This window comes from Lagenorhynchus albirostris, chromosome 9 (assembly GCF_949774975.1).
Source record: "Lagenorhynchus albirostris chromosome 9, mLagAlb1.1, whole genome shotgun sequence".
NCBI lineage: Eukaryota > Metazoa > Chordata > Mammalia > Artiodactyla > Delphinidae > Lagenorhynchus > Lagenorhynchus albirostris.
Window position 1 is genome coordinate 83,852,950 of NC_083103.1, and position 144,179 is coordinate 83,997,128.

The window sequence follows — 144,179 nt, forward strand, 5'->3', positions numbered from 1 at the left end:
TTTGGCAGCCCATGAGAATTTCCTGGATTAATTCAAAGATATATTAGTCTCCAACAAGTCTATTACCTGAAATTCTATAAACCTCTCTGCATGTCATCCTACTAGATTATCTATTAGCTGCATTTTCCCAATGTTTATTAACTGATGAGAAATGCTTTATTTGTTTACCTATGACAAAGCTGCATATCATAGTAGTTTTCCTTGAACAGTACCTAGTAGTCAACTAAAAGATAAAAGATGTTTAATGATGGGGATATGTAGGAAAGCTGCTTCAGTTAGCAGAGCACAAGGTCTTGCACCTTTGTGTACTTATAGGCTTGGCAGGTGTAACTGTAGCCATGATGAAGCAGAAAAGAAATGCCTAGAAATGGGAATGGGTCAAGGAGTTTTCTTTAAAACTCATTCTTTAAAACACTGGGAGCTTTATAATAGATAGTTTATTTTTAGATATCTTAAAAGGGCACTATGGTCAAGTCAGTTTTCTTAACAAACTCTGGATATGTTTATTAGAAGGTGGAAGATAGTTGAGAGAGATGAGAGAATGAGAAAAGTTGGTGATAGCCAGAAGAAAGGGAATAAAGATGGAAGAGGATAGCCTATTGGTACAGACTAGCTCAAGAATGAAGAGAATACCTACTCTGCTGAGATGATTAGGAAGAGGAAAGAAAGGGTGTGGAGGAAATACAATAATAAGGTAATTCCTAGGGTGATGGTACTCAATGGTCTCTCTTCTCTGGTGCAGTGGGGAGAGCTGGAAGTACATTGTTAAAAACATGGTGGGTTGAGGAGGTGGAAAGAGAAAAATTTTTAAGATAGTTGCTGTGGATTGGAGGAAGCAATAGTGATACTAATTTATAGATGATAAGTTGTGGCTTTAGCTAAAACACACACATTTGTAACGAATTATGGCTAGGATTTTCTTTCACAATGCTATGTGGACCCTGAATTGTAGAAATCTGTGAATTTGTGACTGGAGGGAAATTAGTAGACTAGGAAAGGGAAAAACTGACCCAAATACTAGGTTATTAGGAAGACCAATTAGAAAAGACCTATAATCTGAGGAATCAAGAAGGGTTGAGAACCTGTATACATTCATTCATTCATTTTACAATCTTTTATTGAGGATCTGTCACATATTAACTATCTGTTAAATTCTTTAATACAAGGATGAATAAGATCCTGCCCTGAGTTAAATGTTAACAGGTGGCAAGGCTGTCACTAATTGCTATGGAATATATGTGTACAAATATACTTTGGAAAAGTTGGTTCTAAGTGGTGCCAAGTCTGTCTCACATTCAGACAGTAAAAGAAACAGAGAGAAAAGCTTAAGTTATTCAGACAGTAGGTAGATCCAAACAGTCAAATGATATACAACAGAGAATAACTATTGACATAAATAGAGGACAAAGGTGGTGAGAAGGTGAGGGTTTGTGAGTGGTACATGATCTTGAAGGAGATGTTTGAGATGTAGGAGATATGGGAGTCCAGGCTGAATCTGGCCATTGGAGAAATGTTGTTCCTTGAGCTTAGAAAAAAGATATAATTTGGTATGGAGATTAAACTCTCTGGGCTTCCTCCATCCCCTTTCATTCATCATATGAATTGCAGGTATCTACCTAGAGAAATTAGCTGAGGGAGTCAAATGAAAGGAGTAAAAATCATTGGCAGGGATACATGTCCATGTAGTTTGGTCGACCTAGGGCCAATATTAATATTTTTATTGATGTTTTTGAGAGAATGAATCAAGGCCTATATATTAATTTGGTGAACAACACAAAGACAAAAAATACTTGACTTGTGTCCTTGGAGATTATTCACTTTTTAGGTGTTTATTGCCTATTTTCTTCAAACTAGATTCTAAGTTCCATGAGGGAAGGGACCTGTCAGTCTTGTTCATTGTTGTTTTCCCAGCACCCAGAACTGTGCCTGCACATAATAGTTGCTCAGTAAATTGTTTTACATTGATTAAACAATAGCAGTAGACTGTGATAAGTGCTGTGATACCAGTATGCACTGGTGCTCTGGCAGCAGAGCATTAACTCTGCCTTGGGGGTTGGGGAAGCTTTCAGAAAGAAGGTGGCATTTGAACTTGAAGAATGGGTAGGACTTTGTGAAGTGGAATGGAAAGAGAAGAGTCTTCCAGAAAGGTTGGAACACCATAAATAAAGGCAAAGGATTATGAAACACATGGTATGTTTGGGGGATATTGAAAAGTTTATTTTTCGAACACAGATACTTTAAAATGTACTTAGTGTCAGTGGAAAGTAAATTTCCTTCCATACAGGTATACCTTACTTTATGGAATAGTTATGAAAGAAGGACCACAGTGAAATGCAAGAAAATTAAATTACTTTAAAAAGAATTTGGAGTAAAATCCTTCTGTCATGTGGATAAACCTGCCCACAGTGAATCTCTCCTGAAAAGCTTTTCCTTCCAAAGAGGACTCATATATGGCCTTGGTCTAACTTTTTCCAAGAGGTTTATTCAGGAAGTATGAAGAAACTGGAGAGTTGAAAGAAAAGGTAATAGAGACTAATGCTTCTAAAAACAATAAAAAGCTAGAAGGATCAAGGGTTTATTATTATTTAATGTGAGGAAGGAACACAATAAATGTTCAGCATTTAAGGACTATCACTAATCTAAACTTTCATAAAAATAGTATAGTGGAGGTGGAACCTGCAGAGACTTTTATTTAGTGAACATCTACTATGGAACAGGTGCTTTGCATTCATTGCCTTACTTAATCCTCGCAAGAGTCCAGAGAGACAGGGATTACCACTCTCCATTTTATAGATGAGGTAAGAGAGGGGCAGAATAGCTGGGTAAACTACTGTGGTGGTAAATGAAACTGAAATCAAGGCCGACCATGAAGGTCATTGTCTTTCCCTACCCTATGCTGCCTCTAACTTAAGAAACATTTTCATTAGAGAGAAACATTCGTTACTAATATGAAACATAATACGAAAGAAAGGCACAGGTCTCTTGTGTGTGTGTGTGTGTGTGTGTGTGTGTGTGTGTGTGTGTGTGTGTGTGTGAAGTGAGTTCTGGTCCAAGTCCTATAGCCCCAGGCTTTGGTGTCTATAATTCATCCATTATAATTAACCCCAGGGTTAAGGTATTGTTTCTGAAACCTGATTAAAATGCAAATATGTAACCTGAGAGGACTGAAGCCATCTCTCAGTTACAAACCTAGGAGCTGGCTCTTTGAGAACTTGACCCGACTAGTCCAGTAGTCGGGAAAGGTGGGGATTGCCCCGGCATTCCTGTAGGAGAGGTCCCCAGGCACAGGAAAGCAGGTGAGGGGTGGATGTCTGGATTAGGGGAGCCACTCGGTGAGATCGCAGAGGTTGGAGCTAAGCTAAAAAACAAACTTGGCCCTCTGAACAATTCTCTGGGGAGGGAGCGAGGAGTACACCTTGCCTTCTTATTCCAGGACTCTTCGGGAATCCCATAGACAGTCTTCCGAGGTTCACCATCTTCTAGCCCACGGCTCCTCTCGGGGGTAGACCCAGGAGCAATTAAACTCTGCCAATGCAGCCTACTCCCCGCTCTCTGCCTAAGAAGCAGGGTCCGCAGATTTAACCCTTTCCCTCCAGACTCGCGCGCTCCCTCCCCCGCACCGTGTGGGCGGCTTGGCGACTGGGCATGCTCAGTCGCCGCCCGCGGTGTGCTTCCAGGGAAACCTCCGCACTCCCTACCCGGGCTGCTCTCTGTTGCCTCCTTGCCGCCGGCCTCCTGGGGTCCATCCCAGCTTGCTCTGCTCCTAGCGACCCAGATTCCTGCCCCGCCTCCGCCCCTCCCGCGCCCGCAGCCGGTGCTGCAGCCGCGGCCACCCTGGTCTAGGCTCTGCGCCGGGGACCGACCTCGTCGATCGCCGCGGTGGAGCTTGCAGCTGGAACCCTTGGGGAACGCGGAGATGGAGACCCGACTGCCGCACGCCAGGACCTGCTGAGCTTCTGCCGCCGCTAAATTCATGTGAGTAGCTGCGTCAAGAGGCGACCCTACAGGAGCGGAGGGGAGAGGGGCGAATGCCCTTGAACAGGAGAGAGGTGGCGGTGAGGACTTTTGGCACCGTGAGAGCTGCGCTGTGTATGGGGCGCAGCAGAAATGCCAAGACTGTGGGCAGAGGGGGCAGGAATGAACGTGCATACTACTTCGGTTCAGAGGCTTCGTGGTCACTCAAGACCGTCATCTGTTCTCCCATCTTGACCCCCAAAATGAACACCCGGGGGATACAGGTCTGCGCGAGAGCTGCATCCTGGCCCGGGCGCGGGTCACGTAGTAACTGAACGCCGAGGGCTCTGGAGGAGGCATGCCTGGCAGAGGCCAAAATGGGAGGTGGGGACGAAGGTAGGCCTGGCCCGGGCGAGTGGCCTGTCCAGGTCCTGAGGTCCTCTGCCCCATGGCCTTAGGCCTCTGAGGCAGTGCAGGACTTCGGATTGGCGGACCGCAGAGCTGGGGGGTCATCAGCGCTGCGAACCCAGAGGAACTGTCTGAGCGGCTGGCGCGCGGTGCCTCCTCCTACTGCCAGGTTCCCCTCACTTATTGGGGCACCTTCTTTCCTAGGCAGGTAGAATTGAACAGGCGAGTGGGGTGCCACGGCTGACAGAGCTATTAAAAGCAAAACAGTGAAGTGTGGTGGTGAGGCGTGCTGTTGTGAGTGCCTTTTTTTCCCCAAGTGTGAGTACAGAGTGCCCCTATTCACCGTGTTTCTACTCCACCTCTAAGTAGCGAGTCCGGTAACACACCTTATGAATATTTCAGGAACGACCTCGCAGGCTCGGTTGCTTCAGATCAAGTTTAATGAATATGTTTGTCAGCTTTTCTGCTCTGTACACAGGCAGGTGGAAGCCCCATGCCTCAGCTTTCCAAATCTCATCCCTTCCCTGTACCAAATAGGAAAAAGAGGCTAATAACCCCCAGTGAGCTTTAGATGGGTACCATAAATTGAGTCTGTCCTTTGGAGAGACCAATCTTGGGCAGATATCCAGGCATTGTTCTGCATCTCTGCAGTGTGCATGTTGTGCCTGGAGCTTGACAAACCGGAGCTGCCAATATGGTGGAAAGCAGGTAATGGGTTTATGTTGGAATAAACGTCTTAATTCATTATCATCTTACAACACCAGGTAGTTACACAGACTTAGTCATTCTCTCCCTTAAAGTTGAATATGAGATCTAGTTGAAATTTTGAAGAAGGCAAAAGTTGTATCCCTCTACACTGGGCGGCATCTATCTTTCCTAAATTCTTTCATGGAAATAAGAAATGAACGTCTTTTCTGTAATCACTGTCAAGAACACTGAAAGAACACATTAATGTAACGAACTTTCAGGATTGGAACAAGCTGTAGGGCATCTTTCCTTACACTTTAGGGTATAACTTCCATTACACCATCACCATTAATCAGTAAACCGACACACACAACAGTTAATATTCTAAAATGGTGCTCCTTTGCAGAAGAAACCTGCTTTTTCCTCCCTTAATGAGACAAGGTATGTCTCTAAATGACCTGTGAGGAATTCCTCTGTTGACCAAGATTTCAAGCCTCCAAGATTTACATGATGCTGAAAGAGGCAACTCTCTTCTCTTGCCAGCCCATACACAGTGAAGCTGAAGCAATTCAGTTTACAGATGTTCCACATTTAGAGAAGGCTCTTCCAAAAAAGACCCACTGCAGTTACACCACAGGCTCCACTTCCACCTGCCAGGCTGCTTCTCCCCAGCCTGTTAGTGAGGACAGTATGTCTCACTGTGCTTGATTAATGAGAAAAGGAATCCCAAAATGAAAGACATTTATTTCCCATATTGTGTTTTCAAAATTAAATTTTCAAAAAATTTTAATTATTAATACCAGGACTTAATTCAGGCATAGTAATGACTCTATGAATATCAGCTTTCCACGACATTTGGGGCAACATTACAGTATTCTTTGTGCTGAAATTATTGATAGATGGTATTAGAAGGGAATTCTATGAAATTAACAAGATAAGTAAAAATTTTATATAATAAACAGCATTTCCTAAAGTATGTTACTGAGATGCTCAGAAAGTAACCCAGCTGCATTAACAGACATAAAATATGGCCAATTGAGAAGTGTGCAGAGCTTGGATACAAACATCCAGGTGCTCTAAAGAAGCATTCCTTGAGTCCTCTGAGAATTTTTAGAGTTACTGGTAGAGCTGCCAGATTCAGCAAATAAAAATACAGGCTGTTCATCAGTTAAATTCGAATTTCAGATAAGCAATGAATAATTGTTTTTAGTATAAGTATATCCCATGCACTGTTTGGGATATACTTACACCAAAAAATTTTAAATTTGTTGTTCATCTGAAATTCACTTTTGACTGAGCAGCCTGTATTTTATTTGGCAACTCTATAGTCACTGGAAATTTCTTATTCCTCTTTCTGGGGTCACTATGGTTTGAAAAAATAAAGTGGAGCAGAGATCATATGCTGTTCTGCAGGCAATCTGGGACAAGCCCAGGTCTGGTTCTAGCTATTGAAAATAACTCATGCTTAAAAGTGAGTAGTTTCAGTTCAACACAGCTCAGCTTGCTAGATTTAGTGAGAAGTGCCAAAACATACAAAGATGAGTAAGGGAAGTGGGGTAGGGGAAGGGATCTACATCATAAGATACAAGACTTGCAGGGTCCACTCTAGGAGCCTGGGAAGGACACTGAATTCTTCTGAGCAGCTCCAGTCAGGGAGTAAGATGACCGGCAGTTTTGACAGGTCTGGCTTTGAATGAGAGTAAGATCTTATCCTGGGAGGCAAGGAAGATAGAAACCCATGGCTTTATACCTAATGGAGTGGAGCTGGAAGTTGATGGCCTCAGAGGACAGAGAAGCCTGCTGAAGATGAGGGAAGTGAGAAGGGGATTCTAAAGGACGTTACATAGTTGCTGATGGGAATGGAAGAGGGAGGTGAAAAGGGACAAGTGCAAGGATTGGTAACTGGTACTTGGGTGAATGCATCTCATTGCATTAAAAAAAAACAGTTGGTCTGCCCTTTGACTAATACCCAAAGGGCTCCTTCACTATTCTGCTACCATCCTGGTTTCCTCAGGTAAAAAAGCATCATCAAACAAATAGTTTTATTACTTTTATATAAAAGACGGTATTTAAATGTAGTATTTGAGATGCTGATCAATATTCTGTTGCTTTGGCACAGATTCCTGAAATAAGATAAGCAGATGTTTTGGTTTTAGCAAATCTGTTGCTTCAAATAGGAAAAGATACTCAATTGCAATCATTTTCTGATTTAGTCCAGCTGTCTTTAAGGAAGCAGATTCTGATTATGGAAAGAATATAGATTTTACAGAAATAGCACTATGTGAAAATGACCAAATGCTTGTAGTACCAGGGAGTACCTACTGAGAAGGTTCCAAATGCAATTAATTCCAAAAAATAGCACACCACTTACATTAGTGTCTCTGAAGACCCAGTGGGTACTTTCACTATTGATCATTATAGGAATTTTCCAGGGAAGTGGAAGATCAAATCACTGCAGAAAATCTTCATTTTCTGAAGATTCCAGTTTGCCAATCTCAAGCAAATGATGATAGAGTGCCATTCTAGATTGCACTTCTGTCAACAAATCTAGTTATCTCTAGGGACCATCTTCAGAAGAGCCTCATATGTTTATCATATGTGTGGTTAAATTTCTACTTCATATTTTACAATAAGTTTTTAAAATCATAAAAATTACTCTCTGCTAAAATGTATAGTGAAGCAGTTAATTCGGAACTTTCTTATCAAATGATTATTCCTTAAAATAGAACAGAAAACACTTCTATTTCAGGTTTTTGTATTGTTCCTTTTTGTAGTGTCTGCCAAACGTGTCCTGCCTTGTAATTCTGATAGTACATGAGAAAAAGAGTGATCAAGGAAATACTGAAGTTTCTAAAATCTCAAGGCAATTAGACTATAGTTTCTATTTTCAGCGAAGTTTCATATGGATATGACTTATTGAAGAAAGCCTTACTTCAGTGATCTCTAATGACAACTTATGCGGGCTGTCACCCAGAGAGAGCTTTAACTGAAATTGTGTGCTCAGTTCACATTCTAAGTCTTCAGTAAATACTTTGAATTTAAAGAATCTGAAGGCAGCATGTTCTTGCATCCCAGGAGCTTTTAACCCTCCAACTCACTTATGCTGACCACAAGCAAGTCTTATTTTACATCAGTTTCTGTGCTATAAAATGGAAGATATGCACATTTAAAAAGAGAGTATTGTGTCAACTCCAATCATCTATGTCTATAAAATAAACATTGTGTTCTAAAGGATAAATAACTCCATTCTCAATGTAATTAGACAATTTCTATACTGTCTATGTACTCTCTATAATGTTTCAGATGCCATCAAAATAATTCACAATTTGCTGTGTTTGATTTTTTGCTTTTTTGTTACAAAGCAAGATGATTGTGGTAAATGCTTAAGGAGAGCTCATTAAGCCTCTTTAAAAAATTAGTTTCAAACAAGCTAATGACTGAAGATTCAAAGGTCTTTACATAGCTTTTAAACATAGTTTCCATTTTAATTATTGGGATTGGGACTTCGTTAATTAGAATGCGTGGTATAAGAGCTTATTTCAGCTGCTATAACTCTCAGTCCTATCCCTTGTATAAGTAGATTGCCATATGTTTTGAAGCTTTCATTCATGATGAAACTAATAATTTATTTATCCCACAGCTGCTTTTTGGTTTAGCAAATATCATCAATGATATCATAATCTCTGTTCCCTAATTGTTTTTTACATTACCATTTGGCATTATAAATATTTTAAGTATGAATCAGTCTCTGGAATGAATTTACTATACAAGTACATTTCTTCCTTTTCCTTCAGAAGAAGAATCAGAATGCTCTACCCTTCAGTATTTGGAAGCCAGATTTTCTGAAGAGTCTATATTCCAGTAGAACACTTACATTTTAATTTCAGATTTTCTTTGGTCTTAGAATCCATTTAAGTTAGCAAAAATCTTAAAACAGTTATTTTTAATTGAGAAGTTTTATCATACATTCTTTAAAATGGTAAACATTCATCAAAGCTGTTTCAATTAAAATATATATTATGCACATCATTAGTCAAAACAATTATAAATATATATTCACCTAACATAGGACCACCTAAATATATGTATAATGTGTATGTAGCCCAATATGTGAACCAGTACATGAAAATCAAGACATAAAATAAAAAATTTGGGTTATAGTTTTTGCTTCACTAAAGAGTTCTGTGTTGTATCAAATATTTCTTCTATTATTCCTTTCAATTATAGATAACCTACAATATTTAAAATAGAGCCAGACTCATCAAATTTTTACATCTACTCTATCCTTCTGGGACACATCTATCAATTAGACAAGTAATCTTTGTAGGTGAGATGCAGAAATGAGGTCTGGGATATGATCTAATAGCTGGATTCATCAGCTGTAACCAAAGAAAGTTTACAGGTGTGAAAGCCACATAGGAGGTGGTTTCTGTTGGCCTCCTTCAGAGCTCTTCCCTTGACCCTGACATTTCTACAATTTTATCAGTGACTCAGATATACTTAGACCATACATATATCTGGTTTGTTGATAATGCAAAGCTCTAAGAACTAGTGAATTTGAATGACAATCAGGATTAAACTTAATATCCCTTAGCCCAGGCTGAAACTAAGATTATATTCAGAAAGAATAAATGTTGGCTTCATTTAGTTTCTAAAATTAGTTGCCTAAGGATAGGGAGTGGAAGTCCTACTTTAACAACAGTTTGAGTTGTAAAAATTAGTTTTAGTTCACTTGAGTATTAACCAACAGTACAGAAGAAATTAATGCTTTCTTTGGTTGGATTCATATGAAAAGATCAGAAACAGACACTATAGCGCACTGTACTGAAAGTGATGCATTTTGGGCCATCTGTCAGGGATGTAATAAGGGGGACTGGCTCATGTGAGCCTGAGTAGGATGTTGGCTCACATGACCTTAAAAGCACCTCCTAAATCAGATTATGCAGTTTAAATTGAGTTCCCAGGCACATGAATCTGCCAACGTCTAATTCAGCTTAGTAACATTTATGTAGCATATAACTATTGTACATCCTTTTCTTGATTAATAATGAATATCCTTATTCTTTTCTACTTAAAGATTATTCCATAGATAATTAATCAATCATCACTTAAAATAAATGCATCTACTTTGTGACCACCACTGGGTTTACTTAGCTAAGATCATACTTGAAATTCTTAGATGAAATGATATGTACTTTGAATAGCCACGAAGTAGGCACGTTTCCAGGTTCTAAAATAAAATTGCACAAATTAGACAAAGATGAAAGGCAAATGTATTCACTCAGTGTATTCTGTGTGTACTCTAATAGTCTGCACTGTGTTTTGGCTTTCAAAGGTGTTTGTTTATAGTGTAGAGTGGACACCGATCATTCCTTTTGAACACTGCTATCTGAACCCCTTTCCCATGTTGGGGGGTGCTCTCCCACATTATGAGACAGAGGCCACTTCTCACTATAGGAGATAAAAGTGCCAGGTGCTTCCTCTCCCAGACATCCTTGCATCATAGACATGGACCCAGATGCTGCCCTAGTGGCAGATGTTTCGGTTGGCAACACCCTTGACGAGTGCTGGGGTGGGGTTGGTGGAGCCAGCTACTGAGTCCGGACCTGGTAGTGGCAGTAGAGCTGTCTTTACTGGACTGGCTTTGTGTCATCATTTTAAGCGTTATTTTTGACTACGTAACCTCTAAACCCAGTTCTCTAGCCCTCCTGGAGATTCTGTGGAATTACCTTCAGAACAAATTCCTTTCTGCTTAAACAGGCAGAGCTAGTTTCTGTTCCTTGTAATAATAATCCCTGCTGGTACAGGGCGCAAGTCCATGCTTACATTGGCATATTAGTCAGTCACTGGGACCTACTGAGTACAAAGCACTCTGAAAGGTGCAAAAGGAAATATTTATTCATTCTCTGAGTATTTCTGAAACAAGGAAACTTGCTTGGCATTTGATAGAAGGAGAGGCAAACAAAATTGGTATTTTCAAATTCGTGCTATGAGGACAAGTAGGAGAAGGTAGGGATACCACTGTCAAACCACAATGGAGGCAGATACTATGTGGATCTACTGATTGTCAAGATTGATTTAGTGTGGGGATGAAGAGTTGGGATAAGAAGGGATGCTTTTGGGGGAAAAAATTGTGTTTCATCAATTCCAAGACTCAAATTGTTTTCTTCATCTTAACATTTATGAAATTAGGAACCATTATTAGAGTGTGTCATGTTTTAATTGCCACTTTTTCTCCTCAATCCATCTAATGTATTTTACCAAATCTAAGATGTAATTGATATATATACTATTACACTTTTTACCATTAAGAAAAAAAGCTCAGTAAGTAATTACTAAAAAATGATGATACTTAACATCATACTGGGGGCTCTAGAGTAGAAGATTTAAAGAGAACCTAGGAGAATTAGATCAGTCATGGAAATGTTGTGAGTTAAACACCAAATTCCTTTTCATTGTTCTAGTAGTCTCCCAAAGCTGTTGAAGACTAATAGATTCACCTCTAACTTCTGCTGTGAACAAATTCAGGTACTAATCATTATAGCCTTGCTTGGCTATAAAATATGCCCGGTAGAGTGATTCTCAGTTTTGTGGATGGCACATTTATTTTTGATAACATTTTTATTTGGAAATTTTCAAATATATACAAAAGTAGACAGAATAATAACATAATGGATCCTAGTATTCAATAATTATCAACTCATGATCAATGCTGTTTTGTTTCTAGCCCTACTCTCTATTCACCCAATTGTATTTTGAAGAAAATCTCAGGTGCTATACCATACCATTTGTAAATACTTCAGTATATAGCTCTAAAACACATACTCAAAATATTGTTACTACATTCCTAGAAATAAAATCTATAGCTTGTGGCACCTTTTTTAATAGACAAATTTTGTATTTATTTTAATTAGGTTTTAAGCTACCTTTTGGGGGGAGGTTTTTAAAAAGAAAACCAAGTGAGGAATACTTCAATGTCCACTGATTTCTTTTTACGAAATTTATGTGATGCTAGTAGGTCATATCACAATCCTGCAATAATGTCTATCTTGATTTTTCACTCTGAACTTTCTTTTGAATATGTTCTCTAGTTGAGGATTTGTTTAAAGAATATACTGCTGTTCTTGCCATTTCCAAAGCAATCTTCAGAAAAGTCATATCTATCCCTTTATTATTTTTATCCCAAAAGGAGGATTCATAATTACTATATCAAATGACTTGAACCATGTCAACATTTGTCAGCTCAAACTCTTCCACTTTTCTATTAAATATTTTCATCTGTGTCAAATTCAACAAACAACCTGCAGTGCGTGGCCTGGTGGGATACTGTTCTAAAGTAACTTGGGCTTCTGAAACCATCTACTTGATGCAGGTGACTTTCTAGTTCCTTGAACCTTAGTTTCTTCTTTTTTGTTTTTTTAAAGTGTGGGTTCACAGGGTTAAAGGACATTGATGGACCTCAGGAGGCTGGAAGCCCCACCATATGTGTGTCACCTTTTTTAAATTTAAGTTTTTGTTTTTAATCAGAGTAATACTTACATATCATTAAAAACATCATATAATTATACAACATAATGAAAAATAGACCTGTTGCCCAGATTTCTTTCTCAGGTATAATCACTTTAATTCTTTTAGCTGATTCTTCTGATGTGTTCCACCTTATAATCTGCTAATATTGCTATTCCTCAATATCTAAAAATATCAGATCTACTGATTTTCTACTATGAGTGAAGATTTAACTTTCATACCTAGCTTCTCTCCCTTATATGCCTTCACTTCTGTTTCCTCAGTTCTCCCATTATCACTGTTTTTGCCTAGGAGAGATCCACATGTGTCTTGGTTTGGATGGTTTTCTGAGGGATAAATCTCCTGAGGACTAGTATTCTGGCTGCCTCTGTTCTGGGAGTTGAGTGGGAGAAGGAGGCTGGATAAATCTCATGTTTATCATGTACACTTTCATTTAACCTCCTAGTATTCAGTATGACAGCTCAATCTCATTTTCTTGTTTCCAAAAGTTCAGAGCCTCTCTAGCTCAACCTCTTCAAGAGTTAATCTCACCTCTTTTGATAGAATGGAGAAGGGGTTATGCCTACTTTCATAAGGTGGGGAGGAGATCTAAGGCCTAACTAATCCTTATGAAAACTTTCAGCCAAGTTGTGGTTGACTTCATTTTACACTCCACTTTCAGAAGACCTAGGCATCCCTAACTCCTGAACATGACTGAGATTACGTACTCTAATTTGTATTGCCTTTGGGTCACTTCCCTCACTGCAGGTTTAGTCAATTAGGCTAAGTAAATTACCATTTTCCCATCTTCTTTCAGCTTCCAGAATTCTGCTGACATCTCATGTGCACTCCTGTTACCCTTAGCCTTATGGATTTATGCTTTTTGATTTCTTTACTCTTACGTTGGTGGGATTACATGTGTTTTATTTGTCATGTTTAGATGGAAGTCCATGACACAAGTTTTAAGGGCACATTTAAAAGGAATTAAAGATGTGAAATAATGTAAATGAATCAGCAATAATTATAGTGAATTAATTACTGCTTAGTAAGTGTCTCACATTGCCTATGTAAACTTCCACAATTACCATACTTGTTTTGCTTACTTCTCTTTTCTCCTTTACCCATAGTAAATTTTAATACTCTCTTAACCTAGTCATACCACCTTCTTAGCAAAATATCCTACTTAACACATACTACTGTAAATAATATGTATCCCCAGTTGTAAAGAAGAATTTCATACAATTAGTGATCAGAATTTTGTCACACATCTGTGAAGAGTCCATAGAACTGTGACATGTTGGTTAGGTACCCTTGTCTTAGAGTATAGTCCAGTTTAGTGTGACATGACTGAAATGAATTTTCACTGGAGACAGCTCAGAGCTTCTATACTGACTTCAGAAAGGGCACTAGATTCCGTGCCTGAGAACTGCTAGATTTCCCATTCCTTGTGGGCAAAGACTGTCTTACTTATTTTGTATCTCTAGTGCTTAGAAAGAACTGAACATATTAAGTGCATGATAAAGCTTACTGACTAGAATTAAGAGCTGAGGTCTTTTCCTACCAATTGGCTGTCTGTCCTTGGATAAGTCATTTGTTGGATTTGTTTGAGGCTCCAAGAGGTCACTTAGGAAAGGTATGGTGTCAGAAAAGGTTGAGAATGGAACATTGGGGAACATCTACACTTAAAAGGCAGGCAGAGGAAGAGTGTGAGATAGATGGAAAACCAGGAGAACATGGAAACATGGAAGCCAAAAGCAGGCCTTTCAAGAAGTAGCATCACATGAAATCACATCAAATAAGATAAAGATAAGAAAATGGAGCTTGGACTAGACCATGCTCTGCCTTCAACCAAACATTTATCTACTCACTCACTCATTGCGTAGATAAATGTTTATCACTCCTGAGATGTTTATGGTCAGAGCGATCTTTGTAGTATAAGGAAGTTGTCTTGAGCCCTGTGTATGTGTGAGGATGCATATGTGTGTGAATGTGAATGGAGGGATTGTGATAGGGGAAGGAAACCAGAGCTCAGAGAGACTATGCAGGAAGGAGTTGGGAGGCTCTTTATGAGTCTAAGAAGGACATGAGTTAGTCATGTGTAATCAACCTATAACATATTGTAGAATTACTTAATTAACCTGGTTTAACCTGAATAAAAATGTTTGAGTCAGAGAGTAAGATTCTTGTGTGATTTGCTGCAGGCCATTTGTATTCTTTTTCATCAACCAATGGGTTCTTCGAAGAAACACTGTAGCCTGGAATTTGGAAATAAATGGGCTTCAATCTTACTGTATTTCATCAATTCTTCCCCCCACCCCCATCACTGAAATTGGGATGCATCATAATTTAATTAGCAACATTTTATTTTTCCTTAAAGGCACATGTCATAAAGGTACACTTTACCATTGATGGTGCTGATGAAATTCCACTGGAAAGAATCAAACAATACTCATTCAGCATACATTTATCAAGTCATGTATACCAAATCGTAGCTCTAAAGTGAGGTTAAAACTATTTTTAAAATTTGTTTTACAGCACAAATTGTTGCAGAAGCCCAATCTAAATGGTCTACTTCTCAGAAGCATTCTCAGAAGAATGCTATTATCTCATCTGTGTGATCAGAGTCAGCAGATGCCTTCAGAGCAAGATACCCTGTTTGCCTCCAGGCCCCTGTAAATATCCGAATTTGTTTGGACTTTTCTGTCAAATTTTATAGGTATATACCCTCTCTATGTTCTCATTATATGAAAGTGAAAAGTTTGCAAAAAGCATCAGGCTAGATTGGCAAAATCATATTCATTTAATTTTTATGCAAACATAAGTTTACCATTCTTTTATTGTGGTTTAATTTAGAAATTTAACTTTTAATGCTAAAAAGTTTTTAAAACTAAAACTATTATATAGTTGAGAACCTACAAAATCTAGATTGAGTATTTTTGTAGAAAATGGATTAATATTTAGATTTAGAAATTTCCTTATTCTTTTGTAGATAAAAGACAAATTTCATCAATCCTGCTCTCCCTCTCTTTGCTCCCTCCCTGAAAACAATAGATGGATGTAGGTGACCACAGTGAAAGCCAGAAAATCACTATACTTTTAAAGTAAATCATAAACATATTTGCAGACAATCCTGAATTCTGTGGCTGGCATGGCCTCCATTGTTATAAATCACAAAAATAAACTTTGGATGAGTGTTTAATTCCTGAACAAGGAAAAAAACTTCTTAATTGTCATTTTAGTGAGTATCAGCAGAATATTTTTTCAAGTGAATCACCAGAGAAAGAGGAAAGGAGAGTTCTGGAATGTGGCCTTAGGCAGATTATTATGCATGAGCATTATACCTCTAATATGACATGCTGCATAGCATGTGTCAAATGTAAATGCATAATATGAAAGATTTTTTAATTTCTCTGGGATAGTAATTTTTTATATTGCTCTCCTCTCTCCTCATGTGCATATCTATATTAAGTAAAAAATTGCAAATTATACATGTTTCAGGTGCTCATAAATAGCCTTAGAAATTTTTCTTTCCCTTCTCCTTCCTCCCTTCCCATTCCGTTCCCTTCCCTTCTTGTTTCACATGGTAAGTCTGATTGCAGTACATCTTTTGAAGACTGAGTTCCTCATCTGTCTGTGTCTTCCTTTAACTGAAACTGTGCTTCTTAGGACTTGACAAAATAGGGAGCATGATGCAAACTTAGTCATTATCTGAATTTGCTAATTCAGAACCTGTTTATTTGCCTAATTTGAACCTGATACTTGACCCACCTGATTTAAGAAAACTGACCTCCTTGTTTTGTTTCTGGGGTTGGCTCAGCCAGAGCCCAGCAACTCACATTGCAGGTGACTTACCTGCTCCTTCTTACCCACAAACCACCTGTGCCCTTCCCTGGTGTTCCCACAGAGATGTGCTTCCTGCCGAAAGGTCAGGCTTGTTTCGGAGAACTTTCTCTAATTTCTTGAACACCATCCACAGGCATTCATACATGCAGAGCATAATAGAGAATTACTGGGAACTGTGAGCTGAATTAATCATATCCTAAAACTACCCTGACTTCAATTATCTGTAAGTTTTGGCCTATATCAGAATAGTGGCCTTTCTCTTCCATTTTACCTTTTACACCTAGATATAGCTTTTGCTGAAGAAAATGTGGGAAAAGAGAAGTCTATATCTGTTTCTGCAAAAGTGTCTACCTGACTGACTAATTGAGAGAAGTCACCATTATGATTTCATTAGACTCTAGCAGGGCACAAGTACATACTATGAAACCAGTTAGTAGGAAAACTAAAATTTCCACATAGGTTAAGATCATTTACTTGGAGTTTATCATTTGTCATCAGGAAATTTTTTCAGTTACTTTTAGAAAATATTTAAAGTGACATAGTATAATGAAGACACAGGATAAATGGAATTGAACCAAATTAGCCATAGGCTTTCTTATGATACCCAAAGCATCTTTTGATCAATCTTACTGTTAGGGAAGAAAACTGTAAAAGTTATTATTTATGAATCTTATGGTTTAACATGTCATTGCTTTTGTTCTTCCTTCACCTGAAACGAGAAGAATAGTTCAAACTGAGAAATTAAATCAGTGACAAATAATTTTGATATTGCTGATTTTGAATTTATCATCTGCAGAGTAAAGTTGTGTGCTCCCCTCTCCCAACTGCTAAATGAATTTTTTTCACTGCTGCTAAAAAATGTTGCCCAAACTTTCTCTTTTTAATCTAGATTCTGGGGAGGGGGAGTAGAATGTGTTTTCATCTTTTGATTATCATTAATTACAGTAAGTTATATTTTGAGGTTGACCCACTTGATTGATTTTTTTCCTCCTAGAAGTGTTGCAGTATGAAAAGGAAATGATAACAAGAAGCAATTAGGGAAATGTAAAGGAGAATGGAACTTATTTTGCTTTTTGATGAATATAAGAAAACTCATTCAAGTTAGTATATATCTCCTAGGTAGATTTGGAATATTTTACCAGCCATTAGATGTATTTTATGTATGGTAAAAAAAAAAAAAAGGCAAACAAATATTGTGATCTACAAAGGGAAAGATGTAATGTATTACAGAAACTAAAACATATAGAGGTAGACTGAAAGAAAAACAAGGGAAAAAGTTGATTTAAAGACACTGTCACATGGACCAGTGACTCAAAGAATAATTTGAGGAGAATGAAATCACCACACAAATAGCAGTGTGGATCAGGAGTTTGAATTTCATTGGATTTTTCTAAACCCAAGGGAACACAAGATTTACATTGAGGGGGTGTTTTTATCAAGTTATTTCAGAAATACACTGCCAAGGATTCATATACCCTTGGAAATTAGGCCTCAAGGAAGAATGTAAAACCATCCTTTTTTGGCTCTGTTGTATAACTTCTTTACATAAAACTTGCTTTAGAAACTTTTCAGATTAGTAGTACATTTGCTTTGAGAAAGGAAAGAGGTTAATTTTCAGTGGCATGGTAACTCTTATTATTCAGGAATCCCCCAGCTAGCTTCCAAGGAATGCTTAAGTTTTGAGGTGCAGCTATACATCCAGGCCCTGGTTATCTGCAGCTCAGCATTTTCATTTGAATTGAATACACACTATTATGCCAATACAGAATTTTACCTCAGCGTTTTCCAGAGGCAGCACAGGGCAGTGATTAATAGCAATGCTTTAGGAGCCAGGCTGCTAGGGTGACCTTGAAAGGTTGCTTAATTTTTCTATACCTCAATTTTCTCAGTTGTAAAATGGAGATACTGACTATTATTCACTTCGTAGGATGACTATTAAGTGAGTTAATATAAATAAAGCTCACAGAATATTGCCTGGCAGACCCTCAAGATGGCGGAAGAGTAAGATGTGGAGATAACCTTCCTCCCTACAGATACATCAGAAATACATGTACATGTGGAACAACAACTAGAACACCTACTGAACACTGGCAGTAGACCTCAGACTTCCCAAAAGGCAAGAAACTCCCCATGTACCTGGGTAGGGTAAAAGAAAAAAGGAAAAACAGAGACAAAGTAATAGGGAAAGGACCTGCACCTTGGAGAAGGAGCTGTGAAGGAGAAGGTTCCACACACTAGGAAGCCCCTTCACTGGCAGAGATGGCATGGGGCAGGGGGGAAGCTTTGGAGCCATGGAGGAGAGTGCAGCAATAGGGGTGCAGAGGGTAAAGCAGAGAGATTTCCGCACAGAAGATCGGTGCTGACCAGCACTCACCAGCCTGAGAGGCTTGTCTGCTCACCCGCCGGGGGCAGGTGGGGGCTGGAGCTGAGGCTCCGCTTCGGATGTCAGATCCCAGGGAGAGGACTGGGGTTGGCTGCGTGAACACAGCCTGAGGCGGCTAGTGCACCACAGCTAGCTGGAAGGGAGTCTGGGAGAAAGTCTGGAACTGCCTAAGGATCAAGAGACCATTGTTTCGGGGCGTGCGAGGAGAGGAGATTCAGAGCACCACCTAAGCGAGCTCCAAAGATGGGCGCGAGCCACGGCTATCAGTGTGGACAACACAGACGGGCATGAAATGCTAAGGCAGCTGTTGCAGCCACCAAGAAACCTGTGTGCAAGCACAGGTCACTATCCACACCCAAGAGCCTGTGCAGCCCGCCACTGCCAGGGTCCCGTGATACAGGGGCAACTTCCCTGGGAGAACACATGGCATGCCTCAGTCTGGTGCAACGTCATGCCAGCCACTGCCGCCACAGGCTTGCCCTGCATTCCGTACCCCCACCCTCCCCCCACCTGAGTGAGCCAGGTCAGCTGCTACTTTAACCCCATCCTGTCTGAGCAAAGAAGAGATGCCCTTAGGCGACCTACATGCAGAGGTGGGACCAAATCCAAAGCTGAACCCCAGGAGCTGTGCGAACAAAGAAGAGAAAGGGAAATTTCTCCCAACAGCCTCAGGAGCAGTGGATTAAATCTCCACAATCAACTTGATGTACCCTGCATCTGTGGAATATCTGAATAGGCAACGAATCATCCCAAAATTGAGGCAGTGGACTTTGGGAGCAACTGTAGACTTGGGGTTTTCTTTCTGCATCTAATTTGTTTCTGGTTTTATGTTTATCTTAGTTTAGTACTTAGAGTTAATTATCATTGGTAGATTTGTTTATTGATTTGGTTGCTCTCTTCCTGTTTTTTTTAATATATATATATATATATTTTTTCCTTTTCTCTTTTTGTGAGTGTGGATCTGTATGCTTCTTTGTGTGATTTTGTCTGTATAGCTTTGCTTTTACCATTTGTCCTAGGGTTCTATCTGTCTGATTTTTTTTTTTTAGTATAGTTTTTAGCACTTGTTATCATTGGTGGATTTGTTTTTTGGTTTGGTTGCTTGTTCTTTCTTTTTTTATGACTTTTTAATTTTTAATAATATTTTTAAATTTTAATAACTATATTTTATTTTATTTATTTTTTCTTTATTTATTTATTTTCTCCCTTTTCTTCTGAGCCGTGTGGCTGACAGAGTCTTGGTGCTTTGGCCAGGTGTCAGGCCTGCGCCTCTGAGGTGGAAGAGTCAAATTCAGAGCATTGGTCCACCAGAAGCCTCCTGGCTCCACATAATATCAAATGGCAAAAGCTCTCCCAGAGATCTACATCTCAATGCAAGACCCAGCTCCACTCAATGACCAGCAAATTACAGTGCTGGACAACCTATGCCAAGACAGGAACACAACCCCAACCATTAGTAGAGAGGATGCCTAAAATCATAATAAGGTCACAGACACCCCAAAACACACCACCAGATGTGGTCTTGCCCACCAGAAGGATAAGACGCAGTGTCATCCACCAGAACACAGGCACCAGTCCCCTCCACCAGGAAGCCTACACAAGCCACTGAACTAAACTTAACCAAAGGGGACAGACACCAAAAACAATGGGAACTATGAACTTGCAGCCTGCAGAAAGGAGACCACAAAAACAGTAAGTTAAGCAAAATGAGAAGACAGAGAAACATGCAGCAGATGAAGGAGCAAGGTAAAAACCCACCAGACCAAACAAATGAAGAGGAAATAGGCAGTCTACCTGAAAAGAATTCAGAGTAGTGATATAGTAAAGATGATTCAAAATCTTGGAAATAGAATGGAGAAAATACAAGAAACATTTAATAAAGACTTAGAAGAACTAAAGACCAAAAAACAATGATGAAAAACAACACAATAAATGGAACTAAAAATTCTCTAAATGGAATCAATAGCAGAATAAATGAAGCAGAAGAATGGATAACTGACAGGGAAGATAAAATAATGGAAATAACTACTGCAGAGCAGAATAAAGAAAAAAGAATGAAAAGAATTGAGGACAGTCTCAGACCTCTGGGACAACATTAAATGCACCAACATTCGAATTATAGGGGTCCCAGAAGAAGAAGAAAAAAAGAAAGGGACTGAGAAAATATTTGAAGAGATTATACTTGAAAACATCCCTAATATAGGAAAGGAAATAGTCAATCAACTCCAGGAAGCTCAGAGAGTCCCATACCAGATAAATCTAAGGAGAAACACACCAAGACAAATATTAGTCAAACTATCAAAAATTCAATACCATGAAAAGATATTAAAAATGGCAAGGGAAAACAACAAATAACATACAAGGGAATCCCCATAAGGTTAACAGCTGAACTTTCAGCAGAAACTCTGCAAGCCTGAAGGGAGTGGCAAGACATATTTAAACTGATGAAAGGGAAGAACCTACAACCAAAATTATTCTACCCAGCAAAGATCTCATTCAGATTCGATGGAGAAATTAAAACCTTTACAGACAAGCAAAAGTAAGAGAATTCAACACCACCAAACCAGCTTTACACAAATGCTAAAGGAACTTCTCTAGGCAAGAAACACAACAGAAGGAAAAGACCTACAATAACAAACCCAAAACAATTAAGAAAATGGTAATAGGAACACACGTATTGATAACTACCTTAAATGTAAATGGATTAAATGCTCCAACCAAAAGATATAGACAGGCTGAATGGATACAAAAAAAGGACACGTATATATGCTGTTTACAACAGGGCCACTTCAGACCTAGAGACACATACAGACTGAAAGTGAGGGGATGCAAAAAGATATTCCATGCAAATGGAAATCAAAAGAAAGCTGAAGTAGCAATTTTCATATCACACAAAATACACTTTAAAATAAAGACTATTACAAGAGAAAAAGGACACTACATCATGATCAAAGGATCAAGCCAAGAAGGTATAACAATCGTAAATATTTATGAACCCAACATATGAGCAGCTCCATACGTAAGGCAAATGCTAACAGCCATAAAAGGGGATATCAACAGTAACACAGTCATACTAGGGGACTATAACATCCCATTTTCACCACTGGATAGATCATCCAAAATGAAAATAAATAAGGGAACACAAGCTTTAAATGATACATTAAACAAGATGGACTTAATTGATATTTATATGACATTCCATCCAAAAACAACAGAATACACTTTCTTCTCAAGTGCTTATGGAACATTCTCCAGGATAGATCATATCTTGGGTCACAAATCAAGCCTTGGTAAATTTAAGAATATTGAAATCGTATCATGTATCTTTTCTGACCACAGCGCTATGAGACTAGATATCAATTACAGGAAAAAATATGTAAAAAATACAAACACATGGAGGCTAAACAATACACTACTGAATAACCAAGAGATCACTGAAGAAATCAAAGAGGAAATAAAAAAATACCTAGAAACAAATGACAGTGAAAACACGATGACCCAAAACCTGTGGGATGCAACAAAAGCAGTTCTAAGAGGGAAGTTTATAGCAATACAATCCTACCCCAAGAACAAGAAACATCTTAAATAAAACAACCTAACCTTACACCTAAAGCAATTAGACAAAGAAGAACAAAAAAACCCCAAAGTTAGCAAAAGGAAAGAAATCATAAAAATCAGATCAGAAATAAATGAAAAAGAAATGAAGGAAACAATAGCAAAGATCAAAAAAACTGAAAGCTGGTTCTTTCAGAACATACGCAAAATTGATAAACCATTAGCCAGACTCATCAAGAAAATGAGAAGACTCAAATCAATAGAATTAGAAATGAAAAAGGAGAAGTAACAACTGACACTGCAGAAATACAAAGGATCATTAGAGATTACTACAAGCAACTATATGCCTGTAAAATGGACAACCTGGAAGAAATGGACAAATTGTTAGAAAAACACAAACTTCTGAGATGAACCAGGAAGAAATAGAAAATATAAACAGACCAATCACAAACACTGAAATTGAGACTGTGACTAAAAATTTTCCAACAAACAAAAGCCGAGGACCAGATTGCTTCACAGGTGAATTCTATCAAACATTTAGAGAAGAGCTAACACCTATCCTTCTCAAACTCTTCCAAAATATAGCAGAGGGGGGAACACTCCCAAACTCATTCTATGAGGCCACCATCACCCTGATACCAGAACGAGACAAAGATGTCACAAAGAGGGAAAACTACAGGCCAATATCACTGATGAACATAGATGCAAAAATCCTCAACAAAATACTAGCAAACAAAATCCAACAGCACATTAAAAGGATCATACACCATGTTTAAGTGGGGTTTATCCCAGATTGCAAGGATTCTTCAATATATGCAAATCAATCAATGTGATACACCTTATTAACAAATTGAAGGATAAAAACCATATGATCATCTCAATAGATGCAGAAAAATATTTCAACAAATTTCAACACCCATTTGTGATAAAAACCTTCCAGAAAGTAGGCATAGAGGAAAGTTACCTCAACATAATAAAGGTCATATATGACAAACCCACAGCCAACATCATTCTCAATGGTGAGAAATTGAAACCATTTCCTCTAAGATCAGGAACAACACAGGGCTGTCCACTCTCACCACTGTTATTCAACATAGTTTTGAAAGATTTAGCCACTGCAATCAGAGAAAAAAAAGAAATAAAAGGAATCCAATTCAGGAAAGAAGAAGTAAAACTGTCACTGTTTGCAGATGACATGATACTATACATAGAGAATCCTAAAGATGCTACCAGAAAACTACTAGAGCTCATCAATGAATTTGGTAAAGTTGCAGGATACAAAATTAATATACAGAAATCTCTTGCATTCCTATACACTAATGATGAAAAATCTGAAAAGGAAATTAAGGAAACACTCCCATTTACCATTGCAACAAAAAGAATAAAATACCTAGGAATAAACCTACTGAAGGAGACAAAAGACTTATATGCAGAAAACTATAGAAACTGCTGAAGGAAATCAAAGATGTTACAATCAGATGGAAAGATATATCATGTTCTTGGATGGAAGAATCAACATTGTAAAAAGGATTATACTACCGAAAATAATCTACAGATTCAATGCAATCCCTATCAAACTACCAATGGTATTTTTCAGAACTAGAACTAGTTCAGAACAGAACTAGAACAAAAACAGAACTAGAACAAAAAATTTCACAATTTGTATGGAAACACAAAAGACCCGAAATAGCCAAAGCAATCTTGAAAAAGAAAAATGGAGCTGGAGGAATCAGGCTCCTGGACTTCAGACTATACTACAAAGCTACAGTAATCAATACTGTATGGTACTGGCACAAAACCAGAAGTATAGATCAATAAAACAGGACAGAAAGCCCAGAGATAAACCCACACACTTATGGTCACCTTATCTTTGATAAAGGAGGCAAGAATATACAATGGAGAAAAGATAGCCTCTTCAATAAGTGGTGCTGGGAAAATTGAACAGCTACATGTAAAGGAATGAAATTAGAATACTCCCTAACACCATACACAAAAATAAACTCCAAATTGATTAAAGACCTGAATGTAAGGCCAGGCACTATAAAACTCTTAGAGGAAAACATAGGCAGAACACTCTATGATATAAATCACAGCAAGATCCTTTTTGACTCACCTCCTAGAGATATGAAAAGAAAAAGAAAAATAAACAAATGGGAACTAATGAACCTTAAAAGCTTTTGCACAACAAAGGAAAAGATAAACAAGAAGAAAAGACAACCCGCAGAATGGGCGAAAATATTTGCAAATGAAACAACTGACATAGGATTAATCTCCAAAATTTACAAGCAGCTCATGCAGCTCAATACCAAGAAAACAAAGAGCCCAATCCAAACATGGGCAGACCTAAATAGACATTTCTCCAAAGAAGATATACAGGTTTACAACAAACACATGAAAGGATGCTCAACATCACTAATTATTAGAGAAATGCAAATCAAAATAAAATGATGTACCACGTCACACCAGTCAGAAAGGCCATCATCAAAAATCTACAAACAAGAAATGCTGGAGAGGGTGTGGAGAAAAGGGAACCCTCTTGCACTGTTGGTGGGAATGTAAACTGATACAGCCACTATGTAGAACAGTACGGAGGTTGCTTAAAAAACTAAAAATAGAACTACCATATGACCCAGGAATCCCACTACTGGGTATATATCATGAAAAAAACATAATTCAAAAAGAGTCATGTACCTCAATGTTCATTGCAGCTCTATTTACAATTGCCAGGACATGGAAGCAACCTAAGTGTCCATCGACAGATGAATGGATAAAGAAGATGTGGCACATATATACAATGGAATATTACTCAGCCATAAAAAGAAACAAAATTGAGTTATTTGTAGTGAGGTGGATGGACCTAGAGTCTGTCATACATAGTGAAATAAGAGAAAAACAAATATCATATGCTAACACATATATATGGAATCAAAAAAAGGAAAAAAAAGTTTCTGAAGAACTTAGGGGCAGGACAGGAATAAAGAAGCAGATGTAGAGAATGGACTTGAGGACACAGGGTATGGGAAGGGTAAGCTGGGATGAAGTGAGAGAGTGGCACAGACATATATACACTACCAAATGTAAAATAGCTAGCTAGTGGGAAGCAGCCGCATGGCACAGGGAGATCAGCTTGGTGCTTTGTCTCCACCTAGAGGGGTGGGATAGGGAGAGTGGGAGGGAGGGAGATGCAAGAGGGAAGAGGTATGGGGATATATGTATATGTATAGCTGATTCACTTTGTTATAAAGCAGAAACTAACACACCATTGTAAAGCAATTATACTCCAATAAAGATGTTAAAAAAAATGCATCAGCCCAGGAAGGTAAACTGGAAATAAACTTAAAAAAAAAAAAAAGAATATTGCCTGGCATATGGTAAGCACTTTGAAAATATTGGCTGTTATTCACAAAATCTTAAGCTGAGGCTAAATTTTTTTAATTAAATTTTATTTTTAAATGTATTGTATACAACAGTTAAAAAACATTATCATTTCAAATTAGGCAGATTATAATAATGGAACAGTATTTGCCTTGTGGGTTGTCTTTTATTTATGTATAAGCATTATGAGTCCACAAGCATTTTGGTTGTTACAGGGCATGCAGTCAGTTAGAATTTGAAGGACTACATAGAAAGTATTGTATTGGGCAAAAAGTTCGTTCAGAAAATCCCGAACGAACTTTTTGGTCCACAGAATAGCATTTTCAGTCTCATGTAGGGATTCAGATCTTAAAGAAGGGAATTCTTTTCCCTGTAGTTGAGTCTCTCATTCCCTGCAGTGCTCAATAGATGGATTGGCTTCTAAGAGGTGGGGTCACCTTGTGGTACTTTACAAAGAGCCTCGGTGGCTTCTTGCTCATAGGAAGCAGGGCAAGTTCCTCGATGCCAGGTAAGAGGATGAATTTTCAGAAGCAACAGACCATTCCTTGTGCCGCAAGGGTCACGTAACCCCACACACAGCACTGAAGTGTCAGTCGATCTCCAGAGCACAATCATTTGATCCTTCCCTTAAGAATAGGGCAGGACAATATCCCTGTACACATGGAGAGAAATTACTGCAGATAAGGGGAAAGGGTCAGGGAACCAGGATTATGATTATATTCTTTACTTTGGTTTTAAAAAAAAACAGGGTTTTTTTTCTTCCAGTGGGGAGATTTTTTGTTTTTATTAGTGCTGTTATTGAACAGTGCTGTTAAAGAAGTGAATTTCTCGAGAAAGATGCAGAGTTCATTTCAATAAATATGTATTGAGCACTGAATGTGCCAGGCACTGTATGAGGCCCTGCGGCTTCCCTGATGCCCTGGAGGAGTATGTAGTTCAGAGGGAAAAGAAACATGAAATAGATAATTTCAGAACAATAGGAGAGATTTAAAATATAGCAGGTAATTCTGATATCCACCCTGGGTTAAAAACCTCTTTAGAAACGAAGCTACAGGGAAGGGATAGCACCCAGAGCTGTTTCCGTGTTCTCCTTTTGTGCTGTGAAACAGGTGGCTTTGGAGCTAATGTCTGACCAAAAATGGGTGAACTTTATGTAAATAATACCTCAATAAGTCTGAATTAAACAAAGAGTTAATATATATCAGTGTTTTTCAATTAGTGAGACAGATATAAACAAGACAAGTAACATATTTCATCAAGTTAAAGTCTGGTGCATAAAACAGGCTGGTGTGTAAAATACTTGAGAAGTCTATCAGGGCTACTGTTTTATTAGAGGGCTGTGCAAACAAAAAGTAAACTCAAATTCTTCCTGAGTTTAGGTCTTGACCAACCACTTGAGAAATGCTGTTTGGGCTACAAAGGAGTAGACTAACTCAGCGCCACTCTGGAAAAACTGTTCAAAGGACATTTCTTATCAATAGTGGCTCAGAGTATCGTACATTGCACACCAACTATGATTTGTTCCTGTCTTTTATATAGATTTTCTAGTTAACTGTAATTAGGACATTAACAAGTGTGCCTCCTTTAAAACAAAGCTAGATTTAAAAATAAAGTAAGAAGTAATTCTTTTTGCTTTTTATGGAAAACATTTAGAGAAGTTATTTAATGAGTACCCAAAGAAGAGTGAGTTAAATAGCATTTGCAAAAGGCTTTCTTCTACCACCCAAAGCCATTTTTGGTGTTTCCTCTTTGGGGGCAAATAATTAGAACTAATTGTTGTCTTTGTTTCCTGTTTGGGGGACAGATAATTAGAACTAATTACTAGTTCCCTTCACCTGTCCCACCCAATCAGCAATTCCAATTGATTCTACCTTCTTCATCACCACTGTTGGTGTCCCAGTTCAGGTCACAATTTACCAGAATTTATCTAAACAGTCTCCTAAGTGATTCTTGACTTGACAAAATGATCTTTTACTTTAGAGGACAATATAATAAGAATGAGAAAATAATAATACCAGAAGTGAGTAGCAACTCATTGATTGCATATTATATACATCTAACTATGCTAAGCACATTACATGCTTTGGTTCATTCAATCCTTAGAACAGTCATACGAGGTAGTTGTGATTTCTCTCCCCATTTAAGGAGAAGAAAACTGAACCCCAGAGAGATTAAGCAACTTGTCTAAAGCCATTTGGCTATTGGTAGTGCCTCAGACATGAATTCTCTGTCTCCAAAACTTGTGCTCTTAACTACCATGCACACTCTCTGCCAATTTGCCCAAATTTCCCCTAAATAGTAAAGATCCTTTGCCATATTAAACTATGTTACATTACCAGAACAGTGCTGAGCACATAAACATTCGAGAAATTTTTTGTTTTGTTTTGCTTTGTTTTAATGGACAGACTCAGGAACCCCTATGTACAGGACTGGAAGCTGAAGTATTATAATACTTCATTTATTCCACATCATTATGAATGAGTTTTTTAGGTAAACCAGTTTTCTAGCTAACTGAAATTAAACTATTTAAGGATAATTTTTTTTAAATTTTGATAAAATCTTTCTGAAATGTATTCCATTACTTTTTTGCCTCAGTAGTATGATAGTTCTAATTTAATATTATCCTAATGACAAAAAATATTGTTATGACCAACAAATGTTGCATATGCTGTTTATTTAGTATTTCGTCTGGGCTATGGTTTTAATTACCATCTATATGCTGAGGAAGCCCAAATCTTTGTCTCCAACTGGGATTTCTCTCCTGATCTTCAGATCCATGTTTTATATATCCACACTCCCACTTACCCTGAAAATTCAAAATGAACCAAAGATCCCCAAATACACCTAGACCCCCAAATCTGTATCTCCAGAATTCCATATCTTAGTGAAAGATTACACTGTCTACCTAGCTGCTAGCCAGAAACATGTGCATAATGTTTGACTCTTCCTTTTCCTTCATTAACTAACCCCCCAATCAATCAACAAAAGTCCTATTGATTTTGTCTTCTATATATCTCGCCAATCCAAAACATTCTGTCTCTGTCTTTTGCTTTATTCTGCCATTATTATGTTTGCCTAGATGACTGTAACCTTATAAATGATGCCCCTACCTATAATTTCACCACAATCTAATTTATTCTCTATACTACAGTGAGATTACACTTTTAAAACTAGAACTCTGATTATGTCACATCCAAGTCTATAATTTTCAATAGTTCTTCACTGCTCATGGGATAAGTTTCAAAGTTCTTTAATAGTGCATAAAGCCTTTGATGATCTGACCCCTTCTTGCCCTTCCGTATTTTACCATCCCTGTTTTTACCTGTTCCTCTCATTGAGCACCACACTAGGTCATATTGAGTGTTTTCCCCTCTATACATCATGTATTTTCTTGCTTCTATGCTATTTGGGGAACCCCCAGAACCCTACATCTAAGGTAAACATCTCTCACATTCACTGTCACAGCACCTATTTCCACTTGTAATATTGTGGTTAAGTACCTATTTGTATTTGTGTATCATCTTCTTCTCTGTCTTCCTCAAGACTCTTGGGTCTGGAGGATGGAATTCATGCCCCTCTTGTTCACCCTGTATCCCTAGTGCCTAACTCTGTGTCTAGAGCATAGTAGGCACTAACACATTGTAATAATTTTTTTAAATTTTAGAATAATTTTAGGTTTATAGAAACATTACAAAGATACTACAGAAAGTTTCCTTATATTAGCACACAGTCTCCTCTATTGTTAACATCTTACATTAATACGATAAATTTGTCACGATCAATGGACTGATATTGATACCAAATTTTTAACTAAAATCTATGCTTATTCAGATTTCCCTATTTTTTAAAAATTGGGATATAATTGTTTTACAATGTTGTGTTAGTTTCTATTGTACAGAGAAATGGAGTTCCCTGTGGTATACAGCAAGTTTTCATTAGTTATCTATTTTATACGTTTTAGTGTATATATGTCAATCCCAATCTCCCAATTCATTCCACCCCCCATTCTCTCTTGGTGCCAATATGTTTGTTCTCTACGTTTGTGTCTCTATTTCTGCCTTGCAGACAGGTACCATTTTTCTAGATTCCACATATACGCATTAATATACGATATTTGTTTTTCCCTTTCTGACTTATTTCACTCTGTATGACAGTCTCTAGGTCCATCCACGTCTCTACAAATGACCCAATTTCGTTCCTTTTTTTTTTTTTTTTTTTTGCGGTACGCGGGCCTCTCACTGTTGCGGTCTCTCCCGTTGCGGAGCACAGGCTCCGGACACGCAGGCTCAGCGGCCATAGCTCACGGGCCCAGCTGCTCCACGGCATGTGGGATCTTCCCGGACCGGGGCACGAACCCGCGTCCCCTGCATCGGCAGGCGGACTTTCAACCACTCCGCCACCAGGGAAGCCCTAATTTCGTTCCTTTTTAGGGCTGAGTAATATTCCATTGTATATATGTACCACATCTTCTTTATCCATTCATCTGTCGATGGGCATTGAGGTTGCTTCCATGACCTGGCTGTTGTAAATAGTGCTGCAATGAACATTGGGGTGTATGTGTCTTTTTGAATTATGGTTTTCTCTGGGTATATGCCCAGTAGTGGGATTTCTGTGTCATATGATAAATCTATTTTTATTTTTTTAAGGAACCTCCATACTGTTCTCCATAGTGGTTGTATCAATTTACATTCCCACCAGCAGTGCAAGAGGGTTCCCTTTTCTCTACACCTGCTCCAGCATTTACTGTTTGTAGATTTTTTGATGATGCCATTCTGATGAGTGGAAGGTGATGCCTTAGTGTAGTTTTGATATTCATTTCTCTAAAACTTAGTGACGTTGAACATCTTTTCATGTGCCTCTTGGCCAGCTGTATGTCTTCTTTGGAGAAATGTCTATTTAAGTCTTCACCCATTTTTGGATTGGGTTGTTTGTTTTTTGATATTGAGCTGCATGAGCTGTTTATATATTTTGGAGATTAATCCTTTGTCCGTTGAATCATTTGCAAATATTTTCTCCCATTCTGAGGGTTGTCTTTTCATCTTGTTTATGGTTTCCTTTGCTGTACAAAAGCTTTCAAGTTTCATTAGGTCCCATTTATTTTTGCTTTTATTTCCATTACTCTAGAGGGTGGGTCAAAAAAGATCTTGCTGTGATTTATGTCAAAGACTGTTTTGCCTATGTTTTCCTCTAAGAGTTTTATAGTGTCCGGTCTTACATCTAGGTCTTTAACTCATTTTGAGTTTATTTTTGTGTGTGGTGTTAGGGAGTGTTCCAATTTCATTCTTTTACCTCTAGCTGTCCAGTTTTCCCCACACAATTTATTGAAGAGACAGTCTCTTCTCCATTGTATATTCTTGTCTCCTTTGTCATAGACTAGATGACCATAGGTGCATAGGTTTATCTCTGGGCTTTCTATCCTGTTCCATTGATCTATATTTATGTTTTGGCGCCAGTACCATATTGTCTTGATTACGGTAGCTTTGTAGTATAGTCTGAAGTCAGGGAGCCTGATTCCTCCAACTCTGCTTTTTTCTCAAGATTGCTTTGGCTATTCAGGGTCTTTTGTGTCTCCATACACATTTTAAGAATTTTTGTTCTAGTTCTGGGAAAAATGCCATTGGTAATTTGATAGGAATTGCACTGAATCTATAGATTGCTTTAGGTAGTATAGTTAGTTTCACAATATTGATTCTTCCAATCCAAGAACATGGTATATCTCTCCATCTGTTTATGTCATCTTTGATTTCTTTCATCAGTGTTTTATAGTTTCTGAGTACAGGTCTTTTACCTCCTTGGGTAGGTTTATTCCTAGGTATTTCATTCTTTTTGTTGCAGTGGTGAATGGGAATATTTCCTTAATTTCTCTTTCTGATCTTTCATTGTTAGTTTATAGGAATGCAAAAGATTTCTGTGCATTAATTTTGCATCCTGCAACTTTACCAAATTCATTGATTAGCTCTAGTAGTTTTCTGGTAGCATCTTTAGGAGTTTCTATGTATAGTATCATGTCATCTGCAAACAGTGACAATTTCACGTCTTCTTTTCCAATTTGTATTCCTTTTCTTACTTTTTCTCCTCTGATTGCCATGGCTAAGACTTCCAAAACTGTGTTGAGCAATAGTGGCAAGAGTGGACCTCCTTATCTTCTTCCTGATCTTAGAGGAAATGCTGTCAGTTTTTCACCATTGAGAATGATGTTTGCTGTGGGTCTATCATATATGGCCTTTATTATGTTGAGGTAGTGTCCCTCTATGCCCACTTTCTGGAGAGTTTTTTTTATCATAAATAGGTGTTGAATTTTGTCAAAAACTTTTTCTGCATCTATTGAGATGATCACATGGTTTTTATTCTTCAGTTTGTTAATGTGGTGTATCACATTGATTGATTTGCATATATTGAAGAATCCTTGCATCCCTGGGATAAATCCCACTTGATCATGGTGTATTATCCTTTTAATGTTTTGCTGGATTCTGTTTGCTAGTATTTTGTTGAGGATTTTTGTGTCTATATTCATCAGTGATATTGCTCTGTAATTTTCTTTTTTTGTGATATCTTTGATATTTTTTGGTTTCAGGGTGATGCTGGCCTCATCGAATGAGTGCAGAATCATTTTTTCCTCTGCAATTTTTGGGAATAGTTTGAGAAGGATGGGTGTCAGCTCTTCTCTAAATGTTTTTTAGAATACACCTGTGAAGCCATATGGTCCTGGACTTTTGTTTGTGGGAAGATTTTTAATCACTGTTTCAATTTCCTTACTTGTGATTGGTCTGTTCATATTTACTATTTCTTCCTGGTTCATTCTTGGAAGATTATACCTTTCTAAGAATTTGTCCATTTCTTCCAGGTTGTCCAGTTTATTGGCATATAGTTGCTTGTAGTAGTCTCTTATGATGCTATGTATTTCTGTGTTGTCCATTGTAAGTTCTCTATTTTCATTTCTAACTTTATTGATTTGAGTCCTCTTCGTCTTTTTCTTAATAAGTCTGGCTAAAGGTTTATCAATTTTGTTTATCTTCTCAAAGAACCAGATTTTAGTTTTATTGATCTTTGCTGTTGTTTTCTTTTTTTCTATTTCATTTATTTCTGCTCTGATCTTTATGATTTCTTTCCTTCTACTAAATTTGGGGGTTTTGTTGTTCTTCTTCTTCTTCTTTCTCAGTTGTTTTAAGTGTAGGGTTAGATTGTTTATTTGAGATTTTTCTTGTTTCTTGAGGTAGTATTGCTTTAAACTTCTCTCTTAGGGCTGCTTTTGCTGCATCCCATAGGTTTTGTGTTGTGTTTTAGTTGTCATTTGTCTCTAGGTATTTTTTGATTTCCTCTTTGATTTCTTCAGTGATCTCTAGGTTATTTAGTTGCACATTGTTTAGCCTCCATGTGTTTGTGTTTTTTACAGTTTTTTTTTCCTGCAATTCATTTCTAATCTCATAGCATTGTGGTCGGAAAAGATGCTTGGTACAATTTCCTATTTCTTAACTTTACCAAGCCTTGATTTGTTACCCAAGATGTGCTCTATCCTGAAGAATATTACATGCGCACTTGAGAAGAAAGTGTATTCTTCTGTTTTCAGATGGAATGTCTTATAAATATCAATTAAATCTATCTGGTTTATTGTGTCATTTAAAGCTTGTGTTTCCTTATTGATTTTCTGTCTGGATGATCTGTCCATTGGTGTAAATGAGGTGTTAAAATCCCCTGCTATTATTGTGTTACTGTCGATATCTCCTTTCATAACTGTTAACATTTGCCTTATGTATTGAGGTGCTCCTATGTTGGGTGCACGTATATTTATAATTGTTATATCTTCTTGGATTGATCCCCTAATCATTATGTAGTGTCCTTCATTGTCTCTTGTAACAGCCTTTATCTTAACGTCTATTTTATCTGATATGAGTATTGCTACTCCAGCTTTCTTTTGATTTACGTTTGCATGGAATATCATTTTCCATCCTCTCACTTTCAGTCTGTATGTGTCCCTAGGTCTGAAGTGGGTCTCTTGTGGACAGCATATATATGGTTTTTGTTTTTGTATCCAGTCAGCCAGTCTGTGCCTTTTGGTTGGAACATTTCATCCATTTATATTTAAGGTAATTATCAATGTGTATGTTCCTATTACAATTTTCTTAATTTTTTGGATTTGTTTTTGTAGGTCTTTTTCTTCTCTTTTGTTTTCCACTTAGAGAAATTCCTTTAGCATTTCTCGTAGAGCTAGTTTGGTGGTGCTGAGTTCTCTTAGCTTTTGCTTGTCTGTAAGCTTTTGATTTCTCTGTTGAATCTGAATGAGATCCTTGCTGGATAGAGTAATCTTAGTTGTAGGTTTTTCCCTTTCATCACTTTAAATGTGTCCTGCCACTCCCTCTGGCCTGCAGGGTTTCTGCTGAAAAATCAGCTGATAAACTTATGGGGATTCCCTGGTATGTTATTTGTTGCTTTCCCTTGCTGCTTTTAATATTTTTTCTTTGTATTTAATTTTTGATTGTTTGATTAACATGTGTTTCAGAATGTTTCTCCTTGGTTTTATCCTATATGGGACTCTCTGCACTTCCTGAACTTGATTGACTATTTCCTTTCCCATGTTAGGGAAGTTTTCAACTATAATCTCTTCAAATATTTTCTTGGACCCTTTGTCTTTCTCTTCTTCTTCTGGGACCCCTATAATTTGAACGTTCATGAGTTTAATGTTGTCCCAGAGGTCTCTGAGACTGTTCTCAATTCTTTTCATTCTTTATTCTGCTCTGCAGCAGTTGTTTCCACCATTCTATCTTGCAGCTCACTTATCCATTCTTCTGCCTCAGTTATTCGGCTATTGATTCCTTCTAGTGTATTTTTAATTTCAGTTATTGTGTTGTTCATCACTGTTTTTTTGTTCTTTAGTTCTTCTAGTTCCTTGTTAAATGTTTCTTCTATTTTCTCTCTTCTGTTTCTGAGATTTTCGATCACCTTTACTATCATTACTCAGGTAGACTGCTATTTCCTCATCATTTGTTTGGGCTTATGGTTTTTTACTTTGCTCCTTCATCTGCAGCATATTTCTCTTGTCTTCTCATTTTGTTTAATTTACTGTGTTTGGGGTCTCCTTTCTGCAGGCTGCAGGATCGTAGTTCCTCTTCTGGTGTCTGTCCCCAGTGGGTGAGCTTGGTCCAGTGGCTTGTGTAGGCTTCCTGGAGCGGGAGACTGGTGCCTGTGTTCTGGTGGGTGGAGCTGGATCTTGTCCCTCTGATGGGCAGGGCCATGTCTGGTGGTGTGTTTTGTTGTGTTTGTGAGCTTAGTATGACTTTAGGCAGCCTTTCTGCTAATGGGTGGAGTTGTGTTCCTGTCTTGCTAGTTGTTTGCTGTGAGGTCTCCAGCACTGGAGTTTGCTGGGCATTGGGTGGAGCTGGGTCTTGATGTTGAGACGGGGACCTCTAGGAGAGCTCTTGCTGATTAATATTCCCTGGGACTGGGAGTTCTCTGTTGGTCCAACATCCTGGACTTGGCTCTCCCACCTCAGAGACTCAGGCCCAAACCTTGTCCAGAGCAGCAAAACCCTGCAAGCCACACGGCACAGAAGGAAAGAAAAAAAAAAAAAACGAACAAACAAACCCCCAAGACTAATGGTAAAAGCAAAAACAGACACACACACACAAACAAGAGAAAACAAAAAGGAAGAGAGCAACTGAACAAATAAATGAACCCAAAAATGAAAACAAACACTAAAAACTAAAGTAACAAAAATAAAAAACCAAAAACAAATCACAAGCAGAAAGCAACTCTAGGTAGATCTCTGGACCTGCTGTGGGCACTGTGGGGCCAGCTCAGACTCTGACCTGGCCCAACTCCTGTGTGTACCTGCCCCCAAAGTCCACAGCCTCAATTGTGGGAAAGCTCATCTTTTCAGGTATTCCACAGATGCAGGGTTTACCAAGCCGATTGCAGGGATTTAATCAGCTGCCCCTGTGGCTGCACAGAGAGATTTCCCTTCCTCTTCTTTGGTCACACCACCCCTGGAGTTCAGCTTTGGTTTTGGCCCCACCAAAACCAAAGCATGTGGTTTTGGTATGTGGGCCACCTTCAGGCATCTGTTCTCCCCCCAGGCAAGAGGGCGAGAAAGCAGCGGCTGATTTGGGTTCACTTGCTCACTCAGGCCGGGGAGAAGGAGGGATTACAGTCACAATTGGGTTCTGAGGGGAATGCCTGCAGTGGCAGAGGCCGGCAGGAAGTTACAACAGCCTGAGGCATGCCGTGCACTCTCCTAGGGAAGTTGGCCACCGATTGCAGGACCCTTGGCAATAGAGGGCTGCAGAGGCTCCCGGGAAGGTGTTGGCAGTGACATGTGCTTGGTCTCAGGTTGCTTGGTGGCAGTGGTGGCAGTGGTAGCCGTCACGCCCACCTCTTGGGTCCGAGGTAGCAGCCATGGCTTGCGCCCACCTGGAGCTCATTTAGGCTGTGCCCTGCTGTCTGTGAGCACACAGAGAAAGACATTCCTATGGCGGGCCCCTCCTTCTATTTGAGCACCCCACAACAATGGTCACTTACTCTGTGGTAGGCCCAGGCTTCTTCCTGGACTCCCTCAGCTGTGGCGCACTAGCCGCCTCAGGCTGTCTTAATGCAGTCAATCCCAGTCCTCTCCCTGGGGTCTGACCTCTAAAGCCCGAGCCTCAGCACCCAGCCCCCACCCGCCCTGGTGTGCAAACAAGCATCTCAGGCTGGGGAGTGCTGGTCAGCACTGATCCTCTGGACAGGATTCTCTCTGCTTTGCCCTCCGTACCCCTGTTGGTGCACTTTTCTCTGAGGCGCCAAAGCTCCCCCTGTCCCTGCCAGTGAGAGGGCTTCCCAGCATGCGGAAACTTTTCCTCCTTCACAGCTCCCTCCCAGAGGCACAGGTCCCATCCCAATTCCTTTTTCTCTCTTTTTTTTCTTTTGTCCTACCCAGTTACATGGAGATTTTCCTGCCTTTTTGGAGGTCTGAGGTCTTCTTAGCATTCAGTAGGTGTTCTGAAGGAGTTGTTCCACATGTAGATGTATTTTTGATATATCTGTAGGGAAGAAGGTGATCTCCATGTCTTACTTCTCTGCCATCTTCCCATATCTGTCCTAGATTTCCCTAGTTTTAACTTAATGTTCTTTTTCTATCCTAGGATCCCATTCTTGATACCACATTGCGTTTAGTAATCATGTCTCCTCAGGTACCTCTTGACTGTGACAGCTTCCCAGAATTTCCTTGTTTTTGATCTTGAGAGTTTTGAGGAATACTGGATATTTTCTGGTATATCCCTCATTAGGTGTTTTCCTGGTGAAGGGTCTTGCCTCGATGTTGATGGCTGCCGACTGATCAGGGTGGTGGTTGCTAAAAATTGGGGTGGCTGTGGCAATTTCTTAAAATAAGACAACAACAAAGTTTGGTGCATTGATTGGCCCTTTCTTCCATGAACAATTTTTCTGTAGCTGTTTGATGGCATTTTACCCACAGAAGAGCTTCTTTCAAAATTGGAGTCAGTCCTCTCAAGCCCTGCCACTGCTTTATCAACTAAGTTTATTAAATCCATTTTTGTCATTTCAACAGTCTTCACAGCATCTTCACCAGGAGTTGATTCCATCCCAAGAAACCACTTTCTTTGCAACTCCTCATCTGTTCAAATTTTATGAGATTGAAGCAATTTAGTCACAGACTCAGACTTCACTTCTAATTCTGGTTCTCTTGCTGTTTTCACCATATTTTCAATTACTTACTCCACTGAAGTCTTCAACCCCTCAAAGTCGTCCATGAAAGTTGGAATCAACTTCTTCCAAAATCCTGTTAATCATGAATGTTCTCAGTAGCATCTAGAATGGTGAATCCTTTCCAAAAGGTTTTCAGTTGACTTTGAAATCCACTAGAGGAATCATCTATGGCGGCTATAGCCTTACTAACGTATTTCTTAAATAATAAGACTTTAACGTTGGAATGACTCCTTGACCCATGGACTGCAGGATGGATATTGTCTTAGCAGGTATGGAAACAATGTGAATCCCATTGTACCTCTCCATCAGAGCTCTTGGGTGACCAGGTGCATTGACAATGAGCAGTAATATATTCAAAGGAATCCTTTTTTCTAGCAGAAGTTCTCAACAGTGAGCTTAAAAGAGTCAGTAAACCATGTTGTAAACAGATGTGCTGTCATCAGACTTTGTTGTTCCATTTATAGAGCACAGGTAGAGTAGATTTAGCCTAATTCTTATGGGACGTAGGATTTTCTGAATGGTAAATGAGCACTGGCTTCAACTTAAGGTCACCAGCTGCATTGACCCCTAACAAGAGAGTCAGCTTGTCATTTGAAGCTTTGACACCAAGCAATGACTTCTCCTCTCTAGCTGTAAAAGTCTTAGGTGACATCTTCTTCCAATAGAAGACTGTTTTGTCTACATTGAAAACCTGCTTAGAGGAGCCACATTCATGAATTATCTTAGCTAGTTCTTTTGGATAACTTTTTGCAGCTTCTACATCAGCACTTGCTGAATTTTGCACTTTGATGTTATAGAGATGGCTTCTTTCCTTAAATCTCATGAACCAACCCCTGCTAGCTTCAAATTTTTCTTCTGTAGTTTCCTCACCTGTCTCAGCCTTCATAGAATTGAGGAGAGTTAGGACCTTCCTCTGGATTAGGCTTTGGCTTAAGGGAGTATTGTGGCTGGTTTGATCTTCTATCCAGATCACTAAAACTTTCTCCATATCAGCAGTGAGGCTGTTTTACTTTCTTTTTATCTGTGTGTTCACTGGAGTAGCACTTTTACTTTCCTTCAAGAGCTTTTTCTTTGCATTCAGAATTCAGCTAACTGTTTGATGCAAGAGGCTTGGCTTTTGGTCTACCTTGGTTTCAACAGTCCTTCCTCACTAAGCTTAATTATTTCTAGCTTTTGATTTAAAGTGAGAGATGTGTGACTCTTCCTTTCACTTGAACACTTAGAGGCCATGGTAGGGTTATTAACAGACCTAATTTCAATATTCTTGCGTCTCAGGGAATAGTGAAGCCCAAGGAGAAGGAGAAAGACAGGGGAATGGCTGGTTGGTGCAGCAATCAGAATATGCACAACATTTATCAATTAAGTTTGCCATCTTATGTGGAAGCAGTTCATGGTGCCCCAAAACATTACAATAGTAACATCAAAGATCATAATCACAGGTAACAATAACAAATATAATAATAATGAAAAATATTGAAATATTGTAAGAATTACCAGAATCTGACATAGAGACACAAAGTGATGAAATGCTATTGGAAAAATGTCACTAATAGACTCACTTAGCACAGGATTGCCACAAACTTTCAATTTTTAAAAATATGCAATATCTGTGAAGACAATAAAGTGAAGCACAATAAAACAAGGTATGCTTGTATGTCCAGCCTGTATTTAAGGGGTAAAGAGTTATGCTCCACCTCCTTGAGGACAGAGTATCTACAGAAATTATTTGGAAATCTTTTGTGTGAAAGATTTATGTACATTTATTTATGTATTCAGTCATTTATTTATATCAGTATAGAGTCATAGATATTTATTTTATACTTTGAGTTATTATCCAATAATACTTTATTTATTTTGTTACTCAAATTGTTCTGCTTTGACCATCAGGAACTCCTTCAGTTGGCTCCTGTGTTTATTTGATATATCCCCAGTTGTTTGTCTTTTGAGCACTTTCTTACTTTCTGGAACAAGAAGACACAGCAGGCTTACCTTGTATATTTCCTGCCCAAACACTAGAATCAGCCATTTTTCCAAGAAGCCCTGGTTCCTTTAACTGGAGAATGTATTTGAAACCATGTTCTGGGCTCTGGGTGGGCACTAACAGTTTTTAATTAAAATTTGGATTTGTTTCTAAAAGACCCAAAAGTACAAGAATAATATACATTCCCACCACTCAAAATTTTTCCTCTTTATTTTGCTTTTTAATAAATAAAACATTTATAAAATTGAAGGCCATTTTCCCAGTCCCTGATCCTAAAACACTCCCTCTTTTCCCAGAAGCAACCACAATCTTAAGTTGACATGTAGAAATTTTTTTCAAGCATGCATGAAATATTTACAGAAATAGCTGTGTATTAAAGAAAATACTGGCAAAACCCCCAACAAACAAAGGTCCAGCCACCAAATGGCTTTAGAGGTGAATTCTACCAAACATTTAGAGAAGAGTTTACACCTATCCTTCTCAAACTATTCCAAAAAATTGCAGAGGAAAAAATGCTTCTGTACTCATTCGATGAGGCCAGCATCACTCTGATACCAAAACTAGACAAAGATATCACACAAAAAGAAAATTACAGGCCAATATCACTGATGAACATAGATGCAAAAACCTCAACAAAATCTTAGCAAATTGAATCCAACAGTACACTAAAAGGATAATTTACCATACTCAAGTGGAATTTATCCCAGGGATGCAAGGATGGTTCAGTACCCACAAACCAATCAATGTGATATACCACATTAACAAATTGAAGAATAAAAACCATATGATTGAGAGGGGCAAGAGACAAGATGGCAGAGCAGAAGAAATCTCCTCTCATGAAAAAAACAAATTCACAACTAACTGCTGAACAACCATCAACAAAAAAGACTTGAACCTACCGAAAAAGATATTCTACACCCAAAGACAAATAAGCCACAACGAGATGATAGGAGGGGTGATTTTGCAATATAATCAAATCCCATACCTGCCAGATGGGTGACCCACAAACTAGAAAATAATTATATTGCAGAGGTTCTCCCACGGGAGTGAGAGTTGTGAGCCCCACATTATGCTCCTCACCCTGAGGGTCTGGTATCAGGTGGAGGAGCCTCCAAAACATCTGATGTTGAAGGCCAGTGGAACTTGAATGCAGGAGCTCCACAGAACTGGGGGGAACAGAGACTCCACTCTTAGAGGTCACACACAAGGTTTCACATGCATTGGGACCCAGGTCAAAGCAGTGACTCCATAGAAGCCTGGGCCAGACCTATCTGCATTTCTTGGAGGGTCTTCTGGCAGATGGGGAGTGGTCATGGCTCACTGTGGGGGCGAGGGCACTGGTGGTAGCAGCCCCAGGGAATATTCATTGGTGTGAGCTCTCCTGGAGGACACCATTTTGGCATGAGATCTGGCCCCATGCAACAGCCTGCAGGCTCCAGTACTGGGATGCTCAGGCCAAACAACCAACAGGGTGGGAACACAGCCCCACCCACCAGCAGACAGGCTGCCTAAAGTCATTCTGAGCCCACTGCCAGCTCTAAACACACCCCTTGACACAGCCCTTCCCACCAAAGGGATAAGACCCAGCTCCACTCACCAGTGGGCAGGCACCAGTTCCTTCCACCAGGAAGCCTGCACACCTTCTAGACCAGTGCCACTCACCAGGGGGCAGACACCAAAAGAAAAAGGAACTACATTCCTGCAGCCTGAGGAACAGAGACCACAGAGAAATTTAGACAAAATGAGATGGCAGAGAAAGATGTTCCCGATGAAGGAATAAGATAAAACCTCAGAAGAACAGCTAAGTGAAGTAGAGATATGCAATCTACCTGAAAAAGAATTCAGAGTAATGATAGTAAAGATGATCCAAGATCTCAGAAAAGGAATGGAGGCACAGACTGAAAGGATACAAGAAAAGTTTAATAAAGAGCTAGAAGATTTAAAGAACAAACAAACAGAGATGAACAGTATATATTCAACACCCATTTATGATAAAAGCTCTCCAGAAAGTGGGCATATAGGGAACGTACCTTTATTATAACATAACATAATAAAGACTGTATATGACAAACCCACAACTAACATCATACTCAACAGTGAAAAGCTGAAAGTATTTACTCTAAGATCAGGAACAAGACAAGGATGTCCACTCTCACTACTTTTATTCAACATAATTTTGGAAGTCTGAGCCAGGGCAATCAGAGAAGAAAAAAAATAAAAGGAATCCAAATTGGAAAAGAAGTAAAGCCAACTTGGTTTGCAGATGACATGATATTATACATAGAAAATCCTAAAGATACTACCAGAAAACTACTAGAGCTCATGAATGAATTCAGTAAATTTGCAGAATACAAACTTAATACACAGAAATCTGTTGCATTTCTATACGCTAACAATGAAACATCAGAAAGAGAAATTAAGGAAATAATCCCATTTACCATCACATCAAAAAGAATAAAATACCTAGATATAAATATACCTAAGGAGGCAAAAGGCCTGTACTCTGAAAACTATAAGACGCTGATGAAAGAAATTGAAGATGAGGACTTCCCTGGTGGTGCGGTGGCCAATGCAGGGAACATGGGTTCGATCCCTGGTCTGGGAAGATCCCACAGTCCATGGAGAAACTAAGCCCACAAGCCACAACTACTGAGCTTGTGTGCCACAACTACTGAAGCCCGCGTGCCTAGAGCGCGTGCTCTGCAGCAAGAAAAGCCACCACAATGAGAAACCCGTGCACCACAATGAAGAGTAGCCCCTGCTCGCTGCAACTAGGGAAAGCCTGTACACAGCAACAAAGACCCAACACAGTCAAAAATAAATTAATTAATTAAAAAAAAAAGAAATCAAAAATGACACAAACAGATGGAAAGACATACCATGTTCATGGATTGGAAGAATGAATATTGTCAAAATGACTATACTACCCAAGGCAATCTACAGATTTAATGCAATCCCTATTAAATTACCAATGGCATTTTTCACAGGACTGGAACAAAAAAATTTTTAATTTATAGGGAAACACAAAAGACCCCAAATAGCCAAAGCAATCTTGAGAAAGAAAAACAGAGCTGGAGAATCAGGCTTCCTGACTTCAGACTATATTACAAAGCTACAGTCATCAAGACAGTATGGCACTGGCAGAAAAACAGAAATGTAGATCAATGGAACAGGATAGAAAGCCCAGAAATAAACCCACTCACCTATGGTCAATTAATCTATTGACAAAGGAGGTAAGAATATATAGTGGAGAAAAGGCAGCCTCTTCAATAAGTGGTGCTGGGAAAACTGGACAGCTACATGCAAAAGAATGAATAAGAATGTTAGGACATTCTCTAACACCATACACAAAAATAAACTGAAAATGGATTAAATACCTAAATGTAAGTCCAGATACTATAAAATTCTTAGAGGAAAACATAGGCAAAACACTTTACGACATAAATTGCAGCAATATCTTTTTGTATCCACCTCCTAGAATAATGAAAATAAAAACAAAAATTAAAAAATGGGGAACTAATTTTGCACAGCAAAGGAAAGCATAAACAAAATCAAAAGACAGCCCACAGAACTGGAGAAAATATTTGCAAATGAAGCGACTGACAAGGGATTAATCTCCAAAATATGCTCATGCAGCTCAATATCAAAAAAACAGATGGCCCAATCAAAAATGGGCAGAAGATCTAAATAGACATTTCTCTGTAGAAGACCTACAGATGTCCGAAAAACACATGAAAAGATGCTCAACATCACTAATTATTAATGAAATACAAAACTACAATAAGGTATCACCTCAGACTGGTCAGAATGGCCATCATCAAAAAGTTGACAAACAATAAATGCTTGTGAGAGTGTGGAAAAAAAGTAAATCTTGTCCACTGTTGGGAATGTAAATTGGTGTAGCCAGTGTGGAAAACAGTATAGCACTTTCTCAAAAAAATAAAAATATTACTACCATATGAGCCAGCAATTCCAGTCCTGGGTATGTTTCCCCCCCAAAATGAAAACATTAAAAGATACATGCACCCCAATATCATAGCAGCATTATTTACAGTTGCCAAGATATGGAAGCAACTAAAGTGTCCATCAACAGATGAGTGGGTAAAAAGGATGTGGTATATATACACAATGGAATACTACTCAGCCATAAAAAAGAACAAGATTTTGCTATTTGCAACAACATGGATGGACTTGAAGGGTATTATGCTAAGCGAAATAAGTCAGAGAATAACATAATGCATGATATCACTTATATATGGAAGCTAAAAAAAAAACTCGTAAGTATAGCAAAAAGAAACAGACTCACAGATCTAGAGAACAAGCTAGTGGTTACCAGTGGGGTGAGGGATGGGGGAGGGGCAAGAGACAAGTAGGGGATTAAGAGATACAAACTACTATATATATAATAAATAAGCTACAAGGATATATTGTATAGAACAGGGAATATATCCAATATTTTACAATAAGTATAAATGGAGTACAACCTTTAAAAATTGTGAATCACTATGTTGTACATCTGAAACTTATGTAATATTGTAAGTCATCTATACCTCAATTTTTTAAAAAAGCGAAAAGACTGGCTTTTGTTTAGGCCGAGTTTCCGTATTCCCTGGGCTGTTCTAGTGGGTAATTGTGTCTCTGCCATAAGCCATTTGTCCACACATTTAGTACCTTACCTTGTTGTTGTAGCTAGCATTCCGTTTGTCTCTCTCTCATGAGGTAACTTCATTCTGCTATTTCTTCCAGCCACTCTCTCTTCTCTAGTCTGTTTCTTCACATCTCATACTAATTTGCTGCTTTTTAGGCAGCTTCTGGTGTCCTTCCTTGTTGGAAGACCAATAACTTGATATAGTGGATTTTGTGAAAGTATATTGTAAACTGAAATGTGCTAAACAATTATATAATTTCACTGTTTCATTCACAGAGCCCCCCAAAATGGGGCCGGGGGCATATCATTCATTTGTTTGGAGTACTTGCTCTTTATCAGCTACTTTTTAGCTTAGAGACATTACCAGTTACTTTTAGTTATTTTTTGAGTTGTACTTCTGGAAGGTTGAGGCTGCCAGATTTAAGAACATTTGCTATATGGAAATCAGAATAGTTAATTTAATGGTTCTTCATTTATGTCTTTCATACAAATACTGTTCTTCAAAATATAGGAACAGTATCCAAAATAGAGGCAAAGTTTACTATTGAAGGGATTGCTCGTGAAACAATTTCTCCAGCAAGTGACTTAAAATAAGAGACTAATTGTGTAATTATAAAGTGAAAGGCTTTAGCTATAATTGCCATCCATTGAATTGTATTGCAGTGTGGGCAGTTCAGCTGGTAAAGTTCTGGGTGCATAGCACCTTATCTGCTTACTAAGGTAAGCAGAAATTTGGGGGTTGGGATTTCCAGCTCCATTAACAGTAAATATATCTAATTTCTTCCACAGCTTACATTTACTTTGACAAAGGCAAATTTGGAAGCAATTACTTGAGAACCATTTGTATAACACCTGGAAAATCAAAACAGGCACAATGAAGCACTTCCTGAGGTAAGTATTTATGGTTTCCTGGATGAGCACTCTGAAATGGAGAAACTTCCTTAACAATTAGTATATTTCTGTTCACCATTTGTGATCCTATAACCAGTTCTCTAGGACTGCATAAAATAACATTGTATTTTGGCTAAGAACAATTTGGACATAAGGTTTCTCTGCCAACTCTATACCCATACTGATGCTAAGAGAGAGCACTTACAAGTAGGAGATTACAAGAGATTATAAAAGAATATAGGCACAAAACCATGGGGCAGACACGCTTTGATGCCTTGTGTTTCTAAAGCCCCAAGGTTCAGGTTTGAGGCGTTAGTAGTCAAGGAATCAATATAATTTGTGTAGAATCATTTTCCTAAAAAAAGTAATTTTAAAAGTAGATTTTGGGGCTTCCCTAGTGGCGCAGTGGTTGAGAGTCCGCCTGCGGATGCAGGGGACACGGGTTCGTGCCCCGGTCCGGGAAGATCCCACATGCCGCGGAGAGGCTGGGCCGTGAGCCATGGCCGTTGAGCCTGCGCGTCCGGAGCCTGTGATCCGCAACGGGAGAGGCCACAGCAGTGAGAGGCCCGCGTACCGCAAAAAAAAAAAAAAAAAAAAGTAGATTTTGGTTGGCTGGCCAACCCATACAGGCATTTTCAAATGTTCTTTTTTGGTGAAAAATATGTTCTAAGCTTTAGCTTTTCCTGCCTCAGTGATGCCTCTTAAATCTGCATTAATTTTTTTTTAACATCTTTATTGGGGTAAAATTGCTTTACAATGGTGTGTTAGTTTCTGCTTTATAACAAAGTGAATCAGTTATACATATACATATGTTCCCATATCTCTTCCCTCTTGCATCTCCCTCCCTCCCACCCTCCCTATCCCACCCCTCCAGGCGGTCAGAAAGCACCCAGCAGATATCCCTCTGCCATGCGGCTGCTTCCCACTAGCTATCTACCTTACGTTTGTTAGTGTATATATGTCCATGCCTCTCTCTCGCCCTGTCACAGCTCACCGTTCCCCCTCCCCATATCCTCAAGTCTCTTCTCCAGTAGGTCTGTGTCTTTATTCCTGTCTTACCCCTAGGTTCTTCATGACTTTTTTTTTTCTTAAATTCCATATATATGTGTTAGCATACGGTATTTGTCTTTCTCTTTCTGACTTATTTCACTCTGTATGACAGACTCTAGGTCTATCCACCTCATTACAAATAGCTCAATTTCGTTTCTTTTTATGGCTGAGTAATATTCCATTGTATATATGTGCCACATCTTCTTTATCCATTCATCCGATGATGGACACTTAGGTTGTTTCCATCTCCGGGCTATTGTAAATAGAGCTGCAATGAACATTTTGGTACATGACTCTTTTTGAATTTTGGTTTTCTCAGGGTATATGCCCAGTAGTGGGATTGCTGGGTCATATGGTAGTTCTATTTGTAGTTTTTTAAGGAACCTCCATACTGTTCTCCATAGTGGCTGAACCAATTCACATTCCCACCAGCAGTGCAACAGTGTTCCCTTTTCTCCACACCCTCTCCAGCATTTATTGTTTCTAGATTTTTTGATGATGGCCATTCTGACTGGTGTGAGACGATATCTCATTGTAGTTTTGATTTGCATTTCTCTAATGATTAATGATGTTGAACATTCTTTCATGTGTTTGTTGGCAGTCTGTATATCTTCTTTCGAGAAATGTCTATTTAGGTCTTCTGCCCATTTTTGGATTGGGTTGTTTGGTTTTTTGTTATTGAGCTGCATGAGCTGCTTGTAAATTTTGGAAATTAATCCTTTGTCAGTTGCTTCATTTGCAAATATTTTCTCCCATTCTGAGGGTTGTCTTTTGGTCTTGTTTAAGGTTTCCTTTGCTGTGCAAAAGCTTTGAAGTTTCATTAGGTCTCATTTGTTTATTTCTGTTTTTATTTCCATTACTCCAGGAGGTGGGTCAAAAAGGATCTTGCTGTGATTTATGTCATAGAGTGTTCTGCCTATGTTTTCCTCTAAGAGTTTGATAGTTTCTAGCCTTACATTTAGGTCTTTAATCCACTTTGAGCTTATTTTTGTGTATGGTGTTAGGGAGTGATCTAATCTCATACTTTTACATGTACCTGTCCAGTTTTCCCAGCACCACTTATTGAAGAGGCTGTCCTTTCTCCACTGTACATCCCTGCCACCTTTATCAAAGATAAGGTGTCCATATGTGCGTGGGTTTATCTCTGGGCTTTCTATCCTGTTCCATTGATCTATCTTTCTGTTTTTGTGCCAGTACCATACTGTCTTGATTACTGTAGCTTTGTAGTATAGTCTGAAGTGAGGGAGCCTGATTCCTCCAGCTCCGTTTTTTGTTCTCAAGATTGCTTTGGCTATTCGGGGTCTTTTGTTTTTCCATACAAATTGCAAGATTTTTTGTTCTAGTTCTGTGAAAAATGCCAGTGGTAGTTTGATAGGGATTGCATTGAATCTATAGATTGCTTTGGGTAGTAGAGTCATTCTCACAATGTTGATTCTTCCAATCCAAGAACATGGTATATCTCTCCGCCTATTTGTATCATCTTTAATTTCTTTCATCAGTGTCTTATAATTTTCTGCATACAGGTCTTTTGTCTCCTTAGGTAGGTTTATTCCTAGATATTTTATTCTTTTTGTTGCAGTGGTAAATGGGAGTGTTTTCTTGATTTCACTTTCAGATTTTTCATCATTAGTATATTGGAATGCCAGAGATTTCTGTGCATTAATTTTGTATCCTGCTACTTTACCAAATTCATTGATTAGCTCTAGTAGTTTTCTGGTAGCATCTTTAGGATTCTCTATGTATAGTATCATGTCAGTTGCAAACAGTGACAGCTTTACTTCTTCTTTTCCGATTTGGATTCCTTTTATTTCCTTTTCTTCTCTGATTGCTGTGGCTAAAACTTCCAAAACTATGTTGAATAAGAGTGGTGAGAGTGGGCTACCTTGTCTTTTTCCTGATCTTAGTGGAAATGCTTTCAGTTTTTCACCATTGAGGACGATGTTGGCTGTGGGCTTGTCATATATGGCCTTTATTATGTTGAGGAAAGTTCCCTCTATGCCTACTTTCTGCAGGGTTTTTATCATAAATGGTGTTGAATTTTGTCAAAATCTTTCTCTGCATCTATTGAGATGATCAAATGGTTTTTCTCCTTCAATTTGTTAATATGGTTTATCACATTGATAGATTTGCGTATATTGAAGAATCCTTGCATTCCTGGAATAAACCCCCCTTGATCATGGTGTATGATCCTTTTAATGTGCTGTTGGATTCTGTTTGCTAGTATTTTGTTGAGAATTTTTGCATCTATGTTCATCAGTGATATTGGCCTGTAGTTTTCTTTCTTTGTGACATCCTTGTCTGGTTTTGGTATCAAGGTGATGGTGGCCTCATAGAATGAATTGGGAGTGTTCCTCTCTCTGCTATATTTTGGAAGAGTTTGAGAAGGATAGGTGTTAGCTCTTCTCTAAATGTTTGATAGAATTCGCCTGTGAAGCAATCAGATCCTGGGCTTTTGTTTGTTGGAAGATTTTTAATCACAGTTTCAATTTCAGTGCTTGTGATTGGTCTGTTCATATTTTCTATTCCTGATTCAGACTGGCAAGTTGTGCATTTCTAAGAATTTGTCCATTTCTTCCAGATTGTCCATTTTATTGGCATAGAGTTGCTTGTAGTAAGATTGTCCATTTATTGGCATATAGTTGCTTGTAGTAATCTCTCATGATCTTTTTTATTTCTGTAGTGTCAGTTGTTACTTCTTCTTTTTCATTTCTAATTCTATTGATTTGAGTGTTCTCCCTTTTTTACTTGATGAGTCTGGCTAATGGTTTATCTATTTTGTTTATCTTCTCAAAGAACAAGCTTTTAGTTTTATTGATCTTTGCTATTGTTTCCTTCATTTCTTTTTCATTTATTTCTGATCTGATTTTTATGATTTCTTTCCTTCTGCTAGCTTTGAGGTTTTTTTGCTCTTCTTTCTCTAATTGCTTGAGGTGCAAGGTTAGGTTGTTTATTCGAGATGTTTCCTGCTTCTTAAGGTGGGCTTGTAATGCTATAAACTTCCCCCTTAGAACTGCTTTTGCTGCATCCCGTAGGTTTTGGGTCGTTGTGTCCCCATTTTCATTTGTTTCTAGGTATTTTTTTATTTCCTCTTTGATTTCTTCAGTGATCACTTCGTTATTATGTAGTGTATTGTTTAGCCTCCATGTGTTTGTATTTTTTACAGATCTTTTCCTGTAATTGATATCTAGTCTCATGGCGTTGTGGTCGGAAAAGATACTTAATACAATTTCAATTTTCTTATATTTATCAAGGCTTGATTTGTGACCCAAGATATGATCTATCCTGGAGAATGTTTCATGAGCACTTGAAAAAAATGTGTATTCTGTTGTTTTTGGATAGAGTGTCCTATAAATATCAATTAAGTCCATCTTGTTTAATGTATCATTTAAAACTTGTGTTTCCTTATTTATTTTCATTTTGGATGATCTGTCCATTGGTGAAAGTGGGGTGTTAAAGTCCCCTACTATGAATGTGTTACTGTCAATTTCCCCTTTTATGGCTGTTAGTATTTGCCTCATGTATTGAGGTGTTCCTATGTTGGGTGCATAAATATTTACAATTGTTTTATCTTCTTGGATCGATCCCTTAATCATTATGTAGTGTCCTTCTTTGTCTCTTCTAATAGTCTTTATTTTAAAGTCTATTTTGTCTGATATGAGAATTGCTACTCCAGCTTTCTTTTGGTTTCCATTTGCATGGAATATCTTTTTCCATCCCCTTATTTTCAGTCTGTATGTGTCTCTAGGTATGAAGTGGGACTCTTGTAGACAGCATATATAAGGGTCCTCTTTTTGTATCCATTCAGCCAATCTGTGTCTTTTTGGTGGGAGCATTTAGTCCATTTACATTTAAGGTAATTATCGATATGTACGTTCCTATTCCCATTTTCTAAATTGTTTTGGGTTCGTTATTATAGGTCTTTTCCTTCTCTTGTGTTTCTTGTCTAGAGAAGATCCTTTAGCATTTGTTGTAAAGCTGGTTTGGTGGTGCTGAACTCTCTCAGCTTTTGCTTGTCTGTAAAGGTTTTAATTTCTCCATCAAATCTGAATGAGATTCTTGCTGGGTAGAGTAATATTGGTTGCAGGTTTTTCTCCTTCATCAATTTCAGTATGTCCTGCCACTCCCTTCTGGCTCTGCATTAATTTTTGGGTTCCCTGAAGATTTTGCTGTATAGGGTACCATATATGTTTGTGTGTTTTAGAGTGATCATGTTTTGTTTTGAAAGCCATTTAGCTGGACCTATAGTTATAATTATTTTCAAGAGTATTGACTGTCATTCACAATTCTATAACTAAAATTCTCAGAGAAATTTTACATTATATTAAAATATGACAAAATAAAGTTAATTTGGTCCTGAAAGTTAGAAAATAAGACACACTTTCTAGAATATTGCGTTTCTTTCCTGCAAGATGGTGGCCTACCTATGTTGCCTATTCTGGTCCCTTGTTCTGGCTATTTTCTCTAAGAAAATAATTAGTGGGTTTACTTCTTTTAGGATGTGATTTAATTCTTTCAGTGGCTGCAATTTAAGATTTTCTTTTTCCCACGGTTTTCATTGCATTTTTATTTCTGGAGCATCTAGGTCATTTTGGGTGGGATTCACTATGGTTTGGTATAGCTACTGGTGTTTCACAATTCAATCTTAGAATTGTGAAAACCTCTCAGAAGGTCAATATTAAACCATTTACAGGCATTAACATTTGTTTTATTATACAGTATACTCCTCAGCCTGTTTATCTCAGATGTGTAAAAAGATAGTATTTGAAAAATCACTAGGTCATTTACCAGCAAAGTATTTAACTCGATACATTTTTGGTTGCCATGACATTAACATATCTGTTTACACACTCATGAAAAGTTGGTATCTATAAATCCCCCTTGAGTGTAAACGTGGTGTTTCATTTTTATTTTTTTTGTGGTACGTGGGCCTGTCACTGTTGTGGCCTCTCCTGTTGCGGAGCACAGGCTCCAGAAGCGCAGGCTCAGCGGCCATGGCTCACGGGTCCAGATGCTCCGCAGCATGTGGAATCTTCCCAGACCGGGGCACGAACCCGTGTCCCCTGCATCGGCAGGCAGACTCTCAACCACTGCACCACCAGGGAAGCCCTAAACATGGTGTTTTTAAGCTGTAGAATCATGTTAACAGAGAGCTTTAATGTTAGCTGAAGCTTAGAAGTCAGGAGCTCCTTTTGTAATAGGGGAGGTGGTAGTGATGAAGTTTGTCCCAAGACTTGTACTACTGAATTTCTTCTTCAGTGTTTTTGTTTTAGAAAAACTTGAGTGGGCTCAAAACCAGCCATTTTAGGAGAAATAGTAACATTTGTTTCTGTTAGTTTTTGTTAAATTGAATAGGTGCAACACTATGTTTAATAGAGATTATATTTTTAAATTAATTTGTATTTGATGATTTAAAACTGATATAGTGCAAAATCTACCACTCTAATTTCACACAGAGCAGCACCAAGGGTAATGGAACTGGCATATCCCTATCAGTTATATGTTCTGATACAAATTTTTCTCTTTTAACTTGATACATTTGTTTTACAAATATTACTTAACATTGATAATTTGTGTGAAACTGAAGCTAGCATAATAAATTACACATCAAGAAAGAAACTTGAGGATTTTCATTGACCATTGGTTTCAAAATATTGACAGGAAACTCAATCATTTTTTAAAAATATTTATTTATTTATTATTATTATTTTTTTGGCTGCATCGGGTCTTAGTTGCAGCATTCCATTGTGGTGTGCGAGCTCAGTAGTTGTGGCACGTGGCTTAGTTGCCCAGCAGCATGTGGGATCTTAGTTCCCTGACCAGGGATTGAACCCGCATCCCTTGCATTGGAAGGCGGATTCTCTACCACTGGACCACCAGAGAAGTCCCAAAACTCAATCATTGTTTCTCCTTAGTTGATTATTGCTTTTGGCTTTAATTTTTGTTTTTAATTCTTTTTATTGTTATAACTTGTGTGTATTCATTTTATCTTAATGTTTGTGGTAATTGGAGGGATAAGAGGGCAAGGAGTAATAATTCTGCATTACAGGCACTATCAGATAATTTAGATTGCCTTCTATTCCCTGTAGTCCATTCTCACAATTTGGCAATCTTTTCATTCGAACCAAAGAGGAGGTTATATAAACATAACTTGAACAAATCAGGTGTTAATTCCTGAGCTCAGCAAATACATTATGCAGAATAAGGAGTTGACTTTCACTGAGAAGAATCATCAACATTTAAAAAGCCCACGGAGTGATTAATCTGTCAATTTCTGAGTTGTTCTAGAATGAGCAACTTCTGAGGCCATGTACAGACTCAGAAGAAGTAAAGTTAATCTTAGAGAAACGAGGTGTGGGGAAAAAATGGATTTTAATCCACATTTAAGATACATGGAACCCATACTCTTCTCTCTCTAACTCCCTGCTACCATCACATACATTAATGGTGTAACTACTCAGAGCTTAAGGGAGTAGAAGAAACATTACATAAGATATTAGAAATAAATGCTACAGGATTAGTACACCCAGCTGAAGGGTGTGTTTTAAATTGACAGTAGATATGGGATATTGGATAAGTACCCCATAGTCACCCAGTATGACTTTAGCTGTGATCTGCATTAAAAGAATACAGGGATAAAACTGAGAAGAAAGTGTGTCTATGTGTGATCAGAAAAAGAGGGGACACTTTTTGAGCCCTAAATAGAACTGAGGCTTAGAGTTTAGTTTGTTTAATATATTTCATTAATTTCAACTCAATTAATGTTTATAACAGAGAGAACCTAACACTTGTATTAAGATCTTTTCCTTTGCTAGGATTTAGTTATTGAAATTAAATGCTTTTAAGGTCATCAAAACATTATTAATTTTGAATTTTCCTAATAAAAGGTATAAGTCACCCCATATAAATAATTGCTTCCAACTATTTCAGCCTCAAGATCTCAGTTTCTTGGCCATGGAATTCACTGCATACTTTCCTTCCTTAGGCAGAAGAGAGGATATGAAACCATCTGCCAAACTCAAACCTCCATGGGAGAAACTGAGATATAACGCAGACTTGTACCCAAGTCCTGGCTGTGAAACAGTAAAGGGGAAAACAATATTTTACTACTGTGATTAGGTAAATAAAGGCTTCCAATTAGCAAAAAAAATCTGTAAATGGGGTTTTATAGGTCATTCACACTTGATTAATATCTTGGTCCACTGATTCATTTAGAAAGCGTTTAGTACTAGTGATAATTCCAGTACTATGCCACATTTAAATTTTTATTTTCTCTTCATAACAATTGTAATAAAATAGGAATTAATACCCCATTTACAGCAGAGGGCAAAAAGCTTAGCAAAGTTAAGAAACTCATCTAAGGGCACACAGATATTTGAATGCAGGCCTATCTGACTTCAAAGTTTTTTCTCATAATTTTTGCATCATGGTACTGTGTACCTGTTGTGAGGTGTTCTGGGTGATACAGAAGTGAATATGAGGTGGCCTTTGCTCCAAAGTAACATACCACTTGGCAACAAGATGAAGCCATGCATACAAAATTAAGATATAAGAAGGAATGTGATTGGTGACATGCTACAACTGTTTTGTGACGGGACTATTCAGGGAAGTCTTCACTGAGGTGATGTTGAAGGAAAGAGACAGAGGATGTAACAGGTGGAGAAGGTCCTATGAACAAAGCCCGAGAAAGTGTGACCAGCTGCCACAAGCAGCAGGTGGTCCAGGTTTATTGGCTGTAGACCCCGTTTAGGGAGAGTAGAAGATAAGTTGCAAAGATGAAGTTGGGGGCAGCTCTTGGACACATTTGCAAGCATGGTATAAAATAGCCCAGAAGCATGGTAACACTTTCACCCAGACCTAATGTACACCTTAAAGAGAAGGGTGAGTCAGACAAAAAATCTTTTTCCCTTACAACATGTGTCTAGCCTTATCTTAGAGCCAGATATCTAGTCCATTCCCTTCAGCTTACAAATGAGAGGGCAGAGCCTCAGAGAAACAAAGTAGCTTGTCCACACTCACACAGCTCATAATGGCAAATTGAGGCTAGACCTGAAGTCAGACTTCAGACACTTTCCTATTTAATCAAGTAGTATTTCCATTTACCACGAAGTAATTTCCACTGCATTTGAAGGGCTGAAGGTGCAGGGTCATGTAGTTATTCCAGAATTTGACTATCATTGCTTGAGACATTGACTGAGCTTATTTATGAGATGTAAAAGCAAAGTCTTGAAAAGGGATAGATTTATGGTACGTTTGAATACCTCTCTCACTGTAGACTGGTACTTTTAGCCATATTTTATCTTTTTTAGGACACACACATACACACCACGTATGTATATACATAGATAAATATACATATGTATACATACATATATGGGTATGTATACACACTATATACACACACATACACATGTACATGTATGTTTATACATACATGTATTTTAAATTATTTTGTTTCCTGCATAAAAACAAACAAAAATTGTTTCCACACCCTTGTTGAAATATGTTAACCTGGATAGTTTTCTAGGCAATTTCCTGTAGGTGATCTCACCAGAGCCTGCCATGAGAGATTTTTTTGGGAACTTGAGTATTGGCTTCCCAGCTCTCCTACCTCTGACCTGAATGTCTATTTCCTTTCCCGGGTTAGGGAAGTTTTCAGCTTTTATATCTTCAAATATATTCTCTGTCACTTTTTTCCTTCTGGGACCACTATAATGTGAATGTTAGTATGCTTGATGTTGTCACACAGGTCTTTTAAACTGTCCTCATTTTTTTATTCTTTGTTCTTCTTTTTTCTATTCAGCTTCAGTGATTTCCACTACTCTGTTTCCAGCTAGCTGATCTGTTCCTGTGTATCAACTAAGCTACTATTGATTCCTTCTAGTGTATTTCTTATTTTAGTTATTGTATTTCTTCATATCTGTTTGGTCCTTCTTAGTATTTTCTAAATCTTTGTTAAAAACTTCTAATTTCTCAATCTGTTCATCCTATCTTCTACCACGTTCTTTGAACATCTTTACAGTCATTACCTTGAACTCTTTATCAGGTAGATTGTTTATCTCTGCTTCACTTAGTTCTTGGGTTTTATCTTGTTCCTTTGTTTGGAAGATATTTCTCTGTCACCTCAATTTGTTGTTTTTATTTCTATATATTTTGTAGGTTGGTTATGTTTTCCAACCTTGGAGAAGTGGCCTTTTGTAGAAGATGTCTTATGTGTCCCAGCAGCACACTCACCTCTCGTCACCAGTGCTATATGCTCTTGGGGTGCCCCCTATGTGGACTGTGTGGGTCCTTCTACTGTGGTGGGCTGAATACTGTGGATGGTCTGGTAGGCATGGCTGTTCCCACCCCATCCCCTGCCTTGGTCACTTGGTTGCCAGACCTGCTTTGTGCAGAAGCTGCTGGCAGCTGGTGGACAGGGTTGGGTCATGAGGCAGCTGGGTGTAGTGCCTTGGGGAGTCCAGGGGCTAGTGCTGGCGCACTGGTGGGTGGACCTGGGATCCAGTGTTTGTGGGGCTGGGGGTCTTGGATCAAGTGTTGGCCTGCTGGTGGGCAGGGCCTGTTCATGATGCATCTCATTGAATGTCCTGGAGTGTCCCAAAATGCTTTCAGCCCATTGGTGAGTGGGGCTGCATCCCAGGATGGCTGGCTGAGGGGTCCAAGGCGTCTCAGAACTGGTGTCAGCCTGGGGTAGGCAGAGCCAGGTCCTGGGTTCTCTGGCTGCACAGCCCTGGGGGTCCTGGTGCTGGTGTTGACCTGCTGGTGGGGAAATCTGGGGCCTGGGATGGTCCTGGGGTGGTGTCTGCATGCTACTGGGTGAGGCTGGTTCCTGACACAGCTGGCTATAGGATCTTGGGTATCCCAAAGCTATTATAGGCTCACTGGTGAGTGGGGCTAGATCCTGGAGTGGCTGGCTAAGGAGCCCAAGGTGTCCCAGAACTGTTGTTGGCCTGTTTGTCGGTTGGCTGGGTTCTGACATGGTAGGCTGTGGGGGGACTTTGGTGGTCCTGGGAGTGGTATCTACCCACTGGTGGGTGGGGCCAAGGTCCAGGGGATCCCAGGGCTGGTGCCTCCCCTCAGTTGGCTGAGGCCAGGTCTGGGGTTTCAGGCTGCAGGACCCAGGGTCCTAGAGCTGGTGTTGGCCTGCTGGTGGGTAGAGCTGAGGCCCTGGGGTCCCAGGGCTAGTGCCGGCGCCCTGGTGTATGAGACCAGGTCCTGGGCCCTCTGGTGGACAGGGCCATACCTCAGGGTGCCTGTGGGCTTAGGGGTTCTTAAAGCAGTAGTCCTGTTGGTAGGTGGGACTGTGTTCCTGCCCAGCTAGTTGCTTGGCCTGAGGCATCCCAGTACTGGTGCTGACAGGCTTGTGGGTGGAGCCAGTTCTCAGAGCTAATAAGCTCCAGGGAGGATTCCAAAATGGCACTTGTCAGCACAAATGTCCCTATGGTAGAACACGCTCCCCAAAATTGTTGCTGCCAGTGTCTGTGTCCCCAGGTTGAGCTCCAGTTGCTTCCTGCCTATCCAGGAGGCTCTCCAAGACCGGCAGGTGGGTCTGACCTAGGCTCCTTTCAAATAACTGCTTCTGCCCTGGTTCCCAGAGTGTGTGAGATTTTGTGTGCACCCTTTAAGAGTGAAGTCTCTATTTCCCACAACACTCTGGGTCTCCCAACTGGTCTTCAAACCTAAACCTTCTGGAGGCTTATCTTCCCAGTGCAGGTCCCCTGGACTGGGGAGCCTGATGCTGTGCTTGGACCCTTTGCTCCTTGGGGAGACCCTCTGCAATTGTGATTATTCTGTCATTTGTGGGTAGCCTGCCCAGGAGTCTTGACTGTACCTCATCTCCGCCCCTTCTACCCGTCTTGTTGTGGTTCCTTCTTTATATCTTTAGTTGTAGACGATTTTTTCTGCTAGTCGTCTGGTCTTTCTTATCAGTTGTTGCTCTGTAAAGAGTTGTAATTTTGGTGTGCTGTGGGAGGAGGTGAGCTCAGGGTCTTCCTACTCTGCCATCTTGGTCACTGCCCCTGTCTAAATGCTTCTTAAATGTCAAAGCATAATGTGTTTGCTGCTTCCCTTATAAATAAACTAATAAATGTATTATCCAAGTAGAAAAAAATCTGAATTTTAAAAATAAATCTTGGAAAGTATATGAATTTAATCATTAAATTTTTATTTGAATAGTGATGTCGTTAATAATTTAAGAGAAACTTGTCTCCTTTTCTTTGAAAGGAAAAGGATAAACCATTAATTTATTTATTATTTTAGTTGTACCACAGTCAGCTATTGCTCTCTAATCCCTCATATGAAATTTCCCTGGAATTAAAAATAGTGCCCTTTACTATAGCAATAGAATTTGGAATAATATCTATCCATGATAGATTTATACCCACTACCTTTGAAAAGCAGCATGATCTCTTCAAATAAAGAATGATGGAAAAGGGGGGATTTCCTAAGCGGTCCAGTGGTTGGGACTCTGTGCTTTCACTGCAGGGGGCGTGGATTCGATCCCTGGTCAGGGAACTGAGATCCCACATGCCACGTGACCAAAAAAAAAAAAAAAAAAAGAATGATGGAAAAGACCAGGGGCTCCACACCGTCTCACCACTGCTCAATGTGGGGAAATAATCTTGGTTTTATTTTACAACTTTATTGGAGTATAATTGCTTTACAATGGTGTGTTAGTTTCTGCTTTATAACAAAGTGAATCAGTTATACATATACATATGTTGCCATATCTCTTCCGTCTTGCGTCTCCCTCCCTCCCGCCCTCCCTATCCCACCCCTCTAGGTGGTCACAGCAACGAGCTGATCTCCCTGTGCTATGCGGCTGCTTCCCACTAGCTATCTATTTTACGTTTGGTAGTGTGTATATGTCCATGCCACTCTTTCGCTTTGTCACAGCTTACCCTTCCCCCTCCCCATATCCTCAAGTCCGTTCTCTAATAGGTCTGTTTCTTTATTCCTGTCTTACCCCTAGGTTCTTCATGACTTTTTTTTTCTTAAATTCCATATATATGTGTTAGCATACAGTATTTGTCTTTCTCTTTCTGACTTACTTCACTCTGTATGACAGACTCTAGGTCCATCCACCTCATTACAAATAGCTCAATTTCATTTCTTTTTATAGCTGAGTAATATTCCATTGTATATATGTGCCACATCTTCTTTATCCATTCATCCGATAATGGACACTTAGGTTGTTTCCATCTCCGAGCTATTGTAAATAGAGCTGCAATGAACATTTTGGTACATGACTCTTTTTGAATTTTGGTTTTCTCAGGGTATATGCCCAGTAGTGGGATTGCTGGGTCATATAGTAGTTCTATTTGTAGTTTTTTAAGGAACCTCCATACTGTTCTCCATAGTGGCTGTACCAATTCACATTCCCACCAGCAGTGCAACAGTGTTCCCTTTTCTCCACACCCTCTCCAGCATTTATTGTTTCTAGATTTTTTGATGATGGCCATTCTTACCAGTGTGAGATGATATCTCATTGCAGTTTTGATTTGCATTTCTCTAATGATTAATGATGTTGAGCATTCTTTCATGTGTTTGTTGGCAGTCTGTATATCTTCTTTCGAGAAATGTCTATTTAGGTCTTCTGCCCATTTTTGGATTGGGTTGTTTGGTTTTTTGTTATTGAGCTGCATGAGCTGCTTATAAATTTTGGAGATTAATCCTTGGTCAGCTGCTTCATTTGCAAATATTTTCTCCCATTCTGAGGGTTGTCTTTTGGTCTTGTTTAAGGTTTCCTTTGCTGTGCAAAAGTTTGAAGTTTCATTAGGTCCCATTTGTTTATTTTTGTTTTTATTTCCATTTCTCTAGGAGGTGGGTCAAACAGGATCTTGCTGTGATTTATGTCATAGAGTGTTCTGCCTATGTTTTCCTCTAAGAGTTTGATAGTTTCTAGCCTTACATTTAGGTCTTTAATCCATTTTGAGCTTATTTTTGTGTATGGTGTTAGGGAGTGATCTAATCTCATACTTTTACATGTACCTGTCCAGTTTTCCCAGCACCACTTATTGAAGAGGCTGTCCTTTCTCCACTGTACATCCCTGCCACCTTTATCAAAGATAAGGTGACCATATGTGCGTGGGTTTATCTCTGGGCTTTCTATCCTGTTCCATTGATCTATCTTTCTGTTTTTGTGCCAGTACCATACTGTCTTGATTACTGTAGCTTTGTAGTATAGTCTGAAGTGAGGGAGCCTGATTCCTCCAGCTCCGCTTTTCATTCTCAAGATTGCTTTGGCTATTCGGGGTCTTTTGTTTTTCCATACAAATTGTGAAATTTTTTGTTCTAGTTCTGTGAAAAATGCCAGTGGTAGTTTGACAGGGATTGCATTGAATCTATAGATTGCTTTGGGTAGTAGAGTCATTCTCACAATGTTGATTTTTCCAATCCAAGAACATGGTATATCTCTCCATCTAATAATCTTGTTTTTCTAGAGGCCCACAAATGGTATCTTTGTATGACTTCACATTTCCAGTTCATGTATCAAGTCCTCTGTGGCCTCTTTTCCTAGTAGGATGCTCATTATTTAGAGGGGCCCATTTACTAGGCCAAATACCTGTTGACAAGTTAATTTCCAACTGACTACCAGTGCCCCTAATTAGGAACTTCAACAGAGCAGCTAAAATTTTTTAAAATGTCATTTTAGAAAGTACATGAAATGCTGGAAACATTGAGCAGTCTGCTGTTCTTTATGGCCATTTAGATGAAAAGTGTTCTGTTTAGGAAAGTGATTTGATTCAAGAATTGTGATTATTTTGTATGTATCCTTCCTCACCAATAGTGTACTTCTTGTTTATTACAGGATTTCTTCAAGCAAGAATTAACTTTCATTAGCAAATTCATTGAAATTGTTCAAAATAAGCCGCTTTTCTCTTACTATTCCAAAAGAAGATGTCAGAATCACAAATTTAAGATGATGGAGTAGTGTTGTACTACAGGTACCCACACGCCCTCATCCCAGAGGCAGGAGAGTACATGGTCCTAGGTGCATCTCCTGTTTCAGAGGCTTCATCCCTGCTGAATGGATTCCTCTAACAAAGAAGCACAAGACAGGAGCTCACTTTTATTTGGTAGCAGAAATATGATTTATATTGAATAATTTATTTATATTGGGTGGCTATTCTTGTGCCAGCTAGAGGATGAATGTTAAATGATAAAAGTGATCATAATTGCCTTATGGAAGGATACTGCTATGAACTCAGCATAAACTTCACTCTGCAGCATATCAGTAAATGGCAGTAACAGAAAATGTTGGAAGTAGAACTTGTGTAAATAGCTCTTTTTATTAAATCAGATTCTTCCAGTGCTTAAGCAAGGCATTCATCTTTGGAAACTACAGTGGCTCCTTTTGGAACACAATAAAAAAGCTATGATTGAAAACACAGAAACAAACACAAAAAAACTGCTGTCTATGCATATAGTTATTAAAAATCGGAGATGGTGGGGATTCCTTGGTGGTCCAGTGGTTAGGACTCCACACTTTCACTGTTGGAGGGTCCTGGTTCAATCCCTGAGTTGAGGAACTAAGATCCAGCAAGCCACGCAGCACAGCAAAAAAAAAAAAAAAAAACCAAAACCAACCAAACGAACAAAAAACACACATGTAAAAAAATATAAGAGATGGTGATCAGTATTTTCTCCTTGTAGTCTTGAGAATTTGATTGTTGTTCCTACAAAATGTAGCAAATCTTTTCAATAGTGATTTGCGAATCTTCCATCAGAAATAAGAAAACTAAGTCTAGTGTTATGAAGAATAAAAGCAAAATATTCTTCTAAATAAAACTAAGATTATTGGTTTGATGATTCAGGCTAGGAGATAAAAACAAAACAAGCACAGCTATAAACCCTCTGAACATAGGGTTCAGATGGTGGAGAGAGTGTGGCAGTAATTCTTCTTCTAATAATAGGAACAGAAGGATAGGATTAAAGAAAGCAAATGGGATCTGCTACACAGGTACATCTGAGATGCCTTCACTCCAGGCACGTGGTCAGAAACATAAAGGAGATAAAGGAAATTAAAAGGAGGAAAAGTACTATAAATCCAAAAGTTCCTATTCCTAAACTCAGATGGAAAGGGATGCACTTTTCCTACCTTTTTCCCTCCCTCCCTTTCTCCCTCCCTCCCTTTCTTCCTTCCTTTCTTTCTTTTTCCCTAAACCAACTACTGATTAGCTTTAAAGCTTTAAAGATTCATTTCTTCCTTTAAGGGTAAACATGCCAAACCAATTTAACATTCTCCCCAAATATTTAATCATTTTGATTGTTCTCAGGACCTTAAGCAGTTTTCCCACAAATTGAGGCACTTAAATAGGACCAGACATTTAAGAAGTGATCTCTTGGTAGCACTTGATGGTGAAGAACAGCCATCCTGAGATGCTTATATGGAGGTTTTGCTGATCTGGTCCTTTCACGAGAAAGCAACTTGGGTACTTGTTCTCTCATCAAAATCGGGCTTCTGGGCTTCCCTGGTGGTGCGGTGGCTGAGAGTCCGCCTGCCAATGCAGGGAACACGGGTTCGTGCCCCGGTCCGGGAAGATCCCGCATGCCGCGGAGCAGCTGGGCCCGTGAGCCATGGCCGCTGAGCCTGCGCGTCCGGAGCCTGTGCTCCACAACGTAGAGGCCACAATAGTGAGAGGCCCGCGTACCGCAAAAAAAATAAATAAATAAAATCGGGCTTCCAAAGTAAGGGGTAGCGCTGGTATTTCCATCTCTGACCATGCCTTACATTTACGATTGATCTAAGTGCAAAATAAACTGTATCTGTCAAGGCATTGTTTGATCTGATGATCTGGCTTCAAAAAATATAATACATAGCATAGAAAGAAAGTACAGTGCCTAGCATAACAAGCTGTTTTTTAATGAAATATTTGTGGGCATTTTGGCCCATTACAAAAACAAGGAAAAAATCAAAATATATCCTGGATAATAAATAACATTATCAGGACACTCACCCAGAAATTATGAAAGGGTAAGGAAGCAGTGTATAAATGTCATTTCACAATTGAAATGAGCATTTCTCTTTCATGATTTGTGTTATTGTTTATGTGATTATGTGAGAGGGTTGTGATACACCTCACAGAGCATTGAGCCCTAAGAAATGATGCACCATCTCTAACCCCTCACTGTGGATTTCCACTGGGTTTCCCTGTCTTTGACAGTGTGAATACCCTCAGGGGAATTGAAAAAAAGAAAAAAGAAAAGCATAGAACATGATGTCTTTTCTCTCCTTTTATATAACACTGTCTTGATGCAAAACAATTCCCCAGGCATTTTCTTCTTATATGCAAGGAGGCCAGTGGGAGAAATTTTAGATGGGCTATAAGTCACTCACATCTGGATGCTTCCTGCCACCTAGGATGACACCTCTAGGTCTCAAGCCACATCTCTGTATAGTTCTGATGAAGAAGTTGCATAGGGGAAACTTTCTGTTTAATTTAATTGGCTTGTATCCTAAGTAGGTTGAATACAAAAATACTCCTTAAACTGTAATTAGAACCTTTTTCTCTAGGACGATTTAGTACTACAAGAACCTGATTATTATGGAGTCCTAATGCATAGACTTAAAATAGGCTTCATTTGAGAAGCTGGCCCACATACTGGGCAAACTTTACTGGAATTTGCACATGGGTATCATAAGGGCAGATATCATGGAAAGATTTATCCCTGACTTGTAATAGGATTAATGCCAACCAGTTATTAATATCATTACCATTTGGCTGATAACAAGTTAACAAGGATATTGCTCAATCTTTTCTTCTGTCATAGCTATCCAATAGTTGGAAGAATGGAAAACTTTTTCCAAGAGACCATGTTGTGGTTTTGTAAAATTTCTCACTCATCTAATTAAAATGTTCCATTAATTATTTTCAGGGTTACTTTTTTTTGGAAGCTGATAATCTAAATCCTAACAGATCTTAGAACATATTTGACTAAAACAGTTGAATTTCAGACTTCACAACATAGTAAATCATTTTTTGTCTTTCAGCAGAATATGACTTCACATAGAAATTTCATATGTACTTTTGTAATGATTTTTGGTGATCATTTTATACATTTTAATTGTAGTTATAACTTTCTTCTTAAATAAAATAATATATACATATTAAAAAAAGAAAGTATACTTAATCAGAAAAGAAAATAAAAATTACTCATAATTCCATTACCCAGAAAAACCACTGTTAATATTTTTGTTGTATATCCTGCCAGTCTTTTTCTCCTTGTTTATATATCATCATTAAATATTTTGTTTTATTTACTAAAGAAAAAATATATTATTCCACACATGTTCTTTCCAAACATTTTTCTATTTGATAAGCATATTATGGACATTTTGTTATTAGTTACTCCAGAATACAATTCTAATGCCTACAAGGGATTCTACCACATTTTAGTGTAGAAATTTAGTTACTTATATGTTTCTTCCATTCCCTGTGCATTTAAAAAAATTTTTTTAACATGTTTACTGGAGTATAATTGCTTTACAGTAGTGTGTTATTTGCTGCTTTATAACAAACTGAATCAGCTATACATATACATATATCCCCATATCTCCTCCCTCTTGTATCTCCCTCCCACCCTCCCTATCCCACCCCTCTAGGTGGACACAAAGCACCAAGCTGATCTCCCTGTGCTATGTGGCTGCTTCCCACTAGCTATCTGTTTTACATTTGGTAGTGTATATAAGTCCATGCCACTCTCTCACTTCATCCCAGGTTACCCTTCCCCCTCCCATGTCCCCAGGTCCATTCTCTACATCTGCATCTTTATTCCTGTCCTGCCCCTAGGTTCTTCAGAACCACTTTTTTTAGATTCCATATATATGTGTTAGCATACAATGTTTGTTTTTCTCTTTCTGACTTACTTCACTCTGCATGACAGACTCTACATCCATCCACCTCCCTACAAGTAACTCAATTTTGTTTCTTTTTATGGCTGAGTAATATTCCATTGTATGTATGTGCCACATGGACACTTAGGTTGCTTCCATGTCTTGGCTATTGTAAATAGAGCTGCAGTGAACACTGTGGTACATGACTCTTTGAATTATGGTTTTCTCAGGGTATATGCCCAGTAGTGGGATTGCTGGGTCATATGATATTTCTTTTTAGTTTTTTAAGGAACCTTCATAGTGTTCTCCATAGTGGCTGTATCAATTTATATTCCCACAAACAGTACAATGTAAATTTTCTCCACACCCTCTCTAGCATTTATTGTTTGTAGATTTTTTGATGATGGCCATTCTGACTGGTGTGAGGTGATACCTCATTGTAGTTTTGATTTGCATTTCTCTAATGATCAGTGATGTTGAGCATCCTTTCATGTGTTTGTTGGTAATCTGTATATCTTCTTTGGAGAAATGTGTCTTTAGGTCTTCTGCCCCTTTTTGGATTGGGTTGTTTGTTTTTTTGATATTGAGCTGCATGAGCTGCTTGTAAATTTTGGAGTTTCAATCCTTTGTCAGTTGCTTCATTTGCAGATATTTTCTCCCATTCTGAGGGTTGTCTTTTCTTATTGTTTATGTTTTCCTTTGTTGTGCAGAAGCTTTTAAGTTTCATTAGGTCCTATTTGTTTTTATTTCCATTTCTGTAGGAGGTAGGTCAAAAAGGATCTTGCTGTGATTTATGTCATAGAGTGTTCTGCCTACGTTTTCCTCTAAGAGTTTTACAGTGTCTGGTCTTACGTTTAGGTCTTTAATCCATTTATTTGTTGTTTTTCCCTTGCTGCTTTTAATATTTTTTCTTTGTATTTAACTTTTGATAGTTTGATTATTATCTGTCTTAGCATGTTTCTCCTTGGATTTATCCTGTATGGGACTCTCTGTTCTTCCTGGGCTTGACTGACTATTTCCTTCCCCATATTAGGAAAGTTTTCAACCATAATCTCTTCAAATATTTTCTCAGTCCCTTTCTTTTTCTCTTCTTCTTCTGGGACCCCTATAATTCTAATGTTGGTTCGTTTAATGTTGTCCCAGAGGTCTCTGAGACTGTCCTCAATTCTTTTCATTCTTTTTTCTTTATTCTGCTCTGCAATAGTTATTTCCACTATTTTATCTTCCAGGTCACTTACCTGTTCTTCCTCCTCAGTTATTCTGCTATTGATTCCTTCTAGAGAATTTTTAGTTCCATTTATTGTGTTGTTCATCATTGTTTGTTTGCTCTTTAGTTCTTCTAGGTCTTTGTTAAACATTTCTTGTATTTTCTCCATCCTATTTCCAAGATTTTGGATCATCTTTACTATCATTACGCTGAAATCTTTTTCAGGTAGACTGCCTATTTCTTCTTCATTCTTTTGGTCTGGTGGGTTTTTACCTTTTTCCTTCATCTGCTGTGTGTTTCTCTGTCTTCTCATTTTGCTTAACTTACTGTGTTTGGGGTCTCCTTTTCACAGGCTGGAGGTTTGTAGTTCCCATTGATTCTGGTGTCTGCCCCCAGTGGCTAAGGTTGGTTCAGTGGCTTGTGTAGGCTTCCTGGTGGAGGGGACTGGTGCCTGTGTTCTGGTGGATGAGGCTGGATCTTGTCTTTCTGTTGGGCAAGACTGCATCTGGTGGTGTGTTTAGGGGTGTCTGTGACCTTATTATGTTTTTAGGCAGCCTCTCTGCTAACGGGTGGGGGTGTGTTCCTATCCTGCTCGTTGTTTGGCATAGCGTGTCCAGCACTGTAGCTTGCTGGTAGTTGAGTGGAGCTGGGTCTTAGCGTTGAGATGGAGATCTCTGGGAGAGCTTTCACCATTTGATATTACATGGAGCCGGGAGGTCTCTGGTGGACCAGTGTCCTGAACTCGGGATTCCCACCTCAGAGGCACAGGCCTGACACCTGGCTGGAGCACCTAGAACCTGTCAGCCACATGGCTCAAAAGAAAAGGGAGAAAAAAAAAGAAAGAAAGAAAAAAATAAAATAAAGTTATTAAAATAAAAAATACTAAAAATTAAAAAGTAATAAAAGAAAGAAAGAAGAGAGCAACCAAACCAATAAACAAATCCACCAATGATAACAAGCACTAAAAAGTATACTAAAAAAAAAATTTTAAACAAACAAAAAAAAACAGAACGCTAGAACAAATGGTAAAAGCAAAGCTGTGCAGACAAAATCACACAAAGAAGCATACACATACACACAAAAAGAGAAAAAGGAAAAAAAATATATATATTAAAAAGAAAAAGGGAAGAGAGCAACCAAATCAATAAACAGATCTACCAATGTTAATAAACTGTAAATACTAAACTAAGATAAACATAAAACCAGAAACAAATTAGATGCAGAAAGCAAACTCCAAGTCTACAGTGGCTCCCAAAGTCCACCGCCTCAATTTTGGGATGATTCATTGTCTACTCAGGTATTCCAGAGATGCAGGGTACTTCAAGTTGATTGTGGAGATTTAATCTGCTGCTCCTGAGGCTGCTGGGAGAGATTTCCTTTTCTCTTCTCTGTTTGCACAGCTGCTGGGGTTCAGCTTTGGATTTGGCCCTGCCTCTGTGTGTGGGTCGCCGGAGGGCTTCTGTTTTTCGCTCACACAGGAAGGGGTTAAAGGAGCCGCTGATTTGGGGGCTCTGGCTCCCTCAGGCCAGGGGGAGGGAAGGGTACACAATGTGGGGTGAGCCTGTGGCGGCAGTGGCCGGCGTGACGTTGCACCAGCCTGAGGTGTGCCGTGTGTTCTCCCAGGGAAGTTGTTCCTGGATCACAGGGCTCTGGCAGTGGCGAGCTGCACCGGCTCTCAGGAGGGGAGGTGTGGATAGTGACCTGTGCTTGCACACAGGCTTCTTGGTGACTGCAGCAGCAGCCTTAGTGTTTCATGCCCATCTCTTTTGTCCTCACTGATAGCCATGGCTCACGCCCATTTCTGGAACTTGTTTAGGCAGTGCTCTGAATCTCCTCTCCTCATGCAACCTGAAACAATGGTCTCTTGCCTCTTAGGCAGTTCCAGACTTTTTCCCAGACTCCCTCCCAGCTAGCTGTGGTGCACTAGCCCTCTTTAGGCTGTGTTCACGCAGCCAATCCCAGTCCTCTCCCTGGGGTCTGACCTCCGAAGCTGGAGCCTCAGCTCCCAGCCCCCACCCGCCCTGGCAGTTGAGCAGACAAGCCTCTCAGGCTGGTGAGTGCTGATCAGCACTGATCCTCTGTGTGGGAATCTCTCCGCTTTGCCCTCTGCACCCCTGATGCTGCACTCTCCTCCGTGGCTCCGAAGCTTCCCCCACTCCGCACCTCTGCCAGTGAAGGGTCTTCCTACTGTGTGGAATCTTTTCCTCCTTCACAGCTCCCTCCCAGAGGTGCAGGTCCTGTCCCTATTCTTTGTCTCTGTTTTTCCTTTTTTCTTTTGCCCTACCCAGGTAAGTTGGGAGTTTCTTACCTTTTGGGAAGTTTGAGGTCTTCTGCCAGCATTCAGTAGGTGTTCTGTAGGAGTTGTTCCACATGTTGATGTTTTCCTGATGTATTTGTGGGGAGGAAGGTGATCTCCATGTCTTACTCCTGCGCCATCTTGAAGGTTTCTGTCCCAGTGCATTTATATGATATAGACCATGATTTTGTATAAGTCAGTTGGAATTGTTATTTTTAACTCAGGCTGTTCAAGATATTGGAGCCAGAGCAATTTTACAAAGGAACACAATCAAGGTTTTGGTTCAAATTCAGGGATTAATCATATCATTGAGGATATTAATTAACTACACAAATTCATCTTAATGACCCTGGATCACCTTATGTTAGAGCTGGGGGAAATTAGTGAACATATGAGAAAAAGAAATATCTTTTAGAAATCACACCAATAGGAAGTAATATAAATAATTCTGCCTTCTAGGAAAATAATTCTCCCTTCTAGGAAAACTCTAGTGTTCAGAGAAGAAGGGTTGAATATAAGTTCCTGGATGATAAGTCCTCTTTACTTCTACAGCTTGAGTCATTTTGAGATGCTGAGCAGTCCCATGAAGTAGTAGACACTCACATATTAAAAACTAAAAGTTGGCATAAAACACAAATTCACATGTGCCAGAAGCATTGTGAATAAGTGCATGATTGGTGGCCATATACTTTATAGTTTGTTAAGGTATTATTGGAGTGAGATAGGGTGTGCAATGAAGAAAACTTTGTTTAGCAGGAGTCAAGAACAAACTTGTCAAGCGGCGGAGTTTTTGGAAGGTTTATATCAGAGAATGTTGAAGAACCCAAGGTCAACATGCTTGTTCAGTGAACTGTTGTGGAGGCATTCTGGCACATCCAAGAAGTACTGGGATTGGTCAGCAGAGAAGATGGTGGCCACACAACAAAGTCCTCAAAGAGGACAACAGTACCAAAAGGAAAGCAGAGGGAAGGGGGAAAAAAATGGGAGCAGGGGAAGAAATAACACAGAAGCCAAAAATAAGACACTAAGGAGAAGCTGGAAGTGAATTGGGGCTGGCTGAGAGGCTATTCGTGGGGGCAGAAGATGGGAGATGCCACAGCATACCCTTTCCCTGTGTCTATGGGGGACAGCTTCTAAAACACAAGTGTTCTGTTTTCGAGGTACTGATTTGCTTTGAAAATATTTTTAGGCAAAGGTAGGAAAAGAATGGATCCCTGTGCTTCACTCTTAGTTTGTTGGTGTGTCAAATTTACTAGAATAGGGAATTCTGGAGCTTGCAGTCATAGTAAGTGTATGCTTACAGACCTTGGGCTTCCCTCCCAATGATGGGTTTTGTAGCTACCTCAAATAAAATAACATGGGGTTAGAATAATGAAATATGCTTGTAAACCCAGAAGTCTAATGATTGATTTTCTTCTGGGCTTCTTTGCTTGCTGGTGGTGGCTGCTTTCTATTCTCTTACAGAGTTCTATTGGAAGAGTGCTATCTTTTGTTTTTGACAGAATGCTGATCCAGGTGTGCCTGTATTTTTACTGTAAATTTTTGTGGCGTTGCCTGAAATTTGTAATGAGAAAGCTGACTGGAAGATGTGAACTGCAACGGATCTGTTACAATACCAAGCCTGGAGCTTCTAGAACTATGAAAATCGGTAAGCATGAAACAAAGCAGTAAGCAAAATGTAGGCTTTCTGGGATTGAGGATACACTGTTATTTTTCAGTATAGTAATTGTAAACCAGTTGTAAAAGATAATTTTTGAATGGCTTTTTAAATCATCTCTTTTCCAGAAACATCATTGAGGGATTCAAAAAGTAAGGTAAGTAAAATTGTTCCTATATTTTTCAGCAACTTTTCAATTGAAGACTTACCTCCATCATCAAAAAGTAAAAATTTTAAGAAACAAAAAGATACTTTTGGCTATGAATACTAATGCAAACTGAGAAGAATGAATTGTTTTCCCATCACAAACCACTGTACTTTTTACATGAGAGCAGCCACTCAAGAATTTCTAGGCAGATTTATGACACACATATTATTTCATTGTTGAATTAATCCTTTTTTATACCTCTTTCCAAATCATAAAATAAATATTCCTTGAAAATAAGAGCAGTGGTAACTCTCTGGTATTTCATCAATATCCAAATCATTTAACTTTATACTCAAGATTTTCCAAGAAAATCAAAGAAGCCACTATGCTAGCATTTATAGCACATAGTTAAGCATCCACATAAGAAAGAAAAATCTGCTTCTCAAGATTCTTGAATATTTAATTTAATTTTGGCATCCTTAGGACTATATCCCCCATGTACTTCACACAGTCATAGACATAATGCCCATTAACAATGGAAGCCATGTGTGTTGAGTGAGAAAAGGAAAATATAATATTTCTATGAAGTAGCTTAAAACAGATGAAGATGGTAAAAAAAACTTACGTATTTTTGTTTTGTTATGTTAATTACCTTAATCAGGAAAATTGTACTACCCCCACTGTGAAAATATCAAATTTACTAGAATTCAAATACTACATGAATTTTTTGCCTTTAGTTTAGTTTCTTATCTTCATATAGAAACTTTAAACAAACATTTGAGGCCCCTATTTAAATAGACCCCACTTAAGACACCAGTGTTCATGACAAAGCAACTGATTGAAACATGTTTTCCAGCTACTGCAGACTTCAGTGAGTGTTCATCCTGATGCTATTGAAAAAACTATAGAAGACATTATGGAACTGAAAAAAATTAACCCTGACATAAATCCACAGTAAGAATATGTTTATTATGTTGTAAATATAAAACAGAAGTCACATGCCACATATTTAGTAGTTCTAAATACTCAAACTATGCTCTCGCATGCTCTTTCTCCCTCTCTCTCTTTCCTGCCCCAAATAATCATCTGCATGTTGTGACTTTCAGATGAAAAATAAAGAAAAAAGATGCCTTTTTATTATTTGTAAATAGCAGCAGCTTTGTACTTCTGTTGTGATTTATGCTTATGCTTCTGAAATGCAATGAATGTAAGAAATCTGGTGCATGCCCCTGATATCAGAAGGTGAAATAAAGGGAGCCCATTCATCAACAGTCGCTCCATATGATGCCTGTATTTTACATTAACAGTAAATGTTCAGATTGTAAATGTGCCTGAGCTGATTCTGCTCCATAAAGAATATTTCTTCAGTTCATGACAGGCTGATAATCTTGGAGACAGTTTCTACCTGCTTGTGAAGAAGACAGGCATGTGTGGGAGAGAGAGATAGACAGTTTTTATATGAAGACTTTAGAACTTTGTAATTTAGTCATCTCATCTTGGAAGTATTAAAATGCATTTGGCGATGTACATGACATTTAAAATTAGCTTTATATTTTCCATTGTGTACAGGAATTTTTCTGTAAAATTTTAGGCTTAGGATATTGGGTAGAATAAATTCTGTATGCAGATATATTCAGGTAAAGTTTAGGTAAGTAACAAACTGTCTTTTAGATGTGTATACTTAAGAACTTCAGATGTTATCACTAAAGAAAGCTTTTACTTGCCAAAGATGAGGAGCTGTAGTCAAAGGGAATTTCAGAGTGCACTTTGCATAGGTCTGTATCTTGAAGGGATTCTAGTACTAGCTGATTGAGGCTCATCACAAAACTCCATTTCCATGTAGTCTCCATAGTATTCTTCTGTAGAAGCTTCAGCTAATTAGCTGCCTTTTCCTCATTCAGCCATTAAATGTGATTTAATTATACAGTAAATGTCTTTTTGAAACCTTCTGACATATTTTATTTCTCTGGGAAGCTGGTAAGAATGAAATTCATTTTAAATTAAGTTGAACCAAAAATTTATGATTACAATTAGGCATGAGAGATATATTAGACCTATAATCATATTTAGAGATTGGGTTAGATTTAATAGCAAATCTTTTCTGTCTCTTTTATGAAAGTTATATACTTCATTCAAAGGTGTTTCCTTACCATCTATTCTTTTGATTTCCTTTAGGGAGAAAAAAACCCTTATAGGTAGTAGATTGTGTTTTTTAAAGCTCAATATGGATTTTAGTGGGGGTTTTTTCCAGGTTGACATTGACATAATGTGATTTTTTTTTAATTGAATAATTTTCTGGAAAAAAATCAAGAAATAGAGAGGGCTAGGGGAAATACCTTGTAATTTATCAAGCCATTACTACTATTAACCTTACTTTGTTTTATACATTTTTTTCAGGTGCCACTTACAGTGGTGATAAGAATTACTACAGTAAAATTGAATTGGGTCCCTTGTTTTCTTCTTTTTTATTTCTACCACTCCCTTCTTTCCCTCAAAATTAACTCTCTTCTCAGTCCTGTGTTGATTTTATGGGTGACCACTGTGCCCTTTTCCTAAATATCTGATTTAGCTTTTTTTAATTGAACATTCAATTTTATTTAAGTTTAGTATTCTGGGTTATCTGACACTGCCTTCTATGTTGGGAGTAAGCATACAATCCTAAAACTTAAATTTTTCTATTGCCCCCAACTTTAGACTTAACCTCTATACATCTCATCCCCCCCAAAAAAGATGATTATGACACTGTCATTGTGATTACGGTGACCCCCCAACTCCAACAAAAAATGCTTAAATTTAGTGAGTGAATTAGAAGTTGGAGTATATTGAACAGTAACTCTTAGACTGAATCATATGCAATTGCTATTGTTGAATCACAAAAGTGAATAACTATAAAATTAGCAGGAAAAAATAACCATGAAGTACTACCTTTAGATTAAAAAATGCCATCAAATGAGTACAGGAAGATAATTTATGTAACAGTAGTTTATAGGAAAAAAGGATCTTGGTGATTATTTAGCCACCTGTTTAATAAACTTGTAATGTTATGTGACTGCTTAAAGAGACCCTATTTTACTTTCTGTGTTGTAGGAGAGAAAAACAGCATTCAGATCACAGGAAGTAATGATCCTCTCTATGTCACGCTTGCCAGATTCTTTTTTGTTCCAGTGATACATTTTAAGGGGACTGTTAATCATACAAACTGTGCATTCAAGAAGACTGAGCAAGATAGTAAAACATCTGAAAACCATGTCCCATGAGAAGGAATTGAAGGAAGAGGGGAGTTTTTTTGTTTGTTGTTTGTTTGTTTTTAACCCTGGAGATGAGACTAGAAGAAAGAATTCTTCCTGTCTTAAAATGAATAGGCATGGTAGGGAAAAGTGGAAATGAATTTGCTCTGAGAACAGTGTTTGAACCACTTGGTAATAAAGAAAGCAGATTTTGTTTCAGCATAAGAATAGGCATTCAGACAAGTAGAGCAGTCAGAATGGAATGGGAAATTTTGTAAAGTACTGAGTTCTTTCTCTTGGCCTTGCCTTATCTGTCAGGGGTGCTCTGCAAGCAGAGGTATTTTTATTGTTGTGGTTTTTATTTGTTTCAAAATTTTTCTTACCCCTAAGCCCCTGAGGGCTATTTATCTCTCTCTCACTGACACCTCCCCACACACACCCTTCTGAAGTGTTTCTGATATATCTACCTAGGGGAGCTAAATGATCCCTAAGAAACCATGATCACCTATATTTTCTACATCTTTCAAGTCACTTGCATAAAGAGCTCCCTTGTTTTTAAGCCATATTATTGCAATTTGCCTTGAAAAGGCTGGAGTGAGAGGTAAATTTTAGCCAAGTTCCACAGCTGTCCATGTGGAGCTTCAGTTAAAAATTGTGCTTCTATTAGAAAAATCCTATTTGAGCAATTTCCAAATATTATATAAATATGAAAAGTCCTATTGTACATACATCAAGTGAACAAATGCCAGAGAATGTGGTTTTTTTTCCCTCATGTGTGTTTCTTCTATTTTTTAACATGTTAGGCTGGGAATCTCTCTTCAAGCTTGCCTTCTGCAAATTGTTGGGTACAGAAACCTTATTGCGGATGTGGAAAAACTGCGCAGAGAGCCCTATGACTCTGATAATCCCCAACATGAAGAAATGCTTTTGAAGGTTAGTCCTTGAACACATTTCAGTTCTTCACTTAGGTCAGCTAATGTTTGCCAAGCTCCTGCTGTGTGCTAGCCACTGCTCTGGACATGGCGGGGCACAAAGGTGAATACGACATGGACACTGAACTAATTGGTAAAGCCTACATTTTCTTGCTGGTTCAGATGTTGGAGGTAAATTTTTCAATAGAAAATTCACGTGAGAAGTTAAATATAAAGCCAATTTTCATTTGGAATCTGAGAAAGCATCAGAGGTGATTTCTATGGCCTCTCACATTTGGCTCAAGTTTAGGTTGTTTAACTGTGTTGAAAGCCAATAGGAGAAATAGAATTTGTCAAAGAGTGACCTAGGATTTCCATTTACGACTTTTAATAGACATCAAAGAAGATGAAGTTGGTTTCTGCTTCCACAATAGCTCCCTGGGGAAATTACCCAAGATCTTAATGCTGATTATTTATTCATGTAACTTAAGTATTAGAAGAGTAAATAAAGGTTTACATATGGTGTATTAGAGTTGCTTGAAGAATAATATGCAGTTATAAATACTCCTTCTTGGCTGTCAAACAAAACCTTAAAAATCTTATCTGATCTGATAGTGTATTATGACACATCAATAAAACTTTAAAAAATTAAGACAAACCTTTAGAACTACTAATCTGAAATGTTTTATAAATTCATTTCTGAAAATAGATGCTTTTTAGGATGGAGTGCTTCTTTGTCCTTTCCTAGAATTCAAAAAGGCAGTAATGAAATTGGAGGAATACATTTGTTTAGTTGCCTTAACTTTATTTTATTGAAAGATGTAAATAGAAGCTGCCATTTAAAAAATGTATCCTGTTGCGTTTTTGTGTGGAGTGTGTATTTTTGTGTATGTAGGTACTTAAGCAGATGATTCAGTTGTCTCTACTAATTAGTGCTAGACCTGATGTCAATCATTAAAATTAAAGAGGCCTGGGCTTCCCTGGTGGCACCGTGGTTGAGAGTCCGCCTGCCGATGCAGGGCACACGGGTTCGTGCCCCGGTCTGGGAAGATCCCAAGTGACGCGGAGCGGCTGGGCCCGTGAGCCATGGCCGCTGAGCCTGCGCATCCGGAGCCTGTGCTCTGCAATGGTAAGAGGCCTGCGTACCGCAAAAAAAAAAAAAAAAGAGGCCTCATTCTTACCAATGGTTTCTTCTTCCCTTGCTCCTCTGCTTAATTTTAGCCAACCTACTGGCTGAGCTTCATCTCTTTGATTGCTTTTTTCTTTATGTTCTGATAGAGATAGTCAAGTTTAATAAAACGAACTCAAGGTGGGAAATAAGAGGTGATATAAAGAGAAAAGAGGTGTTATAATTAACAGACTGGCCACAGCTCCGGAACAATTCATTAAAATGGCTGAAATGCCCTCTGAATCAATGACATTTGGGTACCTGCTATATGTCATCTTAGTTGATCTGTTGTATGTGTGCTGGCACATAGGTTTTCAACAAATATGATTGAATGCATGACTTATTGAAGTCATTAGATACAGGTCAAGAACTTTTAAGATATGACTTTTACCTGTGGTCACAATTTGAGTATGTAGGTATTATTTTTTATAGTCACAGCTATAAGAGGTAGGCAAGATGACAGTTATTTTTTTCATCATTAACTTTATTTAAAAAACATTTTTATTGAGGTACAGATGATGTACAATATTGTATATTTCAGGTTATACAGCATAGTGATTCATAATTTTTAAGGTTATACTCCATTTATACTTATAAAATATTGGATATATTTTCTGTGCTGTACAAAATATCCTTGTAGCTTATTTTATACATAGTTGTTTGTACCTCTTAATCCCCTACCCCTGTCTTGACCCTCCATGCTTCCCTCTCCCAATTGGTAACCACTAGTTTGTTCTCTATATCTGTGGGTCTATTTTTTTTGGTTTTATTTACTAGTTTGTTTTATTTTTTTAGGTTCCATATATAAGTGATATCATGCAGTATTTGTCTTTATCTGTCTGACTTATTTCACTTAGCATAGTACCTCCAAGTCCATCCATGTTGCTGCAAATGGCAAAATTTTATTCTTTGTAGGGCTGAATATATATACCACCATTATATATATACACCACATATTCTTTTTTTAAAAAATAAATTTATTTATTTATTTTTGGCTGCATTGGGTCTTCGTTGCTGCGTGCGGGGTTTCTCTAGTTGTGGCGAGCAGGGGCTACTCTTCATTGTAGTGTGTGGGTGTCTCATTGTGGGTGGCTTCTCTTGTTGTGGGGCATGGGCTCTAGGCACGTGAGCTTCAGTAGTTGTGGCACACAGGCTCAGTAGTTGTGGCTCGTGGGCTCTAGAGCACAGGTTCAGTAGCTGTGGCACACGAGCTTAGGTGCTCCGCAGCATGTGGGATCTTCCCTGACCAGGGCTTGAACCCTTGTCCCCTGCATTGGCAGGCAGATTCTTAACCACTGCACCACCAGGGAAGTCCCTATAACCACATATTCTTTATCCATTTATCTGCTGATGGACACTTAGGTTGCTTCCATATCCTGGCAACTGTAAATAATGCTGCTATGAACATTGGGGTGCATGTATCCTTTCAAAGTAGTGTTTTCAATTTTTTCAAATATATACCCAGGAGTGGAATTGCTGGGTCATATAGTAGCTTTATTTTTAGTTTTCTGAAGCTGCCATACTATTCTCCACAGTGACTGCACCAATTTATATTACTACCAACAGTGTACAAGGGCTCCCTTTTCTCCACATCCTCATCAACATTTATTATTTGTGGTCTTTCTGATGATAGCCATTTTGACAGGCATGAGGTGATATTTCATTGTGGTTTTGACTTGCATTTCTCTGATGATTAATGATGTTGAGCATCTTTTCAGTGCCTGTTGGCCAAATTTATGTCCTCTTAGGAAAAATATCTATTCAGGTCTTCTCCCTATTTTTTAATTGGGTTTTTTTTTAAGTTTTATTTTTATTGAAGTATAGTTGATTTACAATGTTGTGTTAGTTTCTGGTGTACAGCAAAGTGATTCAGTTTCATATATATATGTATACACACACACTCACGTATATATATATTCTTTTCCATTGTGGTTTATTACAGCGTATTTAATATAGCAGTAGGAACTTGTTTATCCATTCCATATATGATAGTTTGCATCTGCTAATCCCAAACTCCCAATCAATCCCTCCCCTACCACAATCTGTTCTCTATGTCTGTGAGTCTGTTTCTGTTTTATAAATAAGTTCATTTGTGTCATATTTTAGATTCCACATATAAGTGATATCATATGGTATTTGTCTTTCTCTGTCTGACTTACTTCACTTAGTATGATAATCTCTAGGTGCATCCATGTTGCTGCAAATGGCATTATTTCATTCTTTTTTATGGCTGAGCTGTATTCTGTCTTTATCCACTCATCTGTCAATGGACACTTAGGTTGCTTCTGTATCTTGGCTGTTGTAAATATTGCTGCTATGAACATCGGGGTTCATGTATCTTTTTGAATTATAGTTTTGTCCAGATATATGCCCAGGAGTGGGATTACTGGATCCTATAACAAGTCTATTTTTAGTTTTTTGAGGAACCTCTGCACTGTTTTCCAAGGTGGCTGCACCCGTTTACGTTCCCAGCAACGGTGTAAGAGGGTTCCCTTTCCTCCACACCCTCTCCAGCATTTGTTATTTGTAAAGGTTTTAATGATGGCCATTCTGACTGGTGTAAGGTGATACCTCATTGTAGTTTTGATTTGCATTTCTCTAGTAATTAACGATGTTGAGCATCTTTTCATGTGCCTATTGCCCATCTGTATGTCTTCCTTGGAGAAATGTCTGTTTAGATCTTCTGCCCATTCTTTGGTTGGGTTGTTTGTTGTTTTGTCATTGAGTTGTATGAGCTGTTTGTATATTTTGGAAATTGAGCCCTTGTTGGTCACATTGTTTGAAAATATTTTCTCCCAGTACATAGGTTGTCTCTTCATTTTGTTTATGTTTTCCATTTTTGGGCAAAGCTTATAAGTTTGATTATCCCCATTTATTTATTTTTGCTTTTACTTCTATTGCCTTGGGAGACTGCTGGTGCTGGACTTATGTTTGTTGAGAGTTTTTTTTTATTACTGATTCAATTTCATTACTGGCAATTGATCTGTTCACATTTTCTATTTCTTCCTCATTCAGTCCTGGGAGATTGTACATTTCTAGGAATTTGTCCATTTCTTCTAGGTTGTTCATTTTATTGCCATACAGTTATTCATAGTAGTCTCTTATGATTCTGTATATTTCTGTGATGTCAGTTTTAATTACTCCTATTTCATTTCTGATTTTATTGATTTGGGGCCCTTCTCTTTTTTTCTTGGTGAATCTGGCTAAAGGTTTATCTATTTGTTTATCTTTTCAAAAATCCAGCTCTTAGTTTAATTGATCTTTTCTATTGTTTCTTTAGACTCTATTTCATTTATTTCTGCTCTGATCATCATAATTTTTCTTCCCTTCTACTAACTTTGGGTTTTATTTTTTCTTTCTCTAGTTCTTTTGGTGTAAGGTTGTTTATTTAAGATTTTTCTTGTTTCCTGAGGTAAACTTGTATTGCTATAAACTTTCCTCTTAGAACTGCTTTTCCTGTAGATTTTGGTTCATTGGGTTTTCATTTTCATTTGTCTCCAGGTACTTTTTAATTTCCTCCTTTATTTCTTCAGTGATCCATTGGTTTTCAGTAGCATATTGTTTAGCCTCCATGTGTTTGTGTTTTTTGCAGTTTTTTTCTTGTAGTTGATTTCTAGTCTCATAGCATTGTGGTTGGAAAAGATGCTTGATATGATTTCAATTTCCTGAAATTACTGGGGCTTGTTTTGTGCCCAGCATGTGATCTATCCTAGAGAATGTTCCACGTGCACTCAAAAAGAATGTGTATTCTGCTGCTTTTGGATGGAATGCATTGTGTGTGTGTGTGTGTGTGTGTGTGTGTGGTGTGTGTGTATACACATACACACACATATATGGATATATATATACATATATATATATATATGCATATATATAAAGTCCATGTGTCTAATGTGTCTTTTAAGTCCAGTGTATCCTTATTGATTTTCTGTCTGGGATCTGTCCATTGATGTAAATGGGGTGTTAAAGTCCCTTATTATTATTGTGTTACTGTCAATTTCTCCCTTTACATTGTTAATATTTACTTTATGTATCTAGGTGCTCTTATGTTGGGTGCAAATATATTTACAGTTGTTATATCTCATTCTTGGATTGATCTCTTGATCATTATGTAATGTCCTTCCTTGTATCCTATACCAGTATTTTAAAGCCTATTTTGTCTGATATAAGTATTGCTACCCCAGCTTTCTTTTGATTTCCATTTGCATGGAATACCTTTTTCCACCACTCACTTTCAGTCTGTGTGTGTCTTTAGATCTGAAGTGAGTCTCTTGTAGGCAATATATATACAGGTCTTGTTTTTGTACCTATTCAGCCATTCTATATATTTTGATTAGAGCATTTATTCCATTTACATTTAAAATAATTGTTGATAGGTGTGTTCTTTTTGCCATTTTGTTAATTGTTTGGGGGTTTGTTTTGTAGTTCTTTTTTGGTCCTTTCTTCTTGATCTCTTCTTTTGTGATTTGATGACTATTTTTAGTGTTATGTTTCGATTCCTTTTTCTTTTTTGTGTGTATCTATTATAGAGTTTTGGTTTGTGGTTACCATGAGGTTTTTATATTTTATGTATTATATATATGCACTTGATTGTTTTAAGTTGCTGATCTCTTAATTTCAAATGCATTTTAACAACCCTGCATTTGTACTCTCCTCCCCTCATGATTACTGTTTTTGAAATCATATTTTACATCTAATTGTTTTTGTATCCCTTAACTGCTTATTGTGGATGTAGATGATTTTACTACTTTTGCCTTTTAACCTTCCCACTATCTTTGTGTGTAGATGATTTCCTATCTTTACTGTACATTTGCCTTTACCAATGAGCTTTTTCCTCTTGTAATTTTCATGTTTCTAGTTGTAGCCCTTTCTTTTTCACTTACAGAAGTCCTTTTAACATTTCTTGCAAAGCTGGTTTGATGCTGCTGAACTCTTTTAGCTTTTCCTTGTCTATAAACCTTTTGATTTCTCCATCAAATCTGAATGAGAGCCTTGCCAGATACAGTATTCTTGGTTACAGGTTCGTCCCTTTCATTACTTTAAATATATCATGCCAGTCCCTTCTGGCCTGCAGAGTTACTGCTGAAACATCAGCTGACAGACTTATGGGAGTTCCCTTGTATGTAATGTGTTGCTTTTCCCCTGCTGCTTTTAATATTTAATCCTGTATGGAACTCTCTGTGCTTCCTGAACTTGGGTGACTGTTTCCTTTCCCAGGTTAGGGAAGTTTTCATCTATTATGTCTTCAACTATGTCCTCAGCCAGCCCCTTTCTCTCTCTGTTCTCCTTCTGGGACCCCTATAATGCAAATATTAGTGGTTACCATGAGGTTTTTATATTTTATATATTATATATATGCACTTGTGCTTGATGTGGTCCCAGAGGTTCTTATTAAACTGTCCTCATTTCTTTTCATGCTTTTTTTTTGTCTTTTCAACATCAGTGATTTACACACTCTGTATTCCAGCTCACTGATCCATTCCTCTGTATCATTTAGTCTGCTGTTTATTCCTTATAGTGTATTTTTCATTTCAACTACTATATTCTTCACCTCTAGTTTTTCTTTATATTTCCTAACTCTCTGTTAAAAACTAACTTCTTGCTGTGTGCAGCCATTCTTCTCCCAAGTTCTTTGATCATCTTTATAATCACTGCCCTGCATACCTTCTCAAGTAGATTGGCTATTTCCACTTCACTTATTTCTTCTTCTGGAGCTATATCTTGTTCCTTCATTTGGAACATGTTCCTTTGTCGCCTCATTGTGACTTTGTTGGTGTTTTTATTTTTATGAATATGGTAGGTTACATTTCCCAACCTTGGAGTCGTGGCTTTTTGTAGGAGATGTCCTATGTATCCCAGCAGCAAACTTCCCCTCTTTACCTGAGCTATATATGCTCTAGGGGTTCCCCCTATGAGGACTGCATGGGTCTTTCTGTTGTGGTGGGCTGACTATGTGGGCAATCTGTTAGGCTTGGTTGGCCAATGATCTGGTTGGTTACCAGACTCTGCCTTGTGTGGGGGCTGTTGGCTGCTGGTTGGTGGGACTAGTTCAGAAGGCAGCTGGCTACAAAATCCTGGGTGGCCCTGAGGCTAGTCCTGGCACACTGCTGAGTGGAGTCAAGTTCCAAGAGTCTGGTTGCAGGGCGCAGGGGTCCCAGAACTGGTGTCAGATTGCTGGTGAATGGGGCCAGTTCCTGATACAGTTGGGTGCAGGGTCTGGGGCATCCTGAAGCTTATATTGGCCTTCTCATAGCTGACCCCAGTGTGGGGCCTGGCCTACTGGTAGGCAGGCCAGGTACGCAGGCTGAGGAACTGTGGTTTTCTTGTGACTGTTGTCTGCCCCCTGGTGGGTGAGACTTCTTTGGAAGCTAGAGCAGATACCCTGGAGAGCAGGGCCGGGGCCCAGGTGATTCTTGGACTGGTGCCTGCCCAGTGGTTGGTGGAGCTGGATCCTTGGCTGTCTGGTGGGCATGACCATATCCAGAAGCAGCTGCTGGTTTAGGATGTCTTAAGGCAGCCTATCTGCTGGTGGGTGGGGCTCTGTCTCCATCCAGTCAGTTCCTTGGCCTGAGGTACCCCAGTGCTGGTGCCTACAGACTGTTTGGCCAGGGAAAGGCTTTTTCCTGGGTTTAATTAGCTAGAGGGAGGATTCTACAATGGTGCTTGCCAGCACCATTGTCCATGTGGTAGAATGAACTCCCCAAAATAGCAGCCATAAATGTCTATGTTCTCAGGGTGAGCTGCAGTTGCCTCCTGCCTCTCTGGGAGACTCTCCAAGATCAGCAGGCGCCTATCAAATTACTGCTTCTTCCCTGGATCCTGCAGCATGTGAGATTTTGTGTGTGCCTTTTAAGAGTGAAGTCTCTATTTCCCCCAGCCCCTTGGGACTTCAGAAAGAAAGACCCACTGGCCTTCAAAGTCAATGCTCTGGGGGCTCATCTTCCTAGTGCAGGACCCCCAGGCTAGGGAGTCTGATGTGGGGCTTGGACCTCTCACTCCATTGAGAGAACCTCTGCATTTGTAATTATTCTCCCATTTGTGGATCACCCACCTCGGGTATGGGACTTGACTATATTGCAACTCCACACACTTACCATCTTTTTGTTGTTCCTTCTGTTTATCTTTAGTTGTAGAAGATCTTTTCTGGTTGTTTTTGATCCTTTTCATCGATGGTTGTTCTGCAGATAGTTGTGATTTTGGTGTGCCTGTAAGAGGAGGTGAGATGAAAGTCTTTCTACTCCGCCATCTTGGCCAACCTTGGTTATGTTTACTTTAGAGATAAGCAAATTACAAGCATTGTAGTCCAGGCTCTGAGTCACACAGCTAGTATATTATAAAGCCAGGACTGTTCACCCCTACAATAGGCACTTTGAGGAAAGGCATCTTTTCTACCCTCAAGTGGCTTGCAGTCTAATTGGGGAGGTACTCTGCATCTACAAAAATCACTAAATCTTATCCATAGAGCTTCTCCAAAATACCTCTCAAATGTTTTCTGTTCCCACTGCCTTATTCTAGCCATCATCTCCAACCTGAAGTATTAAAATAGCCTTTTAATTCTGCCACTAACCATTAGCCTCCTCCCTTCCGTCTTCTAAAGTACCACCGGAGGGATTATCTAGTCATGTTATTCTCTAGGTTACAAACTTCAGGTTCTCTATGTCTGATCGTAGAAAACCCATGCATCTTAGCATGTATTTTGGACCCTTTCCAGTTTATTTCTTTAAGCTATTTCTCCTCTATCCCATCATGTATAGCCTGTTTCCTCCACGCTCTGTCATTCACCATGACCCATGCCATCCTATATGCCCAGATATTTGCTCATGTGGTTCCCTGTTACCCATTATTCTCAGAGTAGAATCTGGCTCTTTTTTTAAAATTGCTACTCATTGAGTTTTGAAATCTTCTCTAGCAAATTCAGGAGTGGGATCTTTATTCTCTTCTTTGGTTAATTCAAATTCCACATCTGATAATAAAATCAGTAATAATAACACATTCATTGAGTGTTTAGTATGTGCCAATTGTTAAAGTAAGTGTTTTATAGCATTATTTCATTTAATTGTCACAATAACCTTGTAGTGAGATATTGGTATTATCCTCATTTTTCACATAGTTAGAAAGGGCTCTTAATTCCTGCACTACACTATCTCTTGAGGGAAAAACTATGTCTTGTTCACATTTGTATTTCCAGAGGCTGACCCATGGTTTGTATTTAACTTCTTGAGCTTAGGCTTCTTCATCTTTAAAATGGGTAATTATACCCTTGTTATCTACTTCATAAAATTGTTTAGAGCTAGGGTAAGCAAATTAATGCCTGTAGGTCAAATCTGACCTGCCATCCATTTTTCTAAGTAAGGTTTTATAGGAACACATCCACGCTCATTCATTTATATGTTGTCTTTGGCTGCTTTTGTACTCCATTGGCAAAATTAAGTAGTTGTGTCAGTGACCTTATGGCCTACAAAGCCTAAAGTATTTACTATCTAGCCCTTTATAGGCAAAGTTTGCTGGTTTAGAGGCTTGGGTGATATATTGCCATATTGTTTAATTGCTTTCATTTATATAAACATAGGAGACCACTATCAGTGTTTTTACTTACAAACTATGAAAAAGAAACCTGGATTTTATGGTCATTTAAACATAGGCTGGGATAAAATTGATTACATCACTTTACATTCATGTAGCACTGTCCATATGAGTTATTCAAATGGACATTTCTATTAAATATTTTCTAACCAAATTAATAGTAAAGGTAAAAATTTATGTGGATTCATGTACTTAATAGAAAAAAATATAATCCAGAATTAAAAGATCTCCTGATGGGTAGAGCTGCTTCTCTTATAATGAATGGGTGGACAAATGCCCTTGCTCTTTCTGTTCTGTAGCAGACCTGAGACAGGGCAGAAGTGTTCAAATAAGCTTGAGATAAAGACTGAATGCAAAGAGAAGAGAATTAAACAGAGTACAGGCCATGATGAATGATGGACTGACTCAGTGTGCAGCCTCCACATCTGTAGCTTGTCACCTGCCTTGGGAATCACCCTTCCTAGCTCTCATCTCCTGCACTTGGCAGGTGGCTTTGTAATAACTCTATTCCCAGTAGTACAGCTTTAGATGGCCAGACTCCTCAGATCCCCCCACCAGAGGCCCACCACCTTAGTTCAGATTTCCAGTCAGCTTCTTAGGTACAAGAAATGACCTTACCTTTCAGAGCTACCCTCCCTCCTCCCTTTATTTTTCAAGGAAGAACTTATCTATTAGAAGAGAATCAGGTAACTCAAGAATTCTTACAGGAAATGTAATACTTGGTAGTATTTCATATAAGTGGTTTAGCATAAGCGACTTTCATTTTCCATGAAAGTGACCCGTATTAAAGCAGACAGTATTAAGAACTTATTAAAAACACTTTTTAGCCATTAATCTAGTTTGTTGTGGTACATGAAATTATTAAAATAGAATTTCTTTTTTGTAATTTATTTTTGAAATATTTTATTATTCAAAGCTTTTACTCTCCCAAAGTATTCCCTGAATGAAAGAGGTTTATAACTTAGTTATGGAAATGAAATGCTTGCTGTTGCCATTTTACTCCACTCGCTTGATGAGACCAGATATATATATATATATATATATATTTTTTTTTTTTTTGGGGACGCAGGCCTGTCACTGTTGTGGTCTCTCCCGTTGCGGAGCATAGGCTCCGGACGCGCAGGCTCAGCGGTCATGGCTCACAGGCCCAGCTGCTCCGCAGCATGTGGGATATTCCCGGACCGGGGCACGAACCCGTGTCCCCTGCATCGGCAGGCAGACTCTCAACCACTGTGCCACCAGGGAAGCCCGAGACAAGATATTTTTAAACTGTGTAGGGCCCTGAGATTACTTCCAATCGTTTAGGTGAATTTGATGAGCTTTGCAATCTGTTTCCTTTTGTTTTGTTCTGTTTTCATTGTGGCAGTAACCAAATCAGTGCCCAAAGGATTTTTTTTTTTCGGTACGCAGGTCTCTCACTGTTGTGGCCTCTTCCATTGTGGAGCACAGGCTCCAGAAGCACAGGCTCAGCGGCCATGGCTCACGGGCCCAGCCGCTCCGCGGCATGTGGGATCTTCCCGGACCGGGGCACGAACCCGTGTCCCCTGCATCAGCAGGCAGACTCTCAACCACTGTGCCACCAGGGAAGCCCTCCCAAAGGATTTTTTAAAGGAGACACTTTTTCTCAGTTTTTAATACTCTTCTGATGAATTAAAACATTTTCTGTTTTGAAGAATACAGAGCACTGGCAAATTCTTATATATATAATATAAAAAGAGATTTCTTATACCAATGTTTTGCTTTCAAGCATGATAGATTTACTTCCTTTCCTCTGAAACTTTTCTCTCACCCTTTAGATTGAATTTACCTATTGTGCTAAAACATAAAATATTGTATCATTTGAATAATAAGTAATTTTGGATTACTGCATAAAATAACTGATGAATTACAACTTTTTTTTGTTAGTATTTCCTGTCTTGGACATTGCTTTATACTATGTCAAATGTGACAGTTCACTATAACGCAAGATGTTTGTGTATTACTGTCCTGTTTAAGCTTTAAAATCCATATAACGTAGAATTAGCAATTTAAAAGATGAATTATGTCATGAAGCTCAATATTAAAAAAACAAACAACCCAATCAAAAAATGGGCAGAAGACCTAAATAGACATTTCTCGAAAGAAGATATACAGACTGCCAACAAACACATGAAAGAATGTTCAACATCATTAATCATTAGAGAAATGCAAATCAAAACTACAATGAGATATCGTCTCACACCAGTCAGAATGGCCATCATCAAAAAATCTAGAAACAATAAATGCTGGAGAGGGTGTGGAGAAAAGGGAACACTGTTGCACTGCTGGTGGGAATGTGAATTGATACAGCCACTATGGAGAACAGTATGGAGGTTCCTTAAAAAACTAAAAATAGAACTACCATATGACCCAGCAATCCCACTACTGGGCATGTACCCTGAGAAAACCATAATTCAAAAGGAGACATGCACCCCAGTGTTCATTGCAGCACTATTTACAATAGCCAGGACATGGAAACAAGCTAAATGCCCATCAACAGACAAATGGATAAAGAAGATGTGGTGCATGTATACAATATAATATTACTCAGCCATAAAAAGGAACAAAACTGGGTCATTGTAGAGACATGGACGGCTCTACAGACTGTCATACAGAGTGAAGTAAGAAAGAGAAAAACAAATATCGTATATTAACGCATATACGTGGAATCTAGAAAAATGGTACAGATGAACCGTTTTGCAAGACAGAAATAGAGACACAGATGGAGACAACAAACGTATGGACACAAAGGGGGAAAAGCGGTGTGGGGAGAGAGTGGTGGTGGTAGGATGATTTGGGAGATTGGGATTGACATATATACACTAATATGTATAAAATAGATAACTAATAAGAACCTGCTGTGTAAAAAAAATAAAAGAATAAAATTCAGAAAAAAAGAATTATGTCTTAAGTAGTAATAGGAAATTTTATATATGTCCCTGTCTATAATGAAGATATAATATAAAATATTATTAATAGTCTAAAAAGTAAATTTGTTTACATGCCCATCTTTATTTACTAGAAAGAACTTATGTTTTGAAATTGCATGTTTATACAATTGTGGGTCTCAGTCTTTCTCCCTCTCTCAAGTAATGATATGTACTAAGTCTACCTTTTTATACAAAGTTTAAAAAGTACAAGTTTCTTAAGCAGTGAAGAGCATAGTGTTTAGAATTTATATTAGTCCATTAAAATATAATTGATCATAATTAAAATTATTTCAGGTAACAAAGATGATAATAACTTTTGAGGTTTATTCATGAACATGACTGATTTTTCTTTTTTTTTTACTTTGCTTTACTTATTTATTTATTTTTTAACAAATTTATTGGAGTATAATTCTTTTACAATGGTGTGTTAGTTTCTGCTTTATAACAAAGTGAATCAGCTATACATATACATATATCCCTATATCTCCTCCCTCTTGTGTCTCCCTCCCTCCCACCCTCCCTATCCCACCCGTCTAGGTGGTCACAAAGCACCGAATTGATCTCCCTGTGCTATGCAGCTGCTTCCCACTAACTATCTATTTTACATTTGGTAGTGTATATATGTCCATTCCACTCTCTCACTTTGTCCCAGCTTCCCCCTCCCCATATCCTCAGGTCCATTCTCTAGTAGGTCTGCATCTTTATTCCCATCCTGCCCCTAGGTTCTTCATGACCTTTTTTTTTAGATTCCATATGTATGTGTTAGTATACAGTATTTGTTTTTCTCTTTCTGACTTACTTCATTCTGTATGACAGACTCTAGGTCACTAGACTCTGCCTCACTACAAATAACTCAATTTCATTTCCTTTTATGGCTGAGTAATATTCCATTGTATATATGTGCCACATCTTCTTTATCCATTCATCTGTCGATGGACACTTAGGTGCTTCATGCCCTGGCTACTATAAATAGTGCTGCAATTAACATTGTGGTACATGACTCTTTTTGGTTTTCTCAGGGTATATGCCCAGTAGTGGGATTGCTGGGTCATATGGTAGTTCTATTTGTAGTTTTTTAAGGAACCTCCATACTATTCTCCATAGTGGCTGTATCAATTTATATTCCCACCAACAGTGCAAGAGGGTTCCCTTTTCTCCACACCTTCTCTAGCATTTATTGTTTGTAGCTTTTTTGATGATGGCCATTCTGACTGGTGTGAAGTGGTACCTCATTGTAGTTTTGATTTGCATTTCTCTAATGATTAATGATGTTGAGCATTCTTTCATGTGTTTGTTGGCAATCTGTATATCTTCTTTGGAGAAATGTCTCTTTAGGTCTTCTGCCCCGTTTTGGATTGGGTTGTTTGTTTTTTTTGATATTGAGCTGCATGAGCTGCTTGTAATTTTTGGAGATTAGTTCTTTGTCAGTTGCTTCATCTGCAAATATTTTATCCCATTCTGAGGGTTGTCTTTTTTTCTTGTTTATGTTTTCCTTTGCTGTGCAAAAGCTTTGAAGTTTCATTAGGTCCCATTTGTTTATTTCTGTTTTTATTTCCATTTCTCTAGGAGGTGGGTCAAACAGGATCTTGCTGTGATTTATGTCATAGAGTGTTCTGCCTATGTTTTCCTCTAAGAGTTTGATAGTTTCTGGCCTTACATTTAGGTCTTTAATCCATTTTGAGCTTATTTTTGTGTATGGTGTTAGGGAGTGATCTAATCTCATACTTTTACATGTACCTGTCCAGTTTTCCCAGCACCACTTATTGAAGAGGCTGTCCTTTCTCCACTGTACATCCCTGCCACCTTTATCAAAGATAAGGTGTCCATATGTGCGTGGGTTTATCTCTGGGCTTTCTATCCTGTTCCATTGGTCTATCTTTCTGTTTTTGTGCCAGTACCATACCGTCTTGATTACTGTAGCTTTGTAGTATTGTCTGAAGTCAGGGAGTCTGATTCCTCCAGTTCCTTTTTTCGTTCTCAAGATTGCTTTGGCTATTCGGGGTCTTTTGTGTTTCCATACAAATTGCAAAATTTTTTGTTCTAGTTCTGTGAAAAATGCCAGTGGTAGTTTGATAGGGATTGCATTGAATCTATAGATTGCTTTGGGTAGTAGAGTCATTTTCACAATGTTGATTCTTCCAATCCAAGAACATGGTATATCTCTCCATCTATTTGTATCATCTTTAATTTCTTTCATCAGTGTCTTATAATTTTCTGCATACAGCTCTTTTGTCTCCTTAGGTAGGTTTATTCCTAGATATTTTATTCTTTTTGTTGCAAAGGTAAATGGGAGTGTTTTCTTGATTTCACTTTCAGATTTTTCATCATTAGTATATAGGAAAGCCAGAGATTTCCATGCATTAATTTTGTATCCTGCTACTTTACCAAATTCATTGATTAGCTCTAGTAGTTTTCTGGTAGCATCTTTAGGATTCTCTATGTATAGTATCATGTCATCTGCAAACAGTGACAGCTTTACTTCTTCTTTTCCGGTTTGGATTCCTTTTATTTCTTTTTCTTCTCTGATTGCTGTGGCTAAAACTTCCAAAACAATGTTGAATAATAGTGGTAAGAGTGGGCAACCTTGTCTTGTTCCTGATCTTAGTGGAAATGTTTTCAGTTTTTTACTATTGAGAACAATGTTGGCTGTGGGTTTGTCATATATGGCCTTTATTATGTTGAGGTAAGTTCCTTCTATGGCTACTTTCTGGAGGGTTTTTATCATAAGTAGGTGTTGAATTTTGTCAAAAGCTTTTTCAGCATCTATTGAGAGGATGATATAGTTTTTATTCTTCAATTTGTTAATATGGTGTGTCACATTGATTGATTTGCTTATATTGAAGAATCCTTGCATTCCTGGGATCAACCCCACTTGAATATGGTGTATGATCCTTTTAATCTGCTGTTAGATTCTGTTTGCTAGTATTTTGTTGAGAATTTTTGCATCTATGTTCATCAGTGATATTGGCCCATAGCTTTCTTTCTTTATGACATCTTTGTCTGGTTTTGGTATCAGGGTGATGGTGGCCTCATAGAATGAGTTTGGGAGTGCTCTTCCTCTGCTATATTTTGGAAGAGTTTGAGAAGGATAGGTGTTAGCTCTGCTCTAAATGTTTGATACAATTCACCTGTGAAGCCATCTGGTCCAGGGCTTTTGTTTGTTGGAAGATTTTTAATCACAGTTTCAATTTCAGTGATTGTGATTGGTCTGTTTATATTTTCTGTTTCTTCCTGGTTCGGTCTCAGAATGTTGTGCTTTTTAAAGAATTTGTCCATTTCTTCCATGTTGTCCATTTTATTGGCATATATTTGCTTGTAGTAATCTCTCATGATCCTTTGTATCTCTGCAGTGTCACTTGTTAGTTCTCCTTTTTCATTTCTAATTCTGTTGATTTAAGTCTTCTCCCTTTTTTTCTTGATGAGTCTGGCTAATGATTTATCAATTTTTTTATCTTCTCAAAGAACCAGGTTTTGGTTTTCTTGACCTTTGCTATTGTTTCCTTCATTTCTTTTTCATTTACTTCTGATCTGATCTTTATGATTTCTTTCCTTCAGCTAATTTTAGAGTTTTGTTGTTCTTCTTTCTCTAATTGCTTTAGGTGTAAGGTTAGGTTGTTTATTTGAGATGTTTCCTGTTTCTAAAAGTAGGATTGTATTGCTCTAAACTTCCCCCTTAGAACTGCTTTTGCTGCTTCCCATAGGTTTTGGGTCGTCGTGTTTTCATTGTCATTTGTTTCTAGGTATTTTTTGATTTCCTCTTTGATTTCTTCAGTGATCTCTTGGTTATTAAGTTGTGTATTGTTTAGCCTCCATGTGTTTGTATTTTTTACAGATCTTTTCCTGTAATTGATATCTAGTCTCATAGCGTTTTTGTCAGAAAAGATACTTGATATGATTTCAATTTTCTTAAATATACCAAGGCTTGATTTGTGACCCAAGATATGGTCTATCCTGGAGAATGCTCCATGAGCACTTGAGAAGAATGTGTATTCTGTTATTTTTGGATGGAAGGTCCTATAAATATCAATTAAGTCCATCTTGTTTAATGTGTCATTTAAAACTTGTGTTTCCTTATTTATTTTCATTTTGGATGATCTGTCCATTGGTGGGAATGGGGTGTTAAAGCCTCCTAGTATGATTGTGTTACTGTCGGTTTCCCTTTTTATGGCTGTTAGCATTTGCCTTATGTATTGAGGTGCTCCTATGTTGGGTGCATAAATATTTACAATTGTTATATCGTCTTCTTGGCTTGATCCCTTGATCATTATGTAGTGTCCTTCTTTGTCTCTTGTAATAGTCTTTGTTTTAAAGTCTATTTTGTCTGATATGAAAATTGCTACTCCAGCTTTCTTTTGGTTTCCATTTGCATGGAATATCTTTTTCCATCCCTTCACTTTCAGTCTGTATGTGTCCCTAGGTCTGAAGTGGGTCTCTTGTAGATAGCATATATACGGATCTTATTTTTGTATCCATTCAACCAGTCTATGTCTTTTGGTTCGAACATTTAATCATTTACATTTAAGGTAATTATCTATATGTATGTTCCTATGACCATTTTCCTAATTGTTTTAGGTTTGTTATTGTAGGTCTTTTCCTTCTGTCATGTTTCCTGCCTAGAGAAGTTCCCTTAGCATTTGTTGTAAAGCTGGTTTGGTGGTGCTGAATTCTCTTAGCTTTTGCTTGTCTGTAAAGGTTTTAATTTCTCTATCAAATCTGAATGAGATCCTTGCTGGCTAGAGTAATCTTAGTTGTAGGTTTTTCCCTTTCATCACTTTAAATGCGTCCTGCACTCCTTCTGACTTGCAGAGTTCCTGCTGAAAGATTAGCTGTTAACCTTATGGGGATTCCCTTGTATGTTATTTGTTGTTTTCCCTTGCTGCTTTTAATATTTTTTCATGGTATTAAATTTTTGATAGTTTGATTAATATGTGTCTTTGCGTGTTTCTCCTTGGATTTATCCTGTATGAGACTCTGTGCACTTCCTTGACTTGATTGACTATTTCCTTCCCCATATTAGGGAAGTTTTCAACTATAATCTCTTCAAATATCTTCTCAGTCCCTTTCTTTTTCTCTTCTTCTTCTGAGACCCCTATACTTCAAATGTTGGTGCATTTAATGTTGTCCCAGAGGTCTCTGAGACTGTCCTCAATTCTTTTCATTCTTTTTTCTTCATTCGGCTCTGCAATAGTTATTTCCACTATTTCATCTTCCAGGTCACTTATCTGTTCTTCTGCCTCAGTTTTTCTGATATTGATTCCCTGTAGATAATTTTTAATTTCATTTATTGTGTTGTTCATCATTGTTTGTTTGCTCTTTAGTTCTTCTAGGTCCTTGTTAAATGTTTCTTGCACTTTCTCCATTCTATTTCTAGGATTTTGGATCATCTTTACTATCATTACTCTGAAATCTTTTTCAGGTAGACTGCCTATTTCCTCTTCATTTTTTTGGTCTGGTGGGTTTTTACCTTGCTCCTTCATCTGCTGTGTGTTTCTCTGTCTTCTCATTTTGCTTAACTTACTGTGTTTGGGCTCTCCTTTTCACAGGCTGCAGGTTTGTAGTTCCCGTTATTTTTGGTGTCTGCCCCCAATGGCTAAAGTTGGTTCAGTGGGTTGTGTCAGCTTCCTGGTGGAGGGGACTAGTGCCTGTGTTCTGGTGGATGAGGCTGGATCTTGTCTCTCTGGTGGGCAGATCCACGTCTGGTGGTGTGTTTAGGGGTGTCTGTGACCTTATTATGTTTTTAGGCAGCCTTTGTGCTAGTGGGTAGGGTTGTGTTCCTGTCTTGCTAGTTGTTTGGCATAGGGTGTCCAGCATTGCAGCTTGCTGGTCGTTGAGTGGAGCTGGGTCTTGGCGTTAAGATGGAGATCTCTGGGAGATTTTTGATATTACGTGGAGCTGGGGGGTCTCTGGTGTACCAATGTCCTGAACTCGGCTCTCTCACGTCAGAGGCACAGGGCTGACACCCACCCGGAGCACCAAAACCCTGTCAGCCTCACGGCTCAGAATAAAAGGGTGAAAAAAAGAAAGAAAGAAAGGTAAAATAAAATAAAGTTATTAAAATAAAAAATAATTATTAAAAATTAAAAAGTAATAAAGAAGAGAAAGAAAGACGGAAAGAAGTGAGCATCCAAACTGAAAAAGAAATCCACCAATGATATCAAGTGCTAAAAACTATACTAAAAGAAAAAAGGACACTCATAACCCTAGGACAAATGGTAAAAGCAAAGCTATACAGACAAAATCACATGTAAAACTATACACATATACACTCACAAAAATAGAAAAAGGAAAAAAATATATATGTCATTGCTCCCAAAGTCCACTGCCTCAATTTGGGATGGTTTGTTGTCTAGTCAGGCATCCCACAGATGCAGTGTACATCAAGTTGATCGTAGAGATTTAATCTGCTGATCCTGAGGCTGCTGGGAAAGATTTCCCTTTCTCTTCTTTGTTTGCACAGCTCCTGCGGTTCAGCTTTGGATTTGGCTCCACCTTTGCGTGTAGGACACCTGAGGGCGTCTGTTCTTCGCTCAGGCAGGGCGGGGTTAAAGTAGCAGCTGATTAGGGGGTTCTGGCTCATTCAGGTGGGGGGGGCGGGGCACGGGAAGGGAGGGGTATGGAATGTGGGGCGAGCCTGCCATGGCAGAGGCTGGCATAACGTTGCAACAGCCTGTGGTGCGCCGTGTGTTCTCCCGGGGAAGTTGTCCCTGTATCACGGGACCCTGGCAGTGGCGGGCTGCACAGGCTCCCGGGAGGGGAGGTGTGGATAGTGACCTATTCTTGCACACAGGCTTCTTGGTGGCTGCAGCAGCAGCCTTAGAATCTTATGCCCGTCTCTGGGGTCCGCGCTGATAGCCATGGCTCGCACCCGTCTCTGGAGCTCGTTTAGGTGGCGCTTCTAATCCCCTCTCCTCGCGCACCAGGAAGCAAAGAGGCAAGAAAAAGTCTCTTGCCTCTTCTGCAGTTCCAGACTTTTTCCCGGACACACTCCTGGTTACCTGTAGCACAGTAGCCCCCTTCAGGCTGTGTTCACACAGTCAGCCCCAGTCCTCTCCCTGGGATCTGACCTCAGAAGCTGGAGCCTCAGCTCCCAGCCCCCACCCGCCCTGGCGGGTGAGCAGACAAGCCTCTCAGGCTGGTGAGTGCTGGTTGGCACTGATCCTCTGTGCGGGAATCTGTCTGCTTTGCCCTCTGCATCCCTGTTGCTGTGCTCTCTTCCATGGCCCCGTAGCTCCCCCCACCCACCCCTGCCACCCACCGTCTCTGCCAGTGAAGGGGCTTCCTAGTGTGTGGAAACTTTTCCACTTTCCCAGCTCCCTCCCACTGGTGCAGGTCCCGTCCCTATTCTTTTGTCTCTGTTTTTTCTTTTTCCCTACCCAGGTACGTGGGCAGTTTTTTGCATTTTGGGAGGTCTGAGGTCTTCTGCCAGCGTTCAGTAGGTGTTCTGTAGGAGTTGTTCCACATGCAGATGTATTTCTGATGTATTGGTGGGGGGCAGAAGGTGATCTCCACGTCTTACTCTTCTGCCCTCTTGAAGGTCTCCCTACTGATCTTTCTTTATTCAGCTATATGATGCTTGTTTACTTTCACCCTTGTTATAGGTGAGAAATGAAACTCGTCAGTTCACTTTTCTTTTTATTAACAATGCTGCTAAAAGTTTTGTTTGTAAAGTGAGATAATCATCTGAGGATTTGAATAATGCATACCCTCAAATTTTTCCTCTTCTCCCCTTCCCTTTATTCTCTTAAATATTTTTGAAGACTCCAAAGAACTTTTGTAGAAGATTGTGTGTATGTGTATATATTTATACATACATACATACATATGTATGTGTGTGTGTATATATATATATATATATATATACAAACACACACACGCACACATGTACACATACACACACACACCACATGCACATTTCTGTTTAGGAGCTAAAACAGAAAGATTAAAAACACCAAAATATACAAGTGTACATTCCATTGCCTTCAGAGCAATGAGATCATCACATGTCATTCAGCCTCTGGAAAATTCCACTGTATTCTTATGAGAAGATGAGAGTGAAAGACAAGTAACCTCTTAGTTTTTTTTGTTTTTTGGTTTTTTTTTTGCGGTACGCGGGCCTCTCACTGTTGTGGCCTCTCCCGTTGCGGAGCACAGGCTCCGGACGCGCAGGCCGAGCGGCCATGGCTCACGGGCCTAGCTGCTCTGCGGCATGTGGGATCTTCCCAGACCGGGGCATGAACCCGCATCCCCTGCATCGGCAGGCGGACTTTCAACCACTGCGCCACCAGGGAAGCCCGTCTTAGTTTTATTATGAGATAGTTTTTACTTCCTAGACTCTCTGAAAAGGTCTTAGGGTCCCTCCTAGGAGTCTTTCGATCATACTTTGAGGGCTGCTGTCATAGATAATTGAAAGATAATCAAATCTTCAATTGTAATGTATTTGCATATATTCAGATTTCCAAAGTTTGTCCTAATAATGTAGTTTACTAAATTTCAGTCAATAAGAAAGAGTATTATATGTGTGTATATCAACAGGCTAATTTTTTTTTCTTTTCTTCAGTTATGGAAATTCTTGAAGCCCAATACTCCGCTAGAATCCCGGATTTCTAAGCAGTGGTGTGAAATTGGTTTCCAAGGTGATGATCCTAAAACAGATTTTCGAGGAATGGGACTTTTGGGACTGTACAATTTGCAGTAAGTAAAATGAAGAATGGTTGAGTTTTAAAGTGATGTTCTGATCTCCTCATACTGAAATGTCAAAGTTGATTTATTAGTTCCAAAAGCCACTTCCCAGGACACTCCAGGAAAACATTCAAATCCTTTGATTTGAACTCAGGTTCATAAAATTTTAAAAGCTCCTACCATCTTCCTTTTATCTGGCAAACTTCATGGATTCTTTTAAACAAATCTCAAATTTATTTTTAACTTTTTGTTATGAAAAATTTCAATTATATTCAAAAACAGAGGAACGATTATAAAGAACCCCCTTTACACTGATCACCCAAATTCAGTAACTATTGAGATTTTGGAATACTTGCAGCACTTGTTTTTTTGGTAGAAGTGTGTTAATGAAAATCCTATGCTGTTTGTTGTTTCACCCTAATATTTCAATATATAGCTCTAAAAGACATCAATATTACCTTACATTAACCACAATGACATTATTACACCTAACAAAATTAACAATGATTCCTTGGTATCATCTATATCCTGACTATATTCAAATTACCCAATTATCTCAAATATGTCTTGTTACAGCTGGTTTGATCTGATCCAGTTCCATGTAAGATCTATGCATTAAAAAAAAAAAAAAAAAAAAAAAAAAAAAAAAAAAAAAAAAGATCTATGCATTGCACTCAGTGATTATATCTCTCTCGTTTTTTTTCGTCATCTTATTTTTCTTTAATTAATTTTTATTGGAGTATAGTTGCTTTACAATATTCTGTTAGTTTCTGTTGTACAGCAAAGTGAATCAGCTATACGTATACATATATCCCCTCATTTTTGGATTTCCTTCCCATTTAGGTTACCACAGAGCATAGAGTTCCCTGAGCTATACAGTAGGTTCTTGTTAGTTATCTATTTTATACATAGTATCAATAGTGTATATATGTCAATCCCAATCTCCCAATTCACCCCCCACCTTGCCCTCTTGGTAGACATACGTTTGTCTTCTACCTCTGAGTCTCTATTTCTACTTTGCTCTCTGGTCCTTTTTAATTAAATCAGTCTCTCCCCCTCCCTCCTCTCCTTTTGCCCCTCCATCATGTCATTAATTCATGCAAGATTCTAGGTCAACTGTCCTATAAAATATCCCACAATCTGTATTTGTCTGTTTGCATTTGTACCCATCCCCGGTATGCCCTGAAAATCAGAGGTACTCAGAAAGAGTTGAATAGGTTCATGTTGACATCTTGGTGGGAGGCCTGCATCATCCCCACTCTCAGTCTTATGCTGAGATGGATCAGAGGAATCACAGCCTGATGGCTCCATTATAAAGTCCCCATCAGCCCTTTATCTAACCATTTCCTCCAGTTATCTTCACTGAACCAATTAATTGGGCAAAGAGTGCTTTTTAAATTCTGTTATTCTTCCCACAGTTGTTGCCTAAAATTCTGTAAAGACAGTTTCCTTTATTAAATACGGTTATTTGGTTTCTCTAAAATATAGGCAGGGGACTTCCTTGGCGGCACAGTGGTTAAGAATCTGCCTGCCAATGCAGGGGACACGGGTTCGAGCCCTGGTCCAGGGAGATCTCACATGCTGCAGAGCAACTAAGCCCGTGCGCCACAACTACTGAGCCTGCGCTCTAGGGCCCACGAGCCACAGCTACTGAGCCTGCGTACCACAACTACTGAAGCCCGCATGCCTAGAGCCCGTGCTCAGGAACAAGAGAAGCCACCGCAATGAGAAGCCCGTGCACCGCAACAAAGAGTAGCCCCCCGCTCACCGCCAACTAGAGAAAACCCGCACGCAGCAACGAAGGCACAACACAGCCAAAAAAAATATTTTTTTTAAATAAGTAAAATAAATAAATTAAAATATAGGCAGGACAGCTGCTCAAGTAAATAAGTTGCCAATTTTCAGAGTGAGGAATTGGTGCCCTAGTCCCCTTGTTAGTGATCAAACTTTTTTTTTTTTTTGTCTTTATAGTTTTAAATTATCACTTTAACTCCTGGTTTTTGTGTGTTTATGTGATTTAATAATTGTGCTCATTATTTTTTTCATGCTTAAATTGGGTCATTTGTAGCCATTACTTTTCAAGAAAAAAGGAGTCCTTTTAGGTTGGCTCTTGTGTCCTTTGACACTACCCTACTAATGAGGATAGTGATATATTTTTAAAAGAAAAAATGGCATTTTTAATGGCACCCATTTCCCCCTAAGATCTTTTATTTTAAATTTAGGAAGTTTAATAATCACCCATGCTTTTATTTTTAAGATGGTAATTTTTAATACAATTTTTAAAGGTTACACTCCATTTACAGTTATTACAAAATATTAGCTATATTCCTCGTGTTGTACAATACATCCTTGTAGCCTGTCTTATACCTATAGTTTGTACCTCCCACTCCCCCACTCCTATTTTTTCCCTTCTCTCCCTCCCCACTGGTAAATGTTTTAAATGTTACACTATTATGTAATGTGGGTGAATAAAAAAGTAAATTTTGATGACAAAAGTGGTGTTACAAGTAAGTGGGTAAAGGATAAGCTTTTAAATAAGTAGAGCTGGGGCAATTAGCTTTCCATTTGAAAATTAAATTAAATTAAATCTCTACCTTGCCTCAGTTTATAAATTGAATGTCAAAAACAAATATTTACAACTTTTAGGAGAAAATCTTTAAGATATGTGAGTAAGGAGGGATCTCTTAAAGATAAAAACCAAAAAAGCACAAACTGTAAAAGAAAAATCAATAAATCTCACAAATTAAAATCAAAATCTTCTATAAGCCACCATAAATAAAATGAAAAGAAAGCCAAGACTGACACATAATTGATAAAGGATCTATATCCGGTATATTATTATCTGTAGGCTTATCTTTTGAGGACATTTTTAGATATACTGGACCAAGAAATGTGAACAGAAACCTAATTCTAATTCAAACCTATTCTATAAACGTAAATGACCAACAAAATATGAAGAGATTCAATTTCATTGATAATCATGGACATGTTTACTAAATTTGCTGACTAGCTTTGAACTTTTCTGAGAGAAAATCTAAGAGGTTGTTTTATCCGTTAGATATATGCAGGAAATACACATCAAATTAAATAATACATGCTATATGTAGTTGTATTTTTTTATTTATTTTTATTTTTTTGCAGTACGCGGGCCTCTCACTGTTGTGGCCTCTCCCATTGCGGAGCACAGGCTCCGGACGTGCAGGCTCAGCGGCCATGGCTCATGGGCCCAGCCGCTCCACGGCATGTGGGATCTTCCCAGACCGGGGCATGAACCCGCGTCCCCTGCATCGGCAGGCAGACTCTTAACCACTGCACCACCAGGGAAGCCCCTGTAGTTGTATTTTATAATTGTCTTTATGAAGTATTTTTTATGATATATTTTTGAGGGTATGTAAGCTTTTTGTATGTGGGAAGGGAAACTTCATTGCCCCTTTCTTCCCAGAACAGAATTTTTTTAACATCTCTAAGCTCCATAAGATATTTTCATCCAGAATTCTAACACCCCGTGAGTATTCTCCAAGAAAGTACATTTGAACTTTTATCACCTCCTCTAGTCTCATCCTTTCTCTGCCCTTTGGCTGTCACAGCCTCTTACCATGTCCCTTCATCCAGATTTTTTCTGCCTTCTGAGGGGCCTCCTCCTGCCTTCCTAATAAGAATCTATAACCCTCATTAATAAGAATATCTTTGGCTTGTTAGGGAATGGTAAAGTTCATAATTAAAATTTCAAACCTACTCGAATCATTCCCAAATATTTGTGTGTTTTACAACTACCCTATTATACTGTCATTATATTTGGAAAATTCTATTATGAAAAGCTGTTCATTATCTGGAGGAGCTGACACAGGTTGTATGCTTATGCTGGTGTCCATCTCTGAATCCAAAATAGCCTCAAATTGGATTGAAATGAATGTATTCAATAGGTATGGAGTTATGGTTTTCTTTCCCTCCAACTGCAGGTATTTTGCAGAAAGGGATGCTGCAGCAGCACAGCAGGTCCTATCTGATTCTCTTCATCCAAAATGCAGGTAATTGTTGAAAATGAAAGGTGGATTAGGCTTTGTGGATTAGGTAGAATTAATTTCCTATATAGCTCTATTGATAAGATTCTCAAGAGGGTCAGCCCACCAGAAGTGAGGCTTAAAGCTCTTCCAAACAAGCCCTTTTGACAAATGCTGAATAGGAAGGTTATAATGTCAGGTACTTGTTTACAGGATTTAGGATGTAAAGTGGCACTGTTCAAGTGAGATGTGTACTTGAGGGGCTGATAACATCTCTGGTGTCTAGGAAGATTGAGGAGGTGGGCATAAAAGAAGGAGAAAGCAGAGTATGGAAGAAACAGTTCAGAGACAAGGGACCACAGTGGGGGAATAGAGGGAAGAATGGAAGTCTTGAAGTCAGGGACCAAGTGAGAAAGTCTAAAATTGCTGAGGCTCTTTTTATTTTCTTAATAAAATTCTAGATTCTAAATTGTTTGCATTTTCATTTACCTTTCTAAATTTTTGTCTTTAACTGATTACATTAGGGATATCACTAAAGAGGAAATAAGGTATTTTTCTTTGCTTTTGTTTTTTCTTGCTTTTATGTTATTTTACAATAAGTATGGGTAAGAATTTTTAAAGTAATATAAATTCATGAAAAATTTTCAAAAAGGAAACATTTCCCAACTTTTTATGTAATATAGTTCATTACATTGGGCTGTTTTGATGAAGGAAAAACCAGATTAGACTGACCTGATAGAAAATGTCAAAGAGCCTTTCTACAGCCATGTCTGTTGGAGAAACATTTTGAAACTTCACCTAAAGACTGACACATTACCACACATTTCTGCTCCCATCTACTCCAAGAGAGGGACATTTCTTCTGGGAATTTTGCTGCACAGAGCAAATCTCCTCTTCTATTAATGTCTTTCTAATTGTATTACTATAAAGAGTGTATACATGCTTTAGTTACTCTTATTATAGGAGTTCTATTTTGTACTCATAGTTTTGTATCACTTTTTTCTCCTCAGCATGACAGGTTATCTTGTTAGTGTTCATGTTTGCTAAATAAGTCCCAAATTTTATCATACCACTCTCAAAATCTATAAACAGGTTGACTTTGTGGCTTCCCTCCCATCTTACTATTATACTTACTCTAGCTTCAATTGGCTAAGATTCATTAAATTATCCTATACTTTCCAAATTTATAATTATAATCTTTTTATGTTTAAATTTTCATTTTCTTTACGTTTTACTTTCTTTGAGAAAAGCACTAAAATCATAACTCTTTCTTCATATATCACATGGTTAAAATCAAACTGTTTTAATTTTTTAACTACATTGTCTGAATTACATGTTTCTGTAATGTAGAGACTCTGAAACCTCTCTGATTAAAATTGGCTGGGGAGTCTGTGTGCACTGACATTCCTTGGAGAAGCATCAATTAAAAGACATGAATCCTCCATGGTCCTTGCGAAGTGAAAATAAGCTTAAAATATTTTTTTTTATTAACCATTGGAGAGGGATTGATTTTGTCTATGAGCCATTCTCAAAGAAAGGCTTTATAATTTTATATCCTGTGTTGGCCACTAGAGAGGAATTATTTGAGGGTGTGATTACTCTTATTTAAGAAGAGACTAGTATTTTTGTATGTGTGTATGTGTGTGTCTGTGTGGGCACGCACACACTTTGTCCCTCAAGCTACAATAAAATTGACTAGATAAATTTCAAGTATTAATCACTTCAAATTGATGGTAAATGTCATTGAATACAAATCAGAATGTTTTGAAAATGCTACTGTCCTTCACAAATGTCTGAAAGAAATATATATTAACCCATAGTGATATCAACATAGTTTCTTTCAGGCCCTGAATATTTCAGGTGTTGAATAGGGAGATGCCATAAAATACTAAGGAAAGTTCTTTCCTGTCTACCCTTCAGCAAGCATTATATGTTATTTCTCTTGTGAAGATCAATCTATTGAATTCTGAAGTAACTTGAGAGATAAAAGTAGGTTCAAGTTTAAGAGAAGAATTTTGATGGCTTGTATTTTTGTTTGTTTGTTGTGTGTGCGTTTCCTGAAGAGAGGAATTCCTTCTGTTTGGGCCAGGATATCCTATAAATAAACAAATGAGTGGAGGTCATTTGGCCTTTTCTTATATTTCCAGTGCAGATAGATTTAATTTAACAAAATACAGAGATACTATGTATTTACAAAGGTTTGTTGAAGAGAAAATAGGTGCTTATAAATTTGTTTATATAAAATTTCTTGAATTTCACATCTAACTCATTTCAGTTTGGATATGAGTCTTTTAAGTAAAAATCTCCTGATGCCTCTTTGGCTGACTTGTTGGTTTGTTAATTGGCACTTGCACTTTAAAAAGAAGTGGCTTATTTTAACATGAATTAAAGACAGTTACTTTGAATTAGAGCCAGTCATTTACAGAGTAGAAAGTAAGTATAGTAAAATAACAGTTTTGCATCATGTTTTTGTGGGCCTGTGTTGTGTGTGTGTTACATGTGTGTCTTTTAATGTAGTGTTTGCACTGTTTTATAAAGAACTCTCCTTTCTCCTACTTAGATGGAAGCTAAATGTTCATAATAACTCTAGTTTTAAAATTTTATTTAATTCCAAGGCTAACCACAATTTTTAGTGTAGAACACTGAATGAAAGTTCACATTGGCCACAAAGAAGAGTGCAACATGGTTCCTGCCTACAAGATATTGGCAGTATGGAAGTGGGTGAGAATAGGGGGAATAAGAAAGTACACAAAGTAATAGAATGCAAGTCAGTATTTTCAGAATGCTTTTATTATAGAACCCTTTCTTCAGTCTTATTCAGAAATTCAAGTTATAAAAATGGATTAAAATCGAGCTACTATGATTTAGCTGTCTTAGCTTAGCCAGAGGAAATGCCACAGCACTTGTTGGAACAGAATTTTTAAAACCTATAAGTTCTTCCTTCCCTTATTCCCTCCCTCCCTCTCTCCCTTTTATTCTTTCCTTCTTTCTTTTTTTCACTAACTCAATTATTTATCAGTAAACATTTATTTGGCATCTGCTGTGTGCCAGACATCACAAATAAGGCTGAGTAGGATAATTGCCATGAGGGAAAACCAAACGAAATGCAGTGGGGAATCATGACTGAGGTGGCATCTTGCTAGAGGAGGAAGTATTATTTGATAATTAATGGATAATATAAAAGAGTATGTTTGGCCTTTAGGTCTGTCTCTCACTGCTGTACTATAGTGAATAAGGGATAAGTAGCATGGCTTTAAATAACTCCATTTCTGAGCTCCATATAAATTGTATTGTGGCTTTTTAGTTAATAACAAACATTTAAATTGATTAGTGTTTGATAACTGAGTTACAGACATCCCCACATCTAGTCAACAGTTTTAACAAAAACATTAAAGGAGAACAGGTATCAATTAGAGAAGTCTTATTTATTTATTTACTCATTCATTCATTTATTCAGCAAATTCAGCAAAGCAGAATGGGAGAAGAAAAGGATGGATAAAGCAATTGGGTGAGTGTGGGACTTCATATATAAAGATTGTCAGAAGAGTACTGCAAAAAATGACAAGGATGAAAATACACTTGTCCTGATGGAAATACATAATCCAGTTGAATTTTGGAAAGGACCTGTTTATATGTTTTTGTATTTACTTGTATGATTATATGATACTACTTTGCCTGTGACCAAGTGATGAAGTTTAGAAAGTTATAACTGTATGGAAATGATTTTCAAAAATCATAATTTGGAATTGTATTTGCTAGTCTTCTTTTAAGGATTTCTATCAAGTATCAGGCTATTAGTTAAAAGTTTACTTTAGAAGGTCTTTTTTTATAATGCCCCATTTCATCCAAAAATATTTCTGAGCAGAGAACTCCTTTTTTTTTATGTGCTGGATTTATAATACCAGAGAGGACTTAAGAACTCAGTTTCACTTAATTTTAGATAGACATGTAGAAAATGGACTAGAAAATATACCCTGAGTGTTAAGATACTAGTTAAATTTTTCCTCATTTTAAAGGTAATATAAGATTTATTATAGAAAATTTCAAAAATATAGGAAAGTAAACCAAAAAAATCACCATAATCATATTACTGTAATATACCCATATTAATATTTTGTGGCATTTCACTCTAGTTTTTCTACACATTTGTGTGTATAATAAAACTTGGTTTGTTCTATACACAATGTTTTATATCCTGCTTAAATAATCTTTAGAAGTATGGTTTTTACTAGTTGTAATATGTTATATGAGATTACCATAATTTATTTCATCAACCATCTTCTTTAGGATATATAAATAGTTTACATGTCTTTGCCATATAAATAATGCTGTAATGACTATTATTGTATATAAAGCTTTGCCATTTTCTGGTTTTTTCTCTCATATATTTGGGAATGGCATTACCAAGTCAAAGCATATGAACTCTCAATTCTCTTGGCATATATTATTAAAATTTTCTGGTAATTTATAAGATTCAGGGTTTTGATAAGTTGGGGAGAGAAGGGAAATCTGACACTCTGATAATAGCAATTTAAATATCAAATTGTCATTTTTTGAAATGCTTACTTCTCATATGTGATATACAGTTGGTGTGGCTTGCACTTTACAGGTACTCGTTTGCAATTGTGGGCATCAATATAACTGATCTGGTATATAATCTACTGGTGAGTGGAGCTCTAAAAACTCATTTCTACAACATCGCTCCAGAAGCTCCAACATTATCTCACTTCCAGCAAACATTCTGTAAGTGTCCTGTTGCTTAATTATTGACATAGGTTTCTATAGAACACTCTAGACAAGGGTTGAAGCTGAGAGATCTTTGTGATTTGGCTGCATTGGAGCCTTCGAACTTCCTCCTTTGGTTTTGATTTTGTTTTCTCATTCACAACCTACACATATTTTCAGGCATTATGAATATTTCCTCGTTCCCAGCTCTTGCCTAATAAATATCAATGTATCAACTTCCCATCTGACTTAAAGACATCAGAGATGTCTTTCTTCCTCTGATCCAGCATGGCATAACACTTTAAGAGTGCAGGCTCTGAAGACAGCCTGAGTTGACTCTCAGATCTACGTTAACTACCATCTCTAAGCCTCAGCTATCTCATCTATAAAATGAGTCTTTTCCTCATAGAGCTGCTATGGAGGTAAAATGAGACGAGGATAAAAAGGCTTTTTATTAGCTAGTCCCATAGTAGTGCTCAGTGAACATTAGAAAGAGAAGGTGGTGGTTTAATGGGTGATATAGATGGTGGTAGAGTTGTCATTGGTATTACTTTTACTGCTACCACTACTAGTGCTACAGAAGGTAGTGTTTGCAGCCCTTTCTAAGTGTAGGTGCTAGTAGAGGGAAGTATTTTTGACCCTGAACCAGAGCCTTATGTTGTCCTTGCCTGAGGGGTATCCTTTGGGGTGGCAGTTGTGCTGAGGTTTCAGAAGATAAAGAACGAGACCATTTAGTAGAGCCCTGAGATGCTATTCTCTAATTTTAGAGGCAGAATCCTAAAATGTAGCTGTGTGTCATTATAATCCTTGCTGGCCAGACATAAACTGGTTTGGAGGAACATAGAACGATAGTCTACCAAGTCTTCAAGCAATCTAAGCAATTTAAAGGAGAAATGTCTTTTAAACCATTTAAACCATGCTTACTGCACTGAGGGCCTCGTACCTGAGCTTTCTTAGCAAGAAAATTTCAAAATTCTTCTCATGTTTCTTTCAGGCTTTTTTCTGCTGTTATGTGCTAAACAGGTCTGCCACTCTTTCTAAGTATGGTTAAGATACAATCATTCCACCCCAAATCTACCACAGGAGAGTGTTGTTCCGCAGTTCAATTTTAAAATGTGATAAAGTCACAAGTTAACAGCCATTTACTTTATCTAAATTCCTAAATTAAGAGTGATTATGTTATCTAGGATTCTGTCTTCTTTTACATCTGCTTAAGCAGGACTTCCAGTTAAAGATGACATAATTAGTGTATGCATTATGCTCCCTTCTGAAATTACACTAAAGTTAATAGAAAGGGATTTTTCTAAGAAAGCATAAACCCACAAGGATAAAAATCAGAAACAAAGCACGAAAATCTCATTCTGAAAGCTGGAAAACAGATTAAGTGGTAAATGATTTAGTAGTCTTGAGAGAGCAAATCCTTAACAGGTGGCATGGAAAGGTAAGAAGCAACCTGATTTATTCCACAGGACTCCCCAAAAGGTTCAAGAATTGGCAGCATTAGATATCTCAGAAATGAGGGTTGGGCTTCCCCGGTGGTGCAGTGGTTGAGAGTCCGCCTGCCAATGCGGGGCACACGGGTTCATGCCCCGGTCCAGGAAGATCCCACATGCCGTGGAGCGGCTGGGCCCGTGAGCCATGGCCGCTGAGCCTGCACGTCCGGAGCACAGGCTCTGCAACGGGAGAGGCCACTTTTTGGCCTTTCAGCAAAGGCCAAAGAAAAGAGGCCTTTTTGCAGTGAGAGACCCGCATACTGCAAAAAAAAAAAAAAAAAAGAAAAGAAAAAAGAAATGAGGGTTAACATAATAAGACCAAAAATAGCAAGATTGCTTGAAAATACGTTAAGAAGCTCTTAGAGGCCTAAATCCCCTTCTCCAGGAGACAGCTTCTGTCCTTCCCCCTCCTCAGCAGAGGCTGGTGTACTTTACAGGGAGAGAAAAATAAAGGGTCTCTGGTCTGATGAGAATCAGGTACAGCTGATGGCAAACCATACTGAAAGTGATGATGAAGACTGAGACCCAGGCTCCTTCTCCTACCCAATTCCTATCACTTTGGCAAGAGACTGACAAGGGCCTTCTCTGAAATCTGAACATCCCAAGAGAAAATAGCTGAAGATGCTGACCCTTGGGTCTCTCCAGTGAAGCAGCCCAGTCATATCACTCTACAGTCATGCTCACCATCAACAAACCCTACCTACATGCTCAGAGCTTCCAATCAGCTTTTAATCCAGTTGGCTTTTTATTTAGTAAAAAATACTTACAGGTAGCCAACCAGATGTTTGAGTGTGATGGTTAAAAACATGTCCTCAAATTCTTTGATACTCCTCCCATTAAAAGGTAGATTTTTTTGTTCCTCTTACCCAGCCCAACTGGGCTGACCAGTTGGTTGACCAAGAGAATAAGCAGATTTGACACTATGTGACTTTTAGGGCTACATTAGAAAAGTATTTCATCTGTGGATAAAGAAGATGTGGTACATGTATACAATGAAATACTACTCAGCCATAAAAAAGAATGAAATAATGCCATTTGCAGCAACATGGATGCAACTAGAAATTATCATACTAAGTGAAGTCAGAAAGAGAAAGACAAATACCATATGATATCACTTATATGTGGAACCTAAAATATGACACAAATGAACCTACTTATGAAACAGAAACAAACTCATGGACATAGAGAACAGACTTGTGTTTGCCAAGGAAGAGGGAGTTGGGGGAGGAATGGAGTGGGAGGTTGGGGTTAGCAGATGTTAGCTATTATATACAGAATGGTAAACAACAAGGTCCTACTGTATAGCATGGGGAACTATATTCAATATCCTATGATAAACCGTAATGGAAAAGAATATTAAAATAAGAATGTGTATATATATATGTATGTATAACTGAATCACTTCGCTGTACAGCAGAAATTAACACAACATTGTGAAACAATTATACATCAATAAAAAATTTTTTTTAAAGAAAAGGCTTTGATCTGAAGATCAGGGATTGAGCTGCCTTTGGAAGCATAAGCCACCATGTAAGGTATCTGATTCCTCTGTGTTGTGAAAAAGTCCAGGACATACAGAGCAATCATATGTAGGTAATCTGACTGACAGCCCCAGATGAGGTCCCAGCTGATAGCATCTACCACTAGACTTGTGAGTGAAGATGCCTCTAAATGATTCCTGCCACCAGCTGTCAAGTCACCCCCAACCTTCAGATCTTCCTAGTTGATATTCCAGGCATTGTGGATCCGTCCCTCCTCTACCCTTTCTGAATTCCAAACCCACTGAATTCATGAGAATATTAAAATGGTTTTTTTAAGCCACTGAATTTTGGAATAATTTCTTAAGCAGCCCTAGATAACAAGAACAGCAAGGAAAGCCTCAACCATGAAAGAGGGTCTAAAACAGCTAGAAATAAAGCCACTATAAAGAAACAGAAACCATGCAGAGAGAAGAAAACTTCAAAAATACGTATCATTAATATCCCCAAGAGATAAGAGAAGAAATTGCTACTATGAAACAAGAACAAGGTGCCATAGAAAGAGCATTCAGAGAATAAAAGAGTGTTCTTAGAAATTAAAAATCAGATAACAGGAATGAAATCTCCAAGAAGGATTAGAAGATAAAGCTGAAAACTTCCAGAAAGTAGAAGAGAAAGTATAGATGAAAAATATAAAATAAAGGTTGAGAAATTAAAGGACCATTCTTGAAAGTCTTATAAAAGGAGTGCCAGAAAAAAGAACAGTGAAACTAAGGGGGGGGGGAATCAAACAAATAAATCAAGAAAAATTTTCAGAATTGAAGGATGACTTTTCATATTTAAACTAGTAAGCACCAGGATAATAGATTAAAATGGATTCACACTCAGGTCATTGTGAAATTTTAATACATAGGAAAGAGATGATTTTAAAAATTTCCAAATCTGTCACATAAAGAATTGGGAGTCAAGATGACATTGGATTTCTCAACAGCAACACTGTATTCTAGAAGGGAGTGGAATAATGTCTTCAAAAATTTAAGCAAATATTATTTAAAATCTAAGGGAATATGATTTCCAATTTTGAATTCTATACCCAGTCCAACTTACCAATTAAGTGTGGAGTAGAATAAACAAAATTTTTTGAGTGCAAAGTCTTAAACATTTTACCTTCTTAATTTTACCTTCTATAATTATAAGGAAGCTCCTGAAGGATATTTTTCCATAAAATAAGAGAGTAATCCTAAGAGGAATAAGTGAGGTACAGAAAGCAGGAAATCTATGAGAGAATAAAAGAGAAGAGAAGAGAAGAGGGGAAGGGAGGGGAGGGGAGGGGAGAGGAGAAGAGGGGAGGGGAGGGGAGGGGAAAGGATAGGAGAGGAAAGAGAAGAGAATCTTTGAGATGAGGGAAGTCAAAAAATCAAGCAATGGAAAATATGTTATTTAGAGCTATGGAGGTCAATAATCAAAGAATCAGCTGGAACAGTTGAAATGCTGCTTTAAGGAAGCAGGAATTAGGACAGGAAGTGTTGCTGGGTTTTTGTTTGCTCTTTGTAACAAGACTTATTAAACTGTTTGACTCTATGTATAATTTGATGCTCAACATAACTAATTATTAGAGAAATACAAATCAAACTACAATGAGGTATCACCTCACTCTGGTCAGAATGGCCATCATCAAAAACTCTACAAATAATAAATGTTGGAGAGGATGTGAAGAAAAGGGAACCCTCCTACATTGCTGGTGGGAATGTAAGTTGGTACAGCCACTGTGGAGAACAGTATGGAGGTTGCTTAAGAAACTAAAAATAGGGCTGCCATATGACCCAGCAATCCCACTCCTGGGCATATATCCAGAGAAAACTATAATTTGAAAAGATACATGCACCCCAATGTGCATTGCAGCACTATTTACAATAGCCAAGACATGGAAGCAACCTAAATGTCCATCAACTGATGAATGGATAAAGAAGTGATATATATATATGTGTATATATATATATATATATGTACACACACACACACACACACACACACACACACACACACACACTGGAATATTACTCAGTCATAAAAAAGAAGGAAATAATGCCATTTGCAGCAACATGGATGGACCTAGATATTATCATACTAAATGAAGTAAGCCAGAGAAAGACAAATATCATATGATAATTGCTTATATGTGGAATCTAACAACAACAAAAAAATACAAATGAACTTTTTACAAAACAGAGATAGACTGACCACAGACATGGAAAACACACTTATGGTTACCAAAGGGGAAGTTGGGGAGGGATAAATTAGGAGGTTGGGATTAACATATACACACGACTATATATAAAATAGATAACCAAGAAGGACCTACTGTATAGCACAGAGAACTAAAATATGAATATGAAAAAGAATAGACATACATATGTATAACTGAATCATGCTGTACACCTGAAATTAACACAACATTGTAAATCAACTATACATCAATAAAAAGTAAATAAAATAAATTATGTATAAGTTGAATGAAAAAGCAAATTTTAAAATATATACCTCTTTATGACTTGTTAATGGAAAATGTAAGTCCCCTACATTTGTGATTACAGCCCCTACTCTGACAACTAGATGATTATATTTACTCCTGTAACAATTCTGACCATTTCCAGCAAATAATATTGAGGTTTTACTACAGATCAGATTCTGTGTTGAGGAAGACAGACATCTAAACAAATAAAACACAGTGGGAAGAATTTTGTTATGGAAGAAGTAAAATCTCACTCAGTCTGGACATCAGGGAAAGCTTCCTAAAGCAAATTCCATTTTCCATGAGAAGTGAAAAATAAGTAGCAGGAAATATAGCAGTGGTGGCCTAGTGGTCCAGCGAGAGGGAGTGGCACAGGCAAAGGCCACAAGACAAACAGTGTGGTGGATTCAAGGAATAGAGCATAGGATTTGGGGTGGGGGAGGGGTGTCTAGAGATGACAGTAGTAAGAGCAGGAATGGGGAAGGGGGATATCTTGAAAGAGTTTTGTAAGCCATTTGAAAGAGCATAAACGTCGATAAATAGGACCACTTGCTTTGTTTTTCTACCCCTCGTACTTACCCTATTCTATAGTTACCATGTTCCTTAGGGAAGCCAGGGAAGCAATTCTGAGGGAAAATAGAATGAGTTTAGTTTTAGGTATACCAGGGGTGGGTTCCTTTGGGGCAAATAGTTGGCATTCTAATGAATAGTGGGCATTCTAATACAAGGTTGTGGAGCTCTGAAGAATTACAAGGGCAGATTTGGGATTCATTAGCATTAAGGAGAAAATCAGAGCCATACAGTGGGGAGCTCTTGCAGGAGAGAATCAAAGTTAGAATCATAGGAATTGACATATAAGAACAGGAATATTTATTTTGTTCATGACTATATCCACAGCACAGAACCTGGTACAGAATAGGTGCTCAGTAAATATTTGTTGGATGGATGGATGGACGGATGGATGGATGGATGGATGGGAGGGAAAAATATTGGCTGGTGTCCTTTTCAGGAGAAAGGAAGTCTAGTTACTCTGGAAAAATTTGGCCTTGTCCTGAATTGATAGGCTTCCAAGAGAATCTCAACCTGGGTGAGTAAGCAAGCAGTGGGATTACTTTTTTTTTAAGGCCCTCACCAGGTTTTAGAAATAGCAGCAATCCCATTGTGGATTGGGGTGAGGCAGAGGGACTCAGGCCTCTCTTGAAGAAGCAAACTGTGCTCTGAATTCGTTGCTCATCTATCAGACATGATCAGTTTTGCACCTCTTCTCTGTAATATTCTTGCAATTACCTGTGTCCTTGTGTCTCTGCAGTCTACTAACCGAATGCAGTGAAGCAAAACCAAGACACATTCAAGCAACAACAAATATGCTGCAGTCTTGGGTTGGAAAGCCAAATTATTATTCCAAACAGGTATTTCATCTAGATGAAAGAATATAAGAATATAATAGGTCTATCATTTTGACTTTACAGTATTATTCAGTGAGCACGGCACTGCCAAGTCAGTATGCTATGAAAATCACATTCAATCTAAAGCTCCACTGAACAGGCAGCTGCATTGAAATAAAGTAAGGTTAGGTGTAGTGAGCAGAAGGAAGTACAATAGCAAGAAGGGAAAAAAGAATTAGCTTTTCTTTGACCTTCAAAAGAAGGAGCTATTCAGTAGGAATAAGAACCAGAAAAAGAGAGTACACTGGAAAAGGCAGCAGATTTCAGGTACTGGCTTCCAGCTTCCAGCTATAATTGTGTGATTGTACACCATTCAAGTATCTCTTCTAAACCCAATGTCCTCATCTGCATTACCTATTCCATAAAGCTGCTGTAAGAATTAAATAAGAGACTATAAGCAATACCCTGACCCCTCTTTCCTCCCTCTGCTCTTCATGCCATTTTGTTAGCTTCCTTAGCTAGCAAATCATCATCTGAAATTGTCTACCTTGGTCCCTCTCCAAGAAACTGAGAATTGGGGAGCATAAGAACTCTACCTTTTTCTTGTATCTGTTACATATTTGTTAATTGGCAGATGGGCCAACTGATCAATTTGCCAAATGAATTTATGAACACTCTGTAATGTTATATAAATGAGTGGAGTTTTATGATTATGATATGTACCCTGGAAGCCAAGCCACCATTTCTACATTTTGATTAAAATCATGTTATACAGTGTCTAATTATTTTTCTGACAGGATAGAGAGAGTCCTAGGGAATCAGTTTGCAAGATTTACACCTTGACTTTTGTAGCCTTGAGAGGAAGGAGAATGGTGTTAGATTATTAACCACCCCTCTCCCTTCTACTCCTCTCCTAGCCTGTCTTTTAAACCTTTCAAAATGTTTTCCTATAGTTGCATGTAAGGTAGAAAAAGGGTGAAACCAAAGAGATCTGTATTCTTCTAAAACTCTATGCTACCCTAGATCACTTCTAGAATGAGAATGTACATTGTGGAAAAGTGAATTTCTCATTAAAGTATTTTTCACAGTGCCTACTTATTATTGTCAATGGAGTAAATAACTTATTAATCATGAGGTACCAATGAGATGCTTTTAATTCATCAGTATTGGAAACCTGACTCTATATACAAAACAGGTCAGGTATGTTTATTTGAGCTCAGAAGCAAAGTCAGGAAAATTATGTGTGTATTTTATATAGCAAGGAAGAAGAAATTATAAATGATCATAGATTTTATTTAGAACCATAAAAATTATAGCATTCAGAAAGAAACCAAGGGAACTTAAAAAGAGGGCATCTTCTAAATCAATGGATTTCATACTTCAGTGACATGAGATTCATCTTACTGAACTGAGATGTCTGGTTGAATCTGGGAGGGTCTTCATTTTTTACAAGTACCTCATGCCATTCTTGGGATACTTTAGGATGGATAGATGATTGAACTCTTTTGGTTGAATAAGATACTGAGATGAGAGGAAAGAATTTCTGTTAGTGTGTGCTGAAACAACCAGGATGATAAACAGACTCCAAGTCATGGCATATGAGAAATGGTAAGAAGAAATGGGGATGCTTAACCTCATGGCATAAAGGGCACTTCAGATACTTGAGTTGGAGAAGGATTGAATTTGTTCCAAGAAATATGGGGCAAGAAATTTTGGCCCAGTGTGAGAAAGCACCTCTAAAGAATCAGATTCTTCATTCATGGACCAGGCTAATGTTAGTGTTGTCACCAGAAAAGTTCAAGACTGGGTGCTGCCACAGGGAATCCAAGCATCAGATGGATCAGAGACAGATGGATGGCTCCTGGGATTGCTGATACCTCTGATCTGGGGCTTCTCTGATATGGTCACGTTCCCACTACAGTGGCAGTGGGCCCTGGTTGGTGTAGCCCAGAGGCATTTGGGTGAGGGTTGGTATGTGTTCCCATCTGAGATGTTAAAATCAGTCAATATGTTAACTTGTGTTAACACAGATTAACAAAATGTGTTAATGTGTGTAGAGAGCCCAGAGGCAGTCCAAGCCTAGAGGAAATGAGTCAACCCAAAGAAAAAATAAAATAAATTCTCTCTCTCCTTACTACCCTTCCTCCTATAGTTGAAGAGAAAGACCATATACTTTAAGATGTACAAGCATACTTAAAAATGTCATGAATGAGTAACCAGGTAAGTTTGTGGAAATAGACCCACATCTGGCAGTGTGTGTTGGGGGTAGGAAGGAAGGTCATTTCTAATTTTGTATTACAGTGAGATATGAATAAAGGTTTTTAAAAATCTGTTTATGGAACTATGTTAAAGGTTATCCCATAAGTAGCTAGTTACCAGAAAAATAAAAGCTATTGAATTGTTTTTACTATTAGAATTGAGTATGTTTGTTCCAAAGTTCTCTTCCCCTGCCCTCTGTCATCTCTACTGCTTACTCCTTCCCATGAAGGTGAAGGGCTAGGATTTAAACCAGGTTTCTGGCTCCAGAATCCTTCCTCTGAACTATCTTCTACTGCCTTCTAATGTTAAGACAAATTAAAGCTTGTGTAATGTTTGGTTGCCATTTTTCTAACTAGTATTATTTCCTTAAATACTTTTTTCTTATTATGAGACACCTGAGCTTGCTTTTGCTTTACTACATGCAAATACTTATTATTGTCTTTTAAAAAGCTATTCACATTTCAATTCTAAATGAGGAGGGAGGGGTACAGTGGGGAAACAATACAATAAGTAGGTTCTCATATCAAATATTTAACATTTATTCCAAAAATGTTCCCAATCCACATAACATTTTTGAGACAAAAAAGTATTTGAATATGAAATTATGCTTCAGAGCAAAGATGTCTTATTAGCAATTTCATATAGTTTAATGACCACTCTATTGTTCAGAGTTGATTCACAGTTTTTATTGTCTTATAATAGATTGTCAGAATGCATTCTTTTGATTTGTCAGGGTAATTTAAAACTTTACTCAAATCAAATATCAAGAGAAAAAAGGCTGAGTGGAGTACTTTTGAAAAATCACACCATTATGTTAATTTAATCAGGAGGTGAAGAATGAAGTAGTTACTGTCAACCTTTCAAAATATGTTCCAGTTGTTACTCATATTCTAGAAATGGCAGAATTGACTTTTCTTCCTGCTTGAGCAGAGTGAGAATAATTCTAGGACCAATTGCAAAAATCTTGCAGGTTGGTAGCTTCCACTGCACTGGTTTTTAAAGAATAATTTTAACAGTAGTGTTTGCTGTATTTTGATCTTGTCTTTGAGTGACATGGTTGCTGTTAGTTGGTCTGACATCTTTTTCAGCATTTAGGGTGATTCTGAATATGATTAAGGATTTTTTTCCCTTGCATTCTTGTCACTGTCTTATCTCTAACAGGCTATTTGATGCACGAGTTTCATAAGTTTTGGATTGAAGAGGACCCCATGGACATAATGGAATTTAATCGTGTGCGGGAGAAATTCCGCAAGAGGATCATAAAACAGCTGCAGAATCCAGACATGGCATTGTGCCCACATTTTGCTGCCTCGGAAGGTTTAATCAACATATAGTCACCCACACTGGTTTTAATGGATACCCCAGGACAGTGCCTCATTATTGTGTTAGATCTCTGCTTAGGTCCCAGCTGACACACTGAATGCACACAGTGATTGTATGCATGCCTGTTAGTACAGTGTCTTCATATCTTCGTCATAATTACCAGATCCCCAAATACCACAATTTCTGCAGTATCTGTCATCCAGTGACTGCTCATATTGTGGCATCATGCAGTGTTACATCTTGCTTTGACACCTGGTATGGAGAGAGTTTTCTATTTTTTTAAATTGGCTTCCTCTCCCTCATAATTTAGTGTTGAAGAATTGTATTTCTCTAGCTGTATTTTATATGTAAAAGATTTAGCTGAATTTTGTTCTGTGAAAGCCTTTTAATTTATTGATGTTTCATGACTATAGCTGCTAGCTCTTCAAGCCAGGTTCATGCTTGGACCTCATTCCAAAAAAGTATGACTTTAAAATAATACAAGCAGACACATGATAAGACAAATCATTCTTGCAAATACTGCTGCACTTCATGAAAATGTAACGAGGCTAACAAGAAGCAAATTTAGGTAGGTGCTGGGGTTTTTTGAAGTACCGCAGAATTATATTGTAATTTACCCCCAGTTGTAATTGTGGCATAGTCATCTGGACATCAAATTATTTTATTCCCATAATTTTACTGGCTTGGATGCCTAAATATGTTTATGATGCTTGGAGCCTCAAAAAAGAAGTATGCACACTGCAAAAGCTCCAACAGCTTTTTCACTGCCTGCCTCTTGCTGAACTCAGAGTTACACCCTGGCACTGTTCTGATCCAGGCATCTTTGCTTGGGGCACTGAGTGGTGGCTGGTTTGTTGTCTATGTCAAGAGGTAATATTAAAAAACAATTTGCAAGAAAATGTGTTGCAAGAGAAGAACCTGAGCTATGTCATTCTGTAATATTTCTTGAAACTAATGACCTTGTCTTTTATCAGTGGAGGAAATAAATTGCTTGGAAGGAGAACAAAATCAAGTCATTTCAAAACAGCTTAAAATCATTTTAAAAACCATGATTTCGTTTGGAATTAATTATGATTGTAGTCTGTTGAATAGTATTTACCATGGCATTTCATACCCATGGTATTTTATACCTTCTGACTATCAGTTTTAGTATTATTAGATGTTTGTGTACTCACTTGCTTATCTAAGTGAATTTTGAGTACTGCCTAACTCAGTTATGAATAAATTACATGTCATTCTACTGTAATGTATAGTGTATTTCATTTTAATATTTTTGTGCTTGTACAGCTTCTGAATATGCAGATATGTGAGTGGGTAGAATGTCAGACAGACAACCTGAAGCTGAATATAAATCATGCCATCGTTCAGAGTAATCAGGTGTGAATTACAGTATGTCATGTCTGAGAGACTGCTTTTATTTAACTAATCTTGAGGCCTGGTGTTGCTTTAATGAAAGAATAAGATCAAGCTTTTCCTTTGCAGCTTCCTCTGAAGCCTGATTTGTCTACTGCTAGACAGCTGATATAGAAAACATTAAGGTGCCTGTTGTTTCCTGGTCCATTCTAGCTCCTCTGGGATTTTGCTGTTCTTTCCCTTTCAGCTGTATGCCAGGTGGAAGGATTTTGCATTGCATCTTTTATAGCCCTGTGTCCTTTCTTAGAATGGGGAAGGGAAGGAGTTGGTTAAAGCATGATATATACCATGAGTAGTGACAAGAATAAATATTCCTCTCCAGAGTAAGTGAGAATTGTGAACCCAGTAAATGGCCTGTCTTGGGAGCCCTGAATTTGCTGTAGCTGCTATGTTATGAAGGTGTTCTTCCATGTTCAGTACAGCCTTTGAAGCCGCATGTATGTATTGTCTCTTCCTATCCACTATGGTCCTGTGTCACTGACATGGCTTGATAATATGTGGCACCTATACCAGCTCATGTCTCTTCTGTTCAGGTAGAGATAGTTGATGGTAACAAAGCTAGGAGCTTTCCCTCCCAGCTCCTTGAATGATTTCTCTCTGTTGTATCTTAACATGGATGAACAAGCTGTGCCAGCTCCTTCTAGTTCTGAGTATTATTAGATTTCTTATTTGCACCTCTTTGTGGAAGATGCATTCTACCCTGTAATATGAAGTGAGGCAAGAAAAAAAAGAGGAGAAGCTTTCAAGGCATTAAAAAAAGTGTGATGTGTTTGTGTTTTTCCCTTGAGCATTTTTAGTTTGCTTATACTTCATTGAACAAGAGTTGACCACTTAAAATGTAAATTATGTAGCATGCTTCTACCAAGTTTTTCAAAACACTACTTGCTATGATTAAAAACACATTCCAGTTTGCACTACAGAAAGAAAACTCTTTGAAGCACCATTTCTGAAAATTATGACTTCAATCTGACTTTCCTTCTCACAGTTCTTGTTATTGTACTGAAAAAAATATTTTTTGCTTGGTAACGTACCATCTTTCCTATTTGAAATGAAGCTTAAATATATACCAGACCTAAAAGAAAGGTCTGGAAGATATATCTTCCAAACCAGGACACTGGTGAGAGAAAAAAAGGATGTTGTTAATAATTTCTTTTGGACAATAGGGTGAACTGGGACAGTTTGAGGAAACTGAGATGTTAGGTGACTGAGAGACAAAGAGACAGACATAAGTAGGGATCATCCACCCACCACTCAATTAGACAAATGCAACCTAATTTCTTCACTTTCTAACCTCTGGCAGCAGAAGTACATCATAGGGACATAGACATTTTGATGTATACTACCCAAAATCTTAAAGACCCATCAGAGGTATGGGCTTGGTCTGAGCTGGAAGGTCAGCTGAACAGGCTGGGTTTGTAGGAAGTCAGCAATGGGGAAATAAAACCTGGCCATCAAACTCCATGGCCACAAATTATCTTGATCCATAAACATAGGGGGCCATCCAAACTGAACAGGAATGAGGAGGGGACCAGGCTTGGTGGAGTGTGGGGCTAGGGGATGGGAGATGGAGAGAAGAAAAAAAGAGACAGAAAAAAAGGAAAGTGTCAGCTAGGCCCATAGCAACATCTAGGAAACTTTGAGCTGTAGTGACACGTACTCCAACAAAGCAGTGCCTCTGACTCTTCAGGGAGCTTGACAGAAGTAACTGCTCTAATCTAGAAACAAAATGGCAGAAAAGCAGAACAAAGTATAACATCAAGTCCTAGAAGATGAAAGAGATACTGGTATGGATTCCTTTTTAAGAGCTAACATTTAGTGAGTTCTGATGCCATGTGCCAGGACTGTGCTAGCCATTTCCTTGCATTATTTCATCTCCTCAGCAACATACAAAATGAGATTGCATGCTTGCTTTTCTAGACAAACAGGCTTAGAGATTTAACTTAATCATTATGCTATCTACTTAATTGGAATTATTTTGTACTGTACAGTGTAGATTATAAACACATGTACACACCTACCCCCCAAGTGATAATATACTATATGCAAATAACATTTCTTGCTCAGATGTCTGTAGGATGAATTCATACTTGCCATACTGTCCCTCAGGACTTCCCACATTTTTGGTCAGAATTTCTTCCTTGATACAGAAAGAACAATTCCGATAAGATTGTGAGCTCTGTCTCCTGATCCTTGTCTCCCCATAAGAGCAATGGAAGCCTGCGTAACTCCTTCTGGCCCCGCTGTGGGAAACCTCAGCAAGGTGGGCATTGCAGGGCCTGGCTGCGATATACTCAGGGCATATCTGTGCAAATAGAAACTCATAGAACTTCAAACATGTGAACTCTTTGTAAATAAAACATTCCTTTCACTGCCAAGATTCTTGTGCCCCATTGACTTGACTTAGTCTCCAGAATGCTACTACTCATAGGCACACTAAAGTGTGATGTCATCTGTTAACATCCCTGGGATGCTTCACGGAAACCAGGGTAGAGTAGCAAAAAATAAAATGTTGACTTGGTACCTTTCTATTGTTTTATCTATTATGTACCTAGCACTGTGGTCTGCCTTGCAAAATAGACTATAGAAGAAAGTTGATGGCAACTAGGAAAGTGTGGCAAAGAGAAGAGAAAGGTGAGATTAAATTTGTAAAACAACAGTTAAACCCCCTCTGTCATGCAAGGTGAGTTAAGGCGGGGTTGAGGGCAGGGGTGGGGAGTCCCTTCGTGATTGCCACCTACCATACAAAGGCTTGAGTGAATTCCACATCATCCCAAGACATGGGTTTGGAATAGATTTTACTAGGAAAGTTTCTAAAGCAAGGATTAGTAAGAGAAAAAAGGGTGTGAATGCTTCTCATTGTCCCAAGGCCACCAGGGCCTGTGTGCTGTGACACACTGTTGGTCTGGGTTCAGGTGGAGAGCTCCTGCCCCTTACTGTTCTCATTTCTTTGGGGGCAAACCTGAAAGCAACCTTGGCAGAGGGAATGATCTGATCGGTACACTCTGTAGCCACACAGTCTGGGTCTGGTTGCCAGCTGCCCTGTCCTGTAGACTTTGGGTTCTATGGGATGCTACCTTGAGGAAGGAAATCTCTGGTCCTCAGGGAAGCTGAGCTTGGATGTAGCCCCTTTTGCTGAGAGAGAGAAGAGCCTTCAGGAGCATCTGGTTTGTCCTAGAAGCCCAGAGAGAGCTTGTGAGTTATTTTTTGCCAAATCTCATATCACACCCATACACTTAATTCTAGATGTATTAGCTCTTCTGTGCCAAGTATGTAGAAATTACTGTGGAACAGGAACATCAACAGCCTCAAGCAGTATGATAACAAGAGTTTTTACTATTTATGCAGAGTACAGCAGGAAAAAACTGGCAAGCAGAAGACCCATATTCCAGTGTATGTGCTGCTAGCCTCCTTAGGCCAATTACTTACCCTCTCCGACTTGGCTTTTACCATCTGCTATGGAAAAATAATTATGACAGCTCACTTTCAGAAGATTATTGTAAGAGTAGAAATCAAATAAGCTATCATTAATTAAAGGGCTTGGGAAACTCCAAAGTACTAAACACATGTTTAATTATGGTTGGCTTTTATCTATTTGGTTTATGGCTGTGAGCTTATTCTAACAGAAAATTAAGCTATAAAATTTGTCCTTGTAGCCCATGTCCCACATTAATTTGATTCAGCAAGCATTTATTGAGAATTTATTTTTGTACCAGGTGCCATGGCAAGTCTGGGGAAAAAATGGAAAAGAATATGGTGCCCTTGGTCTCATGGACCTCATAGTTAAAATCTACTGCCTTGCTTCTTGAAGTCTGGTCTTTAGACCACCAGCATGAGCACTGTTAGAAATTAATCATTGAAGGCCCCTCCCAGACCTACTGAATGGGAAGTACTGCTCTAGAGGATATTGAGGTTTAGTCTCAATTTTTAATAGTTTAGAAGTAAATCAAACACTTCCCTTGTTTTCCCTCAACTTACTTTGTCAATATAACTTGACCCTGTGCCCATCTCTAACAAAGGACTACATGTTTTGTTGTCATCCACCCAGAGGCACAAACAGGAGTTAGTATGGAGAAGGTGGAGGGCTGTTATGGACTGGATGTTTGTGTCCCCCCAAATTCATGTGTTGAAATCCTAACCCCCAATGTGATGGAGTTAGGAGGTGGGGCCTTTGGGGGTAAAACCCTCATGAATTGGATTAAAGCCCTTATAAGAGCCCTTTCTTATCCTTATAAGAAAAGACAGGATAGAGCTTTCTCTCTCTCTCTCTCTCTCTCTCTCTCTCTCTCTCTCTCCATACCCTCTCCCTTTCTCTCTCATTCTCTGCCCTGTGAGGATACAGTGAGAAGATGGCCATCTACAAACCTAGAAGAGTGTCTTCACCAGATACCAAAGATGCACCTTGATCTTGGACTTTTCAACCTCCAGTATGTGAAAAACAAATATTAGTTGTTTAAGCCACTCATTCCATAGTATTTTTGTTATAGCAGCCCCCCAAAATTGACATCAATATGGGCACAGGTCCCAGGTGGATGGCCTGCCCGCCCATCCCAAATGCTTCTTGAGAAGCTTCCTACAGTAGCCAAAGCTGGTGCTGCCCCAGAAGCACACTCCCACTGATGGCCATTCTCAAAGAGTTTCCTTCTCTCAAGGTGTCAGTCAGGGTGGCCAATCTCCTACATGATGGAGAAAACAAATAAAGTCTTCACTTACTAACCAAATTTTTACCTGAATAGAAACCACCTAGCTGCAAGTTGGCAACTATCAGAGAAGTTATTTGAAGTCTGAACCTAGAACGAACCCAGGAGCTTGAAAGCACCAAGAGGATGACAATCAAAATAATGCAGGGGAGGTGGAGTCAAGATGGCAGTGTGGGAAGATGTGGAGTCAGTGTCTCCCCACAACTAGGGCACTTATCAGCCACTGGTGGGAGACTCTGATGCCCAAGGAGATGGGAGGAGCCCCAAAGTGAACCAGTAGAACGTAGGGGGACTGAGGGGGGAAGAAAATTGGAGGCCAGACAAGATCGGCGCCCCTGAGGCCAGGGATATCAGGAGAGGCAGGTGGGAGGGACTCTCTGGGAAGAGCAGGAGAGGAGCAGAGGGCGATTGTCTGGCCCACTTGAGCCAGGGAGCCTGCTGAGCTCCCAAGCTGGTGCCCCCACCCCCTCCAAAACCCCATCCAGGCTGCGTGGGTGCTGGGGTCATAGGAGGGAGGCTGGGGAGATCAGGAGAGGTAGGCAGGATGAGCCATCTGGGAGGAGCAGGAGAGGAGAGGACTGCCCACTCAAGCCCAGGCAGCCTGCTGGGCTCCCAGGTGAGGTCCCCTGCCCTATGAGACCAGAGGTGGGGGGACACCTGGGTCCCTTCTGTTCCCACTCCTACCCACACAGTCCCCAGGGCCTTTTCTAGCCCTGTGGGTCCTAAGCATAGGCCCTCACTACATATGGGCGTGGGGCTTATTCTTTCTAAAATGTCTGTTAGTTTCCTAGTCTAATTTTATTTTTTACTTTGGTATTTACAGCCACTTCAGGTGGCTTGTGGGATCTTGGTTCATGAGCCCAGGGTCAGGCAGAAGCTTCTGCATTGGGAGCTCCAAATCTGAACCACTGGACTAACAGAGAACTTCAGACCCCAGGGAATATTCATCAGAGTAAGGTCTCACACAGTTCATCATCTCAGAACCAACACCCAACTCTACCCAATAGCCTACAAACTCCAGTGTTGGAGGCCTCAGACCAAACAACCAGTAAGACAGGAATACAATCCCACTCTTAAAAAAAAAAAATGAGACAGCAAAAAAATATGTCACAAATGAAGGAGCAACGTAAAAACCCACAAGACCAAGTAAATAAAGAGGAAATAGGCAATCTACATGAAAAAGAATTAAGAGTAATGATAGTAAACATGATCTAGAATCTCAGAAACAGAATGGAGGCACAGATTGAGAAAATATAAGAAATGTTTAACAAAGATCTAGAAGAACTAAAAAACAGAAAGATGAACAACACAATAACTGAAATGAAAAATACACTAGAAGCAATCAATAACAGAATAATTGAGTCAGAAGAATGAATAAGTGAGGTGGAAGACAAAATGGTGGAAATAACTGCCTAGGACCAGAATAAAGAAAAAGAATGAAAAGAATTGAAGACAATCTCAGAGACCTCTGGGACAACACTACACATACCAATATTTGAATTATAGGGGTCCCAGAAAGAGAAGAGAAAAAGAGTCTGAGAAAATATTTGAAGAGATTATAGTTGAATACTTCCCTAATATGGGAAAGGAAATAGTCACCCAAGTCCAGGAAACACAGAGTCCCATACAGGATAAACCCAAGGAGATACACAACAAGATAGATATTAATCAAACTAACAAAAATTAAATTAAAGAAAAAATATTAAAAGCAGCAAGGGAAAAACAAAAAATAACATACAAAAAATCCCATAAGGTTATCAGCTGAAACTCTTCAGGCCAGAAGGGAGTGGCAGGATATACTTAAAGTGATGAAACAGAAAAACCTACAACCAAGATTACTCTACCCAGCAATGATCTCATTCAGATTCGATGGAGAAGTCAAAAGCTTTTCAGACTAGCAAAAGCTAGCAGAATTCAGCACCACCGAACCAGCTTTACAACAAACGCTAAAGAATCTTCTCTAAGTGGGAAACACAAGAGAAGAAAAAGACCCACAAAAACAAACCCCAGACAATTAAGAAAATGGTAATAGGAACATACATATCGATAATAACCTTGAATGTAAATGGATTAAAGGCCCCAACCAAAAGACACAGACTGGCTGAATGGATACAAAAACAAGACCCAAAAAAAAACAAGACCCATATATATGCTGTCTAAAAGAGACCCAATTCAGACCTAGGGACACATACAGACTGAAAGTGAAGGGATGGAAAAAGATATTCCATGCAAATGGAAATCAAAAGAAAGCTGGAGTAGCAATACTTATATCAGATAAAATAGACTTTAAAATAAAGACTGTTACAAGAGATAAGGAGGGACACTACCTAATGATCAAAGGACCAATCCAAGAAGAAGATATAACATTTATAAATGCTTATACAACCAACATAGGAGCACCTCAATACATAAGGCAAATGCTAACATCAATGAAAGGAGAAATCGACAGTTACACAATAATATTTGGGGATTTTAACACCCCACTTTCACCACTGGACAGATCATCCAAACAGAAAATAAATAAGGAAAAACAAGCTTTAAATGATACATTACACAAAATGGACTTAATTGATATATATAGGGCATTCCTTCCAAAATCAACAGAATACATTTTCTTCGTAAGTGCTCATGGAACATTCTCTAGGATAGATCATATCTTGGATCACAAATCAAGCCTTGGAAAATTTAAGAAAATTGAAACCATATCAAACACCTATTCTGACCACAATGCTATGAGATTGGAAATCATTTACAGGAAAAAAATGTAAAAAAAACAAATACATGGAAGCTAAACAGTGCGCTACTAAATAACCAAGAGATCACTGAAGAAATCAAAGAAGAAATTAAAAAATGCATAGAAAGAAATGACAATGAAAACACAATGACCCAAAATGTATGGGACACAGCAAAAGCAGTTCTAAGAGGGAAGTTTATAGCAATTCAATCTCACCTCAAGGAAAGAGAAAACTCTCAAATAAACTATCTAACTGTACACTTAAAACAACTAAAGAAGAACAAAGAAAACTAAAAGTCAGTAGAAGGAAAGAAATCATAAAGATCAGAACAGAAATAAATGAAGTATAAATGAAGAAACAATAGCAAAGATCAATAAAACTAAAAGCTGTTTCTTTGAGAAGATAAGCAAAATTGATAAACACTTAGCCAGACTCATCAAGGAAGAAAGGGAGAGGATGCAAATCAATAAAATTAGAAATGAAAAGGGAGAAATCACAACTGACACTGTAGAAATACAAAGGATTATAAGAGATTACTACAAACAACTATATACTAATAAAATGGACAACCACGAAGAAATGGACAAATGCTTGGAAAGGTACAGTTTTCCAAGACTGAACCAGGAAGAATTAGAAAATATAAACATACATATCACAAGTAATGAAATTAAAACTGTAATTAAAAATCTTCCAACAAACAAAAGGACAGGACCAGATGGCTTCACAGGCAAATTCTATCAAACATTTAGAGAATAGATAACACCGATTCTTCTCAAACTCTTCCAAAAAATTGCAGAGGGAGAAACATGCTCAAATTCATTCTATGAAGCCACCATCACCCTTATACAAAAAACAGACAAAGATATCACAAAAAAAGAAAATTATAGACGAATATCACTGGTGAACATAGATGCAAAAATCCTGAACAAAATACTAGCAAACAGAATCCAACAGCACATTAAAAGGATCATACACCATGATCAAGTGGGATTTATCCCAGGGATGCAAAGGATTCTTCCATATATGCAAATAAATCAATGTGATACACCACATTGACAAATTAAGGAATGAAAACCATATGATCATCTCAATAGATGCAGAAAAAGCTTTTGACAATTCAACACCGATTTATGATAAAAAAAACTCTCCAAAAATGGGCATAGAGGGCACCTACCTCAACATAATAAACACCATATATGACAAACCCAGAGCAAGCATGATACCCAGTGGTGAAAACTGAAAGCATTTCCACTAAGATCAGGACAAGACAAGGATGTCCACTCTCACCACTCTTATTCAACATAGTTTTGGAAGTCCTAACCACAGCAATCACAGAAGAAAATGAAATAAAAGGAATACGAATTTGAAAAGAAGTAAAACTGTCGCTGTTTGCTGATGACATAATAGTATACATGGAAAATCCTAAACATGCCACCAGAAAACTACTAGAACTAATCAATTAATTTGGTAAGGTTGCAGGAAACAGAATTAATGCACAGAAATCTCTGGCATTCCTATACACCAACAATGAAAAATCAGAAAAAGAAATTAAGGAAACACTCCCACTTACCATTGCAACAAAAAGAATAAAATACCTAGGATAAACCTGCCCAAGGAGGTGAAAGACTTGTGCTCAGAAAACTATAAAACACTGATGAAAGAAATCAAACATGACATAAACAGATAAAGAAATAGGCCATGTTCTTGGATTGGAAGAATCAATATTCAGAAAATGATTATACTACCCAAAGCAATCAACAGATTCAATGCAATCCCTATCAAACTACCAATGGCATTCTTCACAGAATTAGAAAAAAATTTTTACAATTCATATGGAAACACAAAAGACCCCAAATAGCTAAAGCAATCTTGAGAAAGAAAAATGCAGTTGGAGTAATCAGGCTCCCTGACTTCAAACTGTACCACAAAGCTATAGCAATCAAGACAGTATGGTACTGGCACAAAAACAGAAATATAGATCAATGGTACAGGATAGAATGCCCAGAGATAAACCCATGTACACCTAATTTATGACAAGGGGGGCAAGAACATACAATAGAGAAAAGACAGTCTCTTCAATAAGTGGTGCTAGGAAAACTGGACTGCTACATGTAAAAGAATGAAATTATAACACTCCCTAACATCATACACAAAAATAAAGTCCAAATGGATTAAAGACTTAAATGTAAGGTCAGACACTATAAAACCCTTAGAGGAAAACATAGGCAGAACACTCTATGACATAAATCACAGCAAGATCTTTTTCGACCCACCTCCTAGAGTAATAGAAATAAAAATTAAAATAAACAAATGGAACCTAATGACACTTAAAAGCTTTTGCACAACAAGGAAACTGTAAACAAGATGAAAAGACAACCCTCACAATGGGAGAAAATATTTGCAAATGAAACAATAGACAAAGGATTAATCTCCAAAATATACAAACAACTCATGGAGCTCAATATCAAAAAAACAAATAATCCAGTTAAAAAATGGGCAAAAGACCTAAACAGACATTTCACCAAGGAAGACATACAGATGACCAAGAGGCACATGAAAAGATGCTCAACATCACTAACTATTAGAGAAATGCAAATCAAAACTACAATGAGGTATCACCTCCCACCAGTCAGAATGGACATTATCAAAAAATCTAGAAACAATAAATGCTGGAAAGGGTGTGGTGAAAATGGAACCCTCCTGCACTGTTGGTGGGAATGTAAATTGATACAACCACTGTGGACAACAGTATGGAGGTTCCTTAAAAAACTAAATATAGAACTACCGTATGACCCAGCAATCCCACTACTGGGCATATACCCTGAGAAAACCATAATTCAAAAAGAGACATGTACCACAATATTCATTGTGGCACTATTTAGAATAGCCAGGATATGGAACCAACCTAAATGTCCATCAACAGATGAATAGATAAAGAACATGTGGCACATATATACAATGGAATGTTATTCAGCCATAAAAAGAAATGAAATTGAGTTATTTGTAGTGAGGCGGATGGACCTAGAGTCTGTCATACAGAGTGAAGTAAGTCAGAAAGAGAAAAACAAATACCATACGTTAACGCATATACATGGAATCTAACAACAAAAAAGTGTACGGATAAACATAGTAACAGGGCAGGAATAAAGACGTAGACATAGAGAATGGACTTGAGGACCCAGGATGTGGGAGGGGGAAACTGGGGGGAAGTGAGAGTAGCATCGACATATATACACTAGCAAATGTAAAATAGATAGCTAGTGGGAAGCAGCAGCATAGCACAGGGATATAAGCTCAGTGTTTTGCGACGACATAGAGGAGTGGGATCAGGAGGGTGAGAAGGAGGCTCAAGAGAGAGGGGATATGGGGATATATGTATGCATATGGCTGATACACTTTGTTGTACAACAGGAACTAACACCACGTTGCGAAGTAATTATACTCCAATAAAGATGTATTTAAAAAATGCCCATTTAGAGTTACTTTAAAATGAAAGCAATCTAAATAATTAAAAACAGTAATATAGGGCTCCCTGGTGGTGCAGTGGTTACGAATCCGCCTGCCAATGCAGGGGACACGAGTTCGAGCCCTGGTACAGGAAGATCCCACATGCTTCAGAGCAACTAAGCCTATGTGCCACAACTACTGAGCCTGCCCTCTAGAGCCCGCGAGCCACAACTACTGAAGCTCGTGTGCCTAAAGCCCGTGCTCCGCAACAAGAGCAGCCACTGCAATTAGAATCCCGCACACCGCAACCAAGAGTAGCCCCCGCTCACTGCAACCAGAGAAAAGCCCGCACGCAGCAATGAAGACCCAACACAGCCAAAAATAAAAAACATAAATTTTTTAAAAAGGCTATTAAAAAGAGAGGGCCACATTTAAAAAAAAAGAAGTAATATAGTGGTAACTAATGATGATTTAAAATATTAATAATAAAAATAATACTTACAGCTAAATTTATTGAGTGCTTACATCGTAACATACACTATTCTAGGCACTTTAAATGTATCAAGTCAGCCCTCACAACAGTGTTTAAAGGGAAGTACTACCATTTTAAGCGATAAGGAAACTGAGGCACAGAGATTGCCTAGGTTCACACAGCTACTAAGAGACAGTAATGAAGAATAGGTACTAACATGGGGAAGAGAAATCTTATACTATAATTTAAGGTAGAAAAGTCATATATTTAAGAGACCAAAATGCTGCTAAACAAACAACACATATACAAACACATATACACAGAAAGAGAAGGAGAAAGAGAGAAAAAGAGAGGGAGAGATAGAAGGGAAGCTCAGGAGAGAGAGAGACAGAGAGATATAGAGGAGATATTCCAAAATGTTAAGTTAGGGCAGAAGAAAGGATCTGGGCAATTTTCCTCACTTTTCCCCCTTCCTTTTCTCTATGTAATATCCATGAGGTCAGGAATTTCTCTTTCATTTGTTTTCTACTCTATCCCTAGTGCCTAGAACAGTGACTGGCACATAGGAGGTACTTCTTAAATATTTGTTCAATAAATAAATTAAAGAGCAAATATATTTTCCATGATGACTAGGTATTACTTTTATAAGCAATAAAATTTAATTTTTATAAAATATGATCTTGGTGATATAATGAATCAGATTTAAGGTGGACATGAATCAATGAAATTACCTTCAATTCTTCCTCTCCCTTGTCCCATCCCCACATCCAGCCAGGCTCCAAGTTCTCTCTAATCTTAGAATTACCCCATAGATACATTCCTCCCTATCCACTCCCAGGGCCCACCCACTGTCTAATTCAGGCCTTATGATTCACATATGAACTATTTCTATGGGCTCCAAATGGTTCCCTTCAACATAACCTTCACCCATCAATCTATCCTACTCTTCATTGTGAAATTTAACTTCCCAGTGGAATCTATGATCATATTTTTCTTTTGCTCAAAAATCTTCCTTGATTCCCACAACCCACATTTCTTTTTATAAGAAAAAATCTTTCAGACAGTATTTTGTCTGCAAGCCATTTGGAATATCCATAGACAAGTTCTTATTTTAGAATAATGGAAACAATACAGGGAAGAAACTTAGAGACCATCTAAGTTAATTTATATGCTCACATATTTAAACTAAATCTTTAATTAATTAAGGATTAATTACACAAAATCAATTGGTGGGGCAGTGAATAGAAGAGGTGGTCTTGATCTAACTTGTCAGATTAGTTGGAATGAACTAAAGTCATAGGGTTCTGTTTAAACCCATAATATCTTGGACTATTGCATTATGCACCTCATAGGCACCTTGCTTTTAATCACTCCTCCCTTCAAACTGTGTATCATACTACTACCAGAGATATCTTTTTAAAACCCAAATCTATGTCATGACTTTGAGAGCTTCCTGTTTTTACAAAATAAAGTTCATACTTGGTATTCAGATGGTATCTAACCAAAGCTGTAAGAGATTGAGAGCAAACATATCTCCAATTCTTCACCCCTTTTATCACTATCCTTTTTGCAATTTGACTTTGCAGCTCATCCAATCAACAGGTGGAGTCAATTTCCCCACGCTTAGAATTTAAGTTAGCCTTGTGACTTTCTTTGGCCAATAGATTGTGGCAGAAATGACAGAGTACCAATACCAAGCTCAGGTCTCAAGAGACCTTACCTACTTCCACTCATTTTCTGGAGCTCTGCCACTGCCATGTGAACAAACCTAGGCTAGGCTACCAAATGATGAGAGACACGTGGCACAATCACTTCTATCCACCCATCCAACATCCAGCCAACCACATGTGAGGATGAGGCCAGTCTAGGCAAGCCAGCCTCCAGCCTACCCATCAGAACACCATAGATTTATGACCAAGCTCAGCTGAAATCACCAAATCTGGTCCAGATCAGCAGAACCCCCAAATTAGCCTGTATACTCATAAGCAGTAATGAATACTGATTGTTTAAACCACTCCATTTTTGGTGGTTTGTTACACAGCAATAGCTGAGACACCAATCTACTTTCCAGCTTCTCCCACTCTCTACCTTGTATCCTGATATTCCCTCACCCCAAATTACTTGACATTCCCTAAGTATATCACAGTCATGTCTCACTGCCTTTTTTATGCTTCACCTTCTGACTAAAAGTCCCCTTTTTCTTTCCTATTTTGTGAAAATCTACTCAACATTCAAAATCCAGCTCAAACATCATTCATTTTTTCCTGAGATATTTATTGAGGGTAAGTTATGAGGTTTTGAAACTGAACAAGATGCAGTCTGTGCACTCAGCCAGCTCAGAGTTGAGGAAAAAGCAAAGAAGTAAATAGCTAATGTCACTTTATTCTTTCTCTAACTCCCTCTCTAACTTAAATCTTTCTTATTTCTTCCCAATCACTCTCATTCCTCAATTATAGCACTTCTCACAGTGTGATGCCAGCTATAATAACTGTACCTAGCTTGAAGAAATCTTACAAAGAATAGATGAGATTGAAGGCAAAACCCTTAGCATAGTGTGTGAAACTTAGTAAGTAGAAAATAAATGTTAGCTTTTATTTTTAGTTGACACATACTCTCATCTCCCCTACTTGACTGAATATAAGTTTGAGAGCAGGAAGTTAGCCAAATTCATCTTGTGTCCAAAGTGCCTGAAGTATATAGGTACCTGGCACTCACCAGATGTCCACTGAACAGATATCCGCAGGGCAACCAAGAATCAGTGGCCCTGGGGCTCTTGTGTTATACTGGGGCGCCCTCTGCCATGCATGCGTCTGTTCACACATTCAGGTATGAAGTGAATCTCCTGAGGGAGCCCAAATAAAGCTAGAAAATTTCCAGAAAGGCTCATGCCATTTAAAGAGTCTGTCTCCTTAAATGCAAGATACTGCTCTCCCCACCACTCCCCCACAGTGCTATATATGGTGTCATTCATTTTATAGCTGCAACCAATTATATTATTTGTTTTTTGAGAAACAAAATTTTTTTTTTTGCGTTATGCGGGCCTCTCACCGTTGTGGCCTCTCCTGTTGCAGAGCACAGGCTCGGGACACGCAGGCTCAGCAGCCAGGGCTCACGGGCCTAGCTGCTCCGCGGCATATGGAATCTTCCCGGACCGGGGCACGAACCCGTGTCCCCTGCATCGGCAAGCAGACTCTCAACCACTGCACCACCAGGGAAGCCCAGATTTTATATCTTGTTTAGATCACAATTAAGTCCTTCAGAAGTAATGATAGAATGTAAAATAAAGAGAGATGGTGGGATTGATGAAAGGATATATCATAGGACTTCATGCCCTACCAGATTTGAAATCCCTTTGAGAAGAAAGAGAAAAAGCAACTATGTGCATGGAACATACTTATCTCTTGAGATTTTAGCTAAAGACATCTGAATGTAGATGTACCTCATACCCATGTAATCACATTTTTTACTCTTCCCCTTCATGTTTTATGTTTTTTATGTCACATTTTACATCTTTTTACCTTGTGTATCCCTTAGCTAATTGTTGTAGTTATAGTTATTTTTACTACTTTTGCCTTTTAACCTTCACACTAGCTATATAAGTGATTAATCTATTGCTTTTACTATATATTTACCTTTACCAGTGAGATTTATACTTTCATATGTTTTCTTGTTACTAATTAGCGTGGCCTTTCTTTTCAGCTTAAAGAAGTCCCTTTAACATTTCTTGTAATGCTGATTTTTGAGGTGATGAACTCCTTAAGCTGTTGCTTGTCTGGAAAACTCTTTATTTCCTTCATAATTTGTTAGGTAGAGTATTCTTGGTTGGAAGTTTTTCTTTAAGCATTTTGAATATATGGTGCCACTCACAACTGACCTACAAAATTTCTGCTGAAAAATCTGTTCATAGTCTTATGGAGATTCCAAATCACATTTTTTAAAAATTAGAATATGTGTTGTGATTATTTAATCACATAACCGTAAATAAAGTGTTTAAACAGAAGGGATAAAAATGCACTCGATCTGCTGTTGGTTGACTCCACAGATGTGGATCCATACAGAGGCACCACATTATATAAAGAACTTGAACATCCTTGGATTTTGCAGGGGTCCTGGAACTAATCCCCCGTGAATAGCAAAGGACAATTATTACTGGACATTGTAGCGAGAAAGGAGACGTGAGAGGGGAAATACATTTTCATTTTTGTACTGAATTTTTTTACATAAAAGAATGTATTTTAAGAAAGTTGCTCTGAATAACTTAATGTAAAGTGCTTTTTTAAGTTATTGCTATTATAAGCAAACTTCAGCGAAATGGCAATGCTATGTTCTCTTTTTTTTAATAGACCTTTATTGGAGTATAATTACTTCACAATACTGTGTTAGTTTCTGTTGCACAAGAAAGCAAATCAGTCATATGCATACACATGTCCCCATATACCCTCCCTCCCATCCTCCCTATCCCACCCCTCTAGGTCATCGCAAAGCACGGAGCCAACCTCCCTGTGCTATGTTGATGCTTCCCACCAGCCAGCTATTTTACATTCGGAGGTATATGTATGTTGATGCTACTCTCCCTTCACCCCAGCTTTGCCCTCCCACCCCATGTCCTCAAGTTCATTTTCTATGTCTATCTCTTTATTCCTGCCCTGCCACTAGGTTCATCAGTATCCTTTTGTTGTTGTTGTTAGATTCCACATATATGCGTTAGCATATGGTATTTGTTTTTCTCATTCTGACTTACTTCACTCTGTATGACAGACTCTAGGTCCACCCACCTCATTACAAATAACTCAATTTTGTTTCTTTTTATGGCTGAGTAATATTCCATTGTATATATGTGCCACATGTTCTTTATCTATTCAACTGTCGATGGACATTTAGGTTGGTTCCATGTCTTGGCTATTCTAAATAGTGCCACAATGAATATTGTGGTACATGTCTCTTTTTGAATTATGGTTTTCTCAGGGTATATGCCCAGTAGTGGGATTGCTGGGTCATATGGTAGTTCCATTTTTAGTTTTTTAAGGAACCTCCATACTGTTGTCCACAGTGGTTGTGTCAATTTACATTCCCACCAACAGTGCAGGAGGGTTCCATTTTCACCACACCCTTTCCAGCATTTATTGTTTCTAGATTTTTTGATAATGTCCATTCTGACTGGTGGGAGGTGATACCTCATTGTAGTTTTGATTTGCACTTCTATAATAATTAGTGATGTTGAGTATTTTTTCATGTGTCTCTTGGCCATCTGTATGTCTTCTTAGATCTGAAATGTCTATTTAGATCTTCTGCCTATTTTTGATTTGGCTGTTTGTTTTTTGTGATATTGAGCTCCATGAGCTGTTTGTATATTATGGAGATCAATCCTTTGTCTGTTGTTTCATTTGCAAATATTTTCTCCCATTCTGAAGGTTGTCTTTTCATCTTGTTTACAGTTTCCTTTGTTGTGCAAAAGCTTTTAAGTTTATTAGGTCCCATTTGTTTATTTTTGTTTTTATTTTCATTACTCTAGGAGGTGGGTCAAAAAAGATCTTGCTGTGGTTTATGTCAAAGACTGTTTTGCCTATGTTTTCCTCTAAAGGTTTTATAGTGTCTGACCTTACATTTAAGTCTTTAATCCATTTGGAGTTTATTTTTGTGTATGGTGTTAGGGATTGTTCTAATTTCATTCCTTTACATGTAGCTGTCCAGTTTTCCCAGCACCACTTATTAAAGAGACTGTCTTTTCTCCATTGTATGTTCTTGCCTCCTTTGTCATAAATTAGTTGACTATATGTGCATGGGTTTATCTCTGGGCATTCTATCTTGTACCATTGATCTATATTTCTGTTTTTGTGCCATTACCACACTGTCTTGATTACTATACCTTTGTGCTGTAGTTTGAAGTCGGGGAGCCTGATTCCTCCAACTCTGTTTTTCTTTGTCAGGATTGCTTTGACTATTCGGGGTCTTTTGTGTTTCCTTACTAATTGTAAAATTTTTTGTTCTAATTCTGTAAAGAATGCCATTGGTAGTTTGATAGGGATTGCAATGAATCTGTAGATTGTTTTGGGTAGTATAGTCATTTCCACAGTTCTTCCAATCCAAGATCTTGGTAATCCAATTCTTCCAATCCAAGAACATGGTATTTATCTCCATCTGTTTATGTCATGTCACCTTTGATTTCTTTCATCAGTGTTTTACAGTTTTCTAAGTACAAGTCTTTCACCTCCTTAGGCAGGTTTATTCCTAGGTATTTTATTCTTTTTGTTGCAATGGTAAATGGGAGTGTTTCCTTAATTTATCTTTCTGCTTTTTCATTGTTGGTGTATAGGAATGCCAGAGATTTCTGTGCATTAATTTTGTTTCCTGCAACCTCACCAAGTTCATTGATTAGTTCTAGTAGTTTTCTGGTGGCATCTTTCAGATTTTCTATGTATATTATCATGACATCAGCAAACAGCGACAGTTTTACTTCTTTTCAAATTTGTATTCCTTTTATTTCATTTTCTTCTCTGATTGCTGTGGCTAGGACTTCCAAAACTATGTTGAACAAGAAAGACGAGGACATCCTTGTCTTGTTCCTGATCTTAGTGGAAATGTTTTCAGTTTTACACCATTGAGTATGACGCTTGCTGTGGATTTGTCATATATGGCCTTTATTGTGTTGAGGTAGGTTCCTTCTATGCCCATTTTTATTTTCTTTAAACTTTTTCTTTTATAAATGTATTTATTGTATTTATTTTTGGCTGCATTGGGTCTTAGATGCTGTGCATGGGCTTTCTCTAGTTGTGGTGAGCAAGGGCTACTCTTCATTGTGGTGCACAGGTTTCTCACTGTGGTGACTTCTCTTTTCGCGGAGCATGGGCTTTAAGCATGTGGGTTGCAGTAGTTGTGGCTCGCAGGCTCAGTAGTTGTGGCACACGGGCTTAGTTGCTCCACGGCATGTGGGATCTTCCTGGACCAGGGATTGAACCGGTGTTCCCTGCACTGGCAGGTGGATTCTTAACGACTGTGCCACCAAGGAAACCCTGTGCCCATTTTCTGGAGAGTTTTTATCATAAATGGGTGTTGAATTTTGTTAAAAGATTTTTCTGCATCTATTGAGATGATCATATGGTTTTATTCCTTAATTTGTTAATGTGGTGTATCACATTGACTGATTTGAGTATATTGAAGAATGCTTGCATCCCTGGGATAAATCCCACTTGATCATGGGTTATAAAACTTTTAATGTGCTGTTGGATTCTGTTTGCTAGTATTTAGTTCAGGATTTTTGCATCTATGTTCATCAGTGATATTGGTCTATAATTTTCTTTTTTTCTGTGATATCTTTGTCTGCTTTTGGTATCAGGGTGATGGTGGCTTCGTAAAGTGAATTTGGGAGTGTTTCTCCCTCTGTAATTATTTGGAAGAGTTTGAGAAGGATTGGTGTTATCCCTTGTCTAAATGTTTGTTAGAATTTGCCTGTGAAGCCATCTGGTCCTGAACTCATGTTTGTTGGAAAATTTTTAATCACAGTTTCAATTGCATTACTTGTGATAGGCCTGTTTATATTTTCTAATTCTTCCTGGTTCAGTCTTGGAAAATTGTACCTTTCCAAGAATTTGTCCATTTCTTCGTGGTTGTCCATTTTATTGGCATATAGTTGTTTGTAGTAATCTCTTATAATCCTTTGTATTTCTACAGTGTCAGCTGTGATTTCTCCCTTTTCATTTCTAATTTTATTGATTTGCGACCTCTCCCTGTTTTTCCTGATGAGTCTGGTGAAGGGTTTATCAATTATGTTTATCTTCTCAAAGAACCAGTTTTTAGTTTTATTGATCTTTGCTACTGTTTTCTTCATTTATACTTCATTTATTTCTGCTCTGATCTTTATCATTTCTTTCCTTCTACTGACTTTGGGTTTTCTTTGTTCTTCTTTCTCTAGTTGTTTTAAGTGTAGGGTTAGATAGTTTATTTGAGATTTTTCTTGTTTCTTGAGGTGACATTGTATTGCTACAAACTTGCCTCTTAGATCTGCTTTTGCTGCATCCCATAGGTTTTGGATTGTCTTGTTTTTGTTGTCATTGGTTTCTATGTATTTTTAAATTTCTTCTTTGATTTCTTCAGTGATCTCTTGGTTATTTAGTAGTGCACTGTTTAGCCTCCATGTATTTGTGTTTTTTACAGTTTTTTTCCTGTAATTGATTTCTAATCTCATAGCATTGTGGTCAGAATAGATGCTTGATACGGTATCAATATTCTTAAATTTTCCAAGGCTTGATTTGTGACCCAAGATAGGATCTATCCTAGAGAATGTTCCATGAGCACTTGAGAAAAATGTGTATTCTGTTGTTTTTGGATGGAATGTCCTATAAATATCAATTAAGTCCATCTTGTGTAATGTATCATTTAAAGTTTGTTTTTCCTTATTTATTTTCTGTTTGGATGATCTGTCCAGTGGTGAAAGTGGGGTGCTAAAATCCACAACTATTATTGTGTAACTGTCGATTTCTCCTTTCCTTGTTGTTAGCATTTGCCTTATGTATTGAGGTGCTCCTATGTTGGGTGTGTAATCATTTATAATTGTTATATCTTCTTCTTGAATTGATCATTTGATCATTATGTAGTGTCCCTCCTTATCTCTTGTAACAGTCTTTATTTTAAAGTCTATTTTATCTGATACAAGTATTGCTACTCCAGCTTTCTTTTGATTTCCATTTGCATGGAATATCTTTTTCCATCCCTTCACTTTCAGTCTGTATGTGTCCCTAGGTCTGAATTGGGTCTCTTTTAGACAGCATATATATGGGTCTTGTTTTTGTATTCATTCAGCCAGTCTGTGTCTTTTGGTTGGGGCCTTTAATCCATTTACATTTAAGGTTATTATCGATATGTATGTTCCTATTACCATTTTCTTAATTATCTGGGGTTTGTTTTTGTGGGTCTTTTTCTTCTCTTGTGTTTCCCACTTAGAGAAGATTCTTTAGCATTTGTTGTAAAGCTGGTTCGGTGGTGCTGAATTCTGCTAGCTTTTGCTAGTCTGAAAAGCTTTTGACTTCTCCATCGAATCTGAATGAGATCATTGCTGGGTAGAGTAATCTTGATTGTAGGTTTTTCTGTTTCATCACTTTAAGTATATCCTGCCACTCCCTTCTGGCCTGAAGAGTTTCAGCTGATAACCTTATGGGATTTTTTGTATGTTATTTTTTGTTTTTCCCTTGCTGCTTTTAATATTTTTTCTTTAATTTAATTTTTGTTAGTTTGATTAATATGTGTCTTGCTGTGTATCTCCTTGGGTTTTTCCTGTATGGGACTCTCTGTGCTTGCTGGACTTATGTGACTATTTCCTTTCCCATGTTAGGGAAGTTTTCAAGTATAATCTCTTCAAATATTTTCTCAGACCCTTTCTTTTTCTCTTCTTCTTTTGGGACCCCTATAATTTGAAGGTTGGTGCATTTAGTGTTGTCCCAGAGGTCTCTGAGATTGTCTTCAATTCTTTTCATTCGTTTTTCTTTATTCTGGTCCTGGGCAGTTATTTCTACATTTTGTCTTCCACCTCACTTATTCATTCTTCTGCCTCAGTTATTCTGTCATTGATTGCTTCTAGTGTATTTTTCATTTCAGTTATTATGTTGTTCATCTCTGTTTGTTCTTTAATTCTTCTAGATCTTTGTTAAACATTTCTTTTACTTTCTCAATCTGTGTCTACATTCTACTTCCAAGATTGTGGATCATCTTTACTATGATTACTCTGAATTCTTTTTCAGGTTGATTGCCTATTTCCTCTTTATTTACCTGGTCTTGTGGGGTTTTACCTTGTTCCTTCATCTGTGACATATTTTTTTGCCCACATTATTTTTTATGAGTGGGATTGTATTCCTGTCTTACTGGTTGTTTGGCCTGAGGTTTCCAACTCTGGGGTTTGTATGCTATTGAATAGAGCTTTGTCTTGGTGCTGATGAGGAACTCTCTGAGACCTCACTCTGATGAAAATTCCCTGGGTGTGAGGTTCTCTGTTAATCCAGTGGTTCAGACTCAGAGCTCCCACTGCAGGAGCTTTGGCCCATTCCCAGGCTCATGAACCAAGGTACTGCAAGCCACCTGGGGTGGCCAAAAAAAAAAAAAAAGAAAAAACCCAACAATAACAAAGTAAAGAATAAAAGTAGACTAGGAAACTAACAGCCATGTTAGGAAGAATATAAAAATAAAAATATAGATGAATCAAAAACCGGAAGGTACAACAGTACCACAATAGTAATAAAGAGGAGGAAGAAAAAAAAATGGGGGGATAGGCCTTGGCTGTGGAGGGCAGTGCCTAAGCAAGGCGAGCTTTGGGTGGTGGGTGAGGCCAATGCTCAGGAACCACAGGGCTGGAAAAACCCTAGGGGCTGTGGAAGGTGGGGCTTAGGCTCAAGGAACAGAAGGGGCACAGGTGTGCCCCCCACCCCTTGTCTCAGATGGCCAGGGACCTCACCTAGGAGCACAGCAGGCTTCCTGGGCTCGAGTGGGTGGGGCAAACACCTTCCTCTCCTCTCCTGCTCCTCTGAGCTGGGAGGGCCCCTCCCACCTGTCTCTCCTGATCTCCCCAGTTTCAGGAATGTTGATCCTGTCTGGTCTCCACTTCTCCTCCCCGCTTAGTCTGCCTACATCCTACCAGTTCACTTTGGGGTTCCTCCCATCTCTTTGGGTGTCAGAGTCCCCCACCAGCAGCTGGCAGGGGCCCTAGTTCCTATGTTCTTTTTTTTTTTTTAAAGTTTGCCAACCCTCAAGTTAGATTTTTTTATTAATTTATTAATTTTTAAATTTTTGGCTGAGTTGGGTCTTCATTGCCATGTGCGGGCTTTCTCTAGTTGCAGTGAGCTGGGGCTACTCTTCTTTGTGGTGTGCAGGCTTCTCATTGTGGTGGCTTCTCTTGTGGAGCACGGGCTATAGGTGCACAGGCTTCAGTAGTTGCAGCACGCAGCCTCAGTAGTTGTGGCGCATGGGCTTAGTTGCTCTGCGGCATGTGGGATCTTCCTGGACCAGGGCTCAAACTCCTGTCCCCTGCATTGGCAAGTGGGATCTTAATCACTGCGCCACCAGGGAAGACCATCCTATGTTCTTGTACTAATGCTTCCTGACCATAGGACTGAAAGCTGACTGCAAGATGATTTGATTGGAGTATTGCACTTTCCACAAATGCAAAGATCTTTTTTTTTTAAATTAAGAACTACTAGGTGGTTTTCAGACTGGTTCCTGAGAAGCTCTGTGGGGGTTTTATTGTTTGTTTTGTTAATTAATTAATTAATTTGTTTGTTTTTATTTTTGGCTATGTTGGGTCTTTGTTGTTGCACATGGGCTTTCTCCAGTTAAGGCAAGTGGGGGTTACTCTTTGTTGTGGTGCATGGGCCTCACATTGTCGTGGCTTCTCCTTTTGCAGGGTATGGGCTTTAGGCACCTGGGCTTCAGTAGTTGTGGCACATGGGCTCAGTAGTTGTGGTTCATGGGTTCTAGAGTGCAGGCTCAGTAGCTGTGGTGCACGGGCTCAGTAGTTTCTCCCCAGCATGTAGGATCTTCCCGGGCCAGGGATCTAATCCATGTTCCCTGCATTGGCAGGCAGATTGTTAACCACTGCACCACCAGCGAAGCCCTAAAATGATTTCCTCATATTCTAATACAAATAACTCAAGCTCCACTCAACCCATTTAATGGAAACAATAAGTTGGCAATCCTTTTAAAAGAAGACTAAATTGCAGATACAAAGACTATTAAAAGCTATGAGAGAATACAAGGGACAACTTCATAACAATGTGTAATTTTTCTTTGAGCATTTTAAGTAGAATTATTTTAAAGTCCATGTCTAATAACTCCATTAGCTATACTCTCTGTGGCTCTTCTTTATTGTCTGTTGTTTATCTTATTTTTTTAAATATTTTATTTTATATTAGAGTATAGTTGATTAACAATGTTGTGTAACTATCCCTCCCCATACTCTTACCCTCTGGTAACCATAAGTTCATCCTCTAAGTCAGTGAATCTGTTTCTATTTTGTAAATATGTTCATTTGTATCACTTTTTTTTGGATTCTGTATATAAGTGATACCATACAATATTTGTCTTTCTCTGTCTGACTTACTTCATTCAGTATGACAATCTCTAGGTCCATCCATGTTGCTGCAAATGGCATTTCATTCTTTTTAATGGTTGAGCAATAGTCCATTGTATATATGTACTACTTCTTTATCCATTCATCTGTTGATGGACATTTAGGTTGCTTTCATGTCTTGGCTATTGTAAACAGTGCTGCAATGAACATTGGGGTGCATGTATCCTTTTGGACCATGGTTTTCTCCAGATATATGCCTAGGAGTGGGATTGCAGGGTCATAAGGTAGCTCTATTTTTAGTTTTTTATGGAACCTCCATACTGCTTTCCACAGTGGCTGTACCAATTTATATTCCTACCAACAATGTTAGAGGGTTCCCTTCTCGCCACACCTTCTCCAACATTTATTGCTTGTGGATTTTTTGATGCTAGCCATTCTGACTGGTGTGAGGTGATATGTCATTTTAGTTTTTATTTGCATTTCTCTAATAATTAATGCTGTTGAACATCATTTTATGTGCCTCTTGGCCATCTGTATGTCTTCTTTGGAGAAATATCTATTTAGGTCTTCTGTCCAATTTTTTATTGGGTTGTTTGTTTTTATGATATTAAGCCTCATGAGCTGTTTGTAAATTTTGGAGACCAATTCCTTGTTGGTCTCATTTTTTGCAAATATTTTCTTCTGTTCTGCAGGTTTTTATTTTGTTTTGTTTATGTTTTGTTTATGGTTTCCTTTGCTGTGCAAAAGCTTTTGAGTTTAATTAGGTCCCATTTGTTTATTTTTGTTTTTATTTTCATTACTCTGGAAGATGGATTGAAAAAGATATTTCTGTGATTTATGTCAGAGAGTGTTCTGTCTATGTTTTCCTCTGAGAGTTTTATAGTGTCCAGTCTTACATTTAGGTCCTTAATCCATTTTGAGTTTATTTTTGAGTATGGTGTTAAGAGTGTTATAATTTCATTTTTCCCACCACCATTTATTGAAGAGACTGTTTTTCCTCCATTGTATAGCCCTCTCTGCTTTGTTGTAGATTAATTGACCATAGGTGCATGGGTTTTCTATCCTCTTCCATTGATTTATATTTCTATTTTTGTGCCAGTACCATACTGGTTTTTTTGTTTTTTTGCTGGGTTTTTTTTTGTGGTACGCGGGCCTCTCACTGTTGTGGCCTCTCCCATTGCGGAGCACAGTCTCTGGATGCACAGGCTAAGTGGCCATGGCTCACAGGCCCAGCTGCTCCGTGGCATGTGGGAATCCTCCCAGACCAGGACATGAACCTGTGTCCCCTGCATCAGCAGGCAGACTCTCAGCCACTGCCTAACCAGGGAAGCCCCCATACTGTTTTGATGACTATAGCTTTGTAGTATATTCTGAAGTCAGGGAGCCTGATTCCTCCAACTTCACTTTTCTTTCTCAAGATAGCTTTGGCTATTCTGGGTCTTTTGTGTTTCCATACAAATTTTAAGATTTTTTGTTCTAATCCTGTGAAAACTGCCATTGGTAATTTGATAGGGATTGCATTGAATCTGTAGATTGCCTTGGGTACTACAGTCATTTTGACAATATTGATTCTTCTAACCCAAGAACATCATTCTCTTATTTTTGATTACTTTGCCTTTTCTCTTCATGTATCTATTTATTTTCTATTGAGTGCCAGATACTGCATATGAAATTTTTTTAAAAATATGGAATGCTTCATGAATTTGCATCTCTTTCTTGCACAGGGGCCATGCTAACCTTCTCTGTATCATTCCAATTTTAATATATGTGCACAGAAGCAAGCACGAAAATTTTTTTAAATTAAAGTGAAGCTTAGGATTATGATAGAAAGTTTCTCTTGTTAGAGTTTTCATTTGCTCTGCCAGACTACTGTGGCACTAACAATATTGTTTCACCTTAAGCCAATCAGGGATTACATGATTCAAATCTAGACTTCAAGGACTTCTTGTCTTGGCTAAAATGAATAAACTTGCTATCACTTTCTCAAAACTCATATAACAATCATAACAGTGGTGAATTTCCTGGGTTTTGTTTTTCTGCCCATATCTCCTAACTTAGACTGTAGGGCAACCCAAATCCCAGAACTGCACAGCAGGTATGAACAGAAAAGCTTCAATATAAACTTTCTTTTTCTAGTTAGAAGACCAGGTAAGGGGCCCTGCAGGATTGTAAATGTGCTGGTTATCCCCATTTTTTCTTTTACTAATCTCCTGACCATGCCCTGTGGCAAGTCATGAAGCTGCACTCTTGCAACAGAGCAGCAGTCATGATCTTGCAGGCACCTACAAGTCAGAGAAAGTCCTTTATTACAGAAGAACTGGGAAAAGGAATTCCTATGGTCTTAAGAGTATTGGGGAAATAATACTCTGTTTTCTATTTTCTCTGTACCCTTTGCTCCTAAGGCAGATCCAGTTATGGAAAGTGTGTAACAGCATGGAGAGGCCAACACTTCTGCTTTCTAAGGACGATGAAAAGGGCTAAAATATATTCAGGAAATTATAGAAAGGAGAGAGCTGGAGAAATAGATCCCCTAAATCTGTGTATGTGGTCATTTTTGAGCAAATCAAAGCAAAGAAATAGAGATTATAAAACAAGAACTAAATGGAAACTTTTAAAATTAAAAAGTAAAATAACTAAAACAAAAATTTACTGATGGGTTTAATATCAGAATGGAAAGAGTAGGTGAAGTTAAAGATAGATGCATAGAAACCATTAAATCTGAACAACAAATAGAAAAGCAATTTTTAAAAAATTGAACTGAGCTTCAGAGACCTGTAGTAAAATATCAGAAGGTCTAATATTTTTGTTCCTAAGGTCCAAAAAGAAGAAGAAAAATAAATTGATGCAGAAAAATGTTTTGAAAAAATAATTGCTGAAAACATCCCAAATTGGTTGAAGGACATGACATTACAGATTCAAAAAGCTCAGTGAATTTCAAATAAGATAAACTCAAAGAAAACAACAATCATAACGACCAAACTACTGAAAACCAAAAATAATGAAAAAATTCTTACAAGCAACCAGAGAGAAATAAAACATTGTGTATAGAGCATAACAAATTGAATAATTGCAGACTTCTCATAAGAAACTATTATGGTCAGAAGACAGTAGAATATTTTTAAGGTGCCGAAAGAAACTAATGGTCAACCCTGAATTCTATATATAGTGAAAATATCCTTCAAGGATAAAAGCAAACAAAAACATTCTAAGATGAAGGAAAACTAAGGGAATCTGTTGGCAGCAGAATTACCCTAAAAGAAATGTTAAAGGAAGTTCTTGAGGGGGAAGGGAAATGATATCAGAATGATACATGGAATGAAGAAAGAGCAACAGAAATGGTAAATGTCTAGATAAATAAGCTATTTTTTCTCTAAGTTCTTTAAAACGTGTATGGCTATGAAAAGCAAAAAGATAACATTATGAGGTGTTCAGTGTATGCAATACATATGACAACTACAGTATAAATAAAGGAGGATAAAATGGCCTATATGATTATAAGATTTTTACATTTCATTTGAAGTGGTAAAATATTGACTCTAAGTACACCATGAAATTTTGTATGTTGCAGTCCCCAGAGAAACTACTAAAATAATTATTCAAAGATATATAATCAAAAAGACAATAGATAAATTTAAATGGAATACACAGCATTCACAGGAAAATGGAAACAGAAAAACAAAAAGGGGGGCCAATAGAAAACAGATAATAAAAAATAGTATAATACAGTATAAAAACAGATAATAAAATGATAGTATTAAATGATAGTATTAAATCCATATCAATAATTACATTAAATGTAAATGGTCCAAACATACAAATTAAGAAACAGAGATTATCAGATTGAATAAAAATCTGGATTTCAATTACTATGAAGGCCAATTTACTTCTGGTTTATCTTACTTCTAGGGTAATATTTTGAGAGTTTACCCAAAGACTAGGAGCTTACTCCTCTTCTTGAAGGACTCTGAATTCAAATGTTTATTCCTTTAGGTCCTAAAGGCTGCTTAAAACACTACTCACCCTCTCAGTCACTTCATAATCTAGAAACTAATAGGGAAAGAAAACTCCCAAATATTGAGTTCACTTCTTGGGCTTCCCTTTCCTCCATGATCTTGACCTTGTAATTCTTCACTCCCTTCTTAGCTACCTAAAATCTACAAACTTATTTTTTTAAATATTTTTTTCAGCTTTCCTAGCTATTTTTCACAAGTATTGGTCTGAGTTCCTTACTTCCTATATATTTAAAATCCAAGAAGAATAAAAAATTTTAAGAGAAAATATAATTTATACAAATTGACCCATAAAATAGAATATCTAGATAACTTAGTAATCATATAAGAAATTGTATAGTCTGAGATCTATTCCTAATAATTGTATTCCACCAAGACAATTTTACCAATGAAATTCTCAATAAAGGATAATTCCAATGTTACATAAAATGTTACAAGTTATAAAGGGAAAATTGAAAGCTATCCAACTTTTATAAGACTAGTGTTATTCTATTACCAAACCTGGAGTGGACAAGGACAACACAAGAAAAGAAAAGAAAAACCAATCCCCCTTATGAACAAAGGCAAAAATTCTAAATAAGACAGTAAGGTAACTCTGATAGTATAGTGAAAGTGTAATATATTGTGATCAAGTAGGATATATCCCAGGAATAAAAGTAGCTTAATTATTTACCAGATCAAATGAGAAAAAAACTATATGATCATCTCAATAGATGCTGGAAAAGCATGTGATAAAGTAAAACTATACCCTGAATTTTTTAATTAACAAATTCAGAATATAAAAGAAACTTTCTTTACCAGATAAAAGTCATCTGCTAAAAGCTTACATCAAATATCATACCTAAAGGGGAACGTGTAGAAGCATTCACATTAAGGTAAAAAAACAAGTAAAGGATGTCCTCTATTATCACTGTTAATCAACATATTATTGGAGAACCTAACCAATGCAACATGAATAAAAAGGACATAAGCTATACAAATTGGAGTGGAAGAAATGAAACATCACTACTAGCCTGATACGTGATTGTCCACCTAGAAATTCCAAAGCAACAACTACCAAACTCCTGGAGCTAACAAGAGTTTAGTAACGTGGCTGGATATAAAATAAACATACTGGGTTTCTGTGGTGGCACAGTGGTTAAGAATCCGTCTGCCAATGCAGGGACATGGGAAGCCCTGGTCCGGGAAGATTCCACATGCTGCAGAGCAACTAAGCCCATGTGCCACAACTACTGAGCCTGCACTCTAGAACCCATGCTCTGCAACAAGAGAAGCCACCTAATGAGAAACCGGCACACCACAATGAAGAGTAGCCGCGCTCACTGCAACTAGAGAAAAGCCCGCGTGCAGCAGCAAAGACCAAATGCAGCCAAAAATTTAAATAAAAAATAAATTTATTAAAATATAAAATAAACATACTATTCATGGCAATATTAATTTTTTTATTAATAGAAAAATATTCCATTCATAATTGCAAAAAACTATGAAATATGTAGGAATAAATCTAATAGCAGATATACAAAACCTTTGGGGAAATGCTTGTGT

At 38.2% G+C, this 144,179-nt stretch overlaps 1 protein-coding gene, 1 non-coding gene and 1 pseudogene across 2 annotated transcripts; 1 reads left to right on the forward strand and 2 right to left on the reverse strand.

The window, feature by feature from the left end:
- Positions 1-3,711: 3,711 nt before the first annotated feature.
- Positions 3,712-114,507, forward strand: ELMOD1 (ELMO domain containing 1). The gene is made up of 11 exons (XM_060160321.1): positions 3,712-3,975; positions 44,827-44,928; positions 68,817-68,962; positions 69,100-69,128; positions 69,976-70,073; positions 73,150-73,279; positions 94,514-94,647; positions 98,595-98,663; positions 102,094-102,144; positions 103,246-103,379; positions 113,650-114,507. The coding sequence occupies exons 2-11, from the start codon at positions 44,912-44,914 to the stop codon at positions 113,820-113,822; spliced, it is 981 nt and encodes a 326-aa protein (XP_060016304.1). The 5' UTR covers positions 3,712-3,975; positions 44,827-44,911; the 3' UTR covers positions 113,823-114,507.
- LOC132525923 (rRNA N6-adenosine-methyltransferase METTL5-like) lies at positions 11,785-12,499 on the reverse strand (annotated as a pseudogene).
- Positions 114,508-140,303: 25,796 nt separating the features above from the next.
- On the reverse strand, positions 140,304-140,409 carry LOC132526643 (U6 spliceosomal RNA). The gene has a single exon (XR_009542634.1). It is a non-coding gene; the product is annotated as a U6 spliceosomal RNA (small nuclear RNA).
- Between the last annotated feature and the right edge of the window lie 3,770 nt (positions 140,410-144,179).

Excerpts from the sequence above, each read along its gene's own strand:
- ELMOD1 (XM_060160321.1), top strand. Across the intron at positions 94,648-98,594 it reads TTGGGACTGTACAATTTGCA|GTATTTTGCAGAAAGGGATG; the intron begins GTAAGTAAAATG and ends CTCCAACTGCAG. Across the intron at positions 103,380-113,649 it reads TCACTTCCAGCAAACATTCT|GCTATTTGATGCACGAGTTT; the intron begins GTAAGTGTCCTG and ends TATCTCTAACAG.